The sequence below is a fragment of the Staurois parvus genome, unplaced genomic scaffold (genome assembly GCF_062004578.1).
Source record: "Staurois parvus isolate SC_StPar_1 unplaced genomic scaffold, SC_StPar_1.0 ptg000845l, whole genome shotgun sequence".
NCBI lineage: Eukaryota > Metazoa > Chordata > Amphibia > Anura > Ranidae > Staurois > Staurois parvus.
This window is the reverse complement of record NW_028318641.1, coordinates 2698990-2843168: the sequence shown is the minus strand read 5'-3', so window position 1 is coordinate 2843168 and position 144179 is coordinate 2698990. Positions and strand designations below refer to the sequence as shown.

Sequence of the window (144179 nt, the reverse complement as noted above, 5' to 3'; positions counted from 1 at the left end):
ACCCCTGACCCTCTGTCTGGACAGGTCTGATTGGCCCTGTGCCGATTACATGCACCCTCCCAAAAAAAAATACACACCAAATGGAGCATGTGCAGACTTGCCTCTGCTGCTCTGTACTATGGTGGATAGATTGAGGACAGTAGAAGGGCAGGATCAGAGAAGACTGGATCAAAAAGCTTTGTTACACAATGCAGAGGATTAACCCATTAGGTTCCACAGTGAGTATAACAAGCATGCTTTACTGCATCTACAGACTGATTTTACTGTTGTGGGTTTAGTAACACTTTTAAGTTTAATATTTAAAGCCCAAATATTATAATGTAATAATTTTTCATATTTTAGAGGGACATTCATCCTTACTAGCTTCCCTGATAATTCTTGTTTGCAAGATAGAATTGGGGGAAATTCAAAGGTTTACACCAGAAAAGGAGAGGAAGAGATGCCTGGAATACAGTAGGGGCACCTTTTAAATAACAAGTCCCAAAGGGGGAATTTCGGCTTACTTCCTGTTGTGCCTCTACAACAGGAAGCTATTGAAAAATCGTCCCAGTCTGCATCTGGGCAGCAATAAAATCTGCAAGAGCTTATGACTTCCCCACCCTGTCTAAAGCTGGCTATTGATCATACAATGGGATTGTATAATCTCTGTAGAGTTTCCTTTACATTGACCAGATCTACTGTATTACATATGAAGACCAGGCTAAACAGTCCTTTCATTTGTTTCCTCCAGTCTGGCAGACTCTTGCTCTACATTGTTGTGGGTAGGCGGAAAGGATGGTTGTGCAATCAGATTGCATTATTACCAACTAAAAAGTCACACTTAAATCAGTCACAACTGGCTCATGTTCAAGGACCATTTTAGAGAAATATTTTTTTTTGTAACTGCATGGGATTAATGAAAGTAATGATAGGGTTTGATTTTATTTTTTTTTTTAATTGTGCATTTTATAGATTTCTTCACATTTATATGCTGATCAAGCTGTCCAGAAAAAAATAACAGAGGTGTTGGAGTAGTTTCAGCTTTTTTACATAAAAGGTGACCATAAGGACTCATTCACACAGGCATGCTTTTACACAGGCCCGCGAAGAACCATGCTTTTACACAGGCCCACGAAGAACCATGCTTTTACACAGGCCCACGAAGAACCATGCTTTTACACAGGCCCACGAAGAACCATGCTTTTACACAGGCCCACGAAGAACCATGCTTTTACACAGGCCCACGAAGGACCATGCTTTTACACAGGCCCACGAAGGACCATGCTTTTACACAGGCCCACGAAGGACCATGCTTTTACACAGGCCCACGAAGGACCATGCTTTTACACAGGCCCACGAAGGACCATGCTTTTACACAGGCCCACGAAGGACCATGCTTTTACACAGGCCCACGAAGGACCATGCTTTTACACAGGCCCACGAAGAACAATGCTTTTACACAGGCCCAGGGAGAACCATGCTTTTACACAGGCCCAGGAAGAACCATGCTTTTACACAGGCCCAGGAAGAACCATGCTTTTACACAGGCCCAGGAAGAACCATGCTTTTACACAGGCCCAGGAAGAACCATGCTTTTACACAGGCCCACGAAGAACCATGCTTTTACACAGGCCCACAAAGAACCATGCTTTTACACAGGCCCACGAAGAACCATGCTTTTACACAGGCCCACGAAGAACCATGCTTTTACACAGGCCCACGAAGAACCATGCTTTTACACAGGCCCACGAAGAACCATGCTTTTACACAGGCCCACGAAGAACCATGCTTTTACACAGGCCCACGAAGAACCATGCTTTTACACAGGCCCACGAAGAACCATGCTTTTACACAGGCCCACGAAGAACCATGCTTTTACACAGGCCCACGAAGAACCATGGTTTTACTTTTTTGCACTTGCAGTAAGTTGCATGCAGGTAGCACATATTAATGAATGGTAGTACATCCACTGTACAGACTCACACAGCAAAGTTTGAGAGGTACGCAGGGACAGGAGCATGGCCCAGTCCATGCAGGTCTATGCACGCATACCTGTCAAAATAGGCTGTGTGGTAAAAATGAATGGTCCATCTCCTCCATTCATAGAATGGTTTTCATTGGTGGAAGCTTTGGTATGGCTTCTAAGAATTAAGAAGGGGGTAGAAAGGACAGGCATAGCTGCCACTTTTGATTAGTGCCTATGACAGGTCCAGCAGCTGTTTTTAACCCTCTGTGGCGGTGTGGGGGCAAATGACAGCTTGCACCAGCAAAAGGAACCCTTCTCATTGAATGTTAGTACCGTCCCTTGTGCTGATAATAGCCACAGTATCCTCTTGAGTACTGTGGCTGCTATTAGTATCAGAATGCAGATTATATTATTATTATACAGGATTTATTTAGGGATTGCTTTACAACAGGAGGGCAGACTGTACAGTTACCGTGCAATTCAATACAGGAGGAATCTGAGGGCCCTGCTCGTTACAGCTTACAATCTAAAATGGAGGGTCAAGTGATACAAAAGGTAATAACTGTGGGGGGACGAGCTGATGAAGACAAAAATACGGTTGTTAGGCGAGGGCAGGAATAGGCTTCTCTGAAGAGAAGGGTTTAAAGGACTAGGTGGACAGAGTAGGAGATGGTCTCCCAGTCTCTGGAACTCCCTTCCCCAATTTGTATGACTATCTGGAGAGGTTCTGGAGGTGAGCATGGGAGGAGGTGATTAGGATGGTCTTGGGTGAAACCGAAGAGAACGATTAGGTTGGTATTTTGAGACCAGTTTAGTGATGTAGCTGGGGGCAGAGTTGTGGATGGCTTTGTACTTTGTTGTTAGTACTTTGAATTTAATTCGTTGGGTAAGCAGAAGCCAGTTTAGGGATTGGCAGAGAGGGGTGGATGACACTCTGTGGGGGCCAGTGGAGGGATTGGCAGAGAGGGGTGGAGGACACTGAGTGGAGGTCAGTGGAGGGATTGGCAGAGAGGGGTGGAAGACACTGAATGGAGGCCAGTGGAGGGATTGGCAGAGAGGGGCGGAGGACACTGAGTGGAGGACAGTGGAGGGATTGGCAGAGAGGGGCGGAGGACACTGAGTGGAGGTCAGTGGAGGGATTGGCAGAGAGGGGTGGAAGACACTGAATGGAGGCCAGTGGAAGGATTGGCAGAGAGGGGCGGTGGACACTGAGTGGAGGTCAGTGGAGGGATTGGCAGAGAGGGGTGGAGGACACTGAATGGAGGCCGGTGGAGGACACTGAGTAGAAGCCAGTGGAGGGATTGGCAGAGAGGGGTGGAGGACACTGAGTAGAAGCCAGTGGAGGGATTGGCAGAGAGGGGTGGAGGACACTGAGTGGAGGTCAGTGGAGGGATTGGCAGAGAGGGGTGGAAGACACTGAATGGAGGCCAGTGGAGGGATTGGCAGAGAGGGGCGGAGGACACTGAGTGGAGGACAGTGGAGGGATTGGCAGAGAGGGGTGGAGGACACTGAGTGGAGGTCAGTGGAGGGATTGGCAGAGAGGGGTGGAAGACACTGAATGGAGGCCAGTGGAGGGATTGGCAGAGAGGGGCGGAGGACACTGAGTGGAGGACAGTGGAGGGATTGGCAGAGAGGGGCGGAGGACACTGAGTGGAGGTCAGTGGAGGGATTGGCAGAGAGGGGTGGAAGACACTGAATGGAGGCCAGTGGAAGGATTGGCAGAGAGGGGCGGTGGACACTGAGTGGAGGTCAGTGGAGGGATTGGCAGAGAGGGGTGGAGGACACTGAATGGAGGCCAGTGGAGGGATTGGCAGAGAGGGGTGGAGGACACTGAGTAGAAGCCAGTGGAGGGATTGGCAGAGAGGGGTGGAGGACACTGAGTAGAAGCCAGTGGAGGGATTGGCAGAGAGGGGTGGAGGACACTGAATGGAGGCCAGTGGAGGGATTGGCAGAGAGGGGTGGCAGACACTGAACAGTTGGTAGGGTGGATGAGCCTGGCACCAGCATTCATGATGGACTGAAGGGTGGGATAGCCAAGGCAAAGGTAAAAAAACAAACAAGGAGTGAATTAGAAGCTTTGCCGTGTCATTGGTTAATAAGGAGCGTATTTTGGACTGTGATTGGATGTGGGGTTGAAAGGAGAGTTCAGAGTCCAGGATTACTCTTCGCACTCTGGCATACAGGGAAGGGTTAATAGTTGTGCCATTGATCTTGACAGAAAAGTCAGAGGGAAGGGGTATTAGAATACAGACCCCCCTCCTTTCTTATTGTTTGTTCACCCCCTAAAAAAAAAAAAAAAAAGGATCTTGTTTTTTCTCAATCTGCATTGGCATCGCGTCATTTGGCCAATTTAGATGCAGATGACCCTCAGCTGAATTCTTTACATCAAACTGCAACTCTGGTAGATTTCTTAATATCGTTTTTACAAATGACCAAGCACATTGTTCTCCAGACTGCACAGTAGAGAGACTTAAAAGAAAATCCCAGGCACAGCAGAAATACTGCAAAATCCATCATCACCAAAATATTACTTCGCAAGCAAAACAGGAGCACAAGATGGTACAGTGTATTCTTCAAGAGTGGAGAGACCAGCGTTTATTGCACGTGCTTGAAGGTCTTGTCATTAGGAGAATAATTCAGTTACTGTGAGGTGAACATGGGGTTGAGTCAAAGCCCAGATGTGTCCCATTACTGGCAGATGCTGGCCTGATGCAGTGTGCGCAAGAGGAAACTGTAGAATGTTCACTTTAATTGAAAGACACATCTTATTAAGCGTGTGCATGATGGCTGGAAAAGCCTTAACAGTCCAGGTGCAAGGGCTGTGCCTGTTCATTGTCTCTCTTAATATGCCCTTCATCCCCTTGTGTTGACTTTCTCCCTTGCACTGGTAATTTTGACATCAAATTTCTATTTAGTTTTAGCAATAATCTTTTGACTAAAATGCCATTTTAGTTTGTCGTTTTTTTGTTTTTCTTACCCTTCCTAGCGGTAATCCTGAGTGTAGCTTAGGGTTAATTTTCAGTACCAAAAGTGGTAACCCCGAGCTACACTCGGGATTATACTGTAGTGTATTTTACCTTGTCCTGCAATCACCCGATGTCCTTCGGCCGTGTCCTCCCGCTGTGTTTTCCGGCCGTGTCCTCCCGCTGTGTTTTCCGGCCGTGTCCTCCCGCTGTGTTTTCCGGCCGTGTCCTCCCGCTGTGTTTTCCGGCCGTGTCCTCCCGCTGTGTTTTCCGGCCGTGTCCTCCCGCTGTGTTTTCCGGCCGTGTCCTCCCGCTGTGTTTTCCGGCCGTGTTTTCCGGCCTTGTCCTCCCGGCCGTGTTTTCCGGCCGTGTTTTCCGGCCGTGTTTTCCGGCCGTGTTTTCCGGCCGTGTCTTCCGGCCGTGTCTTCCGGCCGTGTCTTCCGGCCGTGTCTTCCGGCCGTGTCTTCCGGCCGTGTCCTCCCGCCGTGTCCACCCGCCGTGTCCTCTGGCCAATGCCAGCATCCGTCTTCCGAGTTCCCTTCCCTGCGAGCTTTTCGACGCAGGGGGGCAGAAGCGGCGGGAGATTCAAAAAAGTAAAAACATGACATACACACAGTACATTGTAATCTGTTAGGATTAGATTACTGTATCAAGCCATTTCCCCTAAATTTTGTCCCTAGTGCTTTGTCCTGGAAACTTGAGACCGTCCATGGCATCCAAAACGCGTCCCTTTAGGTCAAAAGTGGTTTTAGACCGGCTAGAAGACAGCGATCATGAATTAGAATCACTTGCAGAACTGAGCGATAGTGATTAGTGGGGAAATTCATCATCAGACACTGAAAGTGACGGCGACGATTCTGCGACTGAGCTCAGTGATGTGCGAACTTGGCGCTATATTTCAAATTTCAGTGTTTTCGGTTTAATTACATTATTGAATTACATTTATTATTATATTATTTTTTAGAATTATAATATAATTTATGTTTTCGTCTTTCAAACTTTATCATACCCGGGATGTTTACCAGACTCTTGTTTGGACAGATTTAAGTGAGTTATTCCTAAGAATTACAGGCCTACAATAGAAACAAATTTCCATGCACCATAATCAAACCTCCAGGGAGGTTAAAGGCGTTTTTATGATTTTTTTTTTTTTTTTTTTTTTTAAAGAATACAAAACAGAAGCCATCTAAACCAGGGTGATGGCATAAAAGTCGGCTGTGCAGAGCCAGCAACAAAAATGGCATGACAACACAACATAAGCCATCTATAGAATAACACAGCCTTTAGCAGGAACAATTGGAATCAGTAGTACCAAAGACAGGGCCAGATCAATGCTGCCAGCAGTAAAAGAAAAAATAGGCAGAAAATACAAAAAACATACATACAGCCATCCAACAATCACACACCCATACACACACAGCGCTCTCTACAAACCCAGGAAAAAGATATACAACCAACCCTTTTAAGGAGAGGATTGTGAGGGAGCCAAATCCGCTATTTGACTGGCCGAAATAGCCAGCCAAGGGCGCCATACCTTAGTAAATTTCCTGGTTGATCAGGTGACAAATGTACAGTAATAGTTTGTTGTGTTTTAGTCATCTGAATTGTTTCATATTTTACTCGACTAAAATCTCCAGCACATTTTAGTCGACTAAAATCTACAATACCCACCTGACCTTCCATTTTCCTCGGAGCTCAGCCTGTCTCTTAAAGTCCCAGCCCCCTGACTCTATTGTCAAGCTGTATTGGCTGAGAGACGCAGGCTTCCTCTGCCTGGGAGTTCTGGAACAATGCCCTGCAAACCACAGAAAATGAACTCCTCCTTTTGGATTCGTGTCTCTCATGATGTGACATGTTGGTTTTTTCCCCTCCCTGCAAGGTAGCAGTGCTTAGCACTGTGTAAAATAACAGCCTCTCTAGAATGTTCAGTTCTCTGCCCTGTGCACTCCCTCACTCCCATTTACTTCCCCATTCCCACTTGCAGCCTGGCATTACAGCCAATAGAGTTTACAGTTTTGTTTTGTTTTTTTTTGTTTTTTTTATATTTTTAAGTTGCACTTCTGTTTGTCAAGAAGCAATATTTTTGTTTGTTTATGAAACTTGGTTTTATTTATAAAGAAGTTATATATTACTGCGGCTAAATCTGTGTTTGTAATTTGTTCAAACCTCAATGAATAATAACATTATTAGATTTTTACTCCAGGAGTATATGAGTTTGAAGATTCTAGAGAAATGCTTAAAGTGGAGCTCCACCCAAAAAGGGAAGTTCTGCTGGTCCCCCACTCCCTGTCAAGGATTGGCACCTTTGAGGAGGGGGTACTCGATTTTGACAGGTACCGACTCCCACTTCTGCGATTGCCTAGGTCATCAGAAGCGGAAGTTCTCCTCCCTCTAAAACGATATATACCCCCCTTCCCACTTTCCAGGACACCTGATTGGTCCTGCAGCCCTCTGGGACCTTTCACAATGCACAGAGCAGCTGACCCACTTAAGATGCAAGCGCCAGGGGCACAAGAGGGTTGGTGAACCCAGTTGAAGTGAGGACACCGCTGGATCCTAAGACAGGTGAGTGGCTATTTTTTTAAAAAGTCAGCAGCTACAGTTTTTGTTGCTCCTGACTTTTATTTTTTTCACCAGAGACTGGAGGTCCGCTTTAAATAATGCATTACAATTTAAATATGAACCCATTAGATTTTAGTTGACTAAAACATACTAGAGATTTTAGACTAAATGAAAATTCTAATTGATTTTAGTCGTAGTTTTTGTAAATTAATCACTTCCCGTCCGGCCGTTGTATATAAACGGCTGGACGGTGGCAGTGCAGGGTCGAGTGGCCGTTTATAAACGGCCTCCCTATACCCTGCTGGTGCGCTCTCCCTGGGAGCTCACAGCACCATGATCCGGTGCCCACTGTGTCCTCCGGACGTAGTGGAACACCAAACGTCAGATCATGTGAACACTGATTGGCCAATCAGTGACCACATGCAGAGTAGTAAGGAACATATAGTAGTAAGGAACAATATACAACATTATTATTATTATACAGGATTTATATACAACATTATTATTATTATTATACAGGATTTATATACAACATTATTATTATTATACAGGATTTATATACAACATTATTATTATTATTATTATACAGGATTTATATGGCGCCAACAATTTGCTCAGCGCTGTACAATATAACGGGAGACAATACAGCAACGATACAGTTCACTACAAGAGGGTTAGGAGGGCCCTGATCCTTGGAGCTTACAGTCTAAAAGTCAACAATACTTATAGCAGGTTTATGTTAATGATCTTAGTTTGTATATAGAAAATGTGCAGTCTACAATATTCTCTCTGATGTTGAATAGGTATTCAAAAAGGGAGAGAAGGGGTGATGACCAAAGATATTGAGGGTTAATATGGCTTAAAGTGATTCTGAATAAATACTTTTTTAAAGTAATAAACATGTCATACTTACTTGCTCTGTGCAATGGTTTTGCAAAGAGGAGCCCTGATTCTCCTTTTTTTGCGGTCCCCCGCTTGTGCTTCTGGTTCCTGCATGCTATGGGGACACTCATGTGAGCTTGCTCCCAAGCTGCACTTTGTGTGTCCATTGACACACACACAGCATGGCTCGGTCCCATCCCAGCTCTCTCCTAACTGGCTGTGATTGATGGCAACAGGAGCCAATGGCACCTGCTATTGCCTCGATCTCCAGTGAGGCGAGAGAGAGCTGCTGCTCATGGGCACATCACTGGATCAAGATCATACTTGAGTAGGTATAAAGGGGGGCTGGGAGGGGAGCTGAATGCAGAAGGTTTTTTTACCTTAATGAATTAATGCAGTCTTTCTCAACAAAGGGGAACCCTTGAAGTAACGTCCCAGTCTCAGGAACCCCAGCTAAAAATGACTATATCTACAGTCATGATACATTAGTGTGATGGTCAACTGCGCAACGGATCAAATTCAAAATCCTAACACTGACGTACAAAGCTGTCCACCATACTGCCCCGAACTACATCACTGACCTAATATCCAAGTACCACCCAACAGGCACACTCCGCTCCTCACAAGACCTCCTTCTCTCTAGTTCCCTGGTCTCCTCCTCCCATGCCCGCCTCCAGGACTTCTCCAGGGTGTCACCCATCCTCTGGAACTCCCTACCCCAATCCATCAGATTATCACCTACACTCCTCTCCTTTAGGCGCACCATAAAAACCCACCTCTTCAGGGAAGCCTACCCCACCCCCTGCTAACTTGCCAACCTCCTCCACTCTTCCTACCACTCCATCCCCCACAGCTATCTCCTCCTGTACCACCATCCCCTCCCTCCTAGATTGTAAGCTCCAAGGAGCAGGGCCCTCAATCCCCTCATGTTTTGCATTGTATTGGTATTGTTCTGTCACATGTTCTGTCCCCCTTTGTAATGTACAGCACTGAGCGAACTATTGGCGCTTTATAAATACTGTATAATAATAATAATGGTCAGTAGGAAGGATGCTGCTTACACTTGAGGTCATTGGGAAGAATTACCTCCTTACAGATAACTAAAGGAAGATCACTGATGTCAGTGGGAACTTATCAAGAGGCAGACATTGCTCAAGACTCAAAGAACCCCTAGTAACATCCGAAGGAATCCCACGGATATATGGAACCCTGGTTGAGAAACCCTACATTAGGGTTAAAAAAAACAAAAAAAAAACCTTCTACCTTTAGAACCACTCTAAGCCAAAAGAGGAACCCCCCCCCCCCCCCACTGGGGGTAGGGTGAGGAGTGTAGAGTTGTAGGGGAAGAAAGAGAAAGCTCTGAAGTTTCTAGTGTGCTTTTCCCTATGACACAGGTATCAAACTGGTGGCCCTCCAGCTGTTGCCGAACTACAAGTCCCATGAGGCATTGCAAGATTGACAGTAGCATGACTCCCAAAGGCAGAGGCATGATGGGACTTGTAGTTTTGCAACAGCTGGAGGGCTGCCAGTTTGACACCCCTGCCCTATGACATTATTTAAAGAGATGTGTAACATCCATTTGGTATGAGACATTAGCATATTAGATCCATGAAGACCATACTTAAGAAACTTCTTGTGGGAGTCCATAAGTATATTTGTGAGTTTCTCATTGACGGACAATGAGCCCATGCGTTGTTTAAGAGATTCCTTTTTCACCTTGAGAGTATCACTGACTTCCAAGCCTTGACTAGTGTGGTCAGACATGCCCGCAGTGCTGCAGGAGCCATGAGGTTTGGTTCTTGGGTGGGGGAGGAACCCTGCGGCAACCATACATTCTTGTAATGGGACTCCCCTGATTGCAGTAGGGATTATTTCAAAAGACCCATTTCTATGGCACTGTCGAAGATCATAGAAAATGTGAGGAACATATAAAGTACATATATTTGCAAGAGTTACAAACACTGCTATATGTTGTATACATTTTATTGATGAGCAGTGTTCAATATTCGCTGCCCCTCTTACTAGTATTCTCCTTTGGAAGATGACCACAATGAATATTTAATGACTAGAACATTGCTGTATCCTCCACAGTAATAAGAGCATTATTATTGGCAGTCGTCCTGCAGACCTGATTTAGAGAGGGAAATATGACCCATATTGATTTTTTTTTCCTTCTGAAAAGCAAGTCCTATATAATCCTTGTTTCTGGAATACACAATAAAACCTCTTTATATGTATATACGCTGCTTATCGTGTGCTTACATGCCGACTGGGAACAGATTAGCAATAACGGTCTATGTACCCCAATTTTGCCATTGTCCATCTATTAACATTACTTTGGCAAAGTATATCCAGCAGATACAAAGCTGCTAAAAGAGTAGTAGTTCTCAACCCTCAAGTCACCACAACACGGCTCAGTACTGAGAGTGACCATTTTGGACACAGGAATTTTAGGTGTAGAAGGTTTGGTGCAGTACAATCTGGTACTATTTCACAGCGTTCGAGTTAGTTTAAGACTTTGGTTTGTATGGAGTTCAATTTCAGGTTTAGAGTCGGGGTTGAGACCTCAAGATCAGGGGCGGACTGATAACTCATGGGGCCCCCGGGCAATAGGGGATCATGGGGCCCCTGTGTCCTTGCCCAAACTCAAAAAAGCCTATGAAAAAGGTACCAGGGGCATCTCATGGGGCCCCCTACTGACCCCGAGTCCCTGGTCAGTGCCTGAGTTTCCAAATGGTCAGTCCGCCCCTGTTCAAGATATAAAAATAATCTTTTTCAGGTCTTATTAATTTTTGACCGGTATCCGCTCCCACTTCCGGTCGGATCCCCATGGTGATCCGAGCAGAAGTTAGGCCCCCCCTCTCCTTCCCCAGCAGCCTTCTGGGAAACATCACAGGTCCCAGAAAGCGTGGCTCGCGCATGCACAGTGGGAAGCCAGTTGTGAAGCCGCAAGCATTCAGTCCGCTTCCCGATGTAAACATGCTGGTACCTGGACCTGAAGACATCTGACACGGGTAAAGACCGTACTGGATCCCTGGGCAGGTAAGTGGCCTACTATTAAGTCAGCAGCTACAGTGTTTGTAGGTGCTGAACTTGAATTTTTTGTTTTCAGGGTGAAGAACCGCTTTAAGGAGGCTTGAAAACAATGTGTATTTTAAGGATCAAAAGATCACTTTTAGGAGACTTAAATAAAAATTGTAATTATTTTATAAGTTGTTTGTGTTGAAGACAAATACTTTTAGTTGCTTGTACTTGGCTGTTAGAGCTATGTACACCAATCAGCCATAACATTGACCGCCCACCTAATATTGAGTACGGTCCCACTTTTGCTGCCAAGACAGCCCTGACCCATCTAGGCATGGATTCCACTAGACCTCTGAAGGTTGCTGTTCTATCTGGCACCAAGCCGTCCATGGCTTGCTTCTTTCAATACTGCATCCTGGTGTCCTCTCTTCCCAACGTAAGTGATGCGCACACACACCTGCAGGAGCAAATTTGGATCATGCTTTGCTGGGTTTTTTTGCTTTCCTCTGAATCAACTGTGGGTGTAGGATTATAACTTTTTTCTAATAGTTGAACTGGATGGACTTTGTCTTTTTTCAGCCAGACTAACTATGTAACATGATGTAACAGAAAAGTGATTCATCAGACCAGGCCACCTTCTTCCATTGCTCCATGGTCCAGTTCTGATACGCAGGTGCCCATTGTAGGCACTTTTGGCTGTGGACACGGGTCAGCACGGTGGGCACTCTGATCGGTCTGCGGCTACACAGCCTAATACACAACAAACTGCGATGCTCTGTGTGTTCTGACACCATTCTATCAGAACCAGCATTATCTTTTTCAGCATTTTGATGTACAGTAGCTCTTCTATTGGATCCAACTACATGGGCCAGCCTTCACTCCCCACCGCCATTGATGAGTTTTGGCCGCCCATGACCCTGTTGCTAGTTTTCCTTCCTTGGTCCACTCTCAGTCAGTCCTGACCACTGTAGGCTGAGAACATCCCAAGAGAGCTCCGGTTTTGGAGTTGCTCTCACACGGTTGTTTAGACCAGTGTTTCTCAATCTTTTTTCAGTCAAGGCACCCTTTAAAATGATGGACAGTCCTGAGGCACCCTTTAAAATAATGGACAGTCCTGAGGCACCCTTTAAAATGATGGACAGTCCTGAGGCACCCTTTAAAATGATGGACAGTCTTGAAGCACCCCATTCTTAAATGGGGTGCCTCTAGACTGCCCATAATTTTAAAAGGGCACCCCATTCTAAAATGGGGAAAAACTATTCTAATAGTTTTATATAACGCAGCAACATCCACACATGTAGGACACCCAACAGTAGAGGTGATTTATTCTTTCAAAGCAAATACACTTGTGCACACTGGTACTGACTAGTATTCCAATGTTTCTCTTCTCCCTCAGTTTTTCTTCATCACTGAGCTAATGTGACCCCAGCACTGATGGAAATGGGCAGGGGAGGGTCAAACTAGGATGCTGTACAGGCGACTGACCACCTCCTTATCAACTGATGATATTATCGGCTGTCGGGCGCCTGTGGCTAGAAGGTCGTAATGGTGCACAATGAAAACCTGTGGCTTTGTGTAACTAAAAGGCAGGCTTGTTCCACCCGGTGGCTTGTATACAAGTTTTGGGCAATTTGTAGACATTTTGCCAAGGCACCCCTGAGGAAACCTCAAGGCACCCCATGGTGCCTGGGCATCCTGGTTGAGAGAGGCTGGTTTAGAAGTTACAATTTGGCCCTTGCCGAAGTCGCTCAAATCCTTACGCTTGGTAAATTTTCTGCTTTCAACACACCAACTTCAGGGACAACATGTTCATTGCTGCCTAACACATCCCACCCACTTTCAGGTAACCATGTATCGAAATAACCTGGCGGTGATCAATATGTTGTGGCTGATCGGTGTAATTATCACAAATTAAAGAAATTAGAGTTAGAAAAAAAGAGTTCTCTCTAATTTTCAGGTAAATGTATAAAACATCAAAAACAGCACAAATATGTAAAAATTAATAAATACACACTGCAATAAAAAATGAAAAAAGTATTAAGTCCCACTCCAAATCAATAGTGAAAAAATACAAATTAAAAAATGAAGAAATACATAAAAATAAAATAAATTAAATTCCTGAAAGTTCTTTTCCCCAAAAAACTTTTTGACCCGTGTTTCCACCGAGATAGTGCTCAAATACTACCTTAGATTGTACACTCGTTGAGGGTTAGGGACTGATGTGAATGTACAATATATATGTAAAGCGCGGCGTAAATTGACGTCTACACTTACCTGCTGTATGCAGTGGTTTTGCACAGAGCAGATAGGATCCTCCTCTTCTTGGGTCTCCCGCAGGCTCTCCTAGCCTCTCCCTTCTGTCGTGTGTCGCCACAGCAAGCAGCTTGCTATGGGGGCACCGCTGCTCCATCTGCCCATTCACACACGGAGCCGTGGCTCGGCCCTGCCCCCTCTCTCTTCTCATTGGCTCACTGGCTATGATTGACAGTGGTGGGAGCCAATGTAAAGTGCTGCGTAAATGGACGGCGCTATATAAGTACCAGGGGTGGACTGACAACTCATGGGGCCCCCGGGCAATAGGGGATCATGGGGCCCCTGTGTCCTTGCCCAAACTCAAAAAGGCCTATGAAAAAGGTACCAGGGGCATCTCATGGGGCCCCCTACTGACCCCTGGCCCTCGGGCAGTGCCCGAGTTTCCAAATGGTCAGTCCGCCCCTGATAAGTACCTGAAATAAATAAAATAAATATTACATCGCACTCACCAGATATTGGTGAAAAAAATGTAGCTAGGCAGAGTACTTTGCCGGCAAAATGCCATCCATTTGCTCTTGCACATATCTGCTTTTCCCAATGTTTTCTAAGAGCTGGTTTTTCCTTTCAACACATCAGCAGCACTTGCTGGATTATGACAGTCACACATTGCAGGACACAGCCACACTCATATCGGCCTGCGCAGATTGCTTGACATGGATTCCATCATTTCCTCACTTTCTTGGTCTTGTCTGCTCACAGCTGCCGCCGCTGCCTTTTGAAGCCCGGGAGTGCTGGCGGATGTAAATTAAACAGGGTTGTTGTGCTTGCGATAGGCTAGAATGTAATTTTGGATTTTGTTTAGAATGCTTTTGTTTTCAGGAAATCTTTATTAGTCTTCTAGCATGAATTTATTGGCCAGATTGTGACACACTCGAGGGGAATCAGCACGATCCTGCTAGAAGACGCAGAGCCCGCTCTTTGAGCGATGGGAGCATAGCCCCATTCAGCAGCACCGTTCTCGAAGCCAGCGCTATTAACACAAGACTGGCAGCTCTGCTGGATAATTGCCTTCTGTTATGACAGCAAAATAGGACTGAATCAGACATTATTAACAGCAAAAGTGACTGACGGGAACTCTTGAGAGTCTGCTCCCCCCGTTTGGAGCCTGATTAATTTTGGAGCTTGGCTGAAAATGCTGAGAGCTGTGCTGTGACAGCGCTGTCATGATCGTGGAAAGTTTCTTGGACCTCACTTGTTTCGAAAAAAGAAAAAATAGAAAAAAAATAGAAAAATGCCCACACAGCCAACAGGAAATGACTGGTCTGGGTGTGGATGAAAGGATTCATCTTTTGAGGGCCAGCCCTGCACACCAAGGCCAGCACAGGATGTGTTGATTGTGGTGCATTTACGCTGCGGTTTTCCAGCAACTGTCCTCCTTTTAGCTTAGTTATTACCTTCGACTCAGGACTTCACAATCCCCCAGATTTAAAAGGGAATAAAGTGTTCTAGTTTGTGCTCCTTCTGCTTGGTTGGCACCCTGTGTACATTTTTTTTTTATTTTAGTACATCCTCATAAAAAATAAAAAATGTATTCGTTTTAAAGTGGTATTTAACTATTACAAAAAAAAAAAATGACCGTTAAATTTGTGGTGACACCTGAGAGAAGGGAGAGGCTAGGAGAGCCTGTGGGAGACCCAAGAAGAGGAGGATCCTATCTGCTTTGTGCAAAACCACTGCATACAGCAGGTAAGTGTAGACGTCAATTTACGCCGCGCTTTACATATATATTGTACATTCACATCAGTCCCTAACTTTCAACGAGTGTACAATCTAAGGTAGTATTTGAGCACTATCTCGGTGGAAACACAGGTCAAAACGTTTTTTGAGGAAAAGAACTTTCAGGAATTTAATTTATTTTTATGTATTTCTTAATTTTTTAATTTATGGCAAAAGAAACGACTTTTCTTTTGCCATAAATGCTTCTCTTTTGCTTTGGGTCTATTAAGGTTCTTTGCGGTAAAAGCAGGGAACCATAAAAAACCTCTGTAATGTGTTAACCCCCCTGACGGTTTTTCCAAGTGTAGCTCGGGGTTAACTTTCATTACCAGAAGCGGTAACCTGAGCTACACTTGGGATCACCCTGCAGCATTGCTCAGGGATCCCTCTAGCACTTGCCTTGTCCTGCGCTCCCACGATGTCCCCCCTGCAGCATCCCCAGCCATCTTCTCCAGCCGATGCTGGCATCTGTCTTCCGGGTCCCGTTCCCTGCGAGCGTCGGGACGTACGGGGGACGGAACCAGCGGGAAATTAAAAAATTTAAAAAGTGACATTCACTAAATTCACTAAAATCACATAGTGTAACATTCCTGTATCAAACCATTTCACATACATTTTGTCCCGAGTGCTTTGTCCGGCGCCCTGCCTGCATATTTACTGTTCTTTCTGCCTGGAAACTGAGAAACGTCCATGGCGTCCAAAAAGCGTCCCTTTAGGTCAAAAGCGGTTTTAGACCGGCTAGAGAACAGCGATAGTAAATCAGAACCACTTGCAGAATTGAGTGATAATGATTCGTGGGGGAAATTCCTCATCAGACACTGAAAACGATTCTGCGACTTTGCTCAGTGATGTGCGAACTTGGCGCTCTATTTCAAATTTCAGTGTTTTCGGTTTTATTATATTATTGAATTAAATTTATTATATTTTTATGATTATTATATTATAATTTATGATTTCGTGTTTCAAATTTTATCCTACCCGGGATGCTTACTAGACTCTTGTTCGGACAGATTTCAGTGAGTTATTCCTAAAAATTACAGGCCTACAATACAAAAAACATATTTCCATGCAAAAAAATGTACCGCTTTGAGCACACAAATACTGACATAATCAGACCGCTAGAGAGGTTAATGTGCTTTACTAAAGAAAACTGCTATACTTACACAAACCGCATACAATTTTAGAGAAAAACATGATATACAGAGTAGGGATGGACCGATGCGAGTACCAATATTTGTGCTCAAGTACTTGCCAATACCAGTTACCAATACCTTTGCGATGCGTTTTGATCCCATACAAATGAATCGTCTCAAATCGCACTGCAAAGAATTGCGTGTGATTTGAACAAGAATGTGGTGCGGTTCCTGTCTGAATCACGTGATGATTCCCGCACCGCTCCTGTGTGAACCCAGTATAGAAAACCAGGGAAGCGCTATCTAAGTGCAGCAATGAGCAGTTTATTAAAAATGGTTATAACAACTCGCATGTTAAAAGTACATATCTTGCATGTCAAATCCAAATCTGCATAGTCATAGTGTCCCTGTCCCATGGGACCTGCCGATGATGGAAAACCACAGCCGCTTGCGGTGCTCACAGGGAAAGGAGATGTAGGAAGTTCCGTGACCCCTGTAAACCAGCTTGTAGAACACACGTGGGTATAGGGCGGAAGTGAGGTCAGCTTGAGGGCAGACCGCTGCAGTAACAGGCTACGGGCTTGTAGCTTGCAAGCTCTTTCTACAGGCCTATACATGCCTTTACCTCCTCCAGCCCTGTGAGCACCGCAAGCAGCCGTGGTTTTCCATCATCAGCAGGCAAGATATGTACTTTTAACATGTGAGTTGTTATAACCATTTTTAATAAACAGTTTGCCCATTGCTGCACTTACATGGCACTTCCCTATCTTTTTATATTGGGTTCACACAGGAGCGGTGCAGGAAAGTGCATGTGATTCAGACAGGATCCGCACTGCATTCCTGTTAAAATAGCATGCAATTCTTTGCAGTGCAATTCGAGGCCATTCATTTTGTATGGGCTCAAATCGCACCGCAAAGGTATCGTTTTTAGGTATTGAAGCGTTTGCACGCTTGTACTTGTGCTTCGTATCGGCACCTATAGCAGTATCGGTGCAGCCCTAATACAGAGTATTACAAAATATGCGTGCAATATACACATGCACATGCTATCTATCCTTCCTAACAAATGAGCATGGGCAATTATGTGATCACACTAAACGGCTATGTAACATAGTTTTTCCTGATGATGGTGCCTTCTTCCAGGATTTCTCCAAACTGCTTCTTGGAGTCCTGCAAAACTACTTCTGCTCCCTTTCCAAGTCCTTTTGTTCGCTAACCTTACTTCCTGCCAACAACATTTACTTTCCTGAGCTCATGAACCAGTCCAACAAGTTCATTTCCTGAGCTCATGAACCAGTCCAACAAGTTCATTAGCCTATGAATAAGGGAAGCATAGCTTCTACTTATATTTATGCTATAAAAATCACTGAAATGGCCATAACAAAACAGTTTCCCCTACCTGTCAGTGGTAATGTACACTGAGCCATGCATGCTCAGCTCAGAGTACTTTTATGGCACCCGCTCTGTGCCATGATGGCACCCGCTCTGTGACTGTTTGGTAGTGAGATCATCGTGGCCTGGCCATTCAAGCAGTCGAGCAGGGCATACCTGGAGAGAACGGCATCCAAGCACTGACAGCGCTGCGCTGGAGGGAAACCTTTGACAGGTAAGTCTGTAATAACGTGCTAATATGCTGTGCATACTAGCACATTATGGGATAAACCTGCAGGGGGCTCATTAACAAAAAAAAATGCCAGTGGAGTTTAATTCTGCACTAAAGTGTAAGTTTACCTTTTCACGAAAAAATAAAAAGGTGAATTGGCACCCTACATCAGTGGTGCAGGGATGTGAACACCCTGCTCTTTTTCCCCTTCTTTTCTTAGGGCTTCCAGGATGGATTGGACCGATTCTGATTGGTCACGTGCTGGCATATTTCTACTTTGATCAACTAGAATCTCCCTGATCCATTCCATTCTGGAAGCCATAGGGAAAGCAGGAATTTGAATGCCCCGCTCTTCTTTCCCTTGACCACTACATTGGCTGCGTGGGCAATGACAGCTAATCACCCACAGGTGCAACAGGAACCAGGAAGGGAGTGGGGAAGGGTGTAGGGTGGTGTTGCACCTTTTTGATTTTTTGTGCAAAGGTGAACTTACACTTTAAGCATTGCTGCTGAGGTTGATATACAGAAAAGCAAACAAAGAACTTTCTCTGGTTTTGCATATATCCATATCAAATTTTTAAAGCGGTATTAAAGCCTCTTCCTTTTTTTTCTTTTCTTTTTTTTTTTCTAAAATGAAATAGGTTTATACTTACCTGCAATGTTCAAAGATATTGCACCGAGTGGCCCCTAACTTCCTCTTCTAGGGTACCTCGCTGGCAGTGTTCACTCCTCCCTTCCTGCTTGTGCCACCATAGCAAGGTGTGTGCAATTGAAGCACACACTGGGGCGCGCTGTGTGCATCTATAGGTACAGAGCATGGTTTGGCCACTCCCCCCTCCCTCTTCACTCGATTTTATTGACAGCAGGGGAAGCCAATCACTGCTGGAGCAGGGAGATAGACCAGCGCTGCAGCAGACAGGCACAGCGCTGGATCGATGTAGGTAAGTATTTTAGGGGGTGGGGGACGACGAAAGAGCTAGTAAAAGTTTTTTTTTTTTTCACCTTTTAAGGCAGGAAATGCATTGGGGTAAAAAAACCTTTTGACTTTAACCCCCCAGTTCACAAATATGCGACCGTGCGGGCTGCGTTTTGCACAGGCACGGGAGTCCATTCATTTGAATGGACTCCCGTGCCCATGACACGCAGGGAAAAGAAATCCCTGCAGTTCTTTGAAAAATGCAGCCCGCATGGGAACCTCGGTTCCCAGTACGGTTGCGTTTCCCAGTGCGGGCGGCATGCCATTAGAAGTAATGACACCGACCCGCGGGTCTGCAATTTTCTGTGCGGGTGGTGCGGCTGCACAGATTTTCGTGCGGATCCGCAGCGGCACCACCCGCACAGATGTGAACCTAGGGTAAAAGAAAAGATGAACCCCTGTGTGCTCTCATGGGTTTGGGGTGTAGAAAATACAGGTGTAACAGGTAACCTGGTCCAAAAGGTAGAGTTACCCTTTAAACAGGAAAATTTCCACCCTGATCTTTCCATTGCGAGTTGCAGGGAAGTGGGTAAGCGAGTCTTTTTATAACCTTTTGGGTTTTCAGTCTTTTCAAATGAGCCGCTGCAGGTCTGTATCTGACAGGATTTGTAATCAGATTAGTCAGACATGTGGCGTAGTGGCACGGATCCAGCTGTTCTAACCCTGTGATCCACCGAGTTACATTGTGTGCTTCACTGTTGCTGCTTTGACAACCCTGACGGTTGGCTGATTTGACTAAATTGCTCTTCCAGATTAAGATCTGATGCCTGTTTGACTGGCAGACTGAACATAATAAATTGCATTGGTTTGGTGATCAGCACCATTGGAAGTAAAACACTTTTGAAAAAGAAATGTTCTGCAAAACTTCTTAGACTTCCATTTTTTTTTTAACCACTTTACTACTACGCTATAGTCAAATGACGGTAGTCCAGTTCTGGGAGGGTGTCATATGACGTCCTCCCAGAACGTGGCCCCCTCACGCTCCCAGTGGTATGCACCTGGCACGGTCTGTGATCGCTGTGTCCCTTGGACACCGCTGATCACATGACGTGTTAAAAGACCAATCGCAGCAGAAGTTTGTCACGTGATTAGCCGTGTCCAATCACAGCTGACCACCACGTAAGTACATTTGCTGGTTAACGGCAGTACTTTCCTCATGATGTCACAGAGTGAGGAAGGTACTGCAGACATCTGCACTGAAAATCAGGGCAATGATTATGAGTGCAACCCCAAAAGTACCCAACAGTGCTGCCCATCAGTGCTGCTAATCTGTGCCCATCAGTACCACCAGTCAGTGCCCTTCAGTACTACCTATTAGTGTCATTCACTGCCGCTTATCAGTGCCCATCATTGCCGCCTATCAGTGCCCATCAATGCCGCACATCAGTGCAGCATCATCAGTCCCTCTTTATTAACCAGTTCCGCCTCATCAGTGCTGCCTATCAGTGCAGCCTCATCAACACACATCAGTGGAGAAAAATTACCTGTTTGCAAAATTTTATAATAGAAACAAAGAAAAACTTTTTTTAAATACCACCAAAAGAAAGCTCTATTTTTGTAAAAAAAATGATAAAAACTTCATATACAGTTGCAAGAAAAAGTGAAGAGGAGTGGTCCAAAATTACTCCAGATCGTTGTGCAGGTCTGATCTGCAACTACAGGAAACGTTTGGTTGAGGTTATTGCTGCCAAAGGAGGGTCAGCCAGTTATTAAGTCCAAAGGTTCACATACTTTTTCCTCCCTGCACTGTGAATGTTTACATGTTATGTGCAATTAAACCATGGCAACATCTAATGTTTGTGTAGTATTATGTTCAGCAGACTGTGTTCTTCTATTGTTGTGACTTAGATGACGTTCAGAGCACATTTTATGCCCAATTCATGCAAAACTCCACGTAATCCCAAGGGGTTCACATACTTTTTCTTGCAACTGTAGGTACAGTGTTGTATGACCGCGCAATTGTCATTCAACGTGCAACAGCACTGAAAGCTGAAAAAAGGCCTGGGCAGGAAGGGGGTAAAAGAGCCCGGTAGGCAAGCGGTTAATCTGGGAAGAATTCTGTTTTATTTCCTTTCCGTTTAAAAGCATATTAAGAATATTATTCTGAAGATTAATCGCTGATATTAAATGTTTTTTCTTTTTATTTTCTTGCTCAGGTAATGGGTTTGTTAACCCGAGGGCTTCTCCCAGCCTGCTTGGCCCAGCAGGTGGAAATGCCCTGGGAAAAGTGATGCCCACCAAATCCCCTCCCCCTCCGGGGGGCAACCTTGGCATGAACAGCCGAAAGCCCGACTTGCGTGTAGTCATACCTCCCTCCAGTAAAGGAATGATGCCTCCTTTGGTGAGTGGAAAACACATTTTGTTTTATTTGTGAGTGTAGGCCGGCCAGTACAATAGATATACAACCTACAGCCAGCATGGGGGCAAGCACCTACTGTACTGATATTGCTACACCTGTCATTAGAATGGTGATTTAAAGCCTTTTTCTGTGTTTCATGTCCCTTTAAATAGTCTGTTTGGGCTAAGCCCGGCCCAAATGAACTGTATACTGTATGTGGCCTCAGCTACATACAGTACACAGCTCTGTTTTCTGGCAGTGGGATGAGAACTTCCAGCACAAAATAAAGTCAGGCTGATTGCTGCTCAGCCATTCACTGGAGGCTTTGTATTTTAATAATGAGTACAAGACTTCCTCTGATTGGATGAGTTTGGGATGTCTTTCGCCTGCCTCACTGCCTCAGCTAATCAGAGGAAGCATCGTATTCAGTTCTAGAATACAAAGCTTCCTGTGAATGGCTGAGCAGCACTCAGCCCAACTCTTTTTCATTCCAGGAGTGGGATGGGAAGCCCCCAGATCACCTGTATACGGTATATTGCTGTGGCTATATACAGTTAATACAGCACGCCCAGCAAGCGCACTTGTTAGTGAAGTAAATAGTTTCTTTGGACCAGTTTGGCCCAAACAAACTATTTAACATAGAGGTAGGCTTTAAAATGACCCCCTTCCTCAATAGCATAGCCATAGGTCTCTCTTTTGGGGGTGGGGTTCAATAGAAACCTGTGTGTGTGGGAAGGTACAGTTGTGACCAAAATTATTCAACCCCCAATGCTGTAAAGGGGTTTAGGGACTATAGTGTACATTTGGAATTGTATTCAGAATCAAATCCTACAAGGACGTTGTAACTACCCAAATGCAACTAAAATGACATCAATTGTTTATGTAATACAGTAGTAAATGGTTCTTATGTGGTTTCTTCATTGCCACAATTATTCAACCCCTTAAAGACTACCACTCTGAAGAACAGAGGTTCATACAGGTGCTTTCCATCAGGTATTGAAAACACCTGTGGATGTCACCGAGCAGCAATCAAGCATAATAAGCACCAATTAGGCAGCTTTAAAATGACTGTGATACTCAGCTCCTTCTAGACATTTACTGGTGTGGTTACAAACATGGTGAAGGCAAGAGAATGGTCCAGGAAGACAAGAGAAGAGGTGATTTCTCTTCACAGGAAGGGCAATGGCTATAAGAAGATTGCAAAGATGTTAAACATACCAAGAGACACCTTAGGAAGCATCATTCGCAAATTCAAGGCAAAGGGCACTGTTGAAACGCTACCTGGTCGTGGCAGAAAGAAGATGCTGACTTCGACTGCTGTGCGCTACCTGAAGCGTAGAGTGGAGAGAAGTCCCCGTGTGACTGCTGAGGAACTGAGAAAAGATTTGTCAGATGTGGGTACAGAAGTTTCAGCCCAGACAATAAGACGCACACTGCGTAATGAAGGCCTCCGTGCCAGAACTCCCAGGCGTACCCCCTTGCTGTCTCCAAAGAATAAGAAGAGTCGACTGCAGTATGCCAAAAGCCATGTGGACAAACCACAAAAGTTGTGGGATAGTGTTCTGTGGACTGATGAAACAAAATTAGAACTGTTTGGGCCCATGGATCAACGCTATGTTTGGAGGAGGAAGAACAAGGCCTATGATGAAAAGAACACCTTGCCTACTGTGAAGCATGGTGGAGGGTCAATCATGCTTTGGGGCTGTTTTGCTTCTGCAGGTACAGGGAAGCTTCAGCGTGTGCAAGGTACCATGAATTCTCTTCAGTACCAGGAGATATTGGATGGAAACGTGATGCAGTCCGTCACACACCTGAGGCTTGGGAGACGTTGGACCTTTCAACAGGACAATGATCCCAAGCATACCTCCAAGTCCACTAGAGCATGGTTGCAGAGGAAAGGCTGGAACATTTTGGAGTGGCCATCGCAGTCACCAGACTTAAATCCGATTGAGAACCTCTGGTGGGACTTAAAGAAAGCAGTTGCAGTGCGCAAGCCTAAGAATGTGACTGAACTGGAGGCCTTTGCCCATGAAGAATGGGCGAAGATACCCGTAGATCGCTGCAAGACACTTGTGTCAAGCTATGCTTCACGTTTAAAAGCTGTTATAACTGTAAAAGGATGCTGTACTAAGTACTAAGATTGAATGTCACTTGGGGGTTGAATAAAACTGATAATGCTGTGAGCACAGAAAAGACATTTGTGGTTATTTCATTATAACTGTTATGTTATATTTGTCTGACCTACAAGTGCCTCTTTAATGTAAATGTAAGCAAGATGACTGAATGATCAAAAGCAATGTCAAACTGGCCAAAACACTCAATTTCAGTGGGGGTTGAATAATTTTGGTCACAACTGTATGTGTGTACTTTTCTTGTTCTTTAGACTAATTTAAAGTGGCTGTAAACCCTTCCATATGCCCAGTGAAGTGACTGGCCTCAGGTGATACACGGAGATGAAACAAATCCTCCCTACATACATTGTACCTGTTTATCTGCATTCTTCTCTTCTTTACATCCAGAATTGCTAAAGCTTGTCTGAGCTGTCAGAAAACAGCGGTCAGAGAGCTGAAATGACACTCTGCAGAGCTCAGCGAGGAGAGATTTGAGAGCTGATTGGAGGGAAGGGTCACAGATAACATGCTGGGGAGTTTACTGGCTGTAGAAAAAAAATGGCAAAAGCCAAAAACAGCCGCTGTAAAAACGCCAGTGTGCAGGAGGACGTAGTGTGTTAGACAGATTCTGCTCGAGAGGGGGCACACTTTTTAACCCCTTCACGCCGGCGCCTCCCGGCCCTTTAAGGGTTTTGCGGGGCGGGGTTTAGGGTCATGTGACCGCAGTGACACACCGCCACGGCGGTCACATGATCAGGAAAGGTCCCGATCGAAAGAGAAGATGGGGACCTTTCTGTGAGTACCGGACATGTTTGCTGGGAGCGTGCAGGGCGTGCGCTCTCAGCACATATGTTCTTTTTTAATAGAACCCAAATGTGCGGCTGCTTGGCGTCTAGGCCCAGATGCCGGGAGGCCGCACATTTGCGTTCGGCCGGCGTGAAGAGGTTAAATAAAACTTCAATAAATTTAAAGTGATTCTAAAGGCTTATTTTTTTAATAGAAAAAAAATAACAAACATGTCATACTTACCTGCTGTGTGTAGTGGTTTTGCACAGAACAGCCCGGATCCTCCTCTTCTCAGGTCCCCCTCAGGCTCTCCTGGCTCTTCCCTCCTGTCTGGTGCCCCCACAGCAAGCACCTTGCTGTGGGATCACCTACTGCTCCTTGTGTCAATTCACACACAGAGCTGCTTCTTGGCTCCGCCTCCTCTCTCTCTCTCTTCTTATTGGCTCACTGGCTTTGATTGACAGCAGTGGGAGCCAATGAGAAGAAGGAATCCCGGGATAGCCGAGACTTCAGTGCACATCACTGGATTGAGAGGGGGCTTGGGTGAGTATTGGGGGTGGGGGTCTGGGGGGGGGGGATGCTGCACTGAGAAGGTTTTTACCTTTATGCAAACAATGTGGTAAAAGAGCTTCAGCCTTTACAACCACTTTAATGCTAAAAGAAAAAAAAAAGTTCAGCAGATTGCTTGACAGGTTGGGTATCTATTTACTCGGTGTAAAAAAAAATTGAGTAACATATTGAATTTGTTTGTCTTAAAAATAACTTTAGTGTGTATATATAAATTTTTTTATTTTTTTTTTTTACTGAAAATTTGCACTTGATAAACTTTTGCACAAATGTGGTATAACAAAAATTGGAACTACCACCATTTTATTCTCAGAGTGTCTGGTTTCAGAAAATATGTAATGTTTGGGGGTGTTAATCTTCAGACCTAAAATGATTTTTTTAAACGTGCAAAAAATGTCTGTAGCGGCAAAAGGGTTTAAAGTTGTTGTAATCACTTACATATATCCACTGAAGTGACTAACTTCAGGTGATTCATAGAGGTTATACTCCTACATAAGTTGCACCTATTTATCTGTAGTTCTTTCCACCAGAGCTGTTCCAAGTGATGAATTTACACAATTTTTCAGCTGCAGAAGGCAGAGGGTTGGTATCCGATGGCACACACTGCACAGTGTAGAGCAGGGAACTGAGTGTAATCTGAGAACTGAGTGAATGGAAAGGACATACCCCTCTCTACACAGTCTCATATGGAAACATGCACTGCTCAGGCTGTCAGTCAGCTGCTTTGTGCTGGATGGGAGGGGGCTGTCTCCTTGAATTGTCTGTTGTTGGCCTTTCAACACAGAGGACACCCTTGAAATATAAAAACCTGATAAAATATACTATATCTACAACTCATGATACATTAGAGTTCTGGTCAGAGGGAACTCCTTACACTTGAGGTCATTGGGAAGAATGACCCCCTTATAGATAAAAAGGACAATGGTGTCAGTGGGAACCTTTCAGAGAGGCAGAAAATGAACCCCCAGACACCTCCTGGAGGAACCCTAGGCATCCCTGATTGAGAAACCATGCCATAGACTGTCAGAAGTGACTCATGCAGATAGCAGAGGAGTGAGAGTGCAGACAGAAATCACACTCTGTGCTCTGGATTGAGACAAGTACACAATATAGAAGGAAATGCTTTGTTCATTTTTTATTTTAGAGGTTTACAACCACTTTAAGCCTGGGTTCACACTGATGCGGTGCAGGATTTGCACCGGTTTCTGTGCGATTTCTGCACCGCATCATAATCGCACCCCATTCACAAGAACCATTGCGGGTGTGTATTTTAAGTTAACAACACCCCAAAATCAGTTCGCAAAATGCGGTGCAATGTGCAGAATTGGATCACATGGGTGTGAACACCCATGTGATCCGATTCTGGTGTGGCCTAAAAAAGGGTCCTGCGCTTTTTTGGTGCGTATGCAGTGCGATGTGAGCCATACAAAATGTATGGCTCAAATCGCACCGCACAGAATTCGCATGTGATTTGCACAGGAGTGCGATTCCTGTGCAAATCACATGCGATATACTGCACCAGTGGGAACCGGGGCTTAAGGATAAAGAAGCTGCCTACTTAGCGATTAACTCAGCTGCTGAAACTGCTTAAACTGAGCATTTAATGTCACTTTAACATAATGAAATTTCAGTCTGAAAATTTCTGTGGCATTCAGCAACTGTCCACAGACCTCAAAGTAGTTGTAAACCCTTCCATATACCCAGTGAACTGACTGACCTCGAGTGATACACAGAGATCAAACAAATCCTCCTACATAAGTTGTACCTGTCTATCTGCAGTTTTCTCTTCTCTCCATCCATTCAAAGTCCAGAATATTTAAAGCTCATCTGAGCTTCAGAAAACAAGGGCGGGGAGCTGAAATTACACACTGCGGAGTTCAGTGAAAGCTGATTGGAACCTCTCCTTCACCCAGCACACAGGAACAGAGCTGAGACTGTCAATCACAGGTTATGTGGTGGAGCTCCCTCCCCTGTCACTTTTTTTTTTTCATGGTGTAAGGAAAAGATGTCAGACGTGACAGATAGCAGAGGAATGAGGCAGCAGACAGAAATGACACTTAGTGCTCTGGATTGAGACAAGTACACACTATAGAGGGATATGCTTTGTTCATATTTCATGTCTGAGATTTACAGCCACTTTATATCCTGCCATAGTAGCAGACAATGTATACTTTGGTATATAATTCTCTGTATACAGCAGTGCTATGGGTTGATGGTGAGGTTTGTACCGTTGTACACTGTAACCACTATATCTGTACCTTTCCTCACTCCCGTACAGACAGAGGAAGATGAATTAGACTTGGTGAGTGAAGTGTGTGCATCCTAGACACTTACACATAACCATCTCAGATGTTCCCTCTAAAATCTTTGCAAGCTTTCAAAAGATCTCTTGACATTGATTCTAAATCTTTGAGATGGATACATTGTTCCCAGGGAGGATCTGCTTGTTGTTTTGCTCTTTTTTAGGAGGAACATCAGATAAAAACATGCACATTGTGTATTTTGTGTATCCCCACCCTGCACTCCCCTATCACCGTCCTTTCCGATACATAACTCTCCTAGTACAGGAGCTCTTCACCGGTCTGTCTTTCAATGAGGTTACATCATCCCTGGTGAGGTCATTTCTTGTCAGAGCTGTGAATGATCTCATCTTCCTCAGGAGGGCTCAAACAGCAGTCTGCTATGTACACAGAGCGAGTCCTCCGAGCTCTCTCTTCGCACTTCTTTTCTTATATTTATTAGTAATGTGTGAATGATTTCGGCTGCTCATCCCGAGTGCAGCTCCACCTCTCCCGTATTGTAATGCCAATCTTGTGAGCCTTTGTACAGACTCCAGACCTTCCAATCAGATGGTAATTGGGGGGGATAGCTTGTAAAGATCCCAGACCCTCCAGTCTGATGGCACTTGGGGGGGATAGCTTGTAAAGATCCCAGACCCTCCAGTCTGATGGCACTTGGAGATATCAATTTTTAAAGTCCCCACTACCCTCCAGTCTGTTGGCAGATAGAGGAGGAGATTTTGTAGAGACCCCTGACCCTCCAATCTAATGGCACTTGGGGGGAGAGATTTTGTACAGAACTCACTCTCCTCCATTTAATGGGACTTAGCGGAGAGGTTTTGTAGCAACCCAAGGCCTTCCAATCTGATAGCACTTGGGGGAAGAGATTTTGTGTAGACCCTAGACCCTCCAATCTGATGGCACTTGAGGGAATAGATTTGAAAAGACTCCACTACCTGCCAATCTAATGGCACTTGGGGGGAAGAGATTTGTCTAGACCCCAAACCCTCCAATCTGATGGCACTTGGGGGAATAGATTTTTAAAGACTCCACTACCCTCCAGTCTGATGGCACTTGGTGGAGGAGATTTTGTAGCGACCCCGACCCTCCAATCTAATGGCACTTGGGAGATTATGTACAGACCCCACTACTCTCCAGTCTGATGGCAATTTGCGGAGAGGTTTTGTAGCAACCCAAGGCCTTCCTGATGGCACTTGGGGGAATGGATTTGACAAGACCCCAGACTTGCCAATCTGATGGCACTTAGGGGAGAGGTTTTGTACCAACCCAAGGCCTTCCATTCTGATGGCATTTAGGAGGATAGATTTGTATAGACCACAGACCCTCCAGTCTGATGGCACTTGGGGGAGAGGTTTTGTACCAACCCAAGGCCTTCCATTCTGATGGCATTTAGGAGGATAGATTTGTATAGACCACAGACCCTCCCATCTGATGGCACTTGGGGAGGAAAAGATTTTGTATTGACATCAGACCAGGGATAGGCAATCTATGGCCCTTCAGCTGTTGTGGAACTAAATGTCCCATGAAGCATTGCAAGAAAGACCACTACAAGCATGACTCCCAGAAGCGTAGGCATGATGGGACTTGCAGTTCTGCAACAACTGGAAGGCCGTAGTTTGCTCACCAGTGCCTCAGACCCTCTAATCTGATGGCACTCTGGTGAAGTTTAAGAGGAGAGGATGGTTAACCTTGATTTTGAAGCATGAGAGAAATTAGAAAAAACAGACCACCTTTTTTAAAAAAAAAAAAAAAAAAATAGATTATAATGCAAGCTACTACAATACTGTTATCACCATTTTTGTATGTATTACAGTAGATTTCCCTTTCTCAGAATAAGCTTTTGGCAGAGTTTCATGGCCTTGCAATATCATTATCTTGGTATTTTTCCTAACATGAGCGAGCAACAAGCTTTGTGCCTTTGGCCAAATATAGTCAGCTTTGCCATTTCAATTACCACTCACAGATCACAACCTCCCAGTGCCGGGCTGCATGCGGCATGCTCTGCTGTATAGTATTTGTGTGGTGCACGCTGTGTTTTTATGTTTTTCATGCATATGGCAAGCCTGGCACCGTAGCAGAAAGTTCATGCGGGAATGCTTGCATGTGTGTATGTATGGTTTCTTGTTCAGCTCTCTCACATGCAGGCTGCCTTTATTTTTTGTTGGGTTTAAATGCTTGTTATCCTCCATACTGAAATCATCGATGTGACGTCTTTGTCTGGTAATGTCGGTACAAGACTACCCTCTGTTGGTTCTGTGTAGAATTGCATACAGACCTTTTATATTATCATTAATAATTTATGCATTTATTATTATTTTTATTAATAATAATAATAGTAACAACAGTAGACAGTAGTAGTAGTTTTATATTGATAAAATACAAATCTAAAATTATTTGTAATATTTTTTTTTTATTATTAATAATAACAATAATATACAAATAATAATGTTCTTATAGTTGTAGTTATTGTTCTTTTTATTCATGAAAAATGGACCCTTGATTTAGACCAGGGTTCTCCAAACTTTATAAACAAAGGGCCAGTTTACTACAGACTTTAGAGGGGCCAGACTGGCCAGTGGGAGTAAAACAAGTTCCCAAAGTGAGTAGGGGAAAAAACATGCCCCATTGTTTTCAGTGAGAGTAATTGTGCCCCTGCATTGGTGTCAGTGGGAGGAATATATATTAAGAATAAGTAAACATATATAGAAAAAGTTATGAAGTAGAGATGATACTAAAAAAATATATACATAGAGCTTGTAAGCTGGCAGTATGTATGTATATATTTTTATAGTATCATTTTTTTTTAAATTTTTGATAATACAGTGGGGCAAAAAAGTATTTAGTCAGCCACGAATTGTGCAAGTTCTCCCACCTAAAAAGATGAGAGGCCTGTAATTGGCATCATAGGTAGACCTCAACTATGAGAGACAAAATGAGAAAAAAAATCCAGACAATCACATTGGCTGATCTGGAAAGAATTTATTTGTAAATTATGGTGGAAAATAAGTATTTGGTCACCTACAAACAAGCAAGATTTCTGGCTCTCGCAGACCTGTACCTTCTTCTCTAAGAGGCTCCTCTGTCCTGCACTCATTACCTGTATCAATGGCACCTGTTTGAGGTTGTGGACAGGTGTCTTTTATACTGATAACAAGTTCAAACAGTCACACTCCAAACTCCACTATGGTGAAGATCAAAGAGCTGTCAAAGGACACCAGAAACAAAATTGTAGACCTGCACCAGGCTGGGAAGACTGAATCTGCAGTAGGCAAGCAGCTTGGTGTGAACAAATCAACTGTGAGAGCAATAATTAGAAAATGGAAGACATACAAGACCACTGATAATCTCCCTCGATCTGGGGCTCCACGCAAGATCTCACCCCGTGGGGTCAAAATGATCACAAGAACGGTGAGTAAAAATCCCAGGACCACATGTGGGGACCTAGTGAATGACCTACAGAGAGCTGGGACCAACGTAACAAAGGCTACCATCAGTAACACACTACGCTGCCAAGGACTCAGATCCTGCAGTGCCAGACGTGTCCCCCTGCTTAAGCCAGTACATGTCTGGGCCCGTCTGAAGTTTGCTAGAGAGCATTTGGATGATCCAGAAGAGGATTGGGAGAATGTCATATGGTCAGATGAAACCAAAATAGAACTGTTTGGTAGAAACACAACTCGTCGTGTTTGGAGGAGAGAGAATGCTGAGTTGCATCCAAAGAACACCAAGCCTACTGTGAAGCATGGGGGTGGCAACATCATGCTTTGGGGCTGTTTCCCCGCAAAGGGACCAGGACCACTGATCCATGTACAGGACAGAATGAATGGGGCCATGTATCGTGAGATTTTGAGTGCAAACCTCCTTCCATCAGCAAGGGCATTGAAGATGAAACGTGGCTGGGTCTTCCAACATGACAATGATCCCAAACATACCGCCCGGGCAACGAAGGAGTGGCTTCGCATTTCAAGGTCCTGGAATGGCCTAGCCAGTCTCCAGATCTCAACCCCATAGAAAACCTTTGGAGGGAGTTGAAAGTCCGTGTTGCCCAGCGACAGCCCCAAAACATCACTGCTCTAGAGGAGATCTGCATGGAGGACGGGCCAACATACCAGCAACAGTGTGTGCCAACCTTGTGAAGACTTACAGGAAACGTCTGACCTCTGTCATTGCCAACAAAGGATATATAACAAAGTATTGAGATGAACTTTTGATATTGACCAAATACTTATTTTCCACTATAATTTGCAAATAAATTCTTTCCAAATCAGCCAATGTGATTGTCTGGATGTTTTTTTCTCATTTTGTCTCTCATAGTTGAGGTCTACCTATGATGCCAATTACAGGCCTCTCTCATCTTTTTAAGTGGGAGAACTTGCACAATTGGTGGCTGACTTAAAACTTTTTTGCCCCACTGTATATATGCACAGTATCTCACAGAAATGATTACGCCCCTCATATTTTTGTTAATATTTTATTATATCTTTTCATATGACAACACTGAAGAAATGACACTTTGCTACAATGTGACGTAGTGAGTGTACAGCTTGTATAACATGTAAATTTGCTGTTCCCTCAAAATAACTCAATGCACAGCCATTAATGTCTAAACCGCTGGCAACAAAAGGGAGTCCACCCCTAAGTGACAATGTCCAAATTGGGCCCAAAGTGTCAATATTTTGTGTGGCCACCATTATTTTCCAGCACTGCCTTAACCCTCTTGGGCATGGAGGTCACCAGAGCTTCACAGGCTGGCAGTGGAGTCCTCTCCCACTCCTCCATGATGACATCACAGAGCTGGTGGATATTAGAGACCTTGCGCTCCTCTACCTTCCATTTGAGGATGCCCCACAGATGTTCAAAAGGATTTTTGGTCTGGAGACATGCTTGGCCAGGCCATCACCTTCACCCTCAGCTTCTTTAGCAAGGCAGTGGTTGTCTTGGAGGTGTGTTTGGGGTCGTTATGTTGGAATATTGCTCTGTGGCCCAGTCTCTGAAGGGAGGGGATCATGCTCTACTTCAGTATGTCGCAGTACATGTAGCATCACTTAGGTGAACTCAATTCTGTGAGATACTGTATATCCCCACCCTTTGTTTTGTTTGTTAGCCCTGAAGAAGGGGGAGTCTATTCCTCCAAAACATGTTGGCTTGATGTACAAGTTGCTACTTTTTAATAAACGCCTATCAACCATACTTTATAAGTTGCAATTCTCTGGACGCTGGGCGCTACTTTCTTGTTATCCAAGTGTACATGCTAAAGCATCTGTAAGGTTGCACAGAAAGGGCAGCAGCCCAATCCCCAAGTGGACCCATCACCACCATCCATCACTGGGTACTATCCACTGGAAGGAATTCCTTTTAACCCACACAAATATCCATCCAAGACCAGTGACCAATCCAGTCAGTCCAGTGTGGTCTCCCAACACAAGCTTCTTTAGCTGCAGGCACCGTGGAGCAATTCATCTTCATAGCATAAACACTAAAGCCGAGTTCTGTAAAGTTCCTTGACAGCTCAGCTCACCCTGCTCCTTCTCACAGCAAAGACTAGTCAGCCTTCCAGCCTGTTCATGTTCATGTGATGCCCGTATCTCTGGATCTAAGGATTAAGATCTATGGTTTGCATTAAAGGTTTTAATTGTTCAGGCTCATGATTGCTCTTTTTGAAATCCTGGACATTTGGCTTCAAATTTTGGTGTCTGACCATTACATTTTTGCAACATTTATTTTATTGCTGAAAACTTATTACTTGTTCACAGAATACACAGAGGATAAGCAGCTCCCAGTCTACACAGCCTCTTGCAACTCCAGTTGTCTCTGTAACGACACCTAGTCTGGCCACACAGGGTCTGGTCTACTCCGCCATGCCTACTGCCTACAATACTGGTAAGCTTTACCAAATTCTGTTCACTCTGCATCCTTCCATCTTCAGATTCCTGTAATTTTTACATTTCCAATAAAAAAAAAAAAGCACCTAATAATATTATGTCCATGGGTTACTTTTGTTTGAGTAAAAAATGTATTCCCCAGCGCTCTCTACTGTAGTGGGCATTTTTTGCCTCCAGATCACATTTGGTTTTCTTCAAACTCTATGGACATTAAAGGGAGAACTAAGTTGGCTGTCCCATTCATTTCTATAGAGCTCACAGTCATGCTTGAGCATGGAAGCCCATGTCTGGGGGACAAAAAAAATCAAATGTAAACTCATGGCAGTCCCTGTGTTCTCAGTTAAAGCAGAGTTCCGGCCCCCCACCACCTCCCCAAAAAAAAAGAAATTAACGTTCGCAGCTACAAATACTGTGTAATAGTAAGGCACTTACCTGTCCGTGCATCCAATGGTGTCCTCACCCCGAGCCGACTCTTTAATCTGCTGTCGGGTGCTGGCGCCACCATCTTGACTAAGGGAAACTGGAAGTGAAACTTTGCAGCTTCAACGCCGGTTGCCTTCTACGCATGCGTGAAGCACGCCGCACTTTGTGAATGGCGTGCAATCCTCTGGGACCTTAGAAGTGTCCCAGAGGGCTGTGGGGTGGGGGCGAACTTCCGGCTCAGTTGGCCATGACGAATTCAGCCAGAAGTAAGAGTGGGTACTTGTCAAAACCAGGTACCTGCTGCTTTCCCCCCAAAGGTGCCAAATGTGGCAGCGGAGGGGGGGGGGTGGAGGCAGAAAAGTGGAGCTTTAAACTACATAATGCCCATTAACTGTCATAATACCCACTCTGATTAAAGTGTAAATTGGGGGAGTATCTCCACTCAGGGTCAATCACTAGCTCAACATGTATTGATCCAGGGAATGTCCGATTGCCTCTCAGGGGATCAGGAAGGATTTTTTTTCCCTGCAGGAGCAAATTGGATCGTGCTTTGCTGGGTTTTTTTTTTGCCTTCCTCTGGATCAACTGTGGGTGTAGTATTAAAACTTTTTTTTTTCTTTTAATGGTTAAACTGGATGGACTTTTTTGTCTTTTTTCAGCCAGACTAACTATGTAATTATGTAACTATATTAAAAGATCTGTACTGAAAGTAATGCAAACGCGGGCATAAGTGATTTATTAACCTACAATAGTTGGTCACATGTTGGTAGAGTAGCTCTTCCTCTATAGTAACTCTTCTTTTTCATTGCAGGGATATAATGGATTCCTAGCAGAAGCAACATACAGTCATTGAGTTCTTGATGTAGGAGGGGGTGCAGGCTGCCTGACATCCACAGAAGGCTACAGAATGTTTGCAGAGATGACAAGAATCACCAATGACAAGACATTGTTCTCCTCAATGTTGTCATCTCCGTAATCATTCTGTAGCCTTCTGTGGATGTGGGACAGCCTGCACCCCTCCTTCATCAAGAACTCGATGATGGCACATTGCTTGTTTGGAATCCATTATTGACCTACACTGAAAAAAATGATGATTTACTATAAAGGAAGAGCTATTCTACCAACATGTGACATTTGACCGATCAATGCAAGTTAATAAAAAAAAGTTATGCCCACTTTTGCATCACTTTTGGTACAGTTCTCATATTTGTAGTGTTCTAGGAGGCAAATTGTCCCCAGCTCAGTCCTCCGCTGTTTGCTCAGTAACATACTAAATATTCTGCTTCTAAGGTCTGAACTTGGGTGAATAAGGGATTGTGACAGGCTCTCATCTGCCCAGCTTCTACGAATGAACCTATGAATTGAGGAGGTGGGTCTATCAAACTTCCGCCTCTTCCATTGAGGAGGTGGGTCTATCAAACTTCCGCCTCCTCCATTGAGGAGGTGGGTCTATCAAACTTCCGCCTCCTCAATTGAGGAGGTGGGTCTATCAAACATCCGCCTCCTCCATTCATAGATCGCGTTCCATTTGTAGAAACTGTAGTTATGGCTTCTATGAATAGAGCAGCTTGGTGCAATGGATGGGTATACAGTCATGGCCGAAATTGTTGGCACCCTTGATATTTTTCCTGAAAATCAAGTATTTCACACAAAAAAGGTATTGCATTAACACATGTTTTGCTATACACATGTTTATTCCCTTTGTATGTATTGGAACAAATATAAAACAGAGGCAGAAAAGCAAATATGACATAATGTCACACAAAACCCCAAAAATGGGCTGGACAAAAGTATTGGCACCCTTAACTTAATATTTGGTTGCACACCCTTTGGAAAACATAACTGAAATCAGTCGCTTCCTATAACCATCAATAAGCTTCTGACACCTCTCACCCGGAATTTTGGACCACTCTTCCTTTGCAAACAGCTCCAGGTCTCTCTTATTGGAAGGACACCTTTTCCCAACAGCAATTTTAAGATCTCTCCACAGGTGTTCAATGGGATTTAGATCTGGGCTCATTGCTGGCCACTTCAGAACTCTCCAGCGCTTCTTTGCCATCCATTTCTGAGTGCTTTTTGACGTATGTTTGGGGTCATTGTCCTGCTGGAAGACCCAGGATCTTGGACGCAAACCCAGCTTTCTGACACTGGGCCCTACAGTGCGACCCAAAATCCTTTGGTAATCCTCAGATTTCATGATGCCTTGCACACAGTCAAGGCACCCAGTGCCAGAGGCAGCAAAACAACCCCAAAACATCATTGAACCTCCACCATATTTTACCGTAGGTACTGTGTTTTGTTCTTTGTAGGCCTCATTCCGTTTTCGGTAAACAGTAGAATGATGTGCTTTACCGAAAAGCTCTATCTTGGTCTCATCTGTCCACAAGACGTTTTCCCAGAAGGCTTTTGGCTTACTCAAGTACATTTTGGCAAACTGTAGTCTTGCTTTTTTATGTCTCTGTGTCAGCAGTGGGGTCCTCCTGGGTCTCCTGCCATAGCGTTTCATTTCATTTAAATGTCGACGGATAGTTCGCGCTGACACTGATGCTCCCTGAGCCTGCAGGACAGCTTGAATGTCTTTGGAACATGTTTGGGGCTGCTTATCCACCATCCGGACTATTCTGCGTTGCAATCTTTCATCAATTTTCCTCATCCGTCCACGACCAGGGAGATTAGCTACAGTGCCATGGGTTGCAAACTTCTTGATAATGTTGCGCACTGTGGACAAAGGCAAATCTAGTTCTCTGGAGATGGACTTGTAACCTTGAGATTGTTGATATTTTGCCACAATTTTGGTTCTCAGGTCCTCAGACAGTTCTCGTCTCCTCTTTCTGTTGTCCATGCTTAGTGTGGCACAGACAGACACACAATGCAAAGGTTAAGTGAACGTCTCTCCTTTTTATCTGCTTTCAGGTGTGATTTCTATATTGCCCACACCTGTTACTTGCCCCAGGTGAGTTTACAGGAGCATCACATGCTTGTAACATTCTTATTTATCCGCAGTTGTGAAAGGGTGCCAATACTTTTGTCCAGCCCATTTTTGGAGGTTTGTGTGACATTATGTCGAATTTGCTTTCTTTCCTCCCTTTTTTTGTTTTGTCCCAATACACACAAAGGGAATAAACATGTGTATAGCAAAACATGTGTTAATGCAATACGTTTCGTGAGAAATACATGATTTCCTGGAGAAATATCAAGGGTGCCAACAATTTCGGCCATGACTGTAGTTGGGCACTTTTGATGAGTACCTGTCACAGCTCCTTGCCTCTGTTAATCTTCCCTACACCGAAAGATTATGGTAGAGGGGGTGGGGGAATCGGAGAAGGAAGGTTTTGGCAAAAGGAGGCCACAACAGCACAAGGCACACATATCACTGCAGGTAAATAATGTCCCTTGTGCAGATGTTTTGTTTTTTGTTTTAGGTAGATTTAAACTTTAATTTGTCCACCCCAGGACAAATCATTAGATTGACTATATGGCAGATGTATGAATATGAAAATTTGGCAGGTTACTGTCCAGAGCCAGTTCGATATATTTCATAGCAAATCTATGAAATATAAAGAAGAAATTTAATCTCCAAACACGGAAAGGTTTCTTCACAGTGAGAACTGTGAAAATGTGGAATAGACTCCCTCAAGAGTTGATTCTGGCCAGCTCAGTGGATTTCTTCAAAAAAGTCCTGGATTCTTTCTTGGATACACAGAATATAACTGGATATAACATTTATAGGTAAGGTTGATCCAGGGAATATCCGATTGCCTCTCGGGGGATCAGGAAGGAATTTTTTTCCCAGCAGGAGCAAATTGGATCGTGCTTTGCTGGGTTTTTTTTGCCTTCCTCTGGATCAACTGTGGGTATAGGATTATAATTTTTTTTTTTTCGTATGGTGGAACTGGATGAACTTTTGTCTTTTTTTCAGCCAGACTAACTATGTAAATACAATATAGAAAACACAGGTACCAAGTTGAGTTTATTAAAGTCCTCCTTGACATATTTCCAGTAAAAAGAACTGGAGTTAAAAAAAAAAAAAAAAAAACCTTTGATACTTTTCTTTTTTTTTTTTTAATTTATATCACAATGTGGTCGAAAAATGGTTGTACATTTCTTGAAACAACAAAGTTTTGCTCTTTCACCGTTGGTTTTTATTCTTGCCCAGATTATCCTCTTACCAGTGCGGACCTTTCTGTTCTACAAGGGTTTAACTCGCCAGGAATGCTGCCCATTGGACAGGTGTCTGCCTGGCAGCAGCATCACTTAGGACAAGCAGCCCTCAGCTCCCTTGTGTGAGTATTGATCCAAATTTATGTTGCATACGTAGGAAAAGGAGTTTTGTGTTCATTTGGAAATTAAAGGCACAACTGTACTTTATGTCTAAAATTTTGAAAAGTAACTTTGGTGAGGGCTCAGGGTGGGAAGATTTGAGAACAGAGTTTGACTGTCTCTAGTCTCATCACTTTTCAATGATTTTCTTCTGTAAGCATTCAGGAGTAGAGAATGTAGAGAATTTATTTTTCTTCACGTGCAGATGACAGAATTTTTTTGCACGTGTTAGAATTTCTCAGCACCAAAAGATATTGGCGTTCGTAGTTCCAGTGTTCAACAAAGCAAATGTAGCTTTTTAGAAATTTGGGTTGGGGGTTGAAGTGGTTCTAAAGGCAGAAGGTTTTTATGTCTTAATGCATTCTATGCTTTACAGTAAAAAAAAAAACCTGCAGCTCCTCCCCCTTAGACTCACCTAAGCCCCATCTCATTCCAGCAATGTGCATGAGAGCAGCGGCTGTCCCATGTCTCTCTCTCTCTCTCGTTATTCGCCCACACAGCAGTGAGAGCCATTGGCTCCTGCTGTTGTCAATCACAGGTAGTGAGCCAATGAGGAGAGGATGGGTGAGGCAGAGCTACACTGTGTGTGCGAATGGACAAAGTCCATTACCAGGAGTGCTTCTCAGGAGCGAGCTCCTACTGTTGTCAATCACATCGAGCGAGCCAATGAGGAGAGGACGAGTGGGGCTGAGCTATACTGTGTGTGCGAATGGACAAAGTCCATTACCAGGAGTGCGGCTCAGAAGTGAGCTCCTGCTGTTGTCAATTACAGCCAGTGAGCCAATGAGGAGAGGACGGGTGGGGCTGAGCTACACTGTGTGTGCGAATGGACTTTGTCCATTACCAGGAGTGCTTCTCAGGAGCGAGCTCCTGCTCTTGTCAATCACAGCGAGCGAGCCAATGAGGAGAGGACGGGTGGGGCTGAGCTACACTGTGTGTGCGAATGGACAAAAAGTCCATTACCAGGAGTGCGGCACAAAAGTGAGCTCCTGCTGTTGTCAATCACAGCCAGTGAGCCAATGAGGAGAGGACGGGTGGGGCTGAGTTACACTGTGTGTGCGAATGGACTTTGTCCATTACCTGGAGTGCTTCTCAGGAGCGAGCTCTTGCTCTTGTCAATCACAGCGAGCGAGCCAATGAGGAGAGGACGGGTGGGGCCGAGCTACACTGTGTGTGCGAATGGACAAAGTCCATTACCAGGAGTGCGGCACAAAAGTGAGCTCCTGCTGTTGTCAATCACAGCCAGTGAGCCAATGAGGAGAGGACGGGTGGGGCTGAGTTACACTGTGTGTGCGAATGGACTTTGTCCATTACCTGGAGTGCTTCTCAGGAGCGAGCTCCTGCTCTTGTCAATCACAGCGAGCGAGCCAATGAGGAGAGGACGGGTGGGGCCGAGCTACACTGTGTGTGCGAATGGACAAAGTCCATTACCAGGAGTGCGGCACAAAAGTGAGCTCCTGCTGTTGTCAATCACAGCCAGTGAGCCAATGAGGAGAGGACGGGTGGGGCTGAGCTACATTGTGTGCGAATGGACAAAGTCCATTACCAGGAGTGCTTCTCAGGAGCGAGCTCTTGCTCTTGTCAATCACAGCGAGTGAGCCAATGAGGAGGGGACGGGTAGGGCCCAGCTACACTGTGTGTGCGAACGGACAAAGTCCATTACCAGGAGTGCGGTTTAGGAGCGAGCCTGCTAGAGTGCCCCCATAGCTAGAGGCTTGCTATTGGGGACACTTGGCAGAGAGAAGAAGCTAGGACCGCTGGCGGGGGGACCTAGAAAGAAGAGGATCAGGGCTGCTCTGTGTAAAACCATTGCACAGAGCAGTTCAATATGACATGCTTGTTATTTTTTTCAATTAGAACCTTTAGAATAACTTTAAGGGTGAAGATTATAGTTTGGTTCATGGTTACATTTTTTAGTGTGGAGAAGTTAAATGTTCATTTCAAGAGTCAGATTTTTTTTTTTTTTTGCTGTTTCATCTCCTATGTTTTGTTCCCTATGGGACAAAGTACATGTACTACTTTGTCCCATGTTACTAGGTGCTTCCTAATCCTAGCTGCACCTGAACTGCATCCCCTCCTGCCACAGCTGATATAGTAAACCTGTGTTCAGACCAGGGGCGGACTGACAACTCATGGGGCCCCCGGGCAATAGGAAATCACGGGGCCCCTGTGTCCTCTCCCACACTCAAACCACACCCAAAAAAGCCTATGAAAAGTACCAGGGGCATCTCATGGGGCCCCCTATTGACCCTGGGCCCTCGGGCAGTGCCCAGTGACTAAATGGTCAGTCCGTCCCTGGTCCAGACTGCACATTAATGTATTTACATATTCTGAACAAGCACAATAAAACAAGCCCCCATTCATCTATGTAGCTTTAAGGCATTGGGGAGAAATCGGAATACTGAATCCCAGCTCTTCCATGAAGAGCAGAATCTTGGCAGTCTACCAGCCCTCTAATTTAAACAACCAGCAGATTTTATTTAGCACTTAGAAACCCAGTTTTGTTGGAATACTTGAAAATAAATTACTTCACAGTACAAGTTGCTAGATAGGTCAGTGATGGTTTATTGTAAAATTCTTTTACTGTTTGTTATGAGCATGTATGGCCATAGTCTAGGAACAGGTGGACACAGGTGGACTCCTGGCTTTAAAGCTTTTAAGGTCACTCTACCTGTTTTTGTTTTCCTTGAAGGTAACACAACTGCAAACCCATAAATATCTGTGGTCATAGGGGCAGCAAAATAAGTGACAGAACACACAATAGAAATCCTGGTTATAGTTTGTTGTCTTGTCTGTCTCTTTCTAAGACTTCAAAATCTAGACATTGGCTGGTTGTAAATTGTATGTCCAACCAAACTTTGATAGACGGAGAAAGGATTGGAGCACCTGTCACATTGTATTGCTGTCTGGGGCTATGTTGGAGAGATTGTCCATCATTTACTGTCATGGTGGCAATGGGTTAACCCAGAGTATGGCCCCGTACACACAATCGGACAAATGATTGACTGTTTTTTTGTTTTTTTTTTGTTTTGTTTTATGCTGGTCTCATTTCAAAAGTGAATAGGTTACTAAAGTTACAAAAATTCTTGTATGATAGCGCTGAAAGCTGAAAATTGGCCTGGACTGGAAGGGGGTGAAAGTGTCCGGACTTGAAGTAGTTAAACACTTGACACGTTTTTCTATTGTGAATAAATTGTGGGTTTGAGATCTGCCAGTCATTGCATTCTGCTTTTATGTAGATTTTTACACAACTTTTTTTGAACTTGGGATTTGTACGTTCTTTGTTTCTATTATGGCATTGCTCGGTTTGTAATGATGCCTTCATAATTGCAAATGACATGCATCCACACAGTGGCTAAATGGTTAGCACTTCCGCCTGGCAGTACTCGGGTTGTTGGTTCGAATCCCAATCACGGCACCACCTGCCTGGAGTTTGCATGTTCTCCCTGTGCCTGCGTGGGTTTCCTCCGGGTACTCTGGTTTCCTCCCACACTCCAAAGACATGCTGGTAGGTGAACTGGCTCCTGTCTAAATTGTCCCTAGTATGTGTATGTATGAATGTGAGCTAGGGACCTTAGATTGTACGCCCCTTGAGGGTTAGGGACTGATGTGAATGTACAATATATATGTAAATTGATGGCGCTATATAAGTACCTGAAATCAAATCCACCTTCCTTCATTTATGCAGTTTTTTTTTTTTTTGTTTTGTATTTCACAGAGCTGGCGGGCAGCTATCTCAGGGTTCAAACTTATCCATCAATACCAACCAAAACATACACATCAAGTCGGAGCCGATCTCTCCTCCACGCGACAGGGTGACCTCCACCGGCTTTCCTCCGCAACAGCACCATCAACCCCAGGCTTGTCCAGAAATGGGGAGATCGCCCGTGGACAGCCTCAGTAGCTCCAGCAGCTCCTATGACGGGAGCGATCGAGAGGATGTTCGCAACGATTTCCATTCTCCCGTCAGCATGGGAAGGAATCCCAACACGGAAGACAGGGACAGCCCCTCCATGAAACGAATGAGGATGGATGCCTGGGTGACATAAAGGTTTTTTCTGTCCTCTTCAGTGGCTGAGCTCCATGCATATCAAAAACTTTTTTTTTTTTGTCTCCAGAGGATGCAGAACCCTATATATATATATATATATATATATATATATATATATATAAAAATAAAGAGAATGATGTCACACAAACATGCACAAGCTCATCTTTTGTGTGTCTCTTGTGTGCTCAGTTGTGTCCAACACAAATTCTATCAGGTACCTGCTGCAAATGACTGAACATAGACCTACAACATTACGTGGATGTGGCACCTACATGGAGTTTGACCCTTTTCCTGGAGAGAACACAGAAAAATCGGAGTCTTGTACTGTACCACATTGAGACTGCAATAGTAAAGGGATGTTTTTTTTCTTTTTTTTCTTTTTTTTTAGACAGGGATTGGGGGGGTTAGTGAAAATGCGTATCTCTGTAGTACGGTTGTAAGTCCCTTTTTAACCACCGCAACTGACTTGACATCCCCCTCTGCCAAGAGGTTTATACAGTACAAAGCTCTCTGTCCTTAGCCCCTTGTGTAGGCAGGCCATTCAAAGACCTGGCTTTGTAGCAGGAATACAAACCCGAAAGCAGGAAACAAAAGAAAGCAATACTGTATATGTAAATGTTTTATCCTACACAACCCATGCCTAAATCCCCCCTCCCCTCACGGTAGGAGTATATGAAGGGCTTAAGCCACACAGTCTATTTTTGCACGCTCAACACAAACAGCAATCAAAAAAAGGGAGAAAGGAGGTTTCTTGTCAAGTGTGTGACTTAAAAAAAAAAATATATATCTATATATATAAATAAAAATGGGATTGGGGGGGGAGCATGAGATTTTTTTTTTGTTTAAAGATCTACACGTCTGGTGGCGTTTAAAAGAAAGAAAAAAAAAGTAATATATTAAGTTATAATTGGAATATGTTTAAGAACATTTCTTTTTACATTCATACCTTGAAAAAAAAAAAAAACAAAACAAATAGAGAACTGATTTTAGCTTGTGTATATTTTATATTATTAAAAAAAAAAATACCCTTATGAATTAATGACTATATATAAAAAGTTCTATACTTTTGAACACGTTCTGCAATGAATTATTTATATAAACCAAAGCTGTATGTTGAGCTTTTTCTTTTTCCTTTTTTTTTTTTTTTTCTTTTTGTAGACTTTAGACTTCTCCTGTAATTCCTTGATTTTTATATATTTTTTTTTTTTTTGCTAAGAAAGTAAAAAAATAAAATAATAATGCAACATCTGCAGAAAGAAAATAAAAAAAAAAATAAGCCATGATATACCTGTATGTATAAATTTAAACTTTGAGCCAAACTCTCGTTCTTTTGTATATAACATCCTAAAATATTTCACGACAGGGTGTAAGTACCAATGTATTGTATGTTCAACAAACCGATTTATATATATATATACATATACATACATATATATATATATATATATATATATATATATATATATATATATATATATATATATATATATATATATATATAAATATAAATTGCGGATTACTGCCAACTTGAAGTGATGACGGCAATATCCAAGTAGAAAAGTATAAGAGTATTTAATGTGTAATGTACAGTTTTGTCAGATATGCTGTATTCCCTCTTGGGTGTTATTTGCTAGTACTGTTACTACACAACTCGCTTTTTTTTTCTGAGAGTTGTATAAAATTTGTTTTGTGGTATTCAAAGTGGTGTGTTTTTAATCTGACCTAATACTTAATATTTCATGCGCAGTATCGTGGCAAAATAGGCAAAAATTGGGCTGATTGGAGGAGACCGGTGTTTAGGTTGAGGAACGTGTTTTAGAGATGGCGTTTCTTTTAGAAGACTTCAGCAGCTTAGACCACACCTCTAGAAAAGCGCACCTCTTGTGTACACCATACAATAGGACTTTCATAGAAATTACTTCTGCCAGTTGAGGGATGTTGGATCTCAGGCCAAAATCCTTCTTTTTTTTCTTCCCCCCCCCCCCCTTCATTTATGGACAGTGCGGAAAAGGGATAAGAACCTCTTTCAGATTCTTGTTTCTGTTCACGTTGGGACGATGGCTAAATAGTTAGCACTTCCGCCTGGCAGTACTCGGGTCGTTGGTTCAAATCCCAACCACGGCACCACCTGCCTGGAGCTTGCATGTTCTCCCTGTGCCTGTGTGGTAATCCACTTTCCTTCCACACTCCAAAGACATGCTGGTAGGTTAATTGGCTCCTGTCTAAATTGGCCCTAGTATGTGTATGTATGAATGTGAGTTAGGGACCTTAGATTGTACGCCCCTTGAGGGTCAGGGACTGATGTGAATGTACAATATATATGTAAAGCGCTGCGTAAATTGACAGCCCTATATAAGTACCTGAAATAAATAATAAATACATTTCCCCTCGCTTACTTATTAAGTGACTGGCGGCACTGGAAGAGGAAATTAGGGTAAAGTCCGGCTATAGAAGGATTGAATCCAATCAGTCCATCTATGGGCAGGCTGGTTGTACTGCAGTCAATCCAATTGAATTCAGTACAACCAGCCTGTTGGATTTTTTTTCACACAGTAATTTCTGGCGGCTATAGCCTCCAGCAGTGATCATCAGTGGTATCTGACTGTGCAGTTCTATAGGCAGGGGCGGACTGACCATTTGGAAACTCGGGCACTGCCCGAGGGCCCGGGGTCAGTAGGGGGCCCCATCAGATGCCCCTGGTACCTTTTTCATAGGCTTTTTTGAGTTTGGGCAAGGACACAGGGGCCCCATGATCCCCTATTGCCCGGGGGCCCCATGAGTTGTCAGTCCACCCCTGTCTATAGGTTAGAGCTCTGGGCATCAAGTCTAACACTCCTGAGAGCACTTTTCCATATTATTGTCTTGGCAAATCGATGGAATATAGACATGTTCAATATACTTCGATATTTAAAAAAAAAAGCGGGGTGAGGGTGCGGATGACCACTCTGATGCTTAATGAGCATGTGCAACACACCAGTTGAAAATGCACAGATGCAATCGTGACCCATAGGAAAGCATGGTAAATGGACTGTAGTGCATTTTTAGCAAATCTGAAATCTAGCCTTACAAAACATTTTAAAATCCGAATTTAATTTTCACCCACCTCTGGCACTGGAAGAGGGGAAATAGGCCATCAAAAGAGATCAGGGGGGGGGATGAGGATTTAGGGTAATCCTGATTGCCTCTCTAAGCCGTCGAGCCCAGTAATGAAATTTTACTTTGATAGCATCAGATTCAGTAAGCATTCACAAAACATTTTACAAGGTTTCAGCAGCTTTTTTGTAGCTCTTAAAGCATCATTAATGTCCATTGGGAATTGCAGCCAAAATGTCAATGGACCTGCTGACTGCAACTTTCAATAGCCTTTTGGTAAGCTTCAAGCGGTGCTGAGACCCGTTAAAAAAGATTGCCGAAAATATGTTACACATTAAAACATTTAATCTACAGCCTACAAAATCTGGGAACGTTGAATAAATATAATTTACTGACGAGTTGAAGATTGATGAAGTACATACAGGCCTTGGCGCCAGCACCTCCCGGCCCTTTAAGAGTTTCAGAAGACGGGGAGCGGGGCGGGGTTTTAGAGTCATATGACCGCCGTGATTCGCCGTCAAAGGAAAAGGTCTCGATCGAAAGGGGAGATCGGGACCTTTCCGGGAGTAGCAGACATAGGTGCTGGGAGCGTGCAGGGTGTGCGCTCTCAGCACATATGGATTTTTTAATTGCACACAAATATGCAGCCGCTTGGCGTCAAGGGGTTAATTTAAAAGTTGCTCTTGCCCCCCAGTACACAGACATGTGGGTCCCCCCCTCCAGCTGGTCCATAGTTACCATCTCCTCCCCCATCGTCTGTAGTCTCCCACAATCCCTGGCATTTATAAAGCCTGGCGAATTTTTGCGAAAGGGTCTCCCATATGTTCTGGTAGTGGTGCACCAAATTCCTAGACCTGTCTGGAACTTGTACAGGAATTTGGCGCACACAGCACCACTTTTTGAAACACCTACGCAAAATATGTCTGCGCCAGTTTCTCTCTCTGTATGCCAAAAAAAGTTGGTCTTAATTAGCTCCACTTTTGTAAGATACAAATTTTCGGTATTTTATTTTGAATTTGGCACATTCATTGCACCACAGTGTAAAGTGGCGCATTTGAAATTGGAACTTGGCATAGCAGAGCAATACAAAGCAGGGTGCTTACACAGTACAACACACACAGACAACATAGTAAAACTCACACAACACACAGTTAACCCTTTGATTGCCCCAGATGTTAACCCTTTCCTGCCCAGTGCCATTAGTACGGTGTCAGTGCTTTTTATTAGCGCTGATCACTGTATTGGTGTCACTGGGGATGTCAGTGGCAGTCCCGTCCACCCGTGTCAGAATGCCCACCACAGTCCCAGTCCAACAGCCCTGCTATAAGTTGCTGATCGCCGCCATTAGTAGTATGAAAAGAGGAAAAAAAAAATTCCGGCATATATACCGCCATTTGTAAACGCTATAACTTTCATGCAAACCAATTCATTTACACTAATAATATATCACACGCATATAATCAAAATAAATTATAATATATAAGTCCAAGAATAATTTACATGTATTGGGTTTTTTTTTTTTTTTAGCAAAGACGTCGCAAAATACATTTTGGCCTAAATTTATGACGAAATTTGATTTTTTTTTTTTTTTTTACTGGACATGTTTTATAGCAAAAAGTCAAAATTATTGTTTTTTTTTTTCAGAATTGTCTGTATTTTTTGTTTATAGCACAAAAAATAAAAACCGCACAGGTGATCAAATACCACCTAAAGAAAGCTCCATTTGTGGAGAAAAAAAGGATGTGAATTTCATTTGGGTGCAGTGTTGCATGACTGCGCAATTGTAAGTTAAAGTAATGCAGCGCCGTACCGTAAAAAATGGCCTGGTCAGGAAGGGGGGGGGGGATCCTCTATAGGGCGAGGGGTTAATATAAACTATAAACACTGTCAATTGTTCTTGTTTCTTCTCACTGGAGTCTGCCTTTTTGCTGAAGCCCAGAGCCCCTGAGCAGCAGTAAATCTTTAGCTGTCATTGCTCTGTGGTCTATAAACCATGTGCACATGGCATCCCTCTTTTCCTTCCTTCCTTTTTTTTTTTTTTTTCCTTTTTTTTTTAAAGGGACACTTTAAGTTTGCCCACTCTTCTAGCCTTTTATGCTTACCCAGCCATGCTCCCTGCTTTTCCTCCCTGCACTGCCAGGGTGCTCGCTAATTGATTAGGGCTACTCTGTAGGTGGAGAGCTATGCAGGCCATAGACGGGTCGAAAACTGTCCGTTTTAAGAAAAAATAAATAAAAATCTGTCGTTCAATAGGCTGACGTTACCACCAACTTACCGTTTTTCGTCCTGTCTGCGGCCGGCATTTAATTCTGTCCCTTGCAGAGAGCTCCGCTATTATATTTGACATGAAAAAGTATTGCGGTTGCAACAATGTATCTATTTGTATCCATTTTGGATACAGATGGTTTTATTCGGATACAAATAGATACATTGTTGCAACCGCTATACTTTTTCATGTCAAATATAATAGCGGACTGGAATTCTTCTTCCTTTTCTTCTTCTTCCTTTTCTTCTTTTTCTTCCTCTTCTTTTTCTTCTTCTTCTTCTTCCTTTACGTCTTCCTTTTCTTCTTCTTCCTTTTCTTCTTTTTCTTCTTCTTCCTTTTCTTCTTTTTCTTCTTCTTCCTTTTCTTCCTTTTCTTCTTCTTCTTCCTTTTCTTCCTCTTCTTCCTTTTCTTCTTCTTCTTCCTTTTCTTCTTCTTCTTCCTTTTCTTCTTCTTCTTCCTTTTCTTCCTTTTCTTCTTCTTCTTCCTTTTCTTCTTCTTCTTCCTTTTCTTCTTCTTCTTCCTTTTCTTCTTCTTCTTCCTTTTCTTCTTCTTCTTCCTCTTCTTCCTTTTCTTCTTCTTCTTCCTTTTCTTCCTTTTCTTCTTCTTCTTCCTTTTCTTCCTTTTCTTCTTCTTCTTCCTTTTCTTCCTTTTCTTCTTCTTCTTCCTTTTCTTCCTTTTCTTCTTCTTCTTCCTTTTCTTCCTTTTCTTCTTCTTCTTCCTTTTCTTCCTTTTCTTCTTCTTCTTCCTTTTCTTCCTTTTCTTCTTCTTCTTCCTTTTCTTCCTTTTCTTCTTCTTCTTCCTTTTCTTCCTTTTCTTCTTCTTCTTCCTTTTCTTCCTTTTCTTCTTCCTTTTCTTCCTTTTCTTCTTCTTCCTTTTCTTTTTCCCCTTTTCCTTCTTTTCTTCCTTTTCTTCCTTTTCTTCTTCTTCTTCTTCCTTTTCTTTTTCTTCTTCTTCCTTTTCTTCTTCTTCCTTTTCTTCTTTTCTTCCTTTTCTCCTTTTCTTCCCTTTCTTCTTCTTCCTTTTCTTCTTCTTCCTTTTCTTCTTTTTCCTCTTCCTTTTCTTCTTCTTCCTTTTCTTCTTTTTCCTCTTCCTTTTCTTCTTCTTCCTTTTCTTCTTTTTCCTCTTCCTTTTCTGCTTCTTCCTTTTCTTCTTTTTCTTCTTCCTTTTCTTCTTTTTCTTCTTCCTTTTCTTCTTTTTCTTCCTCTTCCTTTTCTTCTTCCTTTTCTGCTTCCTCTTATTTTTCTGCTTCCTCTTCTTTTTCTTCTTCTTGCAAGTCACTGCTCATGCGCCGATTTTTTTTATCGGTAAAAAGATCGGCCGATTTGCCCATCATTGCGGGGAAAATTTTCCAACTTCACCGATTAAAAAAAATGAGCCAAAACCCTGAAAAACGGCCGACCAATTAACCCATTAACGGTGCGAAAATCGGCCGATTTTGTTGTTTTCGGCCGAAAAATTGCCCGATTTTCGACCTGTCTATGGCCTGCAATAGGCTTCCTCTGTGACAGTCTATGGTCTCTATACTGTAGGTACATACTATAAAGACAGGGAACCAATGTGTGTCTTGGGTAATGTGTGTCTTGGGTAATGTGTGTCTTGGGTAATGTGTGTCTTGGGTAATGTGTGTCTTGGGTAATGTGTGTCTTGGGTTTGGTTATAAACTAATTTTTTTTCACTAAAAAGATAACTGAATAATTGTTGGCCAAGATTTATGATTAAATATTATTTATTTGCAAAATTTTATAAGAAAAACACTTTTTTCAAAAATTTTGGACATTTTCATTTACATAGCAAAAAAATAAAAATCTCAGTGGTGAATAAATACCACCAAAATAAAGTTTTATCTGTCTCAAAAACGTGCTAAAAAATTCATATGGGTACAGTGTTGCATGACCGCGCAATTGTCATTCAAAGTGTGATAGCAATGTAAGCTGAAAATTGGCCTGGACTGGAAGGGGGTGAAAGTGTCCGGACTTGAAGTGGTTAAAGAAAAAAAAATTCTTGCATGTGATCGGGTATTCTTTTGTGACGTGAAGCTTTATTACATTTACTAAGCTCTGTTCTAAATGCAAAACCATTTTACCTTTAGTAAATCTTCCCCATTGTGTTCACCATTTAGTGTAAACCCATGTTTAATCAAAAAATTGTACAGGATTAAACTTGGCAGGCTTGGTTCAGTAGGAGATTGTAATACACCAGAATGCCCCAAAAAACATTTTTTTTTTTAGCAATGCAGTGCACCACAACACTAGTAGTAGCAGTAGTTACTGTGTGCTGCAAGGCCTTAACACAGTGGTGTGAATTGAACCCTAAAACAAAAATGGTCAAATGATACTTTTAAGAGTAAGTCTGCACAATGATGATGATTATGTTGTTTATAAATCTGATTTTATTGAATTTAAAAAGCATAGGGAGTGTTGCAAGCTCCTGTGAACCAAGCCACACAGGGGAGGTCACTGGTGACTCCAGATACACAATACAACTCCAAAAAAAATGCTGGTAGGTGAATTGGCTCCTGTCTAAATTGTCCCTAGTATGTATATGTATGAATGTAAGTTAGGGACCTTAGATTGTACACCCCTTGAGGGTTAGGGACTGATGTGAATGTATTATTATTATACAGGATTTATATAGCGCCAACAGTTTGCTCAGCGCTTTACGTTATAATGGGAGACAAATGTACAATATATATGTAAAGCGCTACGTAAATTGATGGTGCAAAAAAGTACCTGTAGTAATAATAATAACTGATGATAAACAAACCTAACGTGATGGCTCATGTTCCAGTCCACAGTGCCTGGAGTACGTGGTGGAGCATCTCCTATTACTAGACCAACCTTTTCAACACAGAGGAACCCTTAAAATACCTTTCCAGTCTTGGGAAACCCCTGCTAAAAATGAGTCTACAACTCCTGATACATTAGTGTGATGGTCAGTGGGAAGAATGTTCCTTACACTTGTGATCATTGGGAAAAATGACCCCTCTTACAGATAGCAGAAAAGTTCAATGGTGTCACTGGGAACTTATCTGCTCATTGCTCAAGGAACCCCGAGCAACCTATGGAGGAAACCTAAGCTTCCGAGGAACCCTGTATTAGAGACATCTGAGAGGGTTCGGGAAGCCTCCAGAGAAGAATGCTGAATATTTAACCACTTCCCGACCGGCCGTTGTATATAAACGGCCGGACGGTGGCAGTGCAGAGTCAGGTGGCCTTTTATAAATGGCCTCCCCGCACCCTGCTTGTGCGCGCTCCTTGGGAGCGCGCAGCACCCCGATCTGGTGCCTGCTGTGTCCTCCGGACACAGTGAAACACCGATCGTCGGACGGGACCTCTGTACAAGGTCCCGATCATGTGATCACTGATTGGCCAATCAGTGATCACATGCAAAGTAGTAAGGAAAGATGTCACTTGTGACATCATTGCTTACTACGTGTGAAATCTGTGAATGATCACAGAGGTCACATGGTAAAAGGCTATTCACAACAGCCTTGTACCATGTGACAAGCTGTGACCAATCACAGCTCACTCAGTACTTCTCAATGAGTGCAAGAATGCAGACAGAGAGAAAGAAATTATTGCTTTTATATCCTATATGGGTGTAAAAGCAATCTGTGTAAAAAAAAAAAAAAAAAAATCTTCATCACCCCCCACAAGTAGTACAGTGTCACCATGGTGACACTGTACTGCTAGGATGACAGTATGTAAAAAAAATTAAATAAAAAATAATATAAAAATATAAAATAAAATGTTTAAAAATTATAATTTTTGGTTATAAACTAATTTGGATTTTTTTTTTTTTACTAAAAAGACAACGGAATACATTTTGGCAAAGATTTATGATGAAATATTATTTATTTACAAACTTTTATTAAAAAAAACACTTTTTTAAAAAAATGTTTTGCACTTTTTCATTTACATAGCAAAAAAAATAAAAATCCCAGCGGTGAATAAATACCACCAAAATAAAGCTTTATCTGTCTCAAAAAAATGGTAAAAAATTAATTTGGGTACAGTGTTGCATGACCGCGCAATTGTCATTCAAAATGTGATAGCGCTGAAAGCTGAAAATTGCCCTGGTCAGGAAGGGGGTGAAAGTGTCCAGACTGGAAGTGGTTAAAGAAAAAAAATTCTTGCATGTGATCGGGTATTCTTTTGTGACGTGACGCTTTACTACATTTACTAAGCTCTGTTCTAAATGCACAACCTAATTACCTTTAGTAAATCTACCCCTTTGTGTTCGGATTCTTGCCAGTCACACATTGTTACTGTTAGCCTAAGGTTCCCCTTCAAGATAGGATATTCGCTTCTCCCACAGGTTTCTAACAACCCCGTAATCCATTTTCAAGACTGCAGTCAGACATTAAAGTTATGGGTAAAAGGATTTTTAATTGTATTTTTGCCACGTTGCTGCGCATGAAATAATTAAAATGTGCAATGGTGAAGAAGAGACGTTCAGTTTGTAGGGTATGAAGATATGGATGCCTCTCTTATACAACAACTCTTTCCCTCTTTTACTGTCTATTATTCTTGTGTGCCTTAAGAAATGGCTGTGCTGACTGTATTGTTGTCCTATGCAGATGATTCCTCTTTAAGTGGAAAATTTCAGATGAAACCTTTAATGAAGCTGCTCAGAGCACTGACCTGCAAAATAATGAGCTGCTTCAACAAACCATCCCATTTCATTAATTTTCTCCAAAAAGGTCAATCATTATTATATTGTTCATAACTAAAGTGTTTCGATTGGTCTGCTTTTTGAAAACTCCAGCAAAAGAGGAGTTGAGGTCTCACCCATGATAACCACAATCCATGTTTAATTTCCTGGTTGATATGGGCGTCAGTCCTGTCCTCTGTGTTCTGGCTTTCACAATTCAGTTCCTTCACCGTGTTTGTGAATATTGATTTGGAATGGAAGATGGATGCTTTCTTCTTACAATACACAATTCTTGTGAAATTAGTATTGTATACAAATATACAAGTGGCTTTGTTTATACTATATACATTTCCCTAAAGAAGAAGAAACCGTTTAGGCTTTGGCGAGTCCATTGTATATGCTTTGTTTAATTGTCGCGTTTTGCACCAAGCGCAAGCCATGGTTTGTGTATTTTTACTCAATGGGGCTCCAGACAAATTTCCTGTGTTTGGCTGATGTGACTGACAAACTTGCATTTCAGCGTGTTGAGTAAAACCTAGAACACTGCCGTTTATTTCATTGCAAAACATTTTTGTGTTTGTGGATTCAGCTGTGACTAGAAGCTTTTGGAACAGCTGTGTTTCTTCGTCTGTTACAGGTCTTCTGGTATGTTCCGGAGCATGACTCGAGCCTATTGGTAGGTTTTCTCTGAAGGAGGGAGGTTTGCCCTCAGCAGATAAACAGGTGTTAATTTAATTTACCAAAATGATCATTTGGGGGAGACAAAAAAAAAAGTTGCATGCCAATTCATTGTCCATGCACTAAACAGCCTCTCTCTCAACTTTTTTTTTTTTTTTTTTTTTTACAGTGGAGGAACCCTTGAAATAATTTTTAGCTCTCAGGAGATCCTGAGATACAACAATGTAACATTTTTGCTATAGCTACAGATCATGGTACATTTAGATGATCAGAAAGTGTAGATGTAAAGAATAAAAAGTAAAAGAACCGTCTTACTTTGAAGGTCAGTGGAAGATAGACCATCTTACTTTGGGGATTGGTAGGAGAAGGACCTTTTTATACAGAGGGGTCAGTGGAAGAAGACCACCTTACATTGGGGGTTAATGGAAAAAGGACCTTCTTACATTGGGAGCCAGTAAAAGAAAGCCCTTGTTAAGGGGGGGGGGGGAGGGTCAGTGGAAGAAGGACCTTTTTACATTGGAGTCAGTAGAAGAAGGACCTATTTTATGTTGGCGTCAGTGGAAAAAGGCCCTTCTTACATTGGGGGGTCAGTGGAAGAGGGACCTTTTTTTTACATTGGGGTCAGTAGAAGGACCTGGTTATGTTAGTGGAAGGAAGCCCTTCTTAGATGGGGGTCAGTGGAGGAAGGACTTTTTTTTACTTTGGAAGTTGATGGAAGAAGGACCTTCTTATGTTGTGGGCGAGTGAAAGAAGGACCTTCTTATGTTGGGAGTCAGTGAAAGAAAGACCTTCTGGTGTTGCAGATCAGTGGAAGGACGTTCCTGTGTTGGGGATCAGTGGAAAAAGGACCTTCTCACGTTGGGAGTCAGTGGAAGAAGGACCTTCTGGTGTTGCAGATCAGTGGAAGAAGGACCTTCCTGTGTTGGGGATTAGTGGAAGAAGGACCTTCTTATGTTGGGATTAGAGGAAGAAGGACCTTCTTATGTTGGGATTAGAGGAAGAAGGACCTTCTTATGTTGGGATTAGAGGAAGAAGGACCTTCTTATGTTGGGATTAGAGGAAGGACCTTCTTATGTTGGGATTAGAGGAATAAGGACCTTCTTATGTTGGGATTAGAGGAATAAGGACCTTCTTATGTTGGGATTAGAGGAAGAAGGACCTTCTTATGTTGGGATTAGAGGAAGAAGGACCTTCTTATGTTGGGATTAGAGGAAGAAGGACCTTCTTATGTTGGGATTAGAGGAAGAAGGACCTTCTTATGTTGGGATTAGAGGAAGAAGGACCTTCTTATGTTGGGATTAGAGGAAGAAGGACCTTCTTATGTTGGGATTAGAGGAAGAAGGACCTTCTTATGTTGGGATTAGAGGAAGAAGGACCTTCTTATGTTGGGATTAGAGGAAGAAGGACCTTCTTATGTTGGGATTAGAGGAAGAAGGACCTTCTTATGTTGGGATTAGAGGAAGAAGGACCTTCTTATGTTGGGATTAGAGGAAGAAGGACCTTCTTATGTTGGGATTAGAGGAAGAAGGACCTTCTTATGTTGGGATTAGAGGAAGAAGGACCTTCTTATGTTGGGATTAGAGGAAGAAGGACCTTCTTATGTTGGGATTAGAGGAAGAAGGACCTTCTTATGTTGGGATTAGAGGAAGAAGGACCTTCTTATGTTGGGATTAGAGGAAGAAGGACCTTCTTATGTTGGGATTAGAGGAAGACGGACCTTCTTATGTTGGGATTAGTAGAAGAAGGACTTTTTATGTTTGGGTTAGTAGAAGTTGAACCTTCTTACGTTGGGGTTAGAGGAAGAAGGACCTTCTTATGTTGTGGATAGAGGAAGAAGGACCTTCTTATGTTGTGGATAGAGGAAGAAGGACCTTCTTTCATTGGGGGTTAGAGGAAGGACCTTCTTGTGTTGGGGATCAGTGGAAGGAGGACCATCTTACATTGGAGGTAGAGGAAGAAGGACCTTCTGACGCTGGGGTTTAGTGGAAGAAGTACCTTCTTACGTTTGGGGTCAGTGGCAGGACCTTCTTGTATTGGGAATCCATGGAAGATGGACGTTCTTACGTTGGAGTTAGAAAAAGAAGGACCTTCTTACGTTGGGGGTCAGTGGGAGAAGGACCTGCTTATATTGCGGGTCAGTGGGAGAAGGACCTGCTTATGTTGGGGGTCAGTGGAAGGACCTTCTTATGTTGGGGGTCAGTGGACGGACCTTTTGTGTTGGGGATCAGTGGAAGGACCTTCTTGTGTTGGGGATTAGTGGAAGAAGGACCTTCTTGCGTTGGGGGTCAGTGGAAGGACCTTCTTGTGTTGGGAATCAGTGGAAGATGGACAATCTTACATTGGAGTTAGAAAAAGGACCTTCTTACACTGGCGGTCAGTGGGAGAAGGACCTTATGTTGGGTTGTCGATGAAAAAAAATGGCCTCTTATATTGGTTATCACTGAATGACCTGTTACATTAACAGTCAGGGTAGTGCCTCCATAAATTATTCGGCACTGGTCCCACACTGTTACCTATCTGCCACTGCTCAAGGACAGTTTTCAAGAACCCTAGTACCTTGGTTGAAAAAGGCTGGGCTAAATACAGGAACCCATAAAAAAAAAAAACATTTCAGTTCACTAAAGATTGTTGCTAGATTAATTGTTTCTTATGAGTTACCACACTGCACACTCTGTTCTTTGGAATACCACATTTTAATTCAAATTTTTCTTAGATCGTTCACATTTGGCAGTCTATAATGGAAAAAAAAATGTTATCACAAAATATCAAAGCAATTTGTTTGTCCTACAAAATGTGGTCTTGCATAGATCTTCCCTAAAACTACCGCATTTGCTAGGAGTGCTGGGTTGTTCTATTTTATTGAAAGACATTTTAAAGCTTTATTAGTGTACATGAAGTACTTGGAAATATGTTCCACCAGCTCTACTGTGTTGATATGGGAGTATGTCAGAAAAGGAGTATGGATGCTGGCACTAATGGGAACCTTGCTGTTGGTGACGCCATCGCCACACCTTCAAAAAATAAAAACAAGTCTGCAATAATGGTTTCTAAGTTTTAGTGACTTCAGTTTAAGCAAAGTTTTTAAAGCAGTTGAAGAATCAGAATGCAGATATCTTCTGGTAGCAAGTTTTATTTTCAGGGCATATGTCAACCCCTACAATACAGAGACTTCTGTATGGTAACAATAAACAGACTTCTCATGGACTCACTCCTCCTATTGCCTACAAAGTGCATTGGATGGTCTCAATGGGTGCTATGGAGACATGGGGTGGGCCAATACGACCACAAAAGATGTAGTCACTGCATTAAAATGTGCTCTGGTTTTGAGAGGTACAGGGTAAAAAAAAATAGCTCCTAAGACTTGTATATTTTTGCAGAAGTGGTGACAACCTTACTCCTAGACATTGATTATGCTCTATTGCAACCTTTCTCAACCTATTCAACTTGGAGGAACCCCTAACATATCTACAGCTCATGGTATATTAGTGTGATGGTCAAAGGGAATAATGCTTCTTACAGCTGTGGTCTTTGGGAATAATTCCACCTTTACCAGAAAAGTAGCCACTGACAACAATGGTCTTTTATGTAAACAGAAGTTGCTCATTACTCAAGGAACCCTTATGAACCTCTGGAGGAAGCCTAGGGTACCAAAGATTCTTGGTTGAGAAAGGCTGCTCTAATTCCTTCAAATATTGCTTTGCTCTATAAACATTTTGACATTTCAGAAACCTGGACTTGGATATCGAGCCTGCCTATTTTTTTCTACATAGTTAGCCCTGGTTCACACTATCCCGCACACTGCGGGTGCAGGAATCACACCTGTTCCTGCAACCACCCACAGCCGCATCGTGTTTCTCTTGTGAGGAGTCATTCTGAATGGCATCCGCACACATCTTATCCTGCAGCATGATCATGCATGGAGGAACCACATGGTCCAAAAAGACCATGTTGTTCCTCTGCGGATGCATTTTGGAAAAGGTAGATGCACCTTTTCCTTGCTTGAAAAACAGGCAGTTCAAATGAATGGGCTGTCGTGTCCGCGCAAACGGGGGCTGCACAGCCCACACTAGTGTGAACCGGGCCTTTAAACAGGCTCTATCCTTGGGCACAATTATGTACTAATGAAAAACTGTACATAAAGTATCAAGATCAATACACAGTAAATACTTCAAGCAGGACTTAATGGTTATATTAAAGCCTAGTTTAGTACCAAAAAAAAAAGTTTTCTAAAAAAAAAAACAAGGGACATTTTTTAGTTATTGTGATGTGTCCCTTGTGCTGCTGGGTGCAGAGTTAGTTGAACTTTTCCATACTCTGACCCCCCAGGCTCCCCCACCATAATTTTCTATCTGCATTTATCAAGCGTGCCTACGATGCCTGCTCTTTCTGCCCACTCCTCCATTCATAGAAGCTGTACTGTAGTTTCTATTAATTTTTAAAAAATCTATGCATGAAGGAGGCAAACATTTCATTCATTCACAGTACTCCATTCATAGCTTTTCATTCATAGAAGCTACAGTACAAGTTCTAGAAATGGGGGAGGCGGATGGAAAGTGTGGGCATAGTAAGCACATTTGATGAGTACATATGAAGGGTCCTTCGGCTCTTATTAATCCCCATGGCAATGGGAAATTACAGCGGTGGGGTGGATGATGGAAGATTTCAACTAAGTTTGCAGGCAGCAGCACAAATATCACATCACATTGACTGTAAATAATGTTCCTTGTGCTGATTTTTTTTTCCATCTTTCTTGATTGAACATAGGCATTATTAATATTGCATTACACAAACTGTGAGTATCTCTTCTTCTATAAACCAGTCCCTGTGGATCCTAGACCAAGGCTGTACACAGTGCTTGGAGGGGGTGAACTTCATGTCATCTTGGAGACTTGGTCCTAATTCTTTTCTTTGTGATTCTGTTGTCAGATTCAAGAGCCTCTTTGAGTCTGGAGGGGTGCAAAGAGTGAAATGGCAAAAGTAAAACCAAGGCTTCATGTTCATCCTTGGCCTAGAATCTAAAGATGCTCCACGGGGATCATTTTCAGACCAACAGATAACTTGCAGGCACCACAGGGTACCTACACTTCGGCACTTTTGTAGGCCAGGTCCAGTTCACTTCAAGGATCACGATTGCAGTGGCTAGACAGGCCTTCTTACCTTTCCCAAGGCCAAAAATGATTGCATTCAGTTCTGGATAACTGTCTTTGGTTGCGTTGTACAGGGTGACATTAGATTAGACCTATTCATCAGTTCCACTGTCTTAAGAATTCTTTTCAACAGATCCAACATCTCCAAACAAGAAATACATTGGAAACTTTGAACTTTCAGAATGTGTTTTTTTTTTAATTAAAAAAAGAAAACATGGTGGGGATATGGTTAAATAAAATGCAAGATTCAGAATTCTGATCAGAAGAGAAATCTTTACACTCAGCGACAGTGAACTGTCTGCGTGAAATTAAGTGGATGTTGTTGGCAAAATGCTGTTTGTTCTTTGCAGACATTGAATTCATTGGCGACAGAAGCTGGACTTTGTCGCAGTCACTTTAGTGTAAAAGGGAATTAAATCATTTGAAACTTGTAAGAATTTGCTCCAGGTGTGTTATTTTATCTTTATTATACTTAATGGATATACTTGTGACTTTTTGTTAAATGGTTATATAAAGAATAGAGATTGTAAAATATTTGTATCCTGCATTCACTAAAGTAAAGATAATGGCTTTTACTGTGCACCCTCCTGCATTGTGTCGTCTTTCTCCTGAATGACTCTGCAACTTCTCCACGCGTTTGTGATATTAACGGGGTGAAAGCTTTGGTGAGGAACACAGCACTTCTTGCTTTCCTAACAACCAAGACTATAACCTTTTATTTCAGGTAGGTGTTTTGCTAGAAAGCTTTTCAATTTAAAATTTTATCTCCATGCAGATATAAATGTGGTGACCCCCATCCTGGATGGAAAGCAGGAAACTCCCAGCGCCAAGGTGGGCTTACGTTACCCCAGGGTGGATCCATGACTGCAATAGAGAGAGTCATAACAATGATGGGCGCTAGTCACTTTAGTCTTTTTAAAGTTTTATTGCTCCGCCTTACAGAGAGAGAAAGTTAGGGTATCGAATTCCAACAGATGGGTTCCAGAGGAACCTAGCAACTCCCTTGGATGGAGGAAAAGTGTGGCAAAGCCTGGAACCCATCTGTTGGAATTCGATACCCTGACTCTGCCACACTTTTCCTCCATCCAAGGGAGTTGCCAGGTTCCTCTGAGGGCAGAGTCAGGGTATCGAATTCCAACAGATGGGTTCCAGACTTTGCTCTCAGAGGAACCTAGCAACTCCCTTGGATGGAGGAAAAGTGTGGCAAAGTCTGGAACCCATCTGTTGGAATTCGATACCCTGACTCTGCCACACTTTTCCTCCGTCCAAGGGAGTTGCCAGGTTCCTCTGAGGGTATCGAATTCCAACAGATGGGTTCCAGACTTTGCCACACTTTGCTCTCAGAGGAACCTAGCAACTCCCTTGGATGGAGGAAAAGTGTGGCAAAGTCTGGAACCCATCTGTTGGAATTCGATACCCTGACTCTGCCCTCAGAGGAACCTGGCAACTCCCTTGGATGTGGCAGAGTCAGGGTATCGAATTCCAACAGATGGGTTCCAGACTTTGCCACACTTTTCCTCCATCCAAGGGAGTTGCTAGGTTCCTCTGAGAGCAAAGTCTGGAACCCATCTGTTGGAATTCGATACCCTGACTCTTCCTCCATCCAAGGGAGTTGCCAGGTTCCTCTGAGGGCAGAGTCAGGGTATCGAATTCCAACAGATGGGTTCCAGACTTTGCTCTCAGAGGAACCTGGCAACTCCCTTGGATGGAGGAAAAGTGTGGCAGAGTCAGGGTATCGAATTCCAACAGATGGGTTCCAGACTTTGCCACACTTTTCCTCCATCCAAGGGAGTTGCCAAGTTCCTCTGAGAGTAAAGTGTGGCAAAGTCTGGAACTCATCTGCTGGATGAATCCGATACCCAAACTTTCTCTCACTCTGTTATTCAGAGCAATAAAAGCTGAAAAAGAGTAAAGTGATTAGCGCCCATCAAGGAAGTCCTGCTGTAGGGGGGAAATGGAGTCTGCCACAATTTTCCTCCAAGGGAGTTGCCAGGTTCTTCTGAGAGCAGATTCCAGTTCCCCCCTACAGTAGGACTTCCTTGATGATGGGCGCTAGTCACTTTACTCTTTTTCAAGTTTTATTGCTCTGGCTAACAGAGTGAACGTTCGGGTATCGGATTCATCCAACAGATGGGTTCCAGACTTTGCCACAATTTTCCTCCAAGGGAGTTGCCAGGTTCTTCTGAGAGCAAAGTCTGGAACCCATCTGTTGGATGAATCCGATACCCGAACGTTCACTCTGTTAGCCAGAGCAATAAAACTTGAAAAAGAGTAAAGTGACTAGCGCCCATCATCAAGGAAGTCCTGCTGGGGGGGGGGGGATGGAGTCTGCCCTCAGAGGAACCTGGAAATTCCCTTGGATAGATGAAGACTCCATTCCTCCTTCAGCAGGACTTCCTCTGGGTCTCCACCTGGGTGCTGTACCCATCTTGACCAGGCAGGGCAGGTTGAGAAATTTGTTAGGCCCTTAACCAGGCTTTGGCCTACTCAATACAAAAACATTGCACACGCCTCTGGGTGAAAGATCTTGCCAGGCCACTCCCCAATTTTTATATCCTCTCCCAGCATGCACCACTAGCCAAGAACCTCCTAGTGGTTGCGAGAGGGGACAAAAACACTCTTAAACCCAAAACTGCCACTGCCCCTAATGTCTATTGCCCTATGACAAATAGTGGCAACAGTGGCAACCCTGAACATACGGGAGAAAAAAATTAGAATATTGTGCAAAAGTTCATTTATTTCAGTAATGAAACTTAAAAGGTGAAACTAATATATGAGATAAACTCATTACATGCAAAGCTAGATAGTTCAAGCCGTGATTTGTCATATTTGTAATGATTATGGCTTACAGCTTATGAAAACCCCAAATCCACAATCTCTGAGCCGAAAATATTGCACCTTTTCACAATATTCTCATTTTCTAAGTGTCCCACTCTAATCAGCTCATTAAGCCATAACACCTGCAAAGGGTTCCTGAGCCTTTAAATGGTCTCTCAGTCTGGTTCAGGAGGAATCACAATCATGGGAAAGACTGCTGACCTGACAGTTGTGCAGAAAACCATCATTGACACCCTCCATAAGGAGGGAAAGCCTCAAAAGGTAATTGCAAAAGAAGTTGGATGTTCCCAAAGTGCTGTATCAAAGCACATTAATAGAAAGTTATGTGGAAGGGAAAAGTGTGGAAAAAAAAAAGGTGCACAAGCAGCAGGGATGACCGCAGCCTGGAGAGGATTGTCAGGAAAAGGCCATTCAAAAGTGTTGGGGACTTTCACAAGGAGTGGACTGAGGCTGGAGTCAGTGCATCAAGAGCCACCACACACAGACGGATCCTAAACATGGGCTTCAAACGTCGTATTCCTCTTGTCAAGCCGCTCCTGAACAACAAACAACGTCAAAAGCGTCTTACCTGGGCTAAAGAAAAGCAGATCTGGTCTGTGCTCAGTGGTCCAAAGTCCTCTTTTCTGTGAGAGCAACTTTTGCATCTCATTTGGAAACCAAGGACCCAGAGTATGGAGGAAGAATGGAGAGGCCCAAGGACCCCGAGTATGGAAGAAGAATGGAGAGGCCCAAGGACCCCGAGTATGGAGGAAGAATGGAGAGGCCCAAGGACCCCGAGTATGGAGGAAGAATGGAGAGGCCCAAGGACCCAGAGTATGGAGGAAGAATGGAGAGGCCCAAGGACCCAGAGTATGGAGGAAGAATGGAGAGGCCCAAGGACCCAGAGTATGGAGGAAGAATGGAGAGGCCCAAGGACCCAGAGTATGGAGGAAGAATGGAGAGGCCCAAGGACCCCGAGTATGGAGGAAGAATGGAGAGGCACACACTGCAAGATGCTTGAAGTCCAGTGTAAAGTTTCCAGCAGGACTTGGCACCTGTCCACACTGCCAAAAGCACCAAAACCTGGTTCAATGACCGTGGGATTACTGTGCTTGGTTGGCCAGCAAACTCACCTGACCTATCTATGGGGCATTGCTAAGAGAGAGATGAGAGACATGAGACTGAACAATGCAGAAGAGCTGAAGGCCGCTATTGAAGCATCCTGGTCTTCCATAACACCTCAGCAGTGCCACAGGCTGATAGCTTCCATGCCACGCCGCATTGAGGCAGTAATTGCTGAAAAAGGGGCCCAAACCAAGTACTGAGTACATATGCATGCTTCTACTTTTCAGAGGTCCGATATTGTTCTATGTACAATCCTTGTTTTATTGATTGCATGGAATATTCTCATTTTCTGAGATTGTAGATTTGGGGTTTTCATGATCTGTAAGCCATAATCATCACAATGATGACAAATCACGGCTTGAACTATCTTGCTTTGCATGTAATGAGTCTCATATATTAGTTTCACCTCTTAAGTTGCATTACTGAAATAAATGAACTTTTGCACCATATTCTAATTTTTCGAGTTTCACCTGTAGAGAGAGGGCCAACTAAAATGACTATAGATTGGCCTGGGTTAAACTACTACCTGGCAGACTAAATGTATTAATCCACTGTCTGTCTACAACATGATGGCTATAAAAGACAGATTAGACCATCTCTGTATCCATTATTACATTACAATAAACAACCATTTTTTTTTTCAAAGGTTTTGCTTCCTGACAAACATTTAGCAATTATGATAGACCCCTTCAAACTGAACACAAATATTTTAGAATGGCTGTATTACAAGGAATCTTGAGAAATATGAAATTAACTTTCAATGACTGTAATGTGTTTAATTGAATAATGTTTCTGATACGCTGCATGACTTCATCAGGGTGAAAAGGGTTTTGCTGCTGATTTTTGTTTTTACTCCATTGCATGCCCCAGCAGTATCCAACAACAGTGAGCATCGCTGAGTTCCAGTTGCCCCATACTGGTTTTCTACCGTGGCAATGTACTGGTTTAACCTTTCACCATGTTAAGTACTGACTGCACCACTTCTTTTGAGAAAAAAAAAAAATCCTACTGTGAATGCAGAAAATGAATCTTCAGCACTTCATGATCTTGTATGCTGTGAGAACTGTGAAGATTGGTGCGCTGTTGTTGCCAGGAAAATTCTCAAGGACATCCTTGATTGCTTTCCAGGCAATTTTCTCTGTCCCCGCTAGCAGATCTTTGAACCTCTTGTCACTGATGTCTTCTCTGATCTGTGGAGCAACAAGAATGCCTTCCTTAAAGGAGAAGTACAGCCAAAGCTCTTTGTTCTGCACTCCTGTGACCCGTTTTCAGCTGACAGTGGGCTGAAGTCACTCAGCAGGTCCAGGCTGGAGAAGGATCCCTGCTTTATAGTCATTCACCCCAATAGTATGGAGTGGCTTCTGTCTTCGCCTCTCAGCAAGCCGCTGAGAGCCTGAGCCAGCGGCTCCCTCCCCCTCCACAGCCTAGTGATTCAGTGAGCATTGGGGGGGTTCAAAGCAGTCAGTAGTGACTGACAGTCACCGCTCTCTGCTCACAGCGGCAGTGAGAACTCAGCGGTCATGTCAGCCAGCGGGGGCAGATGAAGCATTGGACCAATACTGCATCCACCTAGGTGAGTATAATGTTGGAGAAAAAAAAAAAAAGGTAAAAGCCCCTATCACAGGGGGCGGACTCTCAGCAGATCTGTTTTCTTAGCTGGGGATCTGTCTGCTGAGCAAGCGGATGACAGGTCCATGTCTACTTCGCTTATGCGGAGCAGACACAGCCTGCTGTCCTCTATAGGCGGTCAGATGGAAACAGGCCACCAGTCTGTTTTCATCCCATTGCCATCCGATCTGCTGAACAGAAGGGAAACTGATCCCCATTTGTCTCTTTTTGGCAGATTGGATGTTTGCGGGTGTAAATGTACACATGTCCGTTTACACCGACCGCTAGAGGAGAATGGACGTTCCGATTAGGCCTGGCTGAAAAACGGCCAGGTGGCCCCAATTAGAACGCCCACATGAAAGGAGCCACACTTCCCTTTTAATCTTGACATCAGTTATTCTTGAAAACAGAGGTCTCAAACAGTGACAACCTTTACCTTCCTTGTTCATCACTTAGGCTGATATAATATTTAGTAAATGTTTTATGTGAATCGAAGGCAAAAAATATCTGAGTCAACAAGTGGTTCATGTGCCACATTTTTCTGTCCTGGAACCAAATTCTTTTGGATTGGCCATTTATTTCTAATGTAATGCAACTCCCTTGCAGAGCTGGGGCCAAAGCCGGCACCTACTACAGGCGCTGTGCTGAGGGGTGCGCTGCTGAGTTGGCCACTCATCTCGCTCTTTACTAACAGGAGTGACTGCAGTGTCACTCTGGTCAGGAGGAGCAGCAGCCGATAGCTGCTGTTGGAGGGAGGATCTGGTTTTCCCCTCTTTACAGCCTGCATGGGGCAGAAAAGAGCCAGCGCTGAGACACAGAACTGTCCTCAGTCTTAGCATCACATTGCTGAGGAACAACAGCAGGCTCTGTCCTCCTTCCGCTCTTCCCCTGTCATGTGATATGTCACATGACTGGAGAGCGGACGGAGATGCTCCCTTCATTCCAGTGCGTATTGATCTGCTAGTACAAGGGATAAAGGAAGGGTAAGAGCAATAGCTCCGAAGTATCGGGACACCTGATGTAAATGGGGACTCTACTTACAATCTTCCCCTGGGTGCTGGATGCCCTTGTCCCCGCACTGCTCCTTTGCCCGACTGCCCCATTTGCCTGTGTTAGAACAGTTTGCATTCCAAGCAGCAAAGCCACTACATTTAGATTTCCGCAGATATTTCAGTTGTGCTCGGTGTAGTGGATGTGCGTCAGCAACCGGTCTGTGCTTTTGTATGCTTCTTTCATGACTGTAGCACAGCTGACAGGTAATATAAATTGCAAAAACAGAAGATAAAACCGTATGTAATAAAGAAAATTACAGGTTATTTTCATCATTGGCAGCCAAAAATCTATAAGATACACCATAACGTTTTCAGGAAACCAAATCTTTATTGTGCAGTGTCAGATTTTTTTTTGTTTATTATTGCAAGCGATGAACAGTAAATACCTGAATTTTACCTGGAATCTGTTGCTTGCAGTCTCTGTACAGCAAAGCTTACAAGGCAAAGTTCACCCTCTAGTGGTTAGAGTGGAAAATGGTGAAGGTTCTGGAGTAACCATCACAGTCTCCTGACCCCAATATCATCGAGCCAGTGTGGGAAGATCTCCAACATGCAGTTCTTGCAAGACGACCAAAGACTTTGCATGACCTGGAGGCATTTTGCCAAGACGCATGGGCAGCTCTACCACCTGCAAGAATTCAGGGCCTCAGAACAACTATTACAGAAGACCGCATGCTGTCATTGATGCTAAAGGGGGCAATACACAGTATTCAGAACTAAGGGAGTTGAGCACAACTGTATCAGACAAATCCAACACATTACAGGGGAATTGCCTCCCCCTTCCACAGGGTTGAAATTGTAGATATGAAAGGACTCCTGAAGAGTTACAAATAGGAGACCTGTGGTGGGACTTGTTGCATTGTAAACTGCTGGCTAAGAAAATCTACCTGCCAGTGCTATACACCCAGGATGTATATGGTGGACAAGACTAGAACGACGTTCTTCCCAGGACAAGATCCAATCTACCTCTCGTGGCAGGGCAAGACTTCTAGTTCCTCCCTGGTGAATAATATATGCCAGTTCTATGGCATTGTCCCCCTCTCTGCCAATCCCTCCACTCAGTAACCTCCACCCTCTCTGCCAATCCCTCCACTGGCCTCCACTCCATATCCTCCACCCCTCTCTGCCAATCCCTCCACTCAGTATCCTCCTCCCCTCTCTGCCAATCCCTCCACTGGCCTCCACTCAGTGTCCTCCACCCTCTCTGCCAATCCCTCCACTGGCCTCCACTCAGTGTCCTCCACCCCTTTCTGCCAATCCCTCCACTGGCTTCCACTCACCCAACTAATAAAATTCAAAATACAACTTACAAAGCCATCCACAACTCTGCCCCCAGCTATATCCCCAACCTGGTCTCAAAATATCAACCAAACCGCTCTCTACGATCCTCTCAAGACCTTCTGCTCTCTAGTTCCAGTGTCACCTACTCCCATGCTCACCTCCAGAACTTCTCCCGAGCTTCTCCCATCCTATGGAACTCCCTACCCCAATTGGTCCGGCTGCCTCCTAATCTATCCACCTTTAGACAATCCCTAAAAACCTTTCTCTTTAAAGAAGCCTATCCTGCTTCGACCTAGTAAACTGCCATTTATTTCCTCCATTAGCTCATCCCCCCCTACAGCTATTACCTTTTGTATCACTCAACCTTTCCTCCTAGATTGTAAACTCTAACGAGCCGGGTCCTCTGTTTCCTCTTCTACCAAATTGTATTGTTGCTGTATTGTCTTACTTTATATTGTAAAGCGCTGAGCAAACTGTTGGCGCTATATTATTATTATACAGTATTTATAAAGCGCCAATGGTTCACTCAGCGCTGTACATTACAAAGGGGGACAGAACATGTGACAGACCAATACAATGCAAAACATGAGGGGATTGAGGGTCCTGCTCCTTGGAGCTTACAATCTAGGAGGGAGGGGATGGTGGCACAGGAGGAGATAGCTGTGGGGGATGGGGTGGTAGGAAGAGTGGAGGAGGTCGGCAAGTTAGCAGGGGGTGAGGTAGGCTTCCCTGAAGAGATGGGTTTTCAGGGTGCGCCTAAAGGTGAGGAGAGTAGGTGATAATCTGATGGGTTGGGGCAGGGAGTTCCAGAGGATGGGTGACACCCTGGAGAAGTCCTAGAGGCGGGCATGGGAGGAGGAGACCAGGGAACTAGAGAGAAGGAGGTCTTGTGAGGAGCGGAGTGTGCGTGCTGGGTGGTACTTGGACATTAGGTCAGTGATGTAGTTCGGGGCAGTATGGTGGACAGCTTTGTACGTCAGTGTTAGGATTCTGAATTTGATCCGTTGTGCAATCGGAAGCCAGTGGAGGGATTGGCAGAGGGGGGTGGCGGAGATGGAGCGGTTGGAAAGGTGAATGAGTCTGGCAGCCGTATTCAGGATGGACTGAAGCGGGGATAACCAGCGGCGAGGCAGGCCAGTGAGGAGGGAGTTGCAGTAGTCGAGTCGTGATATGATGAGGGAGTGGATGAGCTGTTTAGTGGTTTCTGGGGTTAGGAACGTGCGGATTTTGGCGATGTTGCGGAGGTGTTTGTTGAAGATAAATCCTGTATACTAATAATTGTATGACTGGATGTGGATCGGCTGAGCCTCCAGTAGGATGGTCCAATACTGCAGAGATAGCCAAATTGCCAGGGTGTAACTTCTCTGACCACCTCAACGGGGTACCTGGAACTCCTCCCCATCCTGAGGATCTTTGAAAGGATGGGAAGGAAAGTCTTCCCTAAATCCAGAGGCTAATTCTGAAGCCACCAAACAAGAGGAGAACCTGGTTCCCAGTGATGGCAGAAAGACATTAACTCTATAACCAAGAGCTCATTCATATGTGTGACCGGGGGAGGTGAAACACACCCATGCAGCCGCTCAAGGTTGTACACATGCTGTGGCTGGAATGATGTGCTTTGCTGCAAAAATTAAACAGCAGGTCACACTCGGCAGGCGTTACTGTTGTTGAACATGACCCATGAAAGCTTATAGGGCTGCTCTGCAACTGTATGAAATGCATGTGAGTGTAGTGTTGTGGGGCTGTATATACAGGGTTAATGCAGGTGTTGCCTCTCAATGACTTCTGACAAGTGATCCACTGTGGATTGCTTGTCAGAGGGGTGGTAAACCCAAACACTCACCTTACCCCTTATTCTGTGTGCACACTTCAAGTTGTTGGGCAAAAGCATGAAGTACATGGGTATGAGATGCTGTAAGTAATGGATCGGTACCGTTGTGCTGAAAAGTTTACATCCCCTGGCAGAAATCATGAAACTTTTGCATTGATATTGAAAATATGACTGATCATGCTAAAAAAACAAAACAAAACTGCCTTTTATTTTAGGATAGTGATCCGATGAAGCCATTTATTATCACATAGTTGTTTGACTCCGTTTTAAATCATAATGATAACAGAAATCACCCAAATGGCTCAAATTTAAAGTTTCCCTCCCCTGGAATGTTTGGCCTTGGTACAGAGACACAAGGTGACACATACGGATTAAAATGCCAATTAAAGGTAAAGTTCACACATCTGTGGCTTTTAAATTGTAATTAGCGTCTGCGTATAACTGTTGTTAGCTCTCCCATGGATGCGGGGTAGATACTGAGCCATGGAGAGCAGAATAGAATTGTCAAAAGACCTGAGTAACAAGGTAATGGAAGTTTATAAAGATAGAAAAAAACATAAAAAGATATCCAAGGCCATGAATAAGCAAGTCAGTACTGTTCAATCACAAAGAGCTTACCCTTTATGAATAAGTCAGGTGATGAAACATGTCAAAGGGAAGTGACGTCAAGACGTATTGAGTAACAGGAAGTTGCCGGTCGGCCATCTTGGATCCTGGAAATTCCATTCAGAGACACAGGAGGAGTGTTCCTGAGGATCTATGGAGGGTCTGTTCATAATTTTAATATGATGTAACATTTATGCAGTAAAATTTATGTGGTATTGAAGAACTTCCTATTGTTGTTTGTGGTGGCATTATCCGGAGTCATTGAGAACATGAGCGGATGAGTTTTTACATGAACTTTATCAGTATAATCTGCTCAGCTTTGGAGGGAATCTATATGGTAATGGAGGAGGAATTTCCCACTTGCTAAGTTTGAAAAGCCGTTTTTGGATTGGGACTTACATGCTTGTTATATCCATGTTCTGGTTCGATCTCTATAATCACTGGATCTATATTCGGCTGGAGGCCTTTTTGCAGACTGTCTTTCTGGAGGATTTTTGTCTCTTCTATTTTATTTTATTTTTTATTGTGGACAATATAATTTTTGGACAGTAGTATTTATTAGTGTTTTTAGTATATTAGCACTTTATATATATATATATATATATATATAGTTCTGTTCAATCGTTCATTAGAAAGTGAAATGTTTGGGGATCTCTTGATATCAAGCCAAGGTAAGGTAGACCAAGAAAGATTGCAGCCACAACTGCCAGAAGAATTGTTTGTGATACAAAGAAAACCCCACAGGTAACCTTAGGTGAAATACAGGCTGCTCTGGAAAAAGTGTGGTTGTTTCAAGGTTACTTGAACAAAAATTAGCTGCATGGGCGAGTTGCCAGAAAAAAGCCTTTACTGCACTAATGGCATAGAAAAGCCCAGTTACAATATGCCCAACAACAACTTGACACGCTTCACAGGGCTTTTTTGTGGCATGATTTCTGCAAGGATATGCAAATTTTTGAGATTATGAAGTGAATCTTCACACAGTACATTCTGCAAACATTCTCAAATCCTTTAGTAAAGCAGTCTGACTGAGGAAAAAAGAGGCACCTTATATAGTAAAGGTGTTAGATACTGTATTGCATGAAGTAGAGAGGCATAAGGCACTACACCTAGCAGAGGTGAGATACTGCCTGTACAAGAGGCACCGCATGTATTAAACCAGTATAAGCTGCCCTGTGTAGAAGTCACAATGTATAACAGACATGCCTGAAGACCTTCATGTATAATACAGGTGTGTTGTACTGCATCTATTAAAGGAATGCGCAGTGGTGTATTTAGTTCTTGTGCAACCCTAGGCAACACAAGAATGGCCGCCCACGTGCCCCCTTCCCCACAGATGCCACCAACCCCCCCCCAACACCCAATCACCCCCCACCACTGCTGCCAACACCTGATTAAAAGAACTAGTCTGCACAAGAAGCAGCCGGCCCTCCCTGCACCCTCCAGCAGTGTGCAGCCTCCTTACCAGGTACTCATTATTATTACAATACAGGATTTATATAGCGCCAACAATTTGCTCAGCACTTTAAAATATAAAGGGAGACAATACAGCAAGAATACAGTTCAATACAAGAGGGTTAGGAGGGCCCTGATCCTTGGAGCTTACAATCTAAGAGGGAGGGGCTAGTGGTACAAAAGGTAATAACTGTGGGGGATGGACTGGTAGGAGGAGTAGAAGATTCCATTATTAGCTGAAGGCAGGATAGGCTTCCCTGAAGACATAGGTTTTCAGAGATTGCTTAAAAGTGGGCAGAGTAGGCAATAGCCTGATAAATTGGGGTAGAGAGTTCCAGAGGATGAAGGAGGCTCTGGCGAAGTCCTGGAGATGAGCATGGGAGGAGGAGACAAGGGAGCTAGAGAGCAGGAAGTCGTGTGAGGAGCAGAGAGGACAGTTTGGGTGATATTTGGAGACAAGATTGGTGATGTAATTTGGGGCAGAGTTATAAATGGCTTTATGTGTTATTGTTTTGAATTTTATCCATTGGGTAATGGGAGGCCAGTGGAGGGATTGGCAGAGAAGGATGGCAGATACGGAACGGTTGGTAAGGTGGATGAGTCTGGTAGCAGCATTCATGATAGACTGAAGAGGGGATAGCCTGCGATGAGGGCGGCCAATGAGGAGGGAGTTACAATGGTCAAGATGAGAGATGACAAGGGAGTGAATAAGTTGCTTAGTGGTTTCAGAAGTTCAGAACGGCCGAATCTTGGAGATGTTGCGGAGGTGAAGTCTACAAGATTGGGACAGCGATTGGATTTGGGGCTGAAAGTACAGATGGGAGTCTAGGATTACACCTAGGACCCTGGTATGAGGGGAGGGACTGATGGTTGTATTATTGATCTTTATGGAGAGGTCAGGGGAGAGGGCAAAAGGCTGGAAGGTATAGTATGAGCTCTGTTTTGGAAAGATGCTGATATGTCACTTAGTAGGTTAGTAATGCTAAAGGGGTGAGGTTAGAGAGGAGACTGAAGGGGTGAGGTGAGGGGTAGAAAGATAGATTTGTGTGTCATCAGCATAGAGATGGTACTTAAAGCCATGGGCGTTTATCAAGTGACCAAGGGAGGAGGTGTAGATGGAGAAGAGAAGGGGTCCAAGGACAGAACCTTGAGGGACCCCTACAGAAAGAGGGAGTGAAGAGGAGGTGGCAGCGTTATAGGAAACACTGAAGGAGCGCTGCGATAGGTAGGAGGAGAACCAGGAGAGAGCAGAGTCTTGGAGGCCAAGAGAGAGGAGTTTTTTGAGGAGGAGGATGGTCAACAGTATCAAAAGCCACAGAGAGGTCAAGTAGTAAGAGTACGGAGTAGTGGCCATTGGTTTTAGCAGTTAGTAGATCATTAGAGAGCTTTAGTAGGGCAGTTTCAGTAGAGTGTAGTGAGCGAAAATCAGACTGTAAAGGGTCAAGAAGGTTGTTGTCAGTGAAGTGGGAGCTCAGGCAAATGTAGACTAAGCATTCTAGGAGTTTAGAAGTAAATGGCAGCAGGGAGATGGGTCTTAAGTTGTTCAGGTTGGTGGGGTCCAGGGAGAGCTTTTTAAGTATGAGAGTGATCTGTGCATGCTTTAGAGGGGTGGGAAAGGCACTGTTGGAGAGGGAGAGATTGAAGATGTGAGCGAGGGAGCATAGGATAGAAGAGGGTGACCGTAGTAGTTGTGAGGGGACAGGATCCAGGGGGCAAGTAGTGAGGCGAGCTTCTGAAAAAACCTTAGTGACCTCTTCGGTAGTAGCAAGGTCAAAAGAGGAGAGTGTTGAGGGAGGTTTAGTATAAGGTATGGTAAGTGGGATAGATGTCTGTGTAGCAGAGATGCCCCTACTAATTGCATCAATCTTGTTTTTTAAATGATTTGCAATCTCGTGAGCAGTGAGTGAGGTACTGGGTGGAGGTGGAGAAAGTAGAGCGTTAAAAGTAGAGAAGAGACGACGAGGACTGGATGACAAGCTATTGATGAGAGCAACAAAGTCGGCTTGCTTGGCAGCATGAAGGGAGGAAATGTATGTTACGAAAGCAGATTTATATCGGGTGAATACTTGCTGAGATTTGGTTTTACGCCACAATTGCTTCAGCGTGCGGCTATGTCTCTTAAGATTTTTGGTGACGTCAGTCTGCCACGGTTGTAATGGGATGTAGCCGGGTTGTTCACATTAATGGGGATGTTAAAATCTCCAAGAATGATAGTGGGTATTTCAGAGGAGAGAAAGTAGAGTAACCAAGCAGAGAAGTTGTCAAGAAAGCGGGACATGGGTCCAGGAGACCAGTAGATCACTGCAATCCTCAGAGAGATAGGAGAGAACAGCTGTTTGCAGTAAGTCTTGAAAGAAGAGAAGCATAGAGAGGGAGAGTTAGGGAGGACTTGAAAGGTGCTCAGTGGGGATAGAATCAAACCAACTCCACCACCTTTGCGACCACTGGGTCTGGGTGAGTGGGTCCAGAGGAGGCCTCCATAGAAAAGTGCTGCGGGAGAAGCAGAATCTGCTGCTTGAAGCCAAGTTTCTGTAATTGCTAGTAGGTTAAGGGAGCGGGAGACAAAAAGGTCATGGACAGAGGTGAGCTTATTACAGACAGAGCGGGCATTCCAGAGCGCACATGAAAAAGGGAGGGTGCTTTTTAGGAGCACGGGGATGGAGATTAAATTGAGCGGATTGCAGCTATTCCTGGAGGAAGGAGGTGCCTGGTGTGTGGGTGAGATACTGGAGGACCAGGGTTTGGGGAGATATCCCCAGAGGTTAGGAGAAGAAGGAGGGTGAGGAAAGTAACATGGGAGCGGGATGTATATGAATGTACAGTTGTGATCAAAATAATAGCAGTGTGTTGAAAAAAGTGACTAAAGCTGAAAATCCTTCTAATAGCTCTTATCTCCATCCACACAAATGCATTGGGAACACGACACATTCTATTCCAAATCAAAACATGAAGAAAAATATCAAATTTGTGTTGTTTTGAAGAAAAGTGAGTATTAGACGGTTCAAAAAAATAGCAGTGTTTGTATTCTTCTTTACAAACTCCAAACATTTTCAGTTTATATAGTGAATGTTTAAGATTTTGCTTTCCTTTGAATGACTTCATGAATATTTAGTTGTAGTCGCACTGTTTCTGAGAACTGCTGTACATCTGTTGCATGGAGTCACCCAACTTCTGGCCCCTGTGATCAGGTATTCCAGCCCAGGATGATTGGACTACATTCCACAGTTCTCTATTTCTTGGTTTTGCCTCAGAAAACTTGTGGGGTGACATCAAAAATGCAGTTTCTATTGGATGAAGATCCGGGGATTGGGCTGGCCACTCCATAATGTCCATCTTGTTGGTCTGGAACCAAGATGTTGCACGTTTACTGGTGTGTTTGGGGTCGTTGTCTTGTTGGAACACCCATTTCAAGGGCATTTCCTCTTCAGGATAAGGCAGCATGACCTCTTCAAGTATTCTGATGTATTCAAACTGATCCATGATCCCTGGTATGCGATAAATAGGCCCAACACCGTAGTATGAGGAACATCCCCATATCATGATGCTTGCACCACCATGCTTCACTGTCTTCAGTGTACTGTGGCTTGAATTCAGTGTTTGGGGGTCGTCTGACAAACTGTCTCCGCCCACTAGACCCAAAAAGAACAATCTTACTTTCATCAGTCCACAAAATGTTGCGCCATTTCTCTTTAGGCCAGTCAATGTGCTCTTTGGCAAATTGTAACCTCTTCAGCACACGTCTTTTTTCCAACAGTGGGACTTTGCGGGGACTTCTTGCAGATAGCTTGGCTTCACATAGGCGTCTTCTAATTGTAACAGTCCTCACAGGGAACGTCACACCTTCTTTCATCTTCCTGGAGCTGATTGTTGGCTGAGTCCGCGCCATTTTGGCTGTTCTTCTATCCATTCCAATGGTAGTTTTTCGCTTTCTTCCACATCTTTCAGGTTTTGGTTGCCATTTTAAAGCATTTGCGATCATTTTAGCTGAGCAGCCGATCATTTTCTGCACTTCTTTATATGTTTTCCCCTCTCCAATCAACTTTTTAATCGCGGTACGCTGTTCTTCTGAACAATGTCTGGAACGACCCATTTTCCTCAGAATTTCAGAGAGAAATGCACTGTAACCAGCATGTACAACATTTGCTGCCTTCCTTCCTTAAATAAGGGCAATAATTGCCGCCTGTTTTTCAAAGAATGAATGACCTCACTAATAGAACTCCACACTGCTATTATTTTGAACACGCCCCTTTCAATGAGTGATTCAATGACACAGAATCAGCAGCATGCATGTCATGACTGTTGGGTCTGTTGGATTTCTATTACTCTACTACACCTGCTAGTAAATTATTTGCCATGTAGAAATATCATTTCTACCAAAAACGGTGATTGATCCGGTTAGTGATGTCTGACTGCTATTATTTTGAACACAACTGTACATGCCTTCCAGGCCTAGTGTTTGGGTCAGCAGGAGAGTGAAGTATCATCAGGAGGTGATGAGAGCAGTAGTAGGGAGATGGTAGCAGTGAGGGTGATATGTACAGGTTTTGGGGTGGAGAAGAGGGGTAAAGGAAGGAGATTTTGGGAACACAGGATAGTAATATGAAAAGGAGGAGTACATGGAGTGGGACTCAGACTTGTAAGAGACGTTTCCCAGGGTGTTTGCTTGCAGTCCATCCAGGGTGCAGTAGAGTTCTTGTTGTTTCTTCCTGCTGATTGAGTTATCCTGCTTTAGTTCAACTGCTGCTTCACACTCCAGCAGAAAACGCACTGCTGTGTTCAACTGCAGCAACTCTTCTCCGCCCCAATAAGGATCACATGAATTTGGGGGGAGGTTGGTCAAAATGGGATCAGTCACACACAGGCCAGGGTCATAAAAGATGATTGATTCTCTCATCACAGCTAGGCAAAGGAGGGGAGAATCAATGGTCACAAACAGGACTAATTATCCTGAGTTTTGCAGAAAGGGGGTGCATAGCAGGGAGACAGGTTAAGGTGGAGATTACAGAACAGAATTTACGCAGGACAATGCCCATTCCTGCCACTTCCTCCGGGGAGCGCCGCCCCCCAAGGCACATGCCTATAATATGCCTGCCGTTGTACAATACACCTCCCTAACTGTGTATTTACAGTGAGGCAAACAAGGCATTTGCCTTGCAGTAAATACACCACTGGGGAGATGTATTGGACATTGGGAGGCGTATTATAGATGGGTAAGTGGAGGTGTACTGTAGTTCGGGTGGTGTATTGTAGGAATGTAGTGGTGGATGAGCACTGTCAACTGTTAGGTGGGGGAGGTATATTGTATGTCAGAATGTGTATTGTAGGTAGGGTGGTGTACTGAAGACTGGTTGGTTGGGGGTGTACTGTAGATTAGGAGGGATAATGTAGTCGGTACTGGAGATGTGTATTGTAGGTGTACTGCTTGTACTGGGTGATATTTGAGAGGTGTACTGTAGATTGAGGTGGGGGTGTATTATGGATCTGTATGTAGTTGGGGGAGATATATTGTAGGTCAGGGGTTAAGATTTAACCCCTGGCCTACGATACACCTCCCCCAACTACATAAAGCTCTGTAATACCCCCCACCCACACACACCTTAACCGTTAATAGTGGGGGAGGTGCATTATAGAGCAGTACCTCCTGGGCATGCTTCCTCAGCTCCTTCTACTGTGTGATGAGCTGCTCGTGTCTCTCCATACAGGCCACCACCAGCAGCATCGACTCCTTCACTGCCTCCCCCTCATAGCGGCCAATCAGCCGCTCCAGCTCCTGGTAGATGGAGGCAGTTAGAGCAGAAACCCAGCCGCCTCCTCCAAACTCCTCCTCCTTTAGCTCCATCACTGACACCGGCTAGGACCACCACTCTACCCCTGCTGCCACCTCCAGCAAACATTGGATCACCTGCCATTCCCCCAACCCCCCCCCCCCCCCTGGCACAACCGCTAAAACCGGATTACAGCCACTAACCTGCAAAAGAAGCAGCTGGCCATCCATGTACCCTCCAGCAGCGTGCAACCTCTTCACCCGGTCCACGTCCCTGCCACTTCTTCCGGGGTAGGGTGCCGCCCCCCCCCCCCCTGAAATTTGCCGCCCTAGGTAAACGCCTTGTTTGCCTCGGGGTAAATACACCGCTGGGCATGAGGCATGTGTAAACACAGAGGTTTGTGGAAGGATGTAGTAGAGGCAAGCATGCATTCGGAAATTTTACTAAACACAAACAGGCTGTTGACTTTGCAAGGGAATTAAGGTGAATACTCCATTCCTTTAGTAAATTGTCCGGATTGCCTTACATCTATAGTACACACACAGTGCTTCATTCCTTTCTATTGCACACAGTGCCACATACCTCTCTGTAACACAGTGTCCAATACCTCTTTTACAGTGTTTCTCTTTCTACTATACAAGATCTCTTACGGCCAGTTTTACATTTTTAGTTCAAGCCAGCAAAAATTCCCTCATATCCACAGTTTTTCAAAACCAAATAAGAGGTGTGACAATTTAATTCCCACAATGGACTAAAAAACATGTTTGCTTACCTATACACTAGCAGCTGTTGTCACCTTCACAGTAGTCCCCTTGCGAAGTGACGCCCTTTTCTAGACGACTGTACCACTGCCGGAAACATTCCTGGAATTTGTTTCCCGGAACATTGTGTAGAATCTTCATTGTGGCACAGTATGTCTAGATGGCATCAAAATCTGTGCCCTTTTAAGGCATTTTTTTAAGTCGCAGGGTGCTAAGTCAGGGATAAAGCTGGTCAAGTTTCAGAATGGATTTTTTGGCCAGGAACTTGCGAGCACTTAATACATCATGTGCAGGAGCATTGTCGTGGTGGAGAATCCACTTGTTAGGCCAGAGTTTCGGTCTTTTCCTCGGTCAGATTCCCATAACCTTTTCATTTTCCACATTTGCACCTGTCCTTTGCGTTTTTGGCTGCCCACTTCTTGCGTCATCGTGGACATCTTCTCGCCCCTCCTTAAACCACCGATGCCATTAAAAAAAAAACAAAAAAAAACTTGATTTCTTCGTGGAATGTTCACCATAAGCTTGTTGTAACAAGGCTAAAGTTTCACACGCACTTTTGCCAATTTTCTTGCAAAATTTGATGTTAATCCGCCGCTCCAGATTTCCACCAACAACGTAACGCACAAACATGTTATTTCTTCTACTACTCCATAAAGACTGAGTCAACTGGTCTGAGACCCAGGAGAGTAGAAGAACATGTCAGAACACGCTTGAGTGTGAATGGCTGTGACTCACCACCATAGTGCTACACCATGGGCATTCCGGGAATTACATTGTCACACCTCATATTCAATTATATCAGACAGAATTACGGGACGTAGAATATTATTATTATTACATAGAATTTATATAGCGCCAAAGGGTTGGTTTGCTCAGCGCTGTACAATAGAGGGGGGGACAATACATAAAACAGTACAGCAACAACAAACAGCACACGAGGGGTTAGAGGGCCCTACCCTTTCGAGCTTACAATCTAGGAGGGAGGGGGTAGTGGTACAGGAGGAAGTGGCTGTGGGGGATGGAGTGGTAGAACGGCTGTTAGGTGAGGGTGTGGTAGGCCTCCCTGAAGAGGTGGGTTTTCAGGGAGCGCCTGAAGGTGGAGAGGGAAGGTGACAGTCTGATGGATTGGGGTAGCGAGTTCCAGAGGATGGGGGAGGACCTGGAGAAGTCTTGCAGTCGTGCGTGGGAGGAGGAGACCAGGGAGCAAGATAGAAGGAGGTCCTGTGAGGAGCGAAGGGTACAGGTAGGGTGGTACTTGGGAATCAGATTGGTGAGGTAGTTAGGGGCAGTGTTGTGAAAGAATAATATTCATTCCTGTTTATTTCCGCAGGACCCTATACAGTACAGAAATGACGTATCAGACTCAGATTTTTTGCTCAGAAATATGGTTTATTTAGTGTTTGTAATTCTTACAAATAACATTTCCCTTCACAGAAGAAAATGAACAGAACTTTGCATTATTTTATAAGGTCTTTGCTCTGTAAACAATCTCTTTCAAATTTGGCACTGGCAGTTGTTCTGACCGAAGTCCAGAGGCATGTGGCACTGCTATCCCATCGTATGCATGCGGCACTGCTAAGCACTCATTACACATAGGTGTGTATTTTGTATTTAAAAAAAAAAGCTATGCCATTTTTTTTTTATAATAAATACTTCTTTTTTATCAACCTACTGCAAATGTATATAAAGTGGTGTCAGCGTTTCTATAATGTGAACAAAAGTGAAGGAAACTTTAATGGTCCGTTACCTCCTCCCCCTTCCCAGGAGCCCCAACAGGAAGTAGATGATGGTAGGCCCCAGATCCCAAGCAACAATGGGCAGATATCTGTAATGGTGGAGTGTTTATAATTTCACACTTTCAAGGTTCAGTTTGGTGGAGTGGATAGCGCGGTTTCTGTTAAAGGAATAGTACAGCAAAAATAGAAAACTTTCCTGACACCAACATGGCGGTATAGGTTTGGCAGTATGATGCCATGGATTGGTGCTGGGAAAGGAAAATCAGTATTTGGTAGAATTTTCTGTGTCCCTGGTGGCAATCCATGGCATCCTACTACCAGATGTACACTGCCATAGATTGGCACCAGAAAAGGCAAATTATGGTATGTTGTGTACAAATTAACCACTTGCCAACCAGGGGCGTACCGGGTACATCACCAGTTTTCAAGTAGTTGTACCGGGATGATGCATCTGGAGGAAAAGAAATTTAATCTCCAAACACGGAAAGGTTTCTTCACAGTAAGAGCTGTGAAAATGTGGAATAGACTCCCTCAAGAGTTGGTTGTGGCCAGCTCAGTGGATTGCTTTAAAAAAAGTCCTGGATTATTTCTTAGATACACAGAATATAACTGGATATAACATTTATAGGGAAAGTTGATCCAGGGAATATCTGATTGCCTCTCGGGGGATCCCTGCAGGAGCAAATTGGATCATGCTTTGTTGGGTTTTTTGCCTTCCTCTGGAACAACTGTGGGTGTAGGATTATAACTTTTTTTTTTTTTCTCTGGTTGAACTGGATGGACTTTTGTCTTTTTTCAGCCAGACTAACTATGTAACTATGATGCCTGCAGCTGCAGGCAACATCCCGATATCGTGATTATCAGCCGACAGTTGGCTTTCTTGTAATAGCAATCAGAGTGGCAAACTAGCAGCTCAATCGCTATTACAAGCGGGAAGGGAAACTTTATGGGACCTCTTGTCCCACCAGGAGTCCCGATCGACCAGCCGGCGCTGCAGCCAGGTAGATCGGCTTTGTTCAGCTCCGTTATATAGTATACCGGAAATGAGGACCTGACATCACTTCCAGTTTACTCGGAAATACATTATTATTATTATACAGGATTTATGGCACCAACAGTTTGCTCAGCGCTTTACAATATAATGGGAGACAATACAGCAACAATACATTTCAGTACAGAAGGAATAGGAGGGCCCGGCTCGTGGAGCTTACAATCTATTGGCGCTATTTTTCTATCTGGCGCTATTTTTAAAAATAAAAGCATTCAATCGCACTGATCTTGGTGTTCTGAATGCTTTTAGGGGCAGAGGAGGGATTTGGGGTCTTACTGACCCCAGATCCCTCCATAAAGAGTACCTGTCACTGCCTATTGCTGTCACAAAGGAGGTTTACATTCATTGTGACAGCAATAAAAGTGATACATTTATTTATTTATTTTTTTTAAAAAACTGTTTGAAAAAACAAAAAATGCCCCCACCCACCTGTGTTTGCATGTATTGGTCACGCACGCACACAGCGATCATCCCACATGTGAGGTATCACCGCGAACGTCAAATAACGGGCAGTAATTCTAGCACCAGACCTCCTTTGTAAATCTAAAGTGGTCACCTGTAAAGGCTTTTAAAGCATCGCCTATGGATAGTAAAATTGACCTCATTTGTCACCGTTCCATTGACGTGTGCAATTTTAAAGCATGATTTTGGTATCTTTTTGCTTGATATAAAATAATTTTATATTTTACACATTGGGATATGTATTGTGTGTTTTTTGCAAAAAATTTTAAAAAAGTGTATTTTTTACCCAAAAAAATTGTGTTTGAAAAACCGCAGCATATATATCGTGTGACATAAAAAATTGGAAACCCACCAATTTATTTTTTAGGACCTCTGCCTTAACAATATATAATATATGAGGGTTCTAAGAAATTTTCTAGAAAAAAAACCCTGGATTGTTCCATGTGAAAGTTGTAGAAAAAAAGCATGGTCCTTAACGGCAAGAGTTAATGGATAAGTTCACCTTTGGGAACATGTTTCATGTTTCACCCATTTTTAGGGTGGAACATGTAAAATGTTCCCTCCGCTGCCTGATCCGCCCCTTCCCTGTGACAGCAGTACAGGGAGAAGTTCCCCGTACCAGCCGATCCGCCCCTTCCCTGTGACAGCAGTACAGGGAGAAGTTCCCCTTACCAGCCAATCCGCCCCTTCCCTGTGACAGCAGTACAGGGAGAAGTTCCCCGTACCGGCCGATCCGCCCCTCCCCTGTGACAGCAGTACAGGGAGAAGTTCCCCGTACCAGCCGATCCGCCCCTTCCCTGTGACAGCAGTACAGGGAGAAGTTCCCCGTACCGGCCGATCCGCCCCTCCCCTGTGACAGCAGTACAGGGAGAAGTTCCCCGTACCAGCCGATCCGCCCCTTCCCTGTGACAGCAGTACAGGGAGAAGTTCCCCGTACCGGCCGATCCGCCCCTCCCCTGTGACAGCAGTACAGGGAGAAGTTCCCCGTACCAGCCGATCCGCCCCTTCCCTGTGACAGCAGTACAGGGAGAAGTTCCCCGTACCAGCCGATCCGCCCCTTCCCTGTGACAGCAGTACAGGGAGAAGTTCCCCGTACCGGCCGATCCGCCCCTCCCCTGTGACAGCAGTACAGGGAGAAGTTCCCCGTACCAGCCGATTCGCCCCTTCCCTGTGACAGCAGTACAGGGAGAAGTTCCCCGTACCGGCCGATCCACCCCTCCCCTGTGACAGCAGTACAGGGAGAAGTTCCCCGTACCAGCCGATCCGCCCCTCCCCTGTGACAGCAGGTTTAGTAACACTTTAAGGTCCCTTTTGCAGTGCGGGGGGCAGCCTCCCTGCAAAAAAGCGATTTTCCTTTCCCTGGAGTTCAACTTTAAAGTGTATCTCTGGTAAAAAAGTAAAAATCATAAATTCATCCCCACATTGTATTTCCATTATTTCCAGCTGACTCCTATTACTCTGAACCATTTTGAAGTTTCTAAACTTTGTGTAGACCCTACACATTTCCTTCCTTGAATTCTGTGACACACAGTTGCTATGTCCTGTGAGTAGGCACTGTGGTGTCACACAATTCACAGAGCCCACCTTCTGAGGAGTTTCAGGAGGTGGAGTCAGTACAGGTATCAGCAAGGTACCATGGGATATGTAGTCCTTAGAAATGGAGAAGCTGCAAAGCATGCTGGGAATGCAGGAAGTTGTGGAAAGAGATGGCCAGCAGACAGGCAGCACTCTCAACATGAAAGGAGATTCTTCAAGTAATCCTACATTGGACTGTCAGACTATTGTTTGTATTGTCATGACAATGAAAGTGAATGCTGTGACCAGGGATCTCCTTTAACGTCAAGATTTCCACACAGTTTCAGCCGTCTGGGTCTTCTGACAGTTTGCAGGCGACGTATTATTATCCCTTTTTGTGTATTTTTACAATTGTATACTGTTTGGATTGCCCAGGATCACTTTAACGTGCAGGGGGGCAAAGCAGAGAGATTTAAAAAACCAAAAAAAAAAAAAAAACAGCTTCCAGAAGTTATTCTCATATTAACATTTGTTTTTTTTTTTATGAAAACCTAGCACAAAAAAAAACAAAAAAAAAAAACAAGACGCTACATTAACCTCTTGGTGGTGGCCGCATGGAAATGTGTGGCCTCCCAGTGTCAGGGCCTTGACTCCGAGCGGCCGCACATTTGCGTGCAATTAAGAAAAACATATGTGCTGATAGCGCACGCCCTGCGCGCTCCCAGCACACGTTCGGTACTCACGGAAAGGTCCCCATCTCCTCTTACAATCGGGACCTTTCCCGATCATGTGACTGCCGTGACAGCAAATCATGGCGGTCACATGACCCTAAAACCCCGCCCCGCCTCCTGAAACCCTTAAAGGGCTGGGAGGCGCCAAGGGGTTAAAAGAGAGCTTACTAAGAAAATACAAAGAGATTCTGCACATGATTTATGGCTTTATGGTTGAACTGGATGGACTTTTGTCTTTTTTCAGCCAGACTAACTATGTAACTATGTACATGCACATGACTTACATAGAGAGTATCTCCGCAAAGCAGCATCATAAACACGAGAGATCGCATACAGTGCTGAGCCAGCACATGGCGGACTGCAGGGTAAACATATGGAGGTATTCGTACCGGATCCATACTGGGGTTCTGATGGCTGAGCAAAGGTAAAAAATACACAAATATAGAAAGTATTGCTGTTGGCAAAAGAGAACTTTATACTCCAGGCAGTGAAGTCTTGGAATCGGCACATTGTAATAATTAAAGGAGAAGTTTGGGGTCAGCAAATAAAATAAACAAACCTACATCCTCGCCTCCATACTGCAGCACAAGTGTGACACCGCAGGCATCCTGTATCGGCTCCAAGGCTAGGTTCACACCTCTGTGTGTTGCAATTGAAGCGTTTTTTCTGCGCATTTTTGTTTCTGAATATGCATTTTTGATGCATTTTGCCAATAGGAAAGTATTGACTTTGATGCCACTTTGGAAGGGTGTGACTTTGATGGGGCTTTGGGTGGATGTGACTTTGTATGGGTGCAACTTGGATGCTAATTGATGGCCAGAGACTGTAAAGTCGCATCAGAATCGCTCTACATGAACAGAACTGTCATACCTTCCTATTAGCAAAAAATAAATAAAAGTTGCATCAAAGTCACACCCATCCAAAGTCACATCACAGTCTCACCCATCCAAAGTCACATCAAAGTCACACCCATCCAAAGTCACATCAAAGTCACATCAAAGTCACACCCATCCAAAGTCACATCAAAGTCACACCCATCCAAAGTCACATCAAAGTTGCATCAAAGTCACATCAAAGTCACACCCATCCAAAGTCACATCACAGTCTCACCCATCCAAAGTCACATCAAAGTTGCATCAAAGTCACATCAAAGTCACACCCATCCAAAGTCACATCAAAGTCACACCCATCCAAAGTCACATCAAAGTCACATCAAAGTCACACCCATCCAAAGTCACATCAAAGTCACACCCATCCAAAGTCACATCAAAGTCACACCCATCCAAAGTCACATCAAAGTCACACCCATCCAAAGTCACATCAAAGTCACACCAATCCAAAGTCACATCAAAGTCACACCCATCAAAGTCACATCAAAGTCACACCCATCCAAAGTCACATCAAAGTCACACCCATCCAAAGTCACATCAAAGTCACACCCATCCAAAGTCACATCAAAGTTGCATCAAATTCAATGCTTTCCTATTGGTAAAAAATAAAAAAAAAAGTAAAATGCATAAAAAAAAAACCACACTACATGCATTTTTGTTTCTGAATATGCATTTTTGATGCATTTTGCACCTTTTTTTTTGCCAATAGGAAAGTATTGACTTTGATGCCACTTTGAAAGGGTGTGACTTTGATGGGGCTTTGGGTGGATGTGACTTTGTATGGGTGCAACTTGGATGCTAATTGATGGCCAGAGACTGTAAAGTCGCATCAGAATCGCACTACATGAACAAAACTGTCATACCTTCCTATTAGCAAAAAATAAATAAATGAAAGTTGCATCAAAGTCACACCCAGGGGCGGACTGACCATTTGGAAACTCGGGCACTGCCTGAGGGCCCGGGGTCTGTAGGGGCCCCCATGAGATGCCCCTGGTATCTTTTTCATAGGCTTTTTTGAGGACACAGGGGCCCCATGATCCCCTATTGCCCGGGGGCCCCATGAGTTGTCAGTCCGCCCCTGGTCAAACCCATCCAAAGTCACATCAAAGTTGCATCAAAGTCACACCCATCCAAAGTCACAAAGTCACACCCATCCAAAGTCACATCAAAGTTGCATCAAAGTCACACTGATGCGACTTTGATGTGACTTTGGATGGGTGTGACTTTGATGTGACTTTGGATCGAAGTCACACCCATCCATTCGATACTTTCCTATTGGTAAAAAAAAAGAAAAAAGTAAAATGCATAAAAAACGCACTACATGCATTTTTGCTGCCTGTCTAATGAAGTCTTTTGAACCAAAAACGCACCATGTTGCATTTAAAAAAGTCCCTGACACTTTCTAAAAGTGCAGCGGCTGAAAAAAAAGCATACATGTCAACGTGTCCCATAGGAAACCATGTTACATGGACTATAGTGCGTTTCTGCATAATGCAAACCTCACTCAGCCTTAGGCCTGGTTCACACCAATGCGCTTTGCTTTTGATCTGTTTTTGCATTTTGCTTTGCGTTTTTACCACGTTTTGCACTTTTTTTCAGCTTTTTTTTTTTTGTTAAAGGGGAAATGTTTTTGTTGCGGAGCATTATAAAAACATAAAATGCAGCAATATCACACTTCATGCATTTTAGTAAAGTCTCCGTTGAATTTTATTGTAGCAAAAATGCAGCTTTTTGCATTTAAAAAAGTCCCCGATCCTTTCCAAAAAAATCAGCAGCTCAAAAAAGCATGAATGTGAACGTGTCCCATAGGAAACCATGTTACATGGACTGTAGTGCGTTTCTGCAAAATGCACTAAGAAACCGCATTAGTGTGAACAAGGGCTTGTTCACGTGTCAGGTTGGGGGTGGTAAAACCCTGCGATTAGACCACTACTTCCTGTAGCTGCAGAGGCATTGGCCAGGGATGTATACGTTCCATGGTATGCATTATGTGCCCTGCAGGGGCGGACTGACAACTCATGGGGCCAAACTCAAAAAAACCTATGAAAAAGGTACCAGGGGCGTCTTATGGGGCCCCCTACTGACCCCGGGCCCTCGGGCAGTGCCCGAGTTTCCAAATGGTCAGTCCGCCCCTGGCCCCCTGACGCTTTCAGCAGGTTGAGCACCCGCCAAACGCAATCCATTCAAGTAAATGAGCCGCTTTGTAGGCGCCCCACAACCTCTTGCAGTGCAGGATTCAAGCAGGTGGTGAAGGGGTGATACAACGCAGATCGCTCTTCAGAGAGCAAATGCACATGTGAAGGAACCTAGAAACCGAGAGCGGAGTGATTACATGACCGCTGGTCGCTCAGTTCTTGGTTTGCTCACAGAGGAGAGCAGTGGCCGTGAAGGAACCTAGAAACCGAGAGCGGAGTGATTACATGACCGCTGGTCGCTCAGTTCTCGGTTTGCTCACAGAGGAGAGCAGTGGCCGTGAAGGAACCTAGAAACCGAGAGCGGAGTGATTACATGACCGCTGGTCGCTCAGTTCTCGGTTTGCTCACAGAGGAGATCAGTGGCCGTGAAGGAACCTAGAAACCGAGAGCGGAGTGATTACATGACCGCTGGTCGCTCAGTTCTCGGTTTGCTCACAGAGGAGAGCAGTGGCCGTGAAGGAACCTAGAAACCGAGAGCGGAGTGATTACATGACCGCTGGTCACTCAGTTCTCGGTTTGCTCACAGAGGAGAGCAGTGGCCGTGAAGGAACCTAGAAACCGAGAGCGGAGTGATTACATGACCGCTGGTCGCTCAGTTCTCGGTTTGCTCACAGAGGAGAGCAGTGGCCGTGAAGGAACCTAGAAACCGAGAGCGGAGTGATTACATGACCGCTGGTCGCTCAGTTCTCGGTTTGCTCACAGAGGAGAGCAGTGGCCTTGAAGGAACCTAGAAACCGAGAGCGGAGTGATTACATGACCGCTGGTCGCTCAGTTCTCGGTTTGCTCAGAGAGGAGAGCAGTGGCCGTGAAGGAACCTAGAAACCGAGAGCGGAGTGATTACATGACCGCTGGTCGCTCAGTTCTCGGTTTGCTCACAGAGGAGAGCAGTGGCCGTCAGTCGCCGCTCTCTACTTCACCAGTGCTCACTGGAGCACCAGCCTACGGGCGGCACAGCTGGCTCTCACCCTGACAGCTGAAGCTAGCTTTCAAATCAGGCAGCAGGGTGGATCCTACCAATATTGTCAGGATCCTTCTCAAGCCTGGCACGGCTCTACCGCAGGCAAAAGCTGATTCTGGGTCATAGGAGAACAAAAAGTAAATGCACTCCCGAAAGAGTTGTACAAAAAAAAAAAAAAAAGTCTGTCCATAATTCTCTTTTAATCTTTTTCTAATTTCCTGTCCGAAGCTCTTGCTGGTGGCCGGTGGTTTTTCACGCAGACAACTCTGCCCATCGGAAACACTGATCAATATTGTGATTTCTGCTCCGGAGCAGCTGCCATCAGGATATATAAAAGTGACATGAGAAGGGGGCTGGAGAGTCCTGCATTTCATCCCATCTCCGGTGTCATCCCTTTCACATTGCACTTGTGTTGGTGGGACTCACCGTGCTGTTTGCAGAGTGGAAGGGAGTCCCTGCAGCTCTCTCGTAGTAGAGAATATAAAATACTGGCAAAACAATCCCAATTAAAAGCATGACTAAAACGGCGTTCCACCATCGGATCCCCCAGTCCGCCCCGAGATACGAGTCTTTCTGCCTTGGTATAGGTGTCACTTGGAGACTGTCGGAGCCAAAAGGTTCCCCGAGCAGTTCCTGGTTCTGTGTGGCCTCCTCGATGTTCTGGTCGATCTCCCGGAAGTACTGACTTATGTCCCTGTTGTCCGCAGAGCCAACATCGCCATCCGCAGGTGGCTCGGCGACAACGTCGTGAGCGTTTGCAGAAGTCTGTGCGCCGGGGTCCTCGCCACGTTCTGTAAACATCCCATGCATCTTCACTGGGATCTTAATGGTCTTCACGGCGTACATGTCCTGCTCTGTGAGGAAGTTGTTCACTCGCTTAATGTCTGCGACCTGGAAGGGGGAGGGGTGGGAGGGGTTGGGGGGGGGGTGGAGAAGGAAACATGGAAACATGACAAAGCACTGGAGACAGAGACAGCCAAACAAATACATTCTTTAACCACTTGACCTTCACGAGGGTTTACCTTCTTCATGACCAGGCCATTTTTTGCTATTCAGCACTGCTCTACTTTAACTGGCAATTGTGCGGTCGTGCGACACTGTAATGAAATTTAGATCATTGGTTTCACCACTAAGGTTCTTAGTTTTTATTATTATTATTATAATACAGTATTTATATAGAGCCAAAGGGTTTGCTCAGCGTTGTACAGTAGCAAGGGGGACAGAACATGAGACAAGACAGTAACAATACGATACACGAGGGGTTCGAGGGCCCTGCTCTTTCCAGCTTACAATCTAGGAGGGAGGGGAAGTGGTACAGGAGGAGATGGCTGTGGGGGATGGAGTGGTGAGCGGAGGAGGTTAATTGTTAGGTGAGGTCCGGTGTTAGGTGAGGTTGGGGTAGGCTTCTCTGAAGAGATGGGTTTTCAGGGTGCGCCTGAAGGTGAGGAGGGTAGGTGACATTCTGATGGGGTAGGGAGTTCCAGAGGATGGGGGAGGTCCTAGAGAAGTCCTGCAATCGGGCGTGGGAGGAGGAGACCAGGGAGCTAGAGAGTAGGAGGTCCTGTGAGGAGCGGAGGGCACGGGTAGGGTAGTATCTGGGTATCAGGTCAGTTATGTAGTTCGGGGCGGCATTGTGAGTGGCCTTGTAGGTCAGAGTTAGCATAAATATATTTATTTTAGTAACAGTGAAGTGGCGAGCGGGCGACCAGATATGATTATTGCACCACATCCAGGGGCGGACTGACCATTTGGAAACTCGGGCACTGCCCGAGGGCCCGGGGTCAGTAGGGGGCCCCACGAGATGCCCCTGGTACCTTTTTCATAGGCTTTTTGGAGTTTGGGCAAGGACACAGGGGCCCCATGATCCCCTATTGCCCGGGGGCCCCATGAGTTGTCAGTCCGCCCCTGACCACATCCCTTAAAATTGCAAATATTCAACAGAGAAGATGGAACTTTCAGGGTCAATGTCATTAGCAGGGGCGGACTGATAACTCATGGGGCCCCCGGACAATAGGGGATCATGGGGCCCCTGTTTCCTTGCCCACACTCAAAGCGCACCCAAAAAAGCATATAAAAAAGGTACCAGGGGCATTTCATGGGGCCCCCTACTGACCCCGGGCCCTCAGGCAGTGCCCGAGTGCTGGAATGGTCAGTCCGCCCCTGGTCATTAGTAGAGTGTACAGTATTATCACTGATCACTGTATTAGTGTCACTGTCAGTGATCCTCACAGCCAGTGTTTTGTTAGTGCCAGATTGCCCGCCACACTATAAGTCGCTGATTACAGACACTACCAGTATAGTGGCATTGCACAAACCAATTAATATATACTTATTGGGATTTTTTTTTTCTTTTACCAAAGTCATGTAGCAGAATACATTTTATGAAAGAATGTAATTTTATTGGATATATTTAATAACAGAAAGTAGGAAAAAATAAAATAAATATATATTCAATAGAGAAGATGGGACTTTCAGGGTGCATGAACATGAATACTAAACATATTAAAAAGTTATATCATTTTTATTTCGTATTTTTTTTTAAAAAAAAAAACAAAAAAAGGAAAAAATACAGAAAAAATTATTATTGTATTTTTTCCTTTTTTTTTTTTTAAATACGAAATAAAAATTATATAAAACTTTTTAATATGTTTAGTATTCATGTTCATGCACCCTGAAAGTCCCACTTTCTCTATTGAATATATATTTATTTTATTTTTTTCCTACTTTCTGTTATAAAACATATCCAATAAAATTACATTCTTTCATAAATTGAGGCCAAAATGTATTCTGCTACATGACTTTGATAAAAAAAAAAAAAAAATATCCCAATAAGTATATATTAATTGGGTTGCGCAATGTCACTATACTGGTAGTGTCTGTGATCAGCGGCTTATAGTGTGGCGGGCAATCTGGCACTAACAAAACACTGGCTGTGAGGATCACTGACAGTAACACTAATACAGTTATCAGTGATAATACCGTACACTGTACTAATGACACTGGCTGGGAAGGGGTTAGCCTGATGGGGCAATCAAAGGGTTAACCGTGTGCCTAACAATGTGTAATGTGTGCTGCTTTTAGGCTAGGTTCACATCTATGCAGACTGCGGATCGTGCCATTTCACAGCGCAGTCTGCGTTTTTGTTTTTTTTTTGGTCAATAGGAAAGTATTGACTTTGGTGCGACTTTGGATGGGTGTGACTTGGATGCGACTTTGATGCAATGGGTGCGACTTTGATACAACTTTTTTTTTTGCCAATAGGAAAGTATAATAGTTCTGTTCATGTAGGATGACTTCGATGCGACTTTACGCACTCAAGTAGCATCCAAGTCGCACCCATCCAAAGTCGCACCAAAGTCGCATCCAAGTCCCACCCACCCAAAGTCGCATGAAAGTCGCATCGAAGTCCCACCCATCCAAAGTCACATCCAAGTTACACCCATCCAAAGTCGCATCAAAGTCAATACTTTCCTATTGGAAAAAAAAAACAAAACGCAAAATGCATGGTGCGGGTCCATTATCTATTACACGCAAAACACAATCTGCTGCAGGATAAAAAAATCCTTGACCCTTTCCGAAAAAAATGCACATAGATGTGAACTAGATCCATAGGAAATCATGTTTAATGGACTGTAGAGCGTTTCTGCAAACTGGAAAACGCACAGAAATCCGCACAAGTGTGAATCTAGGGCTACTCACAGATCTGGCTGCTTTTTCTCTCTGAACTCAAGAGTTGATTTCAGGGAGAAGAAACTGCCAGATCCCTGCCTGTGTATGCAGTTCTGTTTGTAAACACAGAACTCTGTGCTATGATTGGACACAGCTGATCATCAGGTGTACAACCACAATCACTGGCTCTAACCTGCTGAGCTGACAAGCTCGAGCTGTGTCCAATCACAGTACAGGTCAGCAGGGAGGGTGTGCATGCTGTGGCCCCGCTAGCAGTAAATCTACTGTGAGCTGGTGGCAAATGGTTATAATTGCTCCACATCTGCCTCCCCCCTCTGCCAATCCCTTCATTGGCTCCCGATTGCCCAACGCATCAAATTCAAACTGCTAACTCTGACCTACAAAGCCATTCACAATGCCGCCCCAAACTACATAACTGACCTGATACCCAAATACTACCCTACCCGTGCCCTCCGCTCCTCACAGGACCTCCTACTCTCTAGCTCCCTGGTCTCCTCCTCCCACGCCCGATTGCAGGACTTCTCTAGGACTTCCCCCATCCTCTGGAACTCCCTACCCCAATCCATCAGACTGTCACCTACCCTCCTCACCTTCAGGCGCACTCTGAAAACCCTCCTCTTCAGGGAAGCCTACCCCAACCTCACCTAACACCCGACCTCACCTAACAACTAACCTCCTCCACTCCTCCCACCACTCCATCCCCCACAGCCATTTCCTCCTGTACCACCTTCCCCTCCCTCCTAGATTATAAGCTCGAAAGTGCAGGGCCCTCGAACCCCTCGTGTATTGTATTGTTACTGTCTTGTCTCATGTTCTGTCCCCCTTGCTACTGTACAGCGCTGAGCATACCCTTTGGCGCTATATAAATACTGTATAATAATAATAATAATAATTAACTTCAGGAATTTTTTTTTTTTAATTTATATTGGTCCAGCTTGGTTGAAAGAAAAGGCTAATGCAGGCCATAGACAGGTCGAAAATCGGCTGATCTTTCGAAAAAAAAGAAAAAAATCGGTCGTTCAGTCAGCCGATGTTACCACCAATGGTAAAAAAAAGAAAAAAAAAAATCGGCCAACTAAATCATAAAGTTCAGCCCATAACTTCTACCCCTTGCAGGTCACGGCTCATGCGCGGATTTTTTATCGGTAAAACGATCCGCCGATTTGCCCATCATTGCTGGGAAAATTGGCCGATTGTCAAAATTGGCCGCAAATTTTCCAACATGACCAATAAAATAAACGGTGCAAAAAAACCAAAAAACGGCCGACCAATTAACCCACTAACAGTGCGAAAATTGGCCGATTTTTGACCCGTCTATGGCCGGCATAAGATCCCATATTTTTTTTTTTAGCCAGCAACTGGCTTTGTTGTATTAAGTGATCCAGGTGGCTGTAAATTTATACTCCGCACTCTTAATGGGTCTTCCGACGCCCCCCCTCCCCCCTTCATGGTGATTCTGGGGCTCTCCCATTGCTCCCAGCACAACAATAACCGGTCAGGACAGCTGCCACACAGAGGAGATGGAGAAGCATTCGTTCCCCCATCTCCTCTGATTTCATCACTTCCAGATGCAGAGCCATCATTTCCTGGCTGCTACGCATCACGATCTGTGATTGGTTAGTTGCTTCGGAGGGCAGGGGAGACATCAGCAGTCTAATAGACCCCGGATGTCTCCATAAAGAGTACCTGTCACCTGCTCAAAGCAATCACAAGGAAGCTCCTAGATTGTAAGCTCCAAGGAGCAGGGCCCTCGATCCCCTCATGTTTTGCATTGTTATGTTGTTCTGTCACATGTTCTGTCCCCCTTTGTAATGTACAGCGCTGAGCGAACTATTGGCGCTTTATAAATACTGTATAATAATAATAATAACCCCTTGTGATGACAATAAAGTTTAATGAAAAATTTAAAAAAAGTGATAAAAAAAATAAACAAAATTGTATAGACACTCCCAGATACACACAAATGCAAACGCACGCACAAGTGCGGCACGCTTATGTGAACGGTGATTGCACCGCGAATGTCAGAGTGATTAAAGGGCCATAATTTACAATTAACCCCTTAATCCCGGCCCTTGTAGAGGTTTCTGATGCCTGGAGGTGGGGTGGGGGGGTTTCTGATCATGTGACCGCCATGATTGGCAAGTGTACAATCCAAGCGCACACGTTTCCTGCGTTAACAATGGCTGTGTGTATAAGTGGGAGCTGCAGCGACCGTCGGCTGGAACCGAACAGAATCAGCAAGGGAGAATGTCACCAGCACACCGAGGATCACCAATACGGGTCCAAAGGTTTTTATGCCTGATGAAGGGGTCACATGCCTGATGAAGGGGTCACATGCCTGATGAAGGGGTCACATGCCTGATGAAGGGGTCCTGCGAGACTCCGAAATGTTGACTTGCTGTAACTATGTGATCGTTCATTAAAACCTTTGGACCCATATTGATGATCCTCGGTGTGCTGGTGACATTTTCCCTCGTCATGATTGGCAGTCACATGATCGGAAAGCTCCCGGTCGCAAACAGAGATTGGGAGCGGTTAGCTGGCAGTACCTGTGCCGGGAGCACGCTCTTAGCATGCACAGCTCTGTATACATTCTGGTACACATACATGCGCTTGTCTCTGCGATAAGCCCCACCCACCGCACAGATGGCTACTGTCGGTGCAAAGAGGTGAACTCTAAACGGATAACCTGTAAAGGCTTTTAAAGCACGCCGTATGGACAATTATAGGTACTGTAGTTTGTCACCATTTCACAGGGGTGTGCAGTTCTTAATATTTGGGATCTATTTACGTGGCACGGCCTGATCTTTTACATTTTTCCAAAAACCGTGGTACTCTATTGTGTTTGTGTGCACTGAAAACTATTTAAAATGGCTGTAAACGTTTACATATACCCAGTGAAGTGACTGGCCTCAGGTGATCCATAAAGATTAAACAGATCCTCCTACATAAGTTGTACCTGCTTATCTGCGACCATCTCTTCTCTACATCCCTTCAAAGTCCAGAATTTATAAAGCTCATCTGAACTGTCAGAAAACAGGGGGCGGAGAGCTGAAGTTACACAATGCAGAGCTCAGTGAGGAGAGCTCCGAGAGCTGATTGGTGAGAAGGGACACACCCCCCTTCACATAGCACACAGGAACAGAGCTGAGTCTGTCAGTCACAGACTGTACCCCTCCCCTGTCACCATTTTTGTCTTGGTGTCAGGAAAACTTGTCAGAAGTGACTCATGCAGATAGCAGAGGGAGGAGGTAGCAGAGGGAGGAGGCAGCAGACAGAAATGACACTTAGTGCTCTGGATTGAGACAAGTACACAAAATAGACAGATATGCTTTGTTCATATTTAATGTCTGATGTTTACAAACACTTTAACCAGTTGCTGCCCGGCCTATGGCCAAATGGTGGCCGGGTGAACACTTTGTCCCTCCGGGAGGATGCCATATGGCGTCCTTCTCGGATCGCGCATGCCCACAGGGCTGTGCTGCGGCGAGATCTGTCACCGACTGTGTACCTCGGACACGGCCAATGACAGATCTGTGTACCGACCCCGTTGCCAGTACCATGTGACCTGCTGTGACCAATCACAGGTCACATGACAGTTGTATACAATAGATGGCTTCCTTTCATGCCATCCATTGAATGGTCACAGCGATCACATGTACAGGCTGGCCAATTACAGCCCATATGTGCCAATCACAGCTAATCACAACAAAAAAAGCTGAATGAATCAATTTCATTCAGTTAAATGCTTGCTTATAGCAAAAGTAATTCTTTGCTATAATCAAATTGTGTAAAAAAAAACAAATACTGATCACTTCCCCAAAGTAGTACAATGTTACTATGGTAACATCATACTACTTTGGTTATAGTGCAATATGAAAAAAAATCTTTAATAAAAAAAGAGAAAAAAATGTAATAAAAAATTAAAAATTAAAAAAGTAAAAAAAAAATTCTGAAAAAAAATTATTTTTTTTTCATACTGTCACCAGTAAGTGTCCCTGATCACCGCCATGCCAGTTATATGATGACGCTGTACTGCACTGGTGACAGTATGTAAAAAAAAAATTGTGTATTTTGTTTTTTAATCTCTTCATTTTCCAAAAAATTATAACAAAAAAAAGTACAACTTCAAAAAACTCGACATGCCTCTTATGAAATACGTCGCACTGTCTACTTTGCAAAAAGGGGTTATTTGGGGGATATCTGTACTGTCCTGACATTTGGGGGATATCTGTACCGTCCTGACATTTGGGGGATATCTGTACCGTCCTGACATTTGGGGGATATCTGTACCGTCCTGACATTTGGGGGATATCTGTACCGTCCTGACATTTGGGGGATATCTGTACCGTCCTGACATTAGGGGGATATCTGTACCGTTCTGACATTAGGGGGATATCTGTACCGTTCTGACATTAGGGGATATCTGTACCGTTCTGACATTAGGGGGATATCTGTACCGTCCTGACATTTGGGGATATCTGTACCGTCCTGACATTAGGGGGATATCTGTACCGTTCTGACATTAGGGGATATCTGTACCGTTCTGACATTTGGGGATATCTGTACCGTCCTGACATTTGGGGATATCTGTACCGTTCTGACATTTGGGGGATATCTGTACCGTTCTGACATTTGGGGGATATCTGTACCGTTCTGACATTTGGGGGATATCTGTACCGTTCTGACATTTGGGGGATATCTGTACCGTCCTGACATTTTGGGATATCTGTACCGTTCTGACATTTGGGGGATATCTGTACCGTCCTGACATTTGGGGGATATCTGTACCGTCCTGACATTTGGGGGATATCTGTACCGTCCTGACATTTGGGGGATATCTGTACTGTCCTGACATTTGGGGGATATCTGTACTGTCCTGACATTTGGGGGATATCTGCACTGTCCTGACATTTGGGGGATATCTGTACTGTCCTGACATTTGGTGGATATCTGTACTGTCCTGACATTTGGGGGATATCTGTACTGTTCTGACATTCTTGGACCTCAAGAAATTAGATTGGACGTCAGTACTTCAGGATTGATCAATTTTCAGATATATCCCATAGTTTGTGAACTCTATAACTTTCCTACAAACTAAATAAATACTGATTTGAGTTATTTTCACCAAAGACATGTAGCAGAATACATCTCGGCCTAAATTTATGAAGAACAATTATTTGCAAACTTTTATAACAGAAACAAAGAAAAACGTGTTTTATTTTCAAAATTTTCGGTCTTTTTTTTAAAAAAAAGCCCGGCGGTGATTAAATACCACCAAAAGAAAGCACTAGTTGTGTGAACAAAATTATAAAATTTTAGTTTGAATGACAACTGCACGGTCATGCAGCACTGTACCCAAAGTGTGATAGAGCGCTGAAACCTGAAAACTGGCCTGGGCAGGAAGGGAGTAAATGTACCCGGTATTGAAGTGGTATACCACAGGTCTCGCCCCCTTAGCCAGCCTGTAAAGGAGAAGCAGCAGACTGATGAGCTCCTTCCTCCTACCAGTATGCCTGGCATACTGGTAGGAGGAGGGCTTCTTGTGCTGCTTCTCCCTCCCCTAGTCTGATCTCTGCTGTCTGAGGTTTACAATCATTTTAAGACCTGGTTCACAACAATGTGGTGCAGGAAACACTGCGAATCTTGTACGTTTCTTGCACCACAATCGTATCGTGTCCATGCGATTCCTTTGTGGATTACATGTGGTGAACCTAGGCTTAGTGTATTTCTTTTTAAAAACCTGCTTTTGCTTTACCGCAGCTCCAGTATTGTGCACCAAAAAATGATGAATGCTTTATTCTCCAGGGCCTCTTCTTTCAGAAAATATATAATGTGTGGGGAGCTCTAAGTAATTTTCTAGCCCCCCCAAAAAAAGCTGATTTTAACGTGTGAAAAATTAAAAAAATTGACCTAGTTAAAGAGCCGCTAACAAAATATTAGACATTGTATCCAATAAAAATCACAAGTAAAAACTGTATTTAAAGCAAAACTCTGGGCATAATACATTTTTTTGTCTGTATTTGTACTGTACGGGCTAACTGCTTGTTTTGTTCTAGGGGAGAGGACAGCGGAGATATACTCACCTGACCCACCGATCCTCCCCTTCGGCTCCTCACCCACCGATCCTCACCTTCGGCTCCTGACCCACCGATCCTCCCCTTCGGCTCCTGACCCACCGATCCTCCCCTTCGGCTCCTGACCCACCGATCCTCCCCTTCGGCTCCTGACCCACCGATCCTCCCCTTCGGCTCCTGACCCACCGATCCTCCCCTTCGGCTCCTCACCCACCGATCCTCCCCTTCGGCTCCTGACCCACCGATCCTCCCCTTCGGCTCCTGACCCACCGATCCTCACCTTCGGCTCCTGACCCACCGCTCCTCCCCTTCGGCTCCTGACCCACCGCTCCTCCCCTTCGGCTCCTGACCCACCGCTCCTCCCCTTCGGCTCCTGACCCACCGATCCTCCCCTTCGGCTCCTGACCCACCGATCCTCCCCTTCGGCTCCTGCCCCTCTGTGGTTCAGCAATCTTCTAAATGGACTGTTCCTGACATCAGCACACTCCATAGACAGGAACAGTCTACCACTGGACCGTGGGGGGATGCGGTTTTCTAGACAATCGGTGGGTCAGGTGAGTATGAGCTTTGTGCTCAACCCTAGAAAAAAAAAAGAAGTAGCTGACCTGTGCAGTGCGGGCACCAATGCATGGTGTAATAAAAATGTTGCCTGGAGTTCTGCTTTAACCAGTTCCGCACCGCCCTATAGCAGAAATACTGCTATGGGGCAGCACGGGTGTGGAAAATCACTTATATATACACATGATTTTGCAGTTCTTTGTAGGGGGCACGCACCTTCTACCGGCGCTGCCATTCTTAGCCTCGGCTGTCAGTCACCGGGTCGTGGCCAGTGATTGCCGAGTATCTCCGATGGGGGAAGAGACCGGTGTATAAAAACAGATCTTTCCCCTGTCAGTCCTGCACTCTGCTTTGTATGGCTCTGCATAGCACAGTGAAGAGCGCACACACAGCCCCCATAGTGAAACAGCACACAGATAAGCCTTTGATCACCCCAGATGTTAACCCCTTCCTGCCCAGTGCCATTAGTACAGCGTCAGAGCTTTTTATTAGCACTGGTCACTGTGTTGGTGTCCCTGAGGATGTCAAGTCAGTTCCCCCCCAGTGTCAGAATGCCCACCACAGTCCCGCTATAAGTCGCTGATTGCCGCCATTACTAGTAAAAAAACAAAAATCCCAGTATCTATACCGCCATTTGTAAACGCTATAACTTTCACGTAGACCAATTAATTTGCACTTTTTTTTTTTTTTTTTTTTTTAGCTAAGACAAGTCGCAGAATACATTTTGGCATAAAGTTATGATGAAATTTGATTTTTTTTTACTGGACATTTAATAGCAAAAAGTAAAAAATATTGTTTTTTTTTTCTCAAAATTATCAGTCTTTTTTTTGTTTATAGCACAAAAAATAAAAAAAAACACAGGCGACCAAACACCACCGAAAGAAAGCTCCATTTGTGGGGGGAAAAAAAGAACGTAAATTTCATTTGGGTGCAGCGTTGCATGACCGCACAATTGTCAGTTATAATAACGCAGTGACATATCTCAAAACATGGCCTGGTCCGGGGATTGGGGGGGGGGGGGGGGTAATCCTCTGGAGGGCAAGTGGTTAACCAATCAAATTCCTATTAATAACACCCAATAGAGTTCAGGAAAGGGTCGGTAGTTACCTTGCAGCCATACTGCAGCGCCAGCTTGTTCAGGCTGTCATCCTCTGTGATGGCTCGCTCCAAGAAAACCACATCGCCGACTTTCTCCCGGAAAGCGTTCTGCCGTTGGAGCTCTCCACCCCTCGCTCGTAATTCCATCACATCGAACTCCTCTTCAGAAGAGCTCTCCAGATCGGCCGCTCCATTAATAAACGTGTAGACGTGGGCTCCCTGCGAGGAGTGGACACCGGTGGGTGGGTGGAAGGAATGAGAGGGTCCCTTTAGGCGCATTGTCACAGGGGCTCTAGAGAGGATGGAAATAAAACAGCTGTGAATCAGTCAAGGGCCAGCCACGATCAGAAGGCAGCAATTCTTCAATAGAAGACGCGGAATTCAACAGTTCACTAATTACAATAATAACACGCTGCTGCCGGGTCGGATTAAGGCTCAATTTACTTCGCTGATCTATACGCGCGGTCGATTGGCTGTAACCATCATTATTTTCAGACATTGCCAGTTATCTCTCCCTGCAGGAAATAATGATCATTATGGAAAATAATTGGTGTAGCAGAGAGAATTTAATAATTATCTCCAGATTTCAGGAACACAACATTATTAAAGTGTTACTAAACCCACAACAGTACAATCAGTCTGTAGATGCAGCAAAGCATGCTTGTTATACTCACTGCAGAACCTAAGGGGTTAATCCTCTGCATTATGTATAAAGGCTGTTTGATCCTGTCTTCTCTGATCTTCCCCTTCTACTGTCCCCAACCCATCTGCTGATAGCACAGGGCCTTGGCAGCAAGCTGCACATGCTCAGTTTAGTGTGTTTTGCTAGTGTGTTTTTTTTTCCCCCTGTGAGGGTGCATGTGATCACCCCAGGGCCAATCAAAGCTGTTCAGACAGAGGGTCTGGGGTTATGCAGCCTCATAAGACAGGCAGAAGAGAACGAAAACTGCTCCTAAAAGCTTTCACCAGTGTTCGACCAGACACTGACAGAAGTCACAAGACTGCTCTAACTGCTGATGAGAAAAGGTATTTAGGAGTTTATATTCACTAAAATAATTGCATTTTCATGTTCTATGTACTGTGGGAGACCAGATATAGTGAATGCAGGGTCCTTGGGAGAACGTATATAGCGAATGCAGGGTCCAGGGAGACCAGATATAGTGAATGCAGGGTCCGGGGAGAGCGTATATAGTGAATGCAGGGTCCGGGGAGAGCGTATATAGTGAATGCAGGGTCCTGGGGAGGGCGGATAGAGTGAATGCAGGGTCCGGGGGAGAGCGGATAGAGTGAATGCAGGGTCCGGGGAGAGCGGATATAGTGAATGCAGGGTCCGGGGAGAGCGGATATAGTGAATGCAGGGTCCGGGGAGAGCGGATATAGTGAATGCAGGGTCCGGGAGAGCAGATATAGTGAATGCAGGGTCCGGAGAGAGCGGATATAGTGAATGCAGGGTCCGGGGAGAGCGGATATAGTGAATGCAGGGTCCGGAGAGAGCGGATATAGTGAATGCAGGGTCCGAGAGAATGGATATAGTGAATGCAGGGTCCGGGGAGAGCGGATATAGTGAATGCAGGGTCCGGGGAGAGCGGATATAGTGAATGCAGGGTCCGGAGAGAGCGGATATAGTGAATGCAGGGTCCGGGGAGAGCGGATATAGTGAATGCAGGGTCCGGGGAGAGCGGATATAGTGAATGCAGGGTCCGGAGAGAGCGGATATAGTGAATGCAGGGCCTGGGGAGACCAGATATAGTGAATGCAGGGTCCGGGAAGAGCGGATATAGTGAATGCAGGGTCCGGGGAGAGCGGATATAGTGAATGCAGGGTCCGGGGAGAGCGGATATAGTGAATGCAGGGTCCGGGGAGAGCGGATATAGTGAATGCAGGGTCCGGGGAGAGCGGATATAGTGAATGCAGGGTCCGGGGAGAGCGGATATAGTGAATGCAGGGTCCGGGGAGAGCGGATATAGTGAATACAGGGTCCGAGGAGACCAGGTATAGTGAATGTAGGGTCCGGGGAGACCGGATAGAGGGAATGCAGGGTCCGGGGTTTAGTAACACTTTCAGTAATAAATTGCTTTCAATGATTTATTTAAAGTGTAAATATCCTGTTGATCCAAAAATGTTGTTAGCAGGGAACACTGTAACTAATAAGAGTATAGCACAGGAAGTTATTTGCTATCTTTGAGGACTACAGAAGCCCTTCCCCTCTGTTATGGAGAAAAGGAGAGGGGGAGGTTCCCACCTAGAGGTGCATTGGAGTGTGCATTCCCGCTTTTTGCGTGTACGGCAGCCGATTATTTCACTGGACTGCCCCATGCATGAAGAAGCAGAAATGATGTCTCGGAGGCTTGGCTCCCACCTACAGGCACAACTGAGTTCACACACCTCGTTTCCAGTGCATTCCCATGCGTTGCGTGTAGGGCAGCCCATTATTTCAAAGGGCCGTCCTACACATGTATAATGCAGAAAAGAAGTCCCTGAGGCTTGAATTACACCTGCAGGCACAACTGAGCGCACACACGTTTCCAGTGCATTCTCATGCGTCGCATGTAGGACAGTCTGTTATTTCAAAAGGCTGCCCTATGCGCAAGAAACACAGAAAAGTCATCTGAGGCTTGGCTCATACCCACAGGTGCGACTGAGCTTGCACACGCGTCCAGCGCATTGCATGTAAGGCAGTCCATTAATTTCAATGGGGTGCCCTAAGCTCTAGAAACACAGAACAGACGTCCCCAAGGCCTGGTTCACACCTACATAAATAAACAGAAAATGCAATAAATGGCAAAAAAATATATATAAATGACCAGTGAAACAGTCAATAAATAATAGATAATACGTTCTCAAAGCACAAGCACGAAACGCGTTAGGGAGGAGCCAAGCCAGTGATGTCACGCCGCACGGACCATGAGGAACGCCAGCGACCATCTTTGTATCTGTATTCCCAATACGTCTTTGCCAGATGTGAGTGCATAGTGTACTTTTGCTGTCAATTTTACTACACTATCAAGCACTCTCTCTCTGGCTCATTTATCTATGAGCAATTTAAGGTGGAGTCCTGCTAGTGCATGTTTTTGGTCCATATACACCTGGATTGGAGCACATCCTGGAGATCTGGAGAGTGGCAGTCGGATGATCAGCTGAGGTGAGGAGGTATACCAGATGATCCCCGAGTTTACCCCCAGGATGATGATGACCAGGAGTGGTCTATATACTCGAATGCGCTTTTTAACTGCGCAATATAGGCTCATTTTTCACATCCACTGGAAGCACGGAAGTTCACCGTTAAGATTTATTGGACTTTTTTTATTATGAGATGTCACGATCACACTTTATGCATCATATTTAGACGCTAATAGCACCTTTATCCTAGCGCTCCACAGCGCATTGTTTACGTTTATATATCTATACACGTTTGCGTTGATTGAATCCTGTTTTTTTAGATATTTATTATGTGGTATTTATTATGTGGTATTTTACACCCTTTTGATATATTGGATGTGTATGTCATCATTGGCTGTTACTGTCGCATTTTACGTGTCACATTTAGACGCGATTAACATCTCTCATCTCAGCGCTCTATTGCGCATTGTTTTTTAATATTTATTGACTGTTTCACTGGTCATTTATATATATTTTTTTTTGCCATTTATTAGCGCTGCATTTTCTGTTTATTTGTGTGTATAAGGGTTGGAGGTTGACCTTTAATGCCAGCTGCTCATTCTATTCTACCTAGCGCTCATACACTTACTTCCATATTTTATACTGGTTCACACCTACAGGTGCAATCAAGGGTGCATGCTCACGTATCACATGTAAGGCAGTCCATTCATTTCAATGGGGAGCCCTAAGCTCTAGAAATGCGGAACAGACGTCCCCAAGGCCTGGTTCACACCTACAGGTGCAATCAAGCGTGCATGCTCACATATCACATGTAGGGCAGCCCATTATTTCAATGGGCTGTCCTGGTCATGAGAAAAGCAGAAAAATTGTCCCTGAGGCTTGGTCCATACCTGCAGGCACAACTGAGCGCACACACGACTTTCCAGTGCATTCCCATGTGTCGCATGTAGGGCAGCCCAATATTTCAATGGGACTGTCTTACACATGACAAATGAAGAAAAGTCATCCTTGAGGCTTGGTTCATACCTACAAGTACGATCGAGCTCGCACATGCGTTTCCAGTTCGTTGCTATGCGGCCCATGTAGGGCAGTCCATTCATTTCAAAGGGTTGCCCTATGCGCAAGAAACACGGAAAAGTCATCCTTGAGGCTTGGTTCATACCTACAAGTACGATCGAGCTCGCACATGCGTTTCCAGTGCGTTGCTATGCGGCCCATGTAGGGCAGTCCATTCATTTCAAAGGGTTGCCCTATGCGCAAGAAACACGGAAAGTCATCCCTGAGGCTTGGTTCATACCTACAAGTACGATCGAGCTCGCACATGCGTTTCCAGTACGTTGCTATGCGTTCCATGTAGGGCAGTCCATTCATTTCAAAAGGGTTGCCCTATGCGCAAGAAACACGGAAAAGTCACCCTTGAGGCTTGGTTCATACCTACAAGTACGATCGAGCTCGCACACGCTTTTCCAGTGCGTTCCTATGCGTCCCATGTAGGGCAGTCCATTCATTTCAAAGGGTTGCCCTATGCGCAAGAAACACGGAAAAGTCATCCTTGAGGCTTGGTTCATACCTACAAGTACGATCGAGCTTGCACATGCGGTTCCAGTGCGTTCCTATGCGTCCCATGTAGGGCAGTCCATTCATTTCAAAGGGTTGCCCTATGCGCAAGAAACACGGAAAAGTCATCCTTGAGGCTTGGTTTATACCTACAAGTACGATCGAGCTCGCACATGCGTTTCCAGTGCGTTGCTATGCATCCCATGTAGGGCAGTCCATTCATTTCAAAAGGGTTGCCCTATGCGCAAGAAACACGGAAAAGTCATCCCTGAGGCTTGGTTCATACCTACAGGTGCGACTGAGCTCACATAAGCGTTTCCAGTGCATTCCCATGCGTCGCATGTTGAGCAGCCTATTCATTTCAATCGAAATCCCCAATGCATGAGAAACACAGAAAATAAGTCCCCGACTCTTTTCCAAAAAAATGCGCCTCATTGGACCGCATGGGGCTGCGACACCATGCAGCTTTGTTTGTGGCTGACTTCAACAATGAAGGGCACTGCCACGCATGTGCAGCGGTAGCGTATTTCTGTGCGTGTGAAGAAAGCGCACAATTTTAACTGCGTTCCCAAATTTTAGGCTAGGTTCACACCTACGCAGTTTGTGTTTGATCCGTTTCTGCAGTGCGTTTTGCGGTTTTTCTTTCTTGTTGCTAGGCAGATTAAAACGCAAAATGCATCAAAAACACATCAAAAATGCACTACATCACCAATCTTGTCTCCAAATATCACCCAAACCGTCCTCTCCGCTCCTCGCACGACCTCCTGCTCTCTAGCTGCCTTGTCTCCTCCTCCCATGCTCGTCTCCAGGACTTCTCCAGAGCCTCCCCCATCCTCTGGAACTCTCTACCCCAATTTGTCAGACTATCGCCTACTCTGCTCACTTTTAGGCGATCTCTGAAAACCTCTCTCTTCAAGGAAGCCTATCCTGCCTTCAGCTAATAATGGAATCTTCTACTTTTCCAACCAGTCCATCCCCCACAGTTATTACCTTTTGTACCACTAGCCTCTCCCTCTTAGATTGTAAGCTCCCAGGATCAGGGCCCTCCTATCCCTCTTGTATTGAACTGTATTGTTGCTGTATTGTCTCCCGTTATATTGTAAAGCGCTGAGCAAACTGTTGGCACTATATAAATCCTGTATAATAATATGTGCTTTTCTGCAGTCTCCATTGAAGTCTATAGAACCAAAAACACAACGTTTTGCTTTTAAAAAAGTCCCTGACTCTTTCCAAAAAACGCGGAGATGTGAACCTGTCCCATAGGAAATCATGTTAAATGGGCTGCTGTGCGTTTCTGCAAAATGCAGCGGAAAACGCATAGGTGTGAACCTAGACTAAGGGAGACCAGGATGTTGTCACCCTAGGACAGAAAGGGGTCTATTAACGAAAAGAAAAAAAGAATTTGCATAGGCATCCAACAAATCTGCACGTACGTTGGTTCTGTGAAAATTGGGCAAAATGATTGCTATTTAGGTTATTTTCTCTTCTGAACAAATGTTGTTTTATTATGAGCAGCAGAAAAATACTGCATTGTGGCCAATAGATGGTGGTGAAGAGCACAGAAAGGACAACAGATACAATGTAACAATTCTAGAGGGAATTAGCAAATCAAAGTAAACACTGCACATGTGCTGGGCAAAGCAGCACCACAGGCCTCATACTGTCCAATCATAGCACAGGAGAGCTGCCTCCCACTGTGCACATGCCAGAAGGACAGCACCTGCACCAGCAGCCCCACTGTGCCTGCGTCTCAGAAAACATGAAGCGCCAGGAGCGAGCATGCCCAGAAAGACACTAAAGGACAAGGGGGCACCCTACAGGCAGAAACAGCACACTGCAACTTTTATCAGCCACATTTATTCTAACATTTTTAGGAGGAGGATTTAACATCCCTTCAAGTCACCAAAATCAGGTTTATTAAACCCCTTCCCGTCTGGCCCATGTACATAAACGGCCAGACGGGAGCAGTGCAGGAGCGGGTTGCCATTTATAAACGTCCTTCCGCATTCCCTGCCTGTGTGCGCTTCCTGGGAGCGCGCGGCACCACGATCCAGTGCCCGCTGTGTCTGGAGGACAACACCGATCGTTGTACGGGACCTCTGTGTGAGGTCCCGATACATGTGATCACTGATTGGCCAATCAGTGATCACATGAATGGTAGTAAGCAAGATGTCACTTCCTGACTTCATTGCTTACTACGTGTGAAATCTGTGAATGATCGCAGAGGTCACATGGTACAAGGCTATTCACAACAGACTTGTACCATGTGACAAGCTGTGACCAATCACAGCTCTCACAGTAGTTCTCAATGGCTGCAAGAATGCAGCCAGAGAGAAGGAGAAAGGATTGCTTTTACAGCCTTTTTGGGTGTAAATGCAATCAGTGTAAAAAAAAACAAAAAAAAAAAAAAAACTTCATCACCCCCCACAAGTAGTACAGTGTCACCATGGTGACACTATGTTAAAAAAAAACCCAAAAAAAAACAAAACCATATATAATAATATAAAAAAATAAAATGTAAACAGATAGCTGAATACATTTTGGCCAAGATTTATGAAGAAAGATTATTTGCAAAATTTTATAAGAAAAACACTTTTTTCAAAATGTTTGGACTTTTTCATTTACATAGCAAAAAAATAAAAATCCCAGTGGTGAATAAATACCACCAAAATAAAGTTTTATCTGTCTCAAAAAATGTTAAAAAATTCATATGGGTACAGTGTTGCATGACCGCGCAATTGTCATTCAAAGTGTGACAGCGCTGAAAGCTGAAAATTGGCCTGGACAGGAAGGGAGTGAAAGTGTCCGTACTGGAAGGGAGGAAAGTGTCCGGACTGGAAGGGGGTGAAAGTGTCCGGACTGGAAGGGGGTGAAAGTGTCCGGACTGGAAGGGAGGAAAGTGTCCGGACTGGAAGGTAGGAAAGTGTCCGGACTGGAAGGGAGGAAAGTGTCCGGACTGGAAGTGGTTAAAATGCACAACACAAAAAAAGTTTTTTTTTGTCTAAAGCATGTAGTAGTCCTAAAGACTGTAAGTCCTCATGCACACGGGGCATTTTGAGAACGCTGGTAACGTTAGCTGTGCAAAGTCACATTAAGAACGTGAGTTTTTCAGCTTTTTTAGCATTTATGTATTAGTGTTTGGTGGCATTTTTTCATGTTTTTTAGTGTGTTTTTTTTTAACCACAAAAAAATATTTTTTGGGTAAAAAAGCGATTTACCGCGTTTTTCAGCATTACAGCGTTTTTACAGCTAAAAAACTCCTCTAGAAACCCACTAGTCCTGTTTTTTTTTTCCAGCCAAAAAACATTGATTCCAGTCTGTGTGTGTATGGACACATAGGATAACATGCTGGGGGGGTTTACTGGTTGTAGAAAAAACCATCAAAAGTCAAAAACAGCCGCTGTAAAAACATCCCGTGTGCAGGAGGACTAACTGGGGCAGGAAGCAGACTGATCACCCCCGCAAGAGTATGAAATGCAGATAAGGATGCTAAGCTTTGATCCAATAAGGATTTTAATAAACTTCATTGCAGATAGCTGTTTTTTCAGAATAACAAGAGGTAGCAGTGTGTCCATATGGAAAAGTGAAAATAAAGGGCTCATGTACACTGCAGCTGCTAAACTGAAGTTTAGGAGCCGTTTTGCGATTTTTTTCAGCAGCCCCTGAACTCTCCTTTATGTTTTCCTATGTGTCCGTGTACACATCGTCCTTTACAGGCAGTTGAGGTTACAGGCATTTTTTTGAAAGCACAAAAATCACGCTCAGGAGTTGAGTTTACCGGCGTTTCAAACCCCAAACGCTTGTAACCGCGTGTGAACACGTGCAAACGCGTTTATGCGCGTTTGCGTTTAGATGAGTTTTTGGGTTGGTCCATATCCAGATGCTGTCCAGAGCCTTTTTTCTTCATCAGAAATGCATGCAAAGTGTTTTCCATGTATTCAAATGGACCCGGCACACCAGCGCAGTCAGTAGAATGGTAGAACGCGCCGCATTATGCTCATGATGGGATCCATAGTGAAGTTACAACTTCAAAAAACTTGCAATGCCTCTTATGAAATACGTCGGACTGTCTACTTTCCAAAAAGGGGTTATTGGGGGGATACCTGTACTGTCCTGACATTTGGGGGATATCTGTACTGTCCTGACATTTGGGGGATATCTGTACTGTCCTGACATTTGGGGGATATCTGTACTGTCCTGACATTTGGGGGATATCTGTACTGTCCTGACATTTGGGGGATATCTGTACTGTTCTGACATTTGGGGGATATCTGTACTGTCCTGACATTTGGGGGATATCTGTACTGTCCTGACATTTGGGGGATATCTGTACTGTCCTGACATTTGGGGGATATCTGTACTGTCCTGACATTTGGGGGATATCTGTACTGTCCTGACATTTGGGGGATATCTGTACTGTCCTGACATTTGGGGGATATCTGTACGGTTCTGACATTTGGGGGATATCTGTACTGTCCTGACATTTGGGGGATATCTGTACTGTTCTGACATTTGGGGGATATCTGTACTGTCCTGACATTCTTGGACCTCAAGAAATTAGATTGGCTGTCAGTACTTCAGGATTGATCAATATTCAGATCTATACCATAGTTTGTGAACTCTATAACTTTCCTACAAACTAAATAATAAACACTGATTTGGGTTATTTCCACCAAAGAAATGTAGCAGAATACATCTCGGCCTAAATTTATGAAGAACAATTATTTATTTGTAAACTTTTATAACAGAAACAAAGAAAAATGTGTTGTTTTTTTTTCAAAATTTTTGGTCTTGTTAATTTAGCAAAAAATAAAAACCCCAGTGGTGATTAAATACCATCAAAAGTAAGCTCTAGTCGTGTGAACAAAATGATAAAAGTTAAGTTTTGCATGTGTTGCATGACCGCACAATTGTCAAAGTATGAGAGCGCTGAAACCTGAAAATTGGCCTGGGCAGGTAGGGGGTAAAATGCCCGGTAATGAAGTGGTTAAAAATTCTTCTAAAACGCAAAAACGCACATAAAACGCGGAAGGTAAATATGGCTAAACTGACGTTTTTAACCTATGTTTTCTAGCACTCAGAAATTTTTTTCGAATGCCTTGCCCACATGGAAGAAAAATATATTTGAAATATATTTAAAAAATATTCGTCTCAAATATATTGCCATATATTTGAAATGCTACAATAAATAAATAAAAAGAGATTTTATATATATATATATATATATATATATATATATATATATATATATATATATATATCTCTATCTATCCATATCTATATATCTTTATCTATCTATATATCATGTTGAAATTCGTTTTTATTACAAAATATAGAAAAAATATTTTTAAAAATACATTTGAAATATACTGCATGTCTTTAAAAATACAAATCTACATTTTTGGAATGCATTTACAAATATATGTAAAAATATATGTTAAAATGACTTTTTTAGATGTTAAAAAAAATCAAAAGAACATATTTAATAAATATATATTTTTAAAAATACCAAACATGTCACACTTCAAAATAGTGCACGCCTGTGTAATGGCAACAATGTAAATTTTACTATCCATTGGTGACGCTTTTAAAGCCTTTTTACAGGTTACCACTTTAGATTTACAGGAGGTCAGGTGCTAGAATTACTGCCCTCGATCTCACATTCACAGCCATACCTCACGTGAATGGGACGATTGCTCTTTTCATGTGTGCGGGACCAATGCATGCATTCACCTTTGCACGCTACCACGGGGGAGGGGCAGTTTCTTTTTTTAAATTTTTTATTTCGAAGAAATAGCATGACAAAACTTTCCATCAAATATATAACTGGATGGAATACAGGAAAACAGTTTACAATGAAGAATACACAAACAAAATTTCCGTACATGAAAAGTGCCGGGCTCTGGTGTAAACAGTACAGGATTTATATAGGCTGTAGAACTACTCATCTACATCCCTAAAACATACCATTTCTTCCTTTATTTTTCAGTTTTACTATTAGAGGGGAAATAAAAATGTAGCCCTAGTAAGGATAATTAAATGTGGGGAGGGCATAAACAAGAGGGTTGGAGAGAGAAGGGGGGGGGCTTTATTTTTATTTAATGTTTTATTAATTGATTTTATGTTTTTTATTTTCACACTGTTGCTTTAAAAAGAAAACTGATCCCTTTCATTGCTGTCACAAGGAATGTAAACATCCCTTGTGACAGCAACAGGCATGTGACAGGTACTCTTCATGGAGGGATCTGGGGTCTATAAGACCCCAAATCCCTCCTGCATTTAAAAACACCAAGATCAGTGTTTTTGAATGCTTTAATTTTTAAATGTCACCGATTAGTTCCGAGTAAACTGGAAATACCAGGTCTTCACTTCCGGTTTACTATAACGGAGAGCCAAACAAAGCCGGCCTTGTCCTTGGTCATGCCGGCTGGTTGTTAGGGTTTCTTGGTGGGATGGGAGATCCTGAGAGAGCGGCAGAAGGTGGCGGGGGGGGGGGGGGGGGGAGGGGGTAAGGGGTGAAAGTCCCCTCCCAATGCTTGTAAAAGCAATTGAGCGGCTAGTTAGCTGCTCCAATTGCTCTTACAAGAGAGACGACTGCTGGTTCTAAAAACCAGTACCAGGTGATGCCCGCACCTACAGGCATCCCCCCGGTACAACCCCTTGAAGTACAATGATATACCAGGTATGTGATTGTGCAGCAAGTGGTTCAGTTATTTTTTTTTTTTTTTTTTTTCCCACGAAAGTAGAGTTAACCTTTTAAATAATTATGGGTATCAGAGTGTACATTTGTCCCTTGTCATGACGCCTTCATATCTGTTGATTGTTCCATTTGAGAAACCTCTACTTATCAGTTAGTGATCAGTGAAATGACCTCGTGTAGCAGATGTGAACACGTACTCATGTTCCTGCAGGAGCAAAGTGTTTTACTGGAGATCGCAGAATCCATTTGAAAGCATCTCTCATTCACTATATTACCAAAAGTATTGGCCCCGCCCTCCAAATCATGTGATTCAGGTGTTCCAATCCCCTCCATGGACACAGGTGTATACAATCAAGCTCCTAGGCATGCAGACTGCTTCTACAAACATTGGTGAAAGAATGGGTCGCTCTCAGGAGCTCAGTGACTCCAAGCATGGTCCTGTGATAGGTGGTCACCTGTGCAATAAGTCCATCCGTGACATTTCCTGGCTACTAAATATTCCACGCTCAACTGTTAGTGGGATTATAATAAAGTGGAAGCCACTGGGAACAGCAGCAACTCAGCCACCAAGTGGTAGGCCACGTCACATGACAGAGCGGGGTCAGTGCATGCTGAAGCACACAGTGCGCAGAAGTCACCAACTGTCTGCAGAGTCAATAGCTAAAGGCCTCCAAACTTGGTGTGGCCTTCAGATTAGCACAACAACAGTGTGTAGAGAGCTTCATGGAATGGGTTTTCATGGCCGAGCAGCTGCATCCAAGCCTTACATCACCAAGTGCAATGCAAAGCGTCGGATGCTGTGGTGTAAAGCACGTCGCCACTGGACTCTAGAGCAGTGGAGGCGTGTTCTCTGGAGTGACCAATCACGCTTCTCTGTCTGGTAATCCGATGGATATGTCTGGGTTTGGCGGTTGCCAGGAGAACGGTACTTGCCTGACTGCATTGGGCCAAGTGTAGGCCTCATGTACACTGCAGCTGATAAACTCACGTTCAGCAGCTGTTCAGTTTTGTTCAGCAGCCCCTCAACTCTCCCTAATGTTTTCCTATGTGTCCAGGTACACAGAGTCATTTACAGGCAGTTGAGTTTACAGTTGTTTTGTTGAATGCAGAAAACTTGCGTTCAGCAGTAGATTTTATCAGCGTTTCAAATAAAAAAACGCTTGTAAACGCGGCTAACCGTGTTTGCGTTTAGAAGCATTTTTTGACGTTGCTAAGTGGTTAGCACGTCTGCCTGGCAGTACTAGGGTCGCTGGTTCAAATCCCAACCACGGCACCACCTGCCTGGAGTTTGCATGTTCTCCCTGTGCCTGCGTGGGTTTCCTCCGGTTTCCTCCCACACTCCAAAGACATGCTGGTAGGCTAATTGGCTCCTGTCTAAATTGTCCCTAGTATGTGTATGTATGAATGTAGGTTAGGGACCTTAGATTGTACGCCCCTTGAGGGTTAGGGACTGATGTGAATGTACAATATACATGTAAAGTGCTGCGTAAAATTGATGGCGATATATAAGTACCTGAAATAAATGAATAAAAAATTTTGACTTTTTTTAGGATACCGCATAGCATTTTTTTTAGAAAACCAATTTGAATCCACTAAAAAAGGCTACTAAAATACCGCATGATTATATCAAATCATGTGGAATTTTTTCCAGATTCCGATAACCCGCAGACCCCCACAACTACCAGCCAGGGTTGTGGGGAAGAGGCCCTTGTCCCCAACAACATGGAGACAAGGTGCTCTGGGGGGGGGGGGGCTCCCCCTACCCCAAAGCACCCCCCCCATGTTGAGGTCATGTGGTCTGGTGTGGTTCAGTAGGGGGAGAGGGATCGTTCGCGCCCTGACCTGCCAGGTCTGCATGCTCAGATAAGGATCTGATATGGATTTTGGGGGGGAACCCCACGCCATATTTTTTTTCTAATTTTGGCGTGGAGCTTCTCCTCAAGATTCATACCAGACCCGAAGGGCTTGATATGGACGGGAGGGGGGACCCCACACCGTTTTTTTTTTAATTGCCGGCAATTCTTTCTTTTTACATTCAGCTGTCAGTGGGAATCCCGCTGAAACATTACCGCATGCTTTTCACTACTAATATACCTTATGACGTGATAAAATAACTCCTGTGGTATTTTAGTAGCCTTTTTTAGTGAATTTACTACTTTTCAGTGCATTCTGGGCACCTGAGGTTCTCTTTTAAAAAGCTTCTAAACATAAAACGCGGCTAAACGCGGTATGCATGTGATTTGTAGCTATGGCAGGTTGCGCAAACTGCCATAGCTACAAATTACATCACAGAGCTGCAACAAGTAAATACAACAATTGGGCGGCAGGAGACATAACTTGTCTCTACATGCAATTTGCTTCTCAGAATTCTGTCTGGTACTCCCGGTGTGCCCATAAATCCGGGACAGAGTAAGTATGCAAATTTCAACTATGGTCAATGTCTGAGCTCAGGCGTGCCAACTCTTCTCCCTATGGAATGGAATCACTTACTGAGACACCAGCACTGGATTTTGGAATATGGGAGAACCACAACTAGATTGAGATTTGAACACTCAGCACAGCCTGGGTTAAGCTAGCCTTACGCAGGCCATAGACGGGGAGAAAAACGGCCGATTTTTCTTTTAAAAAATGCAAAATCGGTCGTTCAAGCGGCCGACGTTACCATCAATGGTAAAAAAAAAAAAAAAATCGGCTGATTTTCATTCCATCTACAGCCGGCAAAAAGTGTCCCTGCAGAGAGCTCCGCTATTTCTTTGACAGTTCCTTGACATTTACAGCGGTTGCAACAATGTATCTATTTGTTTCTATTTAGGATACAGATGTTTTTATTCGGAAACAAATAGATACATTGTTGCAACCGCTGTAAATGTCAAGGAACTGTCAAAGAAATAGCGGAGCTCTCTGCAGGGACACTTTTTGCCGGACTGGAATTCCTCTTATTTTTCATCCTACTTCTTCTTCTTTTTCTTCTTCATCATCATCATCCTCTTCTTCTTCATCATCATCATCCTCTTCTTCTTCATCATCATCATCCTCTTCTTCTTCTTCATCATCATCATCCTCTTCTTCTTCTTCATCATCATCATCCTCTTCTTCTTCTTCATCATCATCATCCTCTTCATCATCATCCTCCTCCTCCTCTTCTTCTTCTTCATCATCCTCCTCCTCCTCTTCTTCTTCTTCATCCTCCTCCTCTTCTTCTTCATCATCCTCCTCCTCCTCTTCTTCATCATCCTCCTCTTCTTCTTCTTCTTCATCATCCTCCTCTTCTTCTTCATCCTCCTCTTCTTCTTCATCATCCTCTTCTTCTTCATCATCCTCTTCTTCTTCATCATCCTCTTCTTCTTCATCATCATCCTCTTCTTCTTCATCATCATCCTCTTCTTCTTCATCATCATCCTCTTCTTCTTCATCATCATCCTCTTCTTCTTCATCATCATCCTCTTCTTCTTCATCATCATCCTCTTCTTCTTCATCATCATCCTCTTCTTCTTCTTCATCATCCTCTTCTTCTTCTTCATCATCCTCTTCTTCTTCTTCATCATCCTCTTCTTCTTCTTCATCATCCTCTTCTTCTTCTTCATCATCCTCTTCTTCTTCTTCTTCTTCTTCTTCATCCTCTTCTTCTTCTTCTTCATCATCCTCTTCTTCTTCTTCATCATCATCCTCCTCCTCTTCTTCATCATCCTCCTCTTCTTCTTCATCATCCTCTTCTTCTTCATCATCCTCTTCTTCTTCATCATCATCCTCTTCTTCTTCTTCATCATCCTCTTCTTCTTCTTCATCATCCTCTTCTTCTTCTTCATCATCCTCTTCTTCTTCTTCATCATCCTCCTCCTCTTCTTCATCATCCTCCTCTTCTTCTTCTTCATCATCCTCTTCTTCTTCATCATCCTCTTCTTCTTCATCATCCTCTTCTTCTTCATCATCCTCTTCTTCTTCATCATCCTCTTCTTCTTCATCATCCTCCTCTTCTTCTTCTTCTTCATCATCATCATCCTCCTCTTCTTCATCATCATCCTCTTCTTCTTCATCATCATCCTCTTCTTCTTCATCATCCTCTTCTTCTTCTTCTTCATCATCCTCTTCTTCTTCTTCATCATCCTCTTCTTCTTCTTCATCATCCTCTTCTTCTTCTTCTTCATCATCCTCTTCTTCTTCTTCATCATCATCCTCTTCTTCTTCTTCATCATCATCCTCTTCTTCTTCATCGTCATCCTCTTCTTCTTCATCGTCATCCTCTTCTTCTTCATCATCATCCTCATCTTTTTCTTCTTTTTGTCTTCCTCTTGCAGGTCACTGTTCATGCGCAGATTTTTTTATCGGTAAAAAATCGTCCGATTTGCCCATCATTGCTGCGAAAATCGGCCGATCGGCAAAATCGGCCGATTTTTTTTCCAACTTTACCGATAAAAAAAATCTGCCAAAATACCAAAAAACGGCCGAACAAATAGCCCACTAGCGATCCGAAAATCGGCCGATTTTATTTTCGGCCGAAAAATCGGCCAATTTTCGACCCATCTATGGCTTGCATTACACCGCAGGTGTCAAACACAAAGCACACAGGCCAAATCCAGCCCATGTGGCCCTGGCACCTTTCCTGCAGCAACCTCCTCATCTCCGCCCCCACGATGTCTCAGTAGTTAGCAGTGGAAAAGACAACTCCTTCATGTCTCTTTGCAGTCGTGAAGATGCTCGCCTTTGCTCCCCCATCTCTGCAGTTGGCAGCAGAGAGGAGGACAGATCTCCTCCTACAGATCCTGCCCCTCTTTGTGCAGCTGCAGCACCCCTCATCTCTGTCTCCCCCGATCTCATCATTCAGTAGACTCCGGCAGTTGACTTCAGCCCTCCTCCAGATCCTGCACATTCTGCTTCCCAGCTCCACCCCCAGCAACACGAGGTAATGGGGGTGCACTGTGATAAAAGAAAGGGTGGGGGACTCTTGAAATCTGATTTAAGGGGGAGGTGTGGGATGCTCTGAACATCAGCTTATGAATATTATGAGAATAATACAATTCTATACAAGCTGAAAAGGAGGATCGCACACCACTGGTATCATCCACAGATTTCACAAGAAGCCTTATTGGAGGGCGCTCAGAAAGAACCCCAACCAGAACAATGAGCACTCTCCAATAAAGCTTCTTGTGGATGATACCAGTGGTATGCGACCCTCCTTTTCAGCCTTGTACAGGTACAACAAGCCCTTTGAGGGCAACCATAATGCTGATGTGGCACATGACGAAATTGCATTTGACACCCCTACCATACACTGATCAAATCTCAGACAGCTCCTGATGAACTAGACAAAATTTGATTAGTGGGTGGCCCCGTTGGCACCACACTGCCCAATATCCTTTAACTGAAAAATTTAAGGAGTCGGACAGAATATTGACAACTAAACAGTGCCTGCATCCAATCAGATACAGGCACTGACTGGGTATGCCGTCAACTGGCGGAGTCAGCTGTCAGACTACAATAGCTGCAGCATGCATCGTGATTGACGTTGGATCTACTGCGGGGGACATTCTTTTAATAAAGGACTTGTCAAAGACCGTGTCCTGTCCTTTTTCACACACTTTTTGTTTTTTGTGAATGAGTAGCGGTACCATGTACCCCATACTCATTCACATAGGGGGGGGCTGGGATCTGGGGGCCCCCTTGTTAAAGGGGGCTTGCAGATTCCGATAAGCCCCCTGCCCGCAGACCCCCACAACCACTGGCCAGGGTTGTGGGGAAGAGGACCAAAAAAAAGATTTGTAAAAAGAGATTCACAAGAAAGCAGCTACATTATGGACAGAATGCGATACTCAGAAAAATTTCCTGTAACTGTACTTGCCTATATGCATAGCATGTGATATTATATACCTATGGTACAATTTTTGAAAACACCTCCTACAGGGAGTGTAACCAATGTGCGGTGCTGCAAATGCTTTAGACTCTGGTGGTCATAGCCTTTGCAGCACATATATATCCAGACCGGTCTTGGTGTGATTTTAATGGTTTTAGGTCTGTGTGTATTGTCTCATACTGGGGTGATGGTAAACCAGGGCGATTGCCCGATTGTCTATCATTAATGTGTAATAAAGCATAATTTTGGGAAATTTTTCTGAGTATCGCATTCTGTCCATAATGTAGCCGCTTTCTTGTGAATCTCTTTTCACAAATCTCTTTTTTGGTCTGCATATATTTTTTGCTACTGGATGGCAGCCATATATTGGGTGATACAGTAATTTATATTTGAACCTCTAAAATCTTTTACTAATTGTGGGGAAGAGGCCCTTGTCCCCATCAACATGAGGACAAGGTGCATTGCAGGGGTCCCCCCCTTTCCTGAACTGCCAGGCTACATGCTCGGATAAGGGTCTGGTATGGATATTAGGGGGGACCCCCACGCCATTTTCTTTTATTTTGGTGTGGGAGTTCCCATCAAAATCCATACCGGACCTGAAGAGCTTGGTATGGATGGGAGGGGGGACCCCACGCCGTTTTTTTTTTAATTTATTATGGTGCCAGTTTTTAAATGTAATTACCGCTTTTTTTTTCTTCACTATAGCTCAGAAATTCAGCTGTCACTTTCCCCCCAGCTAAAAGAGAGAAAGTTTTCTTTTAGTTTATTTCCCCGAGTGAAAAGAAACAAAGTTTCCTGTTACTCCTGGGAAAGTGACAGCTGATCTTGTGAGCTATAGTGAAGAAAAAAAAAAAAAAAAGCTGGCAATTGCATTTAAAAATCAGCACCGACATACACTTCGTAGAGCGAAAAAAATTCGTAAAAAATTTGTAAACTGAGGCATTATTTTCAATGGATTTTCATTCATAAATTACTTTAACCGAGGCATTCATAAACCGAGGAACATGTGTGTATGTATATATATATATATATATATATATATATATATATATATATATATATATATATATATATATATATATATACACACACACACACACATACAGTGGGGATCGAAAGTTTGGGCACCCCAGCTAAAAATTTGTATTAATGTGCATAAAGAAGCCAAGGAAAGATGGAAAAATCTCCAAAAGGCATCAAAGATTAGACATTCTTATAATATGTCAACAAAAGTTAGATTTTATTTCCATCATTTACACTTTCAAAACAGAAAACAAAAAAATGGCGTCTGCAAAAGTTTTGGCACCCTGCAGAGTTAATATCTTGTACTGCCCCCTTTGGCAAGTATCACAGCTTGTAAACGCTTTTTGTAGCCAGCCAAGAGTCTTTCAATTCTTGTTTGAGGTATCTTTGCCCATTCTTCCTTACAAAAGTCTTCCAGTTCTTTGAGATTTCTGGGCTGTCTGTCACGCACGGCTCTTTTAAGGTCTATCCATAGATTTTCAATTATGTTGAGGTCAGGAGATTGTGAAGGCCATGGCAAAACCTTCAGTTTACGTCTCTTGATGTAATCCCCCGTGGATTTCGAGGTGTGTTTAGGATCATTATCCATTTGTAGAAGCCATCCTCTCTTTAACTTCAGCTTTTTCACAGATGGCATCAAGTTACCATCCAAAATTTGCTGAAATTTTAGTGAATCCATTTTTCCTTCTACTTGTGAGATGTTCCCTGTGCCACTGGCTGCAACACAACCCCAAAGCATGATTGATCCAACCCCATGCTTAACAGTTGGACACAGGTTCTTTTCATTAAAGTCTGTGCCCCTTCTTCTCCAAACGTACCTTTGCTCATTCCGGCCAAAAAGTTCAATTTTAACCTCATCGGTCCACAGAACTTGTTTCCAAAATGCATCAGGCTTGTCTATATGTTCATTTGCAAAGTTCAAACAATTTTTGTGGTGAGGACGTAGAAGAGGTTTTCTTCTGATGACTCTTCCATGAAGACCATATCTGTACAAGTATCTCTTTATAGTGGAATAGTGTACCACAACTCCAGTGTCTGCCAGATCTTTCTGGAGGGATCGTGCAGTCAAAAGTGGGTTTTGAATTGTTTTTCTCACAATCCTGCGAGCTGTTCTGTCTGATATTTTTCTTGGTCTTCCAGATGTTGCTTTAACTTCCACTGTTCCTGATGACTGCCATTTCTTAATTACATTCCGAACAGAGGATATTGACATCTGAAAACGCTTTGCTATCTTCTTATAGCCTTCTCCAGCTTTGTGAGCGTCAACTATTTTCAGTTTCAGTTTTCCAGACAACTGCTTAGAAGAACCCATGGTGCTGATTGTTGGGGCAAGGTCAGATGAGTCTGGGCATTTAAAACCTTTGAGCTTGACATCACCTGGTCTTCCCAGACGATGATTGAGAACAATCCATGACACTGGCAGGTCTCAGCTTTGCAAAGGGGGCAGTGCCTGTTATAAATTCTGCAGGGTGCCCAAACTTTTGCAGACGCCATTTTTTTGTTTTCTGTTATTTTGAAAGTGTAAATGATGGAAATAAAATCTAACTTTTGTTGACATATTCTAAGAATGTCTAATCTGTAATTTGATGCCTTTTGGAGATTTTTCCATCTTTCCTTGGCTTCTTTATGCACATTAATACAAATTTTTAGCTGGGGTGCCCAAACTTTCGATCCCCACTGTATATATATATATATATATATATACACACACACACACACACACACACACACATACACATATAATACATATATACACACACACATATACAGTCATGGCCGAAATTGTTGGCACCCTTGATATTTTTCCTGAAAATCATGTATTTCTCACGAAACGTATTGCATTAACACATGTTTTGCTATACACATGTTTATTCCCTTTGTGTGTATTGGGACAAAACAAAAAAAGGGAGGAAAGAAAGCAAATTCGACATAATGTCACACAAACCTCCAAAAATGGGCTGGACAAAAGTATTGGCACCCTTTCACAACTGCGGATAAATAAGAATGTTACAAGCATGTGATGCTCCTGTAAACTCACCTGGGGCAAGTAACAGGTGTGGGCAATATAGAAATCACACCTGAAAGCAGATAAAAAGGAGAGACGTTCACTTAACCTTTGCATTGTGTGTCTGTCTGTGCCACACTAAGCATGGACAACAGAAAGAGGAGACGAGAACTGTCTGAGGACCTGAGAACCAAAATTGTGGCAAAATATCAACAATCTCAAGGTTACAAGTCCATCTCCAGAGAACTAGATTTGCCTTTGTCCACAGTGCGCAACATTATCAAGAAGTTTGCAACCCATGGCACTGTAGCTAATCTCCCTGGTCGTGGACGGATGAGGAAAATTGATGAAAGATTGCAACGCAGAATAGTCCGGATGGTGGATAAGCAGCCCCAAACATGTTCCAAAGACATTCAAGCTGTCCTGCAGGCTCAGGGAGCATCAGTGTCAGCGCGAACTATCCGTCGACATTTAAATGAAATGAAACGCTATGGCAGGAGACCCAGGAGGACCCCACTGCTGACACAGAGACATAAAAAAGCAAGACTACAGTTTGCCAAAATGTACTTGAGTAAGCCAAAAGCCTTCTGGGAAAACGTCTTGTGGACAGATGAGACCAAGATAGAGCTTTTCGGTAAAGCACATCATTCTACTGTTTACCGAAAACGGAATGAGGCCTACAAAGAACAAAACACAGTACCTACGGTAAAATATGGTGGAGGTTCAATGATGTTTTGGGGTTGTTTTGCTGCCTCTGGCACTGGGTGCCTTGACTGTGTGCAAGGCATCATGAAATCTGAGGATTACCAAAGGATTTTGGGTCGCACTGTAGGGCCCAGTGTCAGAAAGCTGGGTTTGCGTCCAAGATCCTGGGTCTTCCAGCAGGACAATGACCCCAAACATACGTCAAAAAGCACTCAGAAATGGATGGCAAAGAAGCGCTGGAGAGTTCTGAAGTGGCCAGCAATGAGCCCAGATCTAAATCCCATTGAACACCTGTGGAGAGATCTTAAAATTGCTGTTGGGAAAAGGTGTCCTTCCAATAAGAGAGACCTGGAGCTGTTTGCAAAGGAAGAGTGGTCCAAAATTCCGGGTGAGAGGTGTCAGAAGCTTATTGATGGTTATAGGAAGCGACTGATTTCAGTTATGTTTTCCAAAGGGTGTGCAACCAAATATTAAGTTAAGGGTGCCAATACTTTTGTCCAGCCCATTTTTGGGGTTTTGTGTGACATTATGTCATATTTGCTTTTCTGCCTCTGTTTTATATTTGTTCCAATACATACAAAGGGAATAAACATGTGTATAGCAAAACATGTGTTAATGCAATACCTTTTTTGTGTGAAATACTTGATTTTCAGGAAAAATATCAAGGGTGCCAACAATTTCGGCCATGACTGTATATATATACACACACACACACACATATATATACACACACACACACACACACACATATATATACACACACACACACATATATATACACACACACACACACACACACACACACACACATATATTTTAATATGTCATCATGAGAGGATACAAACATTCTAAATACATTTTCTAAATGAAGCAGCATAAACATTGGAGGTTCTGTTGTAATTCTTAAAAACATTATTATATAATGTATTATTTATTAAAAATATTAATTTAAAAGATTTTGTATTTCCACAACTGATAAATCTTTGCTGAATTACAACATAAATATATATGAAAGGAAAAGAAAAGCTCTTTACTTAGTGGGTGCAGTGAACTAAAGTTAACAATGGAAAGCTATGGCAAATACTGGTTTTGTTAAAGCCGTAGTAAAGTCCACTTTTTCTCTTGTACTAAAAGGTAAACCTGTAGTAAGTTTTACTTAGAAAACATAAAAAGGCGATTCGATTGTGTAAAGAATTCAGCAGCTGAGACAAACTCTCACAGCTCGAACCACGTTCAGCGGTGGACAGAATATTCTTTGGGATGTTTTGAAGCAGGATATAAGGAGGGAAGAACAAGGTCCTGGTTAGGGGGGAAACAAGAGAACATCTTCTAGAGGAGGGAGGACTTAGGCTACGTTCACACTAGCCTGGTTAGCAAGAGGCAGACAGGCGTTTAGGAAGCGTTTTTACCGTTTCCCAAACGCCTGGGAAAATTCTGCACATTGCAGTTCAAACGGGAGCGTTAACGTCGGATTGCGTTGCGGCAAAATGGACGCCTCTGGTCGAGTCAGGGGTTGAAGCCTCCTATTCAAGTCTATGGTGACGCTCCTCAAACGCCTGGCCGGCGTTTGCGGTACGGTTGTGATGCGGCTGCGGAGCATTAACACCATTCAAACTTCATTATAGGCGTTTGTGGAGCGTTTTTAAACGCTTGGCAAACGCCTAGCAGCTGCCGCTACACCGTGCATGCGGCGTTTGCGGAGCGTTAAAAACGCTCCGCAAACACCGGACCAACACTTATCAAACGCTATAGGGGCATTTGCCAAGAGTTGGAAAAACAGTGAACGAGCCCTTAGGCCTCAAGATGATGTTCTCTTTGTGCAACGTATAGAAAGGTTCTTTGCAGCTGCTGCCTCAGAGACTTTCTACACAAAGGAGATAGCAAAAAGAAATACCACCTTACAAATAAGGTTACATAGTTAGTCTGGCTGAAAAAAGACAAAAGTCCATCCAGTTCAACCATAGAGAGAAAAAAAAAGTTATAATCCTTTACCCACAGTTGATCCAGAGGAAGGCAAAAAAAAAAACCCAGCAAAGCACGTTCCAATTTGCTCCTGCTGGGAAAAAAGTTCCTTCCTGATCCCCCGAGAGGCAATCAGATATTCCCTGGATCAACTTACCTATAAATGTTATATCCAGTTATATTCTGTGTATCTAAGAAAGAATCCAGGACATTTTTTAAGCAATCCACTGAGCTGGCCAGAACCAACTCTTGAGGGAGTCTATGCCACATTTTCACAGCTCTTACTGTGAAGAAACCTTTCCGTGTTTAGAGATTAAATTTCTTTTCCTCCAGACGTAAAGAGTGCCCCGTGAAGTCAGACAAGAAAATGCGCCTCGTGGGTTTCAAGGGCTGCGTCTGCAGAACTGAGAAAGCAAAACTGAGGCCCCAAGGAAACAAGGGGAGCAAAAATGGGGAAATATGTGAATGTACAAATTGGGGTGTGGAAGTGGGACTTTAATTATACCTTAGGGGTTCACAAGTGGTGGACCTATACACACAGGCACAAATATGCATAAAAATTACATAGTTTAATAAATTGACATATCAAAATATGGAGAACTATGTGAGCCACACCCTGAACGAACGCCTTAATGAAGAATCCCAGGCAAAATTATTACTTTCCCATGCAGTGGGGCTGTGACCTCACTGCATGGGCTAAATTCTAATTTTTGTCTAGGGGCTCTGAAAGCAAAAGATATAATTACGCTGATCCTCCGAGCACAAGAGCAGTCCTTGCCACTCTTGATTCCTCCCCCCCACCCCCAGTCTTGAGAATGGGCTGTTCCTGACATTGTCACGCCCATGGACCAGCTCCAGACGTGAAGACGGCAAGAACAGTCCACCGCTGGATGTGGGGGAGCGCGGTTTTCCAGAGAACCAGGAGGAATGGTGAGTACAGTATTCCCACTATAATGTAAAGCGCTGAGCAAACCATTGGCGCTATATAAATCCTGTACTATAATAATAATAATAATAATACTACAGCTTTTCCCTGAGCCCCTGGACAAAACGAGAACTTAACCCATGCAGTGTGGGCACAGCCCCACTGCATGAGACAAAAAGAGTTTTACCAGAGCTCTGCTTTATGGAGACAGTGAGAGGACCAAGGTCTCTGTAGCAGAAAGGCCAAGGCTGGGATTTGTCCCTTGATGGTACTCAAAGCTAAATGTTGATCCAGACCAGACTAGAGAAAAGAGAACATGTCTCACAGAGAGCTTTGTAGAATGAAAGTTTAAAGACTGGCATCAAGCAAAAAAGGCCTTCCAGGTGGAAGGGTAAACTTTACAAGAAGTCAACTTCCAAGCCTTTAAGAGGATAAGGATGACTGAATCCAAGAATCCACTGTCTCTCAAGACTGTGGCTTTAACAGCCATGCCATTGAAGACAGTAACAGAAAAGCAAAATGGAACACTGGCCTATAAGACAGAAGTTCCAGATGATCCACAAAAGGTCCACAGAAATTCTGCTGGAATGTCCAAGCACCATGTCCTTGTAGGCCAATTCCATGCAATGAGAATCACTAGATGCCCTCCATCTTGATTCTGTGAAGTGGGCAAGGGAGAAGAAGAAAAAGGGGTGTCGTTCCACTCCAAAGTGGCAAAGGGCATTAGAGATGAAAAGAAAAAAAAAACTTAGAAAGAAGAGCAGGAGGGGATGGAAGATGAGGGGGTAGGGAAAGACTGCAGAAAAAAGGAAGAAACACAAGGGAGGTAGTCCTAGCTTCGAGCCAAGCTCCAGGTAGACCCTAAGGGCAGCTAGAGCATGGTGAGTATATCTGGATCCATGGAAGTAAGTTTGTAAGTAACCCAGGTAGCCAAAATAAATAATGAGAAGAAAAAGCAGATATGGGTGTTGACCCTCATTTTTTTTTTCATAATGAAAAATGCCTAAGGAAGTGTTGGAGCACGCCGATGCACACAAAATTCCACAACAGAGCTGGGAGTGACAGCATGGACAGCTCAATGTTGGGATTATCCTAGACATATAAGAGGCCACTGATTAATTTAATTCACCTGCCTCCATCTATAACTAAAAAATGACTAACTCTTTAACACGCCCATAGCAAGAAGACCTTCTAAGCCCTCATAAGCAGCTCTATGTAGAATACTTACGTTCAATAAGTCAATTGAAGCAAGCCTAGCATTGAACCTGGATCTTCCATTCTGCGAATGTCAACCTATAAGGACATCTCATGAAATTTTAGATTCACAGGTAGTTATTCCTCAAACTGCTTCTCTTGAGCAAACGACAAGTTTCAGCTCCTTGTTATCAGCAATCCTGCATTGTATATGAGAACAAAGAGGGTCTGCCCACATGACGGGACCACCATACAGCAGAGGAAAGCGCCGATTGCCAGGAAAGCAAGAAAAAGGGTAAATAAATGACCTTATTCATCACCCGATAGTCCAGGGGTCTCCAAACTTTTCATTTTGAGTGCCACATCATATATTTTACACCTACTCATGTGTGGAAAAAAAACCCATTTATAAATATATCCGCAACAGCACAATAGAATAAAAGTTGCCAAGCTGCTAGCAGAGGGGCTGGATGGTGCAACTGTACCCTTTGCCATATGTAAATGCCATTGCAGTGGGTTAAATGTCCATTGTGCATTAGGGCCTTACATCTGTGTTCCCGCCAAGAGTCTCCTCACAGAGTATCCCCGCACATTTGTGTCCCCATCAGAGTATCCCCGAAACATTTGTGTCCCCATCAGAGTATCCCCGAAACATTTGTGTCCCCATCAGAGTATCCCCGCACATTTGTGTCCCCATCAGAGTATCCCCGAAACATTTGTGTCCCCATCAGAGTATCCCCGAAACATTTGTGTCCCCATCAGAGTATCCCCGAAACATTTGTGTCCCCATCAGAGTATCCCCGAAACATTTGTGTCCCCATCAGAGTATCCCCGAAACATTTGTGTCCCCATCAGAGTATCCCCGAAACATTTGTGTCCCCATCAGAATATCCCCGCACGTTTGTGTCCCCATCAGAGTATCCCCGCACGTTTGTGTCCCCATCAGAGTATCCCCGCACATTTGTGTCCCCATCATAGTATCACCGCACATTTGTGTCCCCATCAGAGTATCCCCGCACATTTGTGTCCTCATCAGAGTATCACCGCACATTTGTGTCCCCATCAGAGTATCCCCGCACATTTGTGTCCCCATCAGAGTATCCCCGCACATTTGTGTCCCCATCAGAATATCCCCGCACATTTGTGTCCCCATCAGAGTATCCCCGCACATTTGTGTCCCCATCAGAGTATCCCCGCACATTTGTGTCCCCATCAGAGTATCCCCGCACATGTGTCCCCATCAGAGTATCCCCGCACATGTGTCCCCATCAGAGTATCCCCGCACATTTGTGTCCCCATCAGAATATCCCCGCACATTTGTGTCCCCATCAGAATATCCCCGCACATTTGTGTCCCCATCAGAGTATCCCCGCACATTTGTGTCCCCATCAGAGTATCCCCGCACATTTGAGTCCCCATCAGAGTATCCCCGCACATTTGTCCCCATCACAGTATCCCCGCACATGTGTCCCCATCAGAGTATCCCCGCACATGTGTCCCCATCAGAGTATCCCCGCACATTTGTGTCCCCATCAGAGTATCCCCGCACATTTGTGTCCCCATCAGAGTATCCCCGCACATTTGTGTCCCCATCAGAGTATCCCCGCACATTTGTGTCCCCATCAGAGTATCCCCGCACATTTGTGTCCCCATCAGAGTATCCCCGCACATTTGTGTCCCCATCAGAGTATCCCCGCACATTTGTGTCCCCATCAGAGTATCCCCGCACATTTGTGTCCCCATCAGAGTATCCCCGCACATTTGTGTCCCCATCAGAGTATCCCCGCACATTTGTGTCCCCATCAGAGTATCCCCGCACATTTGTGTCCCCATCAGAGTATCCCTGCACATGTGTCCCCATCAGAATATCCCCGCACATTTGTCCCCATCACAGTATCCCCGCACATTTGTCCCCATCACAGTATCCCCGCACATTTGTCCCCATCACAGTATCCCCGCACATTTGTCCCCATCACAGTATCCCCGCACATTTGTCCCCATCACAGTATCCCCGCACATTTGTGTCCCCATCAGAGTATCCCCGCACATTTGTCCCCATCAGAATATCCCACACATTTGTGACACCCTCAGAACCATCAACCCCCCCACATACAACTATGCCCTCATCAGAGCCATCACCTCCCTCAAACTCTGTCCCCTTCAGTGCCATCAACCCTCCCCCCAACAACGGTGTCCCCATCAGTCTCTCCCCACCCCACACATTTATTTGGCTGGCCATACACTATACAATTTTCAGTCCAATTTCTGTTCAATTTCCTTCAACTATGTAGCACAAGGGCCTGCCTAATTGGATACAATTGAAAGTATTGTTTAGGTTTGACCTCATATTATATGGTTTTTGGTAAATCTAAAGTAAAATTATCAAGAAAATTGTATAGTGTATGGCCAGCCTTACCTCCCCATCAATCTCTCTATACATTAGTACTTCACTGCTGTATAGTGTGCCATAAGTACAGACCTTCTGCACCTCCCAGATCCCACCTTGCTGTTACACAGACATGCTGTATACAAAAGTACAGCACTAAAGGACACCAAAAGTTAACCGGGGGGGGGGGGGGGTGCACTGAAATACTTAAATACTTAGCAGCCAACACATGGAAGCACCGAGAGTGGTCAGGTTTCTGCGATGTAATAAAATAAGACAAAGATAAATCACTTCAGCACATTTTCCACCTTTAATGTAACATATAAACTGTATAAACCGGACCGGCGGCAAATTTAAAATTTTTAAAAAATTTCATTTTTTTGTAAACGAATATTACATAGTAAAACATTCCTGTATCCAACCATTTCACATACATTTTGTCCCGAGTGCTTTGTCAGGCGCCCTGCCTGCACTTTGACTGTTCTTTCTGCCTGGAAACTGAGAAACCTCCATGGCGTCCAAAAAGCGTCCCTTTAGGTCAAAAGCGGTTTTAGACCGGCTAGAGAACAGCGATAGTAAATCAGAACCACTTGCAGAATTGAGTGATAATGATTTGTGGGGGAAATTCCTCATCAGACACTGAAAACGATTCTGCGACTGAACTCAGCGATGTGCGAACTTGGCGCTATATTTCAAATTTCAGTGTTTTTGGTTTGATTATATTATTGAATTAAATGTATTATTATTATATTATTATTTTTTATGATTATTTATTAAATTATAATTTATGATTTTGTGTTTCAAGTTTTATCCTCCCCAGGATGTTTGCTAGACTCTTGTTCGGACAGATTTCAGTGAGTTATTCCTAAAAATTACAGCCTACAATAAAAAAAAAAAATACATATTTCCATGCAAAATAATGGTACCGCTTTCAGCACAAAAAATCTGAAATAATCGTACCGCCAGAGAGGTTAACTACCTCCAGTTCAGGCCATTTCTGATACTTTTTGTTCACATGTAACAATCATTTTGTTTTTGCTAGAAAATTACTTCAAACCCCATACATTACAGTGGATATAAAAAGTCTACACACCCCTGTTAAAATGTCAGGTTTCTGTGATGTAAAAAAATGAGGCAAAGATAAATCATTTCACAACTTTTTCCACCGTTAATGTGACCTATAAACTGTACAACTCAGTTGAACAACAAACTGAAATCTTTTAGGTGGAGGGAAGTAAAAATTAAAAAAACTAAAATATGGTTGCATAAGTGTGCACACCCTTAAGCTAATACTTTGTTGAAGCACCTTTTGATGTGATTCCGGCACTCAGTCATTTTGGGGAGGAGTCTATCAGCATGGCACATCCTGACTTGGCAATATTTGCCCGCTCTTCTTTGCAAAAATACTCCAAATCTGTCAGATTGCGTGTCATCTCCTGTGCACAGCCCTCTTCAGATCACCCCACAGATTTTCGATTGGATTCAGGTCTGGGCTCTGGCTGGGCCATTCCAAACATTCATCTTCTTCTGGTGAAGCCATTCCTTTGTTGATTTGGATGGATGTTTTGGGTCATTGTCATGCTGAAAGATGACGTTCCTCTTCAGGTTCAGCTTTCTAGCAGAAGGCTGAAGGTTTTGTGCCGATATTGACTGGTATTTGGAGATGTTCATAATTCCCTCTACCTTGACTAAGGCCCCAGTTCTGGCTGAAGAAAAACAGCCCCAAAGCATGATGCTGCCACCACCATGCTTCACGGTGGGTATGATGTTCTTTTGGTGATGTGCAGTGTTGTTTTTGTGCTAAACATACCTTTTGGAATTATGGCCAAAAAGTTCACCCTTTGTTTCATCAGACCACAACACCTTTTCCCACATACTTTTGGGAGACTTCAGATGTGTTTTTGCAAAATTTAACCGGCTTGGATGTTTTTCTTCGATAGAAAAGGCTTCCGTCTTGCCACTCTACCCCATAGCCCAGACATATGAAGAATACAGGAGATGGTTGTCACATGGACCACGCAGCCAGTACTTGCCAGATATTCCTGCACCTCCTTTAATGTTGCTGTAGGCCTCTTGGCATCCTCCCAGACCAGTTTTCTTCTTGTCTTTTCATCAATTTTTGAGGGACATCCAGTTCTTGGTAATGTCACTGTTGCGCCATATTGTCTCCACTTGATGATGACTGTCTTCACTGTGTTCCATGGGATATCTAATGCCTTGGAAATTCTTTTGTACCCTTATCCTGACTGATACCTTTTAACAATGAGATCCCTCTGATGCTTTGGAAGCTCTCTGCGGACCATGGCTTTTGCTGTAGGATGTGACTAAGAAAATGTCAGGAAAGACCGACTAGAACAGCTGAACTTTATTTGGGGTTAATCAGAGGCACTTTAAATGATGGTCGGTGTGTACTGACTCCTATTTACCATAATTTTGAATGTGATTGCTTAATTCTGAACACAGTTACATCCCCACTGGTAACATTAGCCGTGTAAAGTTTTTCAGCATTTTTGCATTAGCATTTAGCAGCGTTTTGAAGTGTTTGCGGTTTGCTTTTTGCTCAAAAAAATTCCAAAAACGGAGGTTTTCCACGTTTTGCAACATTTTTCAGCGTTAGAGTGTTTTTACAGCTAAAAAACTCCTCTAGAAACCCACTAGTTCTGGGGGGGTTTTCCATCCAAAAAACGCTGATTCCAGTCTGTGTGTGTATGGGCACCTAGGATAACATGCTGAGGGGTTTACTGGCTGTAGAAAAAAAAATGTCAAAAGCCATTTCAGCCACTGTAAAAACATCCAGTGTGCATGAGGACTTATAAGAGGGTGTGTACACTTATGCAATCACATTATTTTAGTTTTTTTTATGGTTTACTTCCCCCCCAAAAGATTTCAGATTGTTTTCAACTGAGTTGTACAGTTTATAGGTTACAATAAAAGTGGAAAAAGTTGTAAAATAATGAGACAAAGATAAATCATTTCACATCACAGAAACCTGACATTTTACCAGGGGTGTGTAGACTTTTTATATCCATTGTATGCTGCATACAGCCACAGTGGGGGTGCGTATGAATCGCAGGTTTGGCAACCCGACGAAGCTTTAGCAGAGACCGTCCCCTGCAGGGAGTCTGGGGACTCAGGCTGTGGATCGGTGAAAACGTCCCAGCGGGCTGCACTTTGGAGACCCCTTCCCTAGACAAAACAAGCAGATGCAGGTGTACCTCAGTTTATTAATTTAATATGTTCTCCGGGATAATCCGTTCCGGAGGTCAGAAAAAAGTAAAAAAAGTTTTATCTGTTCAAAACTCTTTATAAAGTGCACTTTAAAGGCACGGAGCCGGCGTTATAAACCTCCTAGGTGCAATGCATCTTGGGGAAACTTACTTTGTATTACGAAAAAAATTTGTATTATTTTCAATGAATTTTAATTCATAAATCGAAAATTATGTTAAGCAAGGCATTCATAAACCGAGGTACGCCTGTAATCTTTGCAGTGCAGGGGACAAGGCTAACTTTTCTCCAGCCCAGAGTTTAGCTTTAACCTCCCTAGTGGGCTGATGTCAGTATTTCTGTGCTCAAAGCGGTACATTTTTTTGCATGGAAATATGTATTTTTTTTATTGTAGGTCTGTAATTTTTAGGAATAACTCACTGAAATCTGTCCGAACAAGATTCTAGTAAACATCCCGGGTAGGATAAAATTTGAAACACGAAATCATAAATTATAATTTAATAAATAAGCATAAAAAATTATAATAATAAATTTAATTCAATAATGTAATTAAACCAAAAACACTGAAACTTGAAACACAAAATCATAAATTATAATATAACAAATAATCATAAAAAATATAATAATAATAATAATAATAAATGTAATTCAATAATATAATCAAACCAAAAACACTGAAATTTGAAATATAGCGCCAAGTTCGCACATCGCTGAGTTCAGTCGCAGAATCGTTTTCAGTGTCTGATGAGGAATTTCCCCCACGAATCATTATCACTCAATTCTGCAAGTGGTTCTGATTTACTATCACTGTTCTCTAGCCGGTCTAAAACCGCTTTTGACCTAAAGGGACGCTTTTTGGACGCCATGGACGTTTCTCAGTTTCCAGGCAGAAAGAACAGTAAAAATGCAGGCAGGGCGCCGGGCAAAGCACTCGGGACAAAATGTATGTGAAATGGTTTGATACAGGAATGTTATACTATGTGATTTTAGTGTATTGTGTGAATGTCATTTTTTCAAATTTTTTTATTTCCTGCCAGTTCCGTCCCCCGTACATCCCGACGCCGCAGGGAACGGAACCCGGTAGACAGATGCCGGCATCTGCTGGAGGACATTACAGGGGACACTGCAGGAGGGACATTACGGGAGCGCAGGACAAGGTGAGTGAAGAAGAGATCCCGGAGCAACGCTGCAGTGTATTCCCGAGTGTTACCGCTTGTGGTGCTGAAACTTTACCCCGAGCTACACTCGGGAATACCGCCAGGGGGGTTAAAGGCATTATAAACCCCCTACCTGCACCTTGTGCTTTTCACCTGTATAAGATGTGCATTGATCACGTAGTATCATGGCGTCATTTGTTGCCTTGTGAACACAGCCTGTAGTAGAGTAAATCTTCACATTCCAGTTTCAGAAGTTTGTGTTTTGTGTTCAGACATTTGGCATGTGGCATGGCACTGCACAGGTTAATGCCTGGCCTGTAGTATAAGAACTGACACTTCCTGTTTAGAAATGACATATCCCATGATCACTGGATCCACTGCTCAGCAGGTGAGAAATCCACACTAATTAGATGTGACAGCGACACAATCCCGCAGTGCAATGAATGAACCTGATGTGTTTTCATCACATTTGTGATGCAACGTAAGAGGAAATGACGCGGCATGGATTGGACACGCCTGACCCCAAACAGGAAGTTGCCTGTCCCTTAAAGCAGAGTTCCACCTGAAAAAAAACAGTAATCAGCTACAAAAACTGTAGCTGCTGCCTTTTAAAATACAGACACTTACCTGTCCCTCAGTCCAGCGGTGTCTTCACCACCTCTGGTTTCACCAGCCGTCTTCCCTCCCCGGCATCTTCAGTGTGGGCACCCGGCTGTGACAGTTTGCGGCTTCACGGCCGGGTGCCCACTGCGCATGCGCGAGAAGTGCTGCGCTTTGTGAATGGCCCCGTAGTCTTCTGGGACCTGTCACGTGTTCCAGAAGACTACTGGAAGGGAGGGAGGACATGAGGACAACTTCCACTTCAAATCGCCTAAGCCAGCGTAGGCAACCTGCGGCTCTCTAGCTGTTGTGGAACTACATTTCCCACAAAGCATTGCAAAGATTACAAAACTGACAGTTACAGCTATGACTTGCAGAGGCATGATGGAACTTATAGTCCTGCGGCTCTCAGGTTGCCTACCCCTGGCCTAGGCGATCGCAGCAGAAGTGGGAGCGGGTACATGTCAAATTCAGGTACCCACTCACCAAAGGTGCCAATCCTTAATGTGGATCGGGTGACAAAGGCTTAAAGTGGAACTTCCCCTTTTGGGTGGAGCTCCACTTTAAGTGAATAGGGACAAGCTCAATGAATGAATACATGCACATGGGGGGGGGGGGAAATCGAACAGTCATGACATTACAAAAACTGCAGCCACAACATGTGAGCCCGTCATTACAAGGCAAAACAATCAACACAGGGAATAGAACTACACTAATACTGAGTTATAACAACAAAAACATTTGAAAGTATTCAATGCCTTTAAGATTTGTAGTCAACAGACCTGGACTAGAGCGGAGAAGAGCTTTAACCTCCTCAGCGGTATTCCCGAGTGTAGCTCGGGGTAAAATTTGAGTACCAAGAGCGGTAACCCCGAGCTACACTCGGGCTTACCATGCGGCATTGCTCCGGGGGTCCCTGCAGCACTTACCTTGTCCTTCGCTCCCACGATGTGTCCCCTGCAGCGTCCCCGGCCATCTCCTCCGGCCGATGCCAGCATCCGGCTTCTGTGTTCCGGTCCCTGTGATGTTGGGACGTACGGGCGCCGGAACCAGCGGCAAATTTGAAATTTTTAAAAAATTTCATTTTTGCTGTCATTGCTGTTTCAAACCATTTCACATATATTTTGTCCCTACTGCTTTGTCCGGCGCCCTGCCTGCATTTTGAATGTTCTTTCTGCCTGGAAACTTAGAAACGTCCATGGCGTCCAAAAAGCGTCCCTTTACGTCAAAAGCGGTTTTAGACCGGCTAGAGAACAGCGATAGTAAATCAGAACCACTTGCAGAATTGAGTGATAATGATTTGTGGGGGAAATTCCTCATCAGACACTGAAAACGATTTTGCGACTTCGCTCAGCGATGTGCGAATTTGCCTCTGTATTTCAAATGTCAGTGTTTTTGGTTTGATTATATTATTGAATAAAATTTATTATTATATTATTTTTTATGATTTATTAAATTATAATTTATGATTTCGTGTTTCAAGTTTTATCATACCCGGGATGTTTAGTAGTATAACATTCCTGTATCAAACCATTTCACATACATTTTGTCCCGAGTGCTTTGTCCGGCGCCCTGCCTGCATTTTGACTGTTCTTTCTGCCTGGAAACTGAGAAACGTCCATGGCGTCCAAAAAGCGTCCCTTTAGGTCAAAAGCGGTTTTAGACCGGCTAGAGAACAGTGATAGTAAATCAGAACCACTTGCAGAATTGAGTGATAATGATTCGTGGGGGAAATTCCTCATCAGACACTGAAAACGATTCTGCGACTGAACTCAGCGATGTGCGAACTTGGCGCTATATTTCAAATTTCAGTGTTTTTGGTTTGATTATATTATTGAGTTACATTTATTATTATTATTATATTTTTTATGATTATTTGTTATATTATAATTTATGATTTTGTGTTTCAAGTTTCAGTGTTTTTGGTTTAATTACATTATTGAATTAAATTTATTATTATAATTTTTTATGCTTATTTATTAAATTATAATTTATGATTTCGTGTTTCAAGTTTTATCCTACCCGGGATGTTTACTAGACTCTTGTTTGGACAGATTTCAGTGAGTTATTCCTAAAAATTACAGGCCTACAATAAAAAACTACATATTTCCATGCAAAAAAATGTACCGCTTTCAGCACAAAAAATCGGAAAGAATCATACCGCCAGGGAGGTTAAGCGCATCAGGGGAGCAGTTCAAGGTCTGCCATATGCTTACTGAAGCTGATGCTACTCAGATGAGCATTTACAAGCAAAGATCAAACAATCCCTCTGTGCTTAGGTCCTAAAGCAGCTTTGGAAGAGCTCTCTGAAGCTGACGGGTGGTTGAACACTTTGGCTTCGCTCCAAAAAGGACAACATTACCTGACTATAGAACCAGCACATGAAACTGGCGCTTTATGGGCCGCATGGGGCCCTCCTGACCCTTCTCTGAGGCCCACAGTGGTTTATTACATATAAAAGTACTTGCGCTAGCCTTCTAAAGACGCGGCTCGCAAAACATTCTACTAGGTGTATTATTTATTTATTTATTTCAGGTACTTATATAGCGCCGTCAATTTATGCCGCGCTTTACATATATATTGTACATTCACATCAGTCCCTAACCCTCAAGGGGCGTACAATCTAAGGTCCCTAACTCACATTCATACATACACATACTAGGGACAATTTAGACAGGATCCAATTCACCTACCAGCATGTCTTTGGAGTGTGGGAGGAAACCGGAGTACCCGGAGGAAACCCACGCAGGCACATGGAGAACATGCAAACTCCAGGCAGGTGGTGTCGTGGTTGGGATTTGAACCAACGACCCGAGTACTGCCAGGCGGAAGTGCTAACCATTTAGCCACTGTGCTGCCCATATTACATCAAATTCTAAAACGTGTAAACCAAATTCTTTCAGGTTCACACCACAGAAACGCATTCCGGATGCGTTTCTGCATGCACGTTTTTTACGTGTTTTTGGCAAGTTCTGGGGCATTTTTTCCTCTCTTTTTCTTCTATTTAAATAGGGGCATGTGCATTCCAGTGCGTTTTACCGTGCTCCAGTACAGATCAGTGCAGGAAAAATGCAGCCTGTTCTACTTTTTTTTTCTGCAACCGGAAAGCACTGGAGCTGCAAGCACCGATGTGACAACCATATAACCTACTTTCTGTGCGTTTTGGATGCAAAAAAAAAAAAAGCACACTGACTTGCACGTAGTGGGAATGCACTCTGGATGCCTTCCAATGCCTCAGTTGGGGAGGGATTGTCTGGGCGGAGACCCAAACTAGAACCAAAATCTCTCATAGCTCATATTTTGGCTCATAACTTTTCCTAGGCACAAGTAACGTTCCACCTGCGGGTAGATTAATATGCAGACGCATCTGAGGAACGGTTACATATGAAATATGAAATACATACTTGAAGGGTTCAAGAGATGTAATTACCCCTCTTTTTCTTCTATTTAAATAGGGGCATGTGCATTCCAGTGCGTTTTAGTACAGTTCAGTGCAGGAAAAATGCAACCTGTTCTACTTTTTTTCTGCAACCGGAATGCACTGGAGCTGCAAGCACTAATGTGAACTACGACACTGACAACCATATAACCTACTTTCTGTGCGTTTTGGATGCCAAAAAAAAAAAAAAAAGCACATTGACTCGCACGTAGTGTGCACTGACCCTTAGGGCCAGTTTACACCACAAAAATGCACTCTGGATGCGTTCTGGGTACGCTTTTGCTTACAGTTCACACCACACTCTATTGCCGTGCGTTTTTTTCAATGTGTTTTGCTATGTTCCAGTACAGTTCTATGCAGAACAAAATGCAGCATGTTCTACTTTTTTTCTGAAATGAAAACTGACTGGAACTGACTGCATTGGTGTGAACTAGGGTCACTGAAATACATGGAAAATACTTTGCGTTTTTGATGAAGAAAAAAAAACAAAAAAAAAAAAACCACAATGGACTGCATCTGGTGTGCACCAGCCCTTAGGGTCAGTTCACAGTCCATGCGTTTCAGTGATTTTTTTTTCTGCATCCAAAATGCACAGAAAGTAGGTTATATGGTTTTCAATGTGGGCAGCACAGTGGCTAAATGGTTAGCACTTCCGCCTGGCAGTACTCGGGTCGTTGGTTCGAATCCCAACCACAGCACCACCTGCTTGGAGTTTGCATGTTCTCCCTGTGACTGCGTGGGTTTCCTCCGGGTACTCCGGTTTCCTCCCACTTTCCAAAGACATGCTGGTAGGTGAATTGGCTCCTGTCTAAATTGTCCCTAGTATGTGTATGTATGAATGTGAGTTAGGGACCTTAGATTGTACGCCCCTTGAGGGTTAGGGACTGATGTGGATGTACAATATATATGTAAAGTGCTGTGTAAATTGATGGCGCTATATAAGTACCTGAAATAAATAAATAAATAGTTCCCATCAGTGCTTACAGTTCCAATGAGTTCTGGTGACAGAAGAAAAAATAGAACAGGATGCATTTTTCCTGCACAGAACTGTACTGGAAAGTGGTAAAATGCATCAAAAACGCACTGGAATGCACATGTCCCTATTTAAATAGAAGAAAAAAAGGGGGAAAAACGAACTGGAAAGCATAAAAAAACTCACTGGAACACATCAAAAACACGCATATGGAAACGCATTTGGAATGCATCTGGACTGCGTTTCTATGGTGTGAAGTGGCCCTTAGAACTCACATACAGACATGTATGGTGTGAAGTGGCCCTTAGAGCTCACATACAGACATGTATGGTGTGAAGTGGCCCTTAGAGCTCACATACAGACATGTATGGTGTGAAGTGGCCCTTAGAGCTCACATACAGACATCTATGGTGTGAAGTGGCCCTTAGTGCTCACATACAGACATCTATGGTGTGAAGTGGCCCTTAGAGCTCACATACAGACATCTATGGTGTGAAGTGGCCCTTAGAGCTCACATACAGACATGTATGGTGTAAAGTGGCCCTTAGAGCTCACATACAGACATGTATGGTGTGAAGTGGCCCTTAGAGCTCACATACAGACATGTATGGTGTGAAGTGGCCCTTAGAGCTCACATACAGACATGTATGGTGTGAAGTGGCCCTTAGAGCTCACATACAGACATGTATGGTGTGAAGTGGCCCTTAGAGCTCACATACAGACATGTATGGTGTGAAGTGGCCCTTAGAGCTCACATACAGACATGTATGGTGTGAAGTGGCCCTTAGAGCTCACATACAGACATGTATGGTGTGAAGTGGCCCTTAGAGCTCACATACAGGCATGTATGGTGTGAAGTGGCCCTTAGAGCTCACATACAGACATGTATGGTGTGAAGTGGCCCTTAGAGCTCACATACAGACATGTATGGTGTGAAGTGGCCCTTAGAGCTCACATACAGGCATGTATGGTGTGAAGTGGCCCTTAGAGCTCACATACAGACATGTATGGTGTGAAGTGGCCCTTAGAGCTCACATACAGACATGTATGGTGTGAAGTGGCCCTTAGAGCTCACATACAGACATGTATGGTGTGAAGTGGCCCTTAGAGCTCACATACAGACATGTATGGTGTGAAGTGGCCCTTAGAGCTCACATACAGGCATGTATGGTGTGAAGTGGCCCTTAGAGCTCACATACAGACATGTATGGTGTGAAGTGGCCCTTAGAGCTCACATACAGACATCTATGGTGTGAAGTGGCCCTTAGAGTTCACATACAGACATTTACAGATGCAGATCTCCTCTACTGTAATATTCCCGGTGTTTTTCCACACCCAGAGAGCCGAAGATGGCATGTACAGCCGGCCATAGAAGTGAATAGTTGCTGTAGTCGAGTAATTGAGATTTTCTTGTCTCTGCATCTACCCCCTCATGTGCACATCAGATCATTCCCACATGCAAAAACGTCTGTGTTCAGGGAATACATCATAGGTGTACAGCCATTCACTTTTATGGTCGGCAGTGTGCACCTCCCACTGAAAAATGCCAGGAATTTTACAGCAGAGATCTGTACCCATAAACAACTGTGTGGATGAGCTCTTAACCACTTCAGCCCCAGCGACATACTGGTACGTTGCAAGGGTTTAAGTGGTTATACCACTTTTTTTTTGTAAAAGAGATCCAAGCAGCTAATTAGCTCTGGATCGCTTTTACAGGTGGTGGAAAAAAGGAGGTACATCTCCCCTCCAGGTAACTTTCATAGACCATAGAGATGATGGGGACATTCTGGTCCTCAATCATCTCTATGGTGAGCTGTCGGAAGCGCTGGGATGGCAGAGCCCGGGCCTGCCCCCGGGCTTCCACCAGCTGACTATATACAGTGTGTGCACAATTATTAGGCAAGTGCAGCACAGTGGCTCAATGGTTAGCACTTCCGCACTGGCAGTACTCGAGTCGTTGGTTAAAATCCCAACCATGGCACCACCTGCTTGGAGTTTGCATGTTCTCCCTATGCCTGCACGACCAAGCTGTTGTCGACGCTCCCTCCTCTCCCCTGCAGCTGCCCACTCTCTGTCAAAGGAGAGCTGGAGCTGCAGGATCATATGACCAGAGCAGACTGGCAGTACTAAAGTCGTTGGTTCAAATCCCAACCACGGCATTACCTGCCTGGAGTTTGCATGTTCTCCCTGTGCCTGCGTGGGTTTCCTCCAGGCACTCCGGTTTCCTTCTACACTCCAAAGACATGCTGGTAGGTGAATTGGGTCCTGTCTAAATTGTCCCTAGTATGTGTATGTATGAATGTGAGTTAGGGACCTTAGATTGTACACCCCTTGAGGGTTAGGGACTGATGTGAATGTACAATATATATGTAAAGCGCTGCGTAAATTGATGGTGCTATATAAGTACCTGTAATAAATAAAGGTTTTTTTTTTACCAAATCATCATTTTTATGCATATTACCCAACTCCAAGCTGTATAAACTTGAATGGTGATTGGATCTGAGCATATCAGATGATGTGTATTTGTGTAATGAGGGAGGGTGTGGCCTAAGGAGATCAACACCCTATATAAAGGTGTGCATAGTTATTAGGCAGCTTCTTTTTTCAGGCAAAATGGGCCAAAAAAGAGATTTAACTGACTCTGAAAAGTCAAAAATTGTAAAAAGTCTTTCAGAGGGATGCAGTACTCTTGAAATTGCTAAGATATTGGAGCGTGATCACAGAACCATCTAATGTTTTGTTGCAAATAGTCAACAGGGTCGCCAGAAAAGTGTTGAGAAAAAAAAAAAGATGCATATTAACTGCCAAAGATTTGAGAAGAATCAAACGTGAAGCTACCAGGAAGCCATTCTCCTCCAGTGCTGTCATATTCCGGAACCGCAACCTACCTGGAGTGCCAAGAAGTACGAGGTGTTCAGTGCTCGGAGACATGGCCAAGGTAAGGAAGGCTGAAACCCGACTGTGACGGGAGTGATTTTGGGTGGGGGGCCCATGGAACCCAGCTCACTTTAGAGAGGTGGGGAGACCCCTGTCTCAGCTCCCCATATCCCTCTTATGTGTAAGTCACCCTGTGCCTGTTAGGGGTACAGGGTGGAATGTCCTGATATTGTGTAGAGGTGGGGTTGTCCATTGTACAGCCATGTGGTGCATCCCATTGTTCTACTGTGTGTCTTGCTTGGGAGCAAACTATTATGGGATGTATGTGTTTGTGTATTGGCTTGGTGGGGGGTGTTTCCGGCAGCCCTTCCCCCTGATGGGACTGTCTGCTGAAGCATTTCTTATTGCTAGATTTAGTTTGCCCCGCCCTGTGTCCTTATGCAGGGAGGTGGGTTGTTCTCTTGAATGCTTATATCTTGTGTCTATTTCCTGATTTTACTTCAAGTAGTGTCCGTGGATCGGTGTTCGGACAGGGAAGCGGGAGTTTAACGGAAATACCCTAGTGCAGTCGGGGTCCAGTTCCGTTACACCGACCACCACTGAACAAGACACAGAAGTCAAAACGTCAAGACTTGGCCAAGAAATATCTGAAGGTAGATTTTTCAAAGGTTTTATGGACTGCTGAGATGAGAGTGACTCTTAAAAACCAGATGGATGGGCCTGTGTTTGGATCAGTAACGGGCACAGAGCTCCACTTTGACTCAGACGCCAGCAGGGAGGAAGTTGGGTTCTGGTACGGGCTGGTATTTTTACTGTAATAATACATTTCTGGGCATGGTGAGGACACTAATCCACTGCGACGGAGTCAGAGACCGCCGGTGCCCTCGACTCCCCTCCACTGGGAGAACCCTGTGGCTGGACGTTCAACAGATAGTGATGTGGACAACCAAAGAAAGACCCAAGCAGGAAGTAAACACAAGAGAAAAGGAGGAAGAAATGCATTGCCACACCCAATACACAACATATGACATCATCATGTTTGTCCAGTCCCACCTTAAGCACTTCTGTGCTGTCCACGGTGGTTTGTCAATATGCGGTGCAGAGGGCTGGAGCCCTGTCTCTTCCTGGATACATCCTTTGGGCTCACAGCAGCTGCTTTATAGCAATCGCAGAGGGGCTTCCACATTCCACCATGCTACCCACCAGAGGAGAGGCTGCCATCTGCTGGAGATTTATATATATGCTGTTCCCTTTGGGTGAGTGCATGTGATCAGCACAGGGCCAATCAGCGCTGTCCAGACAGAAGGTCAGGGGTTATGCCATCTCCTAGGACAATCAGAAGAGAATGAAAAATCCTCCTACAAGATTAAACCGTGCTCAGCTGGACACTGATAGAAGTCACAAGACTGCTATATACTGCTAAAGAGAAAAAGGTATTTAGCAGTATATATTTACTAAAATAATTTCATTTCCATGTTGTGTGTACTGTGGGAGAGCGGACATAGTGGCGGCGGGGTCCGGGGAGAGCGGACATAGTGGCGGCGGGGTCCGGGGAGAGCGGACATAGTGGCGGCGGGGTCCGGGGAGAGCGGACATAGTGGCGGCGGGGTCCGGGGAGAGCGGACATAGTGGCGGCGGGGTCCGGGGAGAGCGGACATAGTGGCGGCGGGGTCCAGGGAGAGCGGACATAGTGAATATAGGGTCCGGGGTTTAGTAACACTTTAATACTGCTTTAACATAGGAGTGTGTTATTTTAATACTACACGAAGTGGCGCTTTATTTCACTCCCTTCTTTTGTTTCAGGGCCGGGTCACACCAGATGCAGTCCAATGCGCTTTTATTCTGCATCAAAAACACATGCACGGTGTTTAACATAGACTCCAATATGCCCTAGTTCACACCAATGCGTTCCAATGCAGTCAACAAAAGGAGAACATGCTGCATTTTTTCTGTATGGAACGCATGTGCAAAAAAACATCAAAAAGGCACCAGCCAAAAAAGACAGGGGGTGCCGCTATATACCCAATTCCAGTGACTCACTGAGGGTGCAGGCATGGGGAGAGCCTGTCCTGGCTCTATACATGCAATATGAAGTAGGGAAGCCCCGAGTACTGCACACCGAACAACGCTCGATAGTCACGTGTTTAAAAGCAACTTCAGCCCAGCTCTGTCCAGGCCACCCCAAAGCATTTTCTTCCGCCTATGGTGCTTACCTATGGAGGACCTCCATGACTAAGCTGAGTGGGTGGGACAAAACACGTTGGGGATGGCCTGGATGGAACTGGGCTGAAGTTGCTTTCACCCACGTGACTGTTGAGCTTCGTTCGGTGTGCGGCACTTGGGGATGCCATACTTCAAAAACGCACTGGAACACATGTCCTCAATTAAGATGAAGAGAAAAAAAAAAAAAAGGGGGGAAAAAATGCACCGGAACGCATCATAAACACATCCGGAAAACAGAATTGTGGTGTGAGCCGGCCCTTATTAACCACTTGCCAACCGCGCTATAGCCGAATGACAGCTACAGCGCGGTTGTCCAGTTCTGGGAGGGCGTCATATGACGTCCTCCAAGAACACGCCTTCCCACACACTCCCAGGGGTGCGCATCCGGCAATCTCTGTAATCCTACGGACACAGCTGATCACATGATGTGGTAAAAGGCCAATCACAGCGGCCTTTTGCCATGCGATCAGCCGTGTCCAATGAAACAGCAGATCACGGGTAAATGCAGTTGCCGGTTATCGGCTGCATTTTCCTCATACTGTCACAGCGTGAGGAAAGTACTGCTGATAGCCAGCAATTGTCAGAGGGCGGATCGGCACTGATGATCAGTGCTACCCACAAGTGCCCATTGTTGCATATCAGTGCAGCATCATCAATGCCTCATCAGTGCCAGCTCATCCGTGCTGCCTATCAGTGCTGCCTATCAGTGCAGCCTCATCATCGCACATCAGTGCAGCCTCATCATCGCACATCAGTGCAGCCTCATCAACGCACATCAGTGCAGCCTATCAGTGCAGCCTCATCAACGCACATCAGTGCAGCCTATCAGTGCAGCCTCATCAACACACATCAGTGCTGCCTCATCAATGCACATCAGTGCTGCCTACCAGTGCAGCCTCATCAACAAACATCAGTGCTGCCTATCAGTGCAGCCTCAACAATGCACATCAGTGCTGTATATCAGTGCAGCCTCATCAATGCACATCAGTGCTGCCTAACAGTACCCATCATTGTTGCATATCAGTGCTGCCTATCAGTGCCCATCAGTGCAGCCTCATCAACGCACATCAGTGAAGGAGAAAAATTACCTGTTTGCATAATTTTATAATAGAAACAAAGAAAAACTTTCAAATTTTTTGCTTTTTTTTGTTTATAGCGCAAAAAATAAACCCTTAGCAGCGATAAAATACCACCAAAAGAAAGCTCTATTTGTGTGAAAACAATGGTAAAAATGTCATATGAGTACAGTGTTGTATGACCGCACAATTGCCAAAGTGCAACAGCACTGAAAGCTGAAAATTGTCCTGGGCAGGACGGGGGTGACAGTGCCCGGTAGTCAAGGGGTTAAACAGAGGAAGACTCGGGGGGGGGGGGCAGGAACATCACATGACCTACAGGTAACTAAGAAGAGACGCTTGGCCCCCAGTCACACAAACACATGCAAACCGCAGGTGTCCCTGGAGAACCCGGGTGTGAACGCGTTGCGCATCTATCATTAACGGCACACCAAACGCGCCAAGAAAGGAGCAAAAAACACGTTGAGATGTGTGAAGCTACAATATGCGTACTGAGCTTTCGCCGCGTTTGTCGCCAACTGAAAAGAACTGGGCTGTCTAGTGGTAACGTCAAAAAAAGCGCAACGACGCAACGATCGATGTCACAGATGGACTTTTTTTTTTTTTAATAGGGGGGAGCCCGGAGTTGGGCTTTAAGGCAACTAAAACGTATAGTCGCCCCCATGAGTGCAAGCTCCTTGGGCAAGGAATCTGACTCTCTGGTGTAGTCAGCCTACACGGATGATGGCAGTAATGTGCGGTGTCCATGTATCTCATGGACTACCCAACCTCCAGACAAGCCTCACATTACAGGTGAAGGGTGTACTTACCTCTACCTTCGTCCCATAGCCGAGCCCTTCCGTCCTGCTGACATATTCAGACTGACAGACTCTCTGCCGGAAGTATCTGAGGCGCCCACAGGCTCTTCCGGTTTCTCAAGCCTCGTTTTCACCACAGGAAACACGGGGCATTTCAATGGGCTCTTTGCTGCCCTCTACGGACATATAGTGCAGTGCCTCAGCTGTCAGGACAAGGAAATACGGGACACTTCACCAACATCTCTATCGACATCGAACGGCAGTGTCTGCGCATTCGCGTTCCAAGCCTCGCTCCCAGCACAGAAAACGCGAAGCACTTAGGTGAAGTAGAAGTATGCAGAAGTATCTAAGCGGCATCTGCGTTTCAGGCCTCGCTCTCACTATAGGAAACACGGGCCAGTCAATCAGGCTCTCCGCTGCTGTCTAGCGGAAGTATCTAAGCGGCTTCCGCGTGTCAGACCTCGCTCTCATTACAGGAAACACGGGGCAGTCAATCATGCTCACTACTGCTGTCTAGCGGAAGTATCTAAGCGATTTCCGCGTTTCAGGCCTCGCTCTCACTACAGGAAACACGGGGCAGTCAATCAGACTCTCTGCTGACCTCTACTGCTGTGTAGCGGTAGTGTGTGTGAGACGTCTTGGGCTTTTGCGTTTCAAGCCTCGCTCTCACCACCACTGTTTCCCAGGTAACACAAAGTAAATATACAAGGATTTGACACTTCATATTGAGGTATACCTGAAGGCAAAACTTTTTCTTCTCATTTTGGTGGGTTATAATCCTTTTTTTTTGCCATCTGTGATTTCCCTTCACTTCCTGTCCCATAACCAAAACAGTAAGTGAGAGAACATCCCTGCAAGGTGAGAGGACATCCCTGATTGAACCAGTGTCCCCATTGGAAGATTTCTCCTGTGCACCTGTTCTGGGGACAACCCAAAATTTGTGATTTACTTTCAATGCTAACAGTAAACATGACAAATAGGAAAAATCTCCCTGAAGGGGCATAGATAGCAATACGACCCGGACATGGGGTTCTAATCCCTCTCCACTCTTCCAAAACTGAAAACAAAAGGTTTTGGCTTTAGCCCGGGTTCACATATATGCGGTGCGGTACATCGCATGTGATTCGCACAGGAACTGCACCGCATTCCTGTGCAAATCACATGCGGTTTGTGTGGGGTGCAATCGGAGCCGTACATTATGTACGGCTCTAATTGCACCACATCCACACCAAAAAGGTGCAGAACCCTTTTTTTTGGTCCGCACTAGAATCGGATCGCATGGGTATTCACAACTATGCAATCCGATTCTGCACATCGCACCGCGTTTTGTGGACCAGTTTTACTTCTTGAGCATTTCTAAACGTCGAGCTTCAAGCTGAAAAACGCTCAAGTATGAACGGGCTCTAATTCACAATATTTTATTTATTTGTAGCACAAAGCGATGTAAAGAACTTGTTTAGTTTGATTTAGCAGTTTATATTTGCTAAATTATTAGCATTTCCATGTTGTGTGTACTGTGGGAGTGCAGATATAGTGAATGCGGGGTCCGGGGAGACCAGATATAGTGAATGCAGGGTCCGGGGAGACCAGATATAGTGAATGCAGGGTCCGGGGAGACCAGATATAGTGAATGCAGGGTCCGGGGAGACCAGATATAGTGAATGCAGGGTCCGGGGAGACCAGATATAGTGAATGCAGGGTCCGGGGAGACCAGATATAGTGAATGCAGGGTCCGGGGAGACCAGATATAATGAATGCAGGGTCCTGGGAGACCAGATATAGTGAATGCGGGGTCTGGGGAGACCAGATATAGTGAATGCAGGGTCTGGGGAGACCAGATATAGTGAATGCAGGGTCTGGGGAGACCAGATATAGTGAATGCAAGGTCCGGGGAGACCAGATATGGGGAATGCAGGGTCCGGGGAGACCAGATATGGTGCATGCAGGGTCCAGGGAGACCAGATATAATGAATGCAGGGTCCGGGGAGACCAGATATGGTGCATGCAGGGTCCAGGGAGACTGGATATAATGAATACAGGGTCCGGGGAGAGCGGATATAGTGAATGCAGGGTCCGGGGAGAGCGGATATAGTGAATGCTGGGTTCTGGGAGAGCGGATATAGTGAATGCTGGGTCCTGGGAGAGCGGATATAGTGAATGCAGGGTCCGGGGAGACCGGATATGGTGAATGCAGGGTCCGGGGCCCGGATATGGTGAATGCAGGGTCCGAGGAGACCGGATATGGTGCATGCAGGGTCCAGGGAGACCGGATATAATGAATACAGGGACCGGGGAGACCAGATATAGGGAATGCAGGGTCCGGGGAGACCAGATATAGTAAATGCAGGGTCCGGGGAGACCAGATATAGTGAATGCAGGGTCCGGGGAGACCAGATATGGTGCATGCAGGGTCCAGGGAGACCAGATATAATGAATGCAGGGACCGGGGAGACCAGATATCGTGAATGCAGGGTCCGGGGAGACCGGATATAGAGAATGCAGGGTCCGGGGAGACCAGATATAGTGAATGCAGGGTCCAGGGAGAACATATATAGTGAATGCAGGGTCCAAGTAGACCGGATATAGGGAGTGCAGGGTCCTGGGAGAGCGGATATAGTGAATACTGGGTCCAGGGAGACCGGATATAGTAAATGCAGGGTCCGGGGAGACTGAATATAGTGAATGAAGGGTCCTGGGAGACCAGATATGGTGAATGCAGGGTCCAGGGAGACCGGATATGGTGCATGCAGGATCCAGGGAGATCGGATATAATAAATACAGGTTCCGGGGAGAGCAAATATAGTGAATGCAGGGTCCGGGAAGACCAGATATAGTGAATGCAGGGTCAGGGGAGAGCGGATATAGTGAATGCAGGGTCCGGGAAGACCAGATATAGTGAATGCAGGGTCCGAGGAAACCGGATATAGTGAATGCAGGTTCCGGGGAGAGCGGATATAGTGAATGCAGGGTCCGGGAAGACCAGATATAGTGAATGCAGGGTCCGGGGAGACCGGATATAGTGAATGCAGGGTCCGGGGAGACCATATATAGTGAATGCAGGGTCTTGGGAGAGCGGATATAGTGAATGCAGAGTCTAGGGAGACCAGCTATAATGAATGCAGGGTCCGGGGAGACCAGATATAGTGAATGCAGGGTCTGGGGAGACCGGATATAGTGAATGCAGGGTCCGGGGAGAGCGGATATAGTGAATGCAGGGTCCGGAGAGAGCTGATACAGTGAATGCAGGGTCCGGGGGAGACCGAATATAGTGAATGCAGGGTCCGGGGAGAGCGGATATAGTGAATGCAGGGTCCGGAGAGAGCTGATACAGTGAATGCAGGGTCCGGGGGAGACCGGATATAGTGAATGCAGGGTCCAGGGAGACCGGATATA

At 44.2% G+C, this 144179-nt stretch overlaps 2 protein-coding genes across 9 annotated transcripts in view; one reads left to right on the top strand and one right to left on the bottom strand.

Annotated features, from left to right (window-relative positions):
- MEF2A (myocyte enhancer factor 2A) overlaps positions 1-43596 on the top strand; it is a 302264-nt gene extending 258668 nt beyond the window's left edge. For 5 of the 8 annotated variants that reach the window (XM_089655538.1, XM_089655535.1, XM_089655539.1 and 2 more), the window contains 5 exons: positions 21274-21458; positions 27198-27221; positions 32973-33099; positions 37681-37807; positions 41563-43596. In XM_089655538.1, the coding sequence (XP_089511664.1) occupies positions 21274-21458; positions 27198-27221; positions 32973-33099; positions 37681-37807; positions 41563-41893 (794 nt within the window). In that variant the 3' untranslated portion in view covers positions 41894-43596. The remainder of the gene's footprint in view (positions 1-21273; positions 21459-27197; positions 27222-32972; positions 33100-37680; positions 37808-41562) is intronic. The other 3 variants (XM_089655541.1, XM_089655542.1, XM_089655537.1) reach the window with 1 other exon arrangement.
- Positions 43597-83680: 40084 nt separating this feature from the next.
- LYSMD4 (LysM domain containing 4) lies at positions 83681-140875 on the bottom strand. The gene is made up of 3 exons (XM_089655534.1): positions 140799-140875; positions 97004-97286; positions 83681-86462 (listed from the first exon to the last, which is right to left on the bottom strand). Exons 2-3 carry the CDS (start codon positions 97271-97273, stop codon positions 85968-85970), a joined length of 765 nt encoding a protein of 254 aa, XP_089511660.1. The 5' UTR covers positions 97274-97286; positions 140799-140875; the 3' UTR covers positions 83681-85967.
- Between the last annotated feature and the right edge of the window lie 3304 nt (positions 140876-144179).

What these genes read in the sequence shown, in the direction of transcription:
- LYSMD4 (XM_089655534.1), bottom strand. Translation starts at nt 97,273, where the DNA reads ATGCGCCTAAAGGGACCCTCTCATTCCTTCCACCCACCCACCGGTGTC. An exon ending in CGCTGCAGTATGGCTGCAAG is followed by an intron (nt 86,463 to 97,003) that starts GTAACTACCGAC and finishes TCCCCCTTCCAG; the next exon opens with GTCGCAGACATTAAGCGAGT.